At 34.3% G+C, this 128,338-nt stretch overlaps 6 protein-coding genes across 6 annotated transcripts; 2 read left to right on the top strand and 4 right to left on the bottom strand.

Moving 5' to 3' along the window:
- Window positions 1–5,074: 5,074 nt before the first annotated feature.
- LOC123310960 lies at window positions 5,075–6,156 on the bottom strand. Its single transcript, XM_044894685.1, has 3 exons — window positions 5,844–6,156; window positions 5,460–5,624; window positions 5,075–5,086 (listed from the first exon to the last, which is right to left on the bottom strand). The coding sequence occupies exons 1-3, from the start codon at window positions 6,057–6,059 to the stop codon at window positions 5,075–5,077; spliced, it is 393 nt and encodes a 130-aa protein (XP_044750620.1). The 5' UTR covers window positions 6,060–6,156.
- Window positions 6,157–14,412: 8,256 nt separating this feature from the next.
- On the bottom strand, window positions 14,413–16,272 carry LOC123312391. Its single transcript, XM_044896785.1, has 2 exons — window positions 16,222–16,272; window positions 14,413–14,914 (listed from the first exon to the last, which is right to left on the bottom strand). Exon 2 carries the CDS (start codon window positions 14,845–14,847, stop codon window positions 14,422–14,424), a length of 426 nt encoding a protein of 141 aa, XP_044752720.1. The 5' UTR covers window positions 14,848–14,914; window positions 16,222–16,272; the 3' UTR covers window positions 14,413–14,421.
- A 43,872-nt stretch (window positions 16,273–60,144) lies between these two features.
- Window positions 60,145–72,435, top strand: LOC123311594 (neural Wiskott-Aldrich syndrome protein-like). The gene is made up of 10 exons (XM_044895646.1): window positions 60,145–60,491; window positions 60,663–60,890; window positions 60,943–61,039; window positions 61,090–61,200; window positions 63,845–63,996; window positions 64,733–64,933; window positions 64,986–65,049; window positions 68,503–68,693; window positions 71,220–71,312; window positions 71,375–72,435. Exons 1-10 carry the CDS (start codon window positions 60,390–60,392, stop codon window positions 71,531–71,533), a joined length of 1,398 nt encoding a protein of 465 aa, XP_044751581.1. The 5' UTR covers window positions 60,145–60,389; the 3' UTR covers window positions 71,534–72,435.
- A 5,827-nt stretch (window positions 72,436–78,262) lies between these two features.
- Window positions 78,263–78,994, bottom strand: LOC123310665 (guided entry of tail-anchored proteins factor 1). Its single transcript, XM_044894229.1, has 2 exons — window positions 78,805–78,994; window positions 78,263–78,753 (listed from the first exon to the last, which is right to left on the bottom strand). Exons 1-2 carry the CDS (start codon window positions 78,871–78,873, stop codon window positions 78,343–78,345), a joined length of 480 nt encoding a protein of 159 aa, XP_044750164.1. The 5' UTR covers window positions 78,874–78,994; the 3' UTR covers window positions 78,263–78,342.
- A 254-nt stretch (window positions 78,995–79,248) lies between these two features.
- Window positions 79,249–127,333, top strand: LOC123310664 (phosphatidate cytidylyltransferase, photoreceptor-specific). The gene is made up of 7 exons (XM_044894228.1): window positions 79,249–79,456; window positions 99,439–99,657; window positions 114,561–114,737; window positions 117,577–117,936; window positions 117,994–118,143; window positions 123,232–123,363; window positions 125,489–127,333. The coding sequence occupies exons 1-7, from the start codon at window positions 79,391–79,393 to the stop codon at window positions 125,723–125,725; spliced, it is 1,341 nt and encodes a 446-aa protein (XP_044750163.1). The 5' UTR covers window positions 79,249–79,390; the 3' UTR covers window positions 125,726–127,333.
- LOC123310663 (xaa-Pro dipeptidase) lies at window positions 123,359–125,233 on the bottom strand. The gene has a single exon (XM_044894227.1). The coding sequence runs from the start codon at window positions 125,032–125,034 to the stop codon at window positions 123,562–123,564; it is 1,473 nt and encodes a 490-aa protein (XP_044750162.1). The 5' UTR covers window positions 125,035–125,233; the 3' UTR covers window positions 123,359–123,561.
- Window positions 127,334–128,338: the final 1,005 nt, after the last annotated feature.

Genomic DNA, 128,338 nt, shown 5'->3' with positions numbered 1-128,338 from the left:
TTTCTATTGAGCGACCCTTAACAAAACCGTGCTGTTCAGGAATGATCTGAGTTTTTACCAAATGAAACAAATGTGGATAAATCAATGTTTCGAATATCCTCTCGAAGATACACAGCTTGCTAATTGGTCTGTAGTTCTCAATCTGATCTCTACTGCCGGATTTAAATATGGGGGTAATGGAGGCTACCTTCCATCGGTTCGGGAAAACTCCACTTTCCAGCGATTTGTTAAAAATGATTGTCAAAGGATACGATAATTGTACACTGCAAGCTTGAACAAAGCAACCAGGAATTAAATCCGGCTCTGAACCTTTCCGAACATTCAATCCTCTGAGCGCATCCTCCACATCATCTCTTGCTAAAGTAATATGACTTAGATTACATGTACTGAATTGACTGTACCGGTCGCTATCATCATCAATTTTGCTGTTCGATTGTACATAAACACTTTCGAAGAATTTAGCAAAGAGATTACTTATTTCATGAGCTCCAGTTGCGGTTTCATCATTCAACGACATAGAGTTAGGATAGGTGGAAAACTTATTCTTAGAAGAGACAAAATCAAAGAATTTTTTTGGATTATTCAACAAATCAGACTCAATTGAATCTTTATAGTTTTCGGAATCTTGTTTGACTGAATATTTGCATCTAGAGCGTAGAGTCCTAAATTCAAGCTGATCGGATATATTATGATATATTTTCCACTTTTTATGGAATTTCCTCTTACGTTTTATCAATTCAATAGTCTCATAGGAGAGCCATTGTTTCAGTTTAGTGTCTTGATACTACAAAACGACCATAATTTACACAAAATGATAGCACAACTTCACTTGGGAAAACTAAGTAATATACTAAATCAAGTACAGCCAAGCAGGTATAGAAGGATCGGGTCATAGGCAATTATAGGTATAAAAGTAATTAAGAGCATCGTGTTGAGTAGTTCCTAGTATAGGAACATTGGGTCAGGGACAATTCCAGGTATCCATTTGGCTAATTAGATTCTGGGAAATTTCTATTTTGACGATTAAGTACATGTTTATCTCTTTATTTGTTGTCCTTTATCAGAAAAAAATATACCATTTAACCTGTAACGTGTATCTCATAAAATAGAGCTGATAGAAAAAATCTGGTGGCATTTTTGGAATCAGCACATTAAAAATATCTAAAATCAGATGTTAGATTTCCGGCACCAAATTTTTTTTTCATTTTGTTGGCCTGTGTAATCATGCAACAGACAAATATGAAATCTAGTTATTAAAATACAATGAGTTCATTTAAAAGAAATATAAGAACAAATATTTACTTGTAAAACAGATTCATTAGAAGGTATTGTTCTAATTTTAATACAATTTTGCCAATTGATGGAAATCAAAAGCTTCTAACGTTTTGAAAACAATCGTATTCTATTATTTCAGAAACTCCTCATATTAAATATCACAATCGAAAATAAAAAAATATATATATATATAAATCATAACCAGAAACCCATAAATTTTTCGCCAATTTGAAAAAAAGTTATTTTTACTCCAGTAACTTCGCACTTAATCAAAGGAACAATAAGTATGGAAACTAAATAATAGTAAAGTTTTACTAGGTACCAAATACATTAAGATACGCAAGCGCATCTGTCAAGTGATTCCTCTACTAAGCGGACAATCATAGAAGAGTAGGGGTAACTCAGAAAAAGCTGGCAGGTAGAAAAAAGAAAGTTTCTCATTTTATACCGATAGTTTGAAGAGTAGAGTGCACGTCCCATTGAGATTGAACAGTTGAATTTGAAGTTGCGTGTTGTGTTGTGTTGTGCGTATCTGAAAATGGTAAGTTAAATTCAATTCAAGTTATCATAGTATTGAGAAATTAGTCTTAGAGTTTGACTAAACATTTTGATTTGAAAGTAACCAAGTGGATAAAATATATTTAGAAGGAATCTAATACATTTATTTTATAGTTATTAATTCCTAGTGGGCAGTATCGTTTCCATAGTTATAATTTTGAGTTTTGTTTTTCATAATAAGTTATCGAGAATATTGTCATATTGCTTATTTTATTCCACTTGGGTTTCTGAGTTTTAATACCGATTATTAATTCCTATAGGAATGCCCTATAGTGGGCAGTATCGTTTTTCATAATAAGTTATCGAGAATATTGTCATATTGCTTATCTTATTCCACTTGGGTTTCTGAGTTTTAATACCGATTTATAAGATTCTTTATTCTCACTTGAAACTTTTAACAGATTTTAACCTGAAGTAATAAAAAACATGTCATTAAAAACATTGAAAAATTATGGAAAATCATATTGAATACATACCTGAAGTAAAATCGGTTTTAGAAGTCAGAAACCCAAGTGGAATAAGATTAGCAATATGACAATATTCTCAAAAACTTATTATGAACGATTATTATGAGAAACAAAACTTAAAAATAAAACTTTGGTAACGATAGTGCCTACTAGGAATCAATAACTATAAAATAAAAGTATTGGATTACTTTTACATATATTCCAGGAACTGTATTTGACATTAAATCTCTACTGCGTTTTTTTTCTAGAACTATAGATGTAGAATTTAACTAATATTTCCCATCTGATAGTGACAAAATGTTCTAGAAATATTTCGGAAATTCCCATTGATTCTAATTTTCTTCTTATGTTTTTTATTCCTAGAAATTTGAAATTTTATTGAAATATTCCGTGAATAGTATCGAACTGTTGATAGTGATAGTTTGAATGTATCGACATTTTTTGTAATGGTTCAGTTATAATCGAATTTTTGTAAATAATGATATTCTAATATTTGTTTTTGTTGCAGACGATCAAAATCTCAAGAAAGAACGGAAACATCAACCCAAAAAGTTCCATTTATTTTACGAGGATGGTCATATCAACCCAAGAAAAAATGGAAACTGTGAAAACGGAAGATTTGCGGAAAATAGTGATTATAGGAAACTTCATAGAAAATAATGAGAGTCTGCAGAAAGGGCTGCAGAATTTGTCAAGCCCACCAAGCAAGAAGAAAAAATCTTCAGGCCTTCTCGAAGAGAAATTGGAGAAGGCATTTTATATGAAAAATATTTTAGAAGGGGCTGTGCAAGGGAATAAACAAAAAGAAATAGCACATAATGAATTGGCTGAATTATGTGGGAAACGAACGAGGCAAGTCAGATTCAGGCATCATGATTTTATATATACTACTTCTCCCCTTGCTGTGTGCGCAAATAATACTCCAAATCGCAGAAAAAAGGGAAAGAAAAAGCACCGAAAAACTAATGGTAATTGATCGAGAAGATTCAAAGGACATATACTTAAACTATTTAATACACATAAAAATATGCTGACGAACGGAGATTTTTTCGTGATATTTGGATGGTAAATATGTAAATAATACATTTGAATTATACTTTAATTATTCTGTGATATTGATGGTTTCATGAATAATTTTTTTTTAAGAACAAACGAAGATTTTTTCGTTATATTGGAATTGTAAATATGTAAATAATATATTTGAATTGATTGTACATATAGATTGTCCTATGATATTGATGACTTTATAAATATATTTTTTTTAAATATATCTCTTTTTCTCATAAAATCTACATAAAATATATAACATAATATTAAAATTAATAAGATGACAATAAATCAAAGTTGAAACTTTATTTTTGATATTCATCGAGTCATTTTAAATGTCTATACTGCATTCCCATTTATTTTATCACTCGGTTGGCCATAGAAATTTGACACATTCTACTCTGTTTAGTAGAAAAATGTGGGGTTTTGACGCTTTTCAGAAGATTTCTGGTTCTAGTTCAGCGCTATCTTGAACATTCTATATAAAAGTCTCAGTAATCATGTATTTTCTACAAAAAAATTAATTCGAAAATATGTGATTAACATAATTAACGTTTATACAAACTGGTTGAAGGGATTCCTTATCCAGTTATTTGCATGGAAAGTACAAGAGATCAGTCTTTAAATATATTCATTTTTGCAATGGGTGAAATTTGCTTTAGTGACACATAATAATATGCAGTTGCTTGAGAGGAATTAATGTTGGTTATCTTTTTTGGCCTAATGTTGAAGCCGTTGACGAACAGAAGAATCATTCTATTAAATCCGAGTATCGTCAAGAAACACAAATCTGATATTTTATTCCAAAGATTCATATTGCAAAAATTTCGCTAGAAAGTAATTTTGGCTGCAACGACATGCTTTTGGTCACATAAAATTTCGCGTTCCCTCAACCTTTCGTATTTATAATCCATTGATTTTAAAATTTTTCAAGTGATGTCTGTTCCCCTTTATATTACAAATTATTTTTTGCACAATTAAGTAGTGTGTCAATAGATACTGAAGTATTCATTTTTCACATCATAATTCAAAATTTGATGTTTTCCAAGGCTCTGTATGATAATAACTGAAAATGACCAGATGGAAACTGTTCAAAAGAGTTTTAGATGTAAATAGGTGCTTCAAAGAATTTTGTAACAAAATTTAGGAATTCCGGTTAGTGATTAGTTTCAAAGGTTTGATTGATTCGGTCTTTACTTGATGGAAATTCATTTTGAATAAGATGAAATTGAACGACATCTTCCACAAAATATTTTAATAATTTTACAACAATTGTTTCGCTTACAGTGAAGCTTCATCAGGTTTTTACAAAAATAATAATATTTTCAAAGTACCCAATAATGTTCCTCCATATAACCAGAGTAGCTGCGTAAGTAATGAAAGTTTAGTGAATACTGGAAGTTATTCATTCAAATGCGTTATCAACACCATTAAGGGAATGATGCATTCCTCAAGGTGGATATAGGTACTTGTTGTCCAAGGAATTCAGGCATAATCAACATTAATACCCAGTTGAATGAAAAAAAAAACTTAAAACCAATACTAAAAACATTGACTGTCCCTTTTTTCCCCACAAAAATCTCTCAGAAAGAGACTGTCATTTCATTCGGTTTGAACCTAAATGCCTTTAGGCAATATTTCAAAAATTAATGCTAAATTTATCCATTCAAGAAAATGGTTCACCTGAATTATGTTGATATAAATATCTGTTATAAGTATGAATTAACTTAGAGTGGATGCTACAATATTCATTAAATAATTAATCCCAAAAAGTTTCAAATATTCTGACCTCATCCATAATCATAACACAGGCCAACACACATTTTGGTGCCTGCGATTTTTTAACTATTCCTGAATAATTTTTGGATGCAGAATGTGAAAAAGTTCTCAGATTTTGTCTATCAGATCTAGTTTTTGAGATTTTCTGAAAAAATTGTGTATATAATTTACGTTATAACTGTTATTATATATAATATTACTATTGACAGTTAAAAAAAACAAAGACACATGGATTTAAATATTTATTGCAAAAACTTAATTTACATAATTACATAAGTCACTAATCACATAAAAACCTCGACAAAGTAGATTTTTTTCTTTTAATCTGGATGCAAGTAATTCAGCGGATTCCTTTGAGAGATTCGGGTCTCTTATAAGATCGTTTAGTTCTTCTTGATTGAAACACTGCGGAGTTGCTAAATCTGCTTCAAAATCGCTGTCGTTTTCTGATTGAATTCTTTTAACTTCGTCAGACGTTGATGTTTCTGTATCATCTTCTGTCAGTTCGGGTAGACTGCTAAATGATGGAACGGGTATTTCTTCCGAATGCACTACAGGCCTTCTTGCAGAATCTAGATCAGGATATGTCCATTTGTGTCTATTGTTTCTATTTATGCCTTTAATATTAACGAGACAAAAATAGCAGTCGTCATGATGGTTTCGCGGTTCTCTACAAACCATTGGTACACCAAACTTTAGGCACTTCCTTTTTCCAGTTGTCCACTGTCGCAAATGTTCAACACATGTTTTACATATGAAATGTGGGGCCCAAGATTTATCTTGATCTCCTAAATGCACGCCAAAATAGGCAAGATAAGCTCTTTTCACAAAGTCAGAAATCGTTTTTTTGCTCTCTTTCAAAGTGTATTCACCACACACATAACAAAAAACATCGGGATGATTTACACAGGTACGTCTGCTTGTGGATGCCATTGTTTATTGTTTATTGTTGTTAATCAGGACACATACAGGTAATTAAATACCCAAAAAATGGTCACAATTTAGATTAAAAAAAAATAGAAGTACCTTAAAAAAAAAGCAAAAACCACCACAACAGTATACATCATCCATGTGGGCCGAAAGTCAGAATACCGCGATCAATGGTAAGATGTGATGAAATAACTCTTTAGCCTCGACTTGACAGAAATTGTGCTGAGAAAAAATGGGTCAATTACTTCTTTAAAGCTGTTACATTGACTGAGCATTCTATGAACAGGAGAGTTCATAGCGCTATTGGTTTGTCTCTTCGGTTTGTGAAAGATGTCAAATTGCCTAATCCTCCTTATTGGAGCGTAAATATTCAGTCTGGAGGTGATGAAGATACTTTCCAGGTCCCCATTTATCAATTTCCGAAGAAATATGATGTCACCAATACATCAGCGATCCTGAAGTCTGATCATATTGAAATATCGCAATCTTCTATTGTAATTTTCAAATTCATATTACACTTAAATCCTAAAAATCTCAAGAATCTACGTTGAACCTTTTCAAGACGATTAATATACACCAAATAACATGGATTCCATACAATAGATACGAAGTTCAATTTATTGAAAACATAAGCAAAATAGATGATTGCTCTGCAGTTAGAGAAGCATCTACTCTGCCTCAGTATAAATCCTAGCATTCTATTGCATGAAGTGACAACACAATCAACATGTATATCAAATTTCAACTTTGAGTCAAATGTTACTCCCAGATCCCTCACGTGTGATGACCGCTTCAAGATGACATCATGCAACATGTACTGATATGAAAAGATATTTAAATTCCTAGTATAGGAAATTACCTGACATTTTGCTAGGTTCAAGTAGAGACCTCCTGTCTCACAAAAACGCATGAAAGCATTTAAATCATCCTGCAGAAACCGGCAGTCGTGCTCACCTCTGATTCGGAAGAATATTTTTAGATCGTCAGCAAAAAGTAAGATTTGACAGGTTTTAAAACAGTTTATTATGTTATTAATGTAAATAACGAAGAGTAGGGGACCTAATTGGGAACCCTGAGGAACACCAGAAGTTGACATGAAATACCTGGATTTAAAACCTTCTATAGAAACGTACTGTGACCGATTAAGTAAATATGATTCAAACCATCGAAGAAGCGAGCCGCAAACCCCAACCGCCAGCGGTCTGGAAAACAATTTTTGAGTAGTTATCCTATCAAAGGCTTTGCTGAAATCAGTATATATGCAGTCCACCTGAATTCCACAATCAAGGTTCTCCTGCAAATACTCAACGAAAGATACCAAATTTGTTTCTATTGAGCGACCCTTAACAAAACCGTGCTGTTCAGGAATGATCTGAGTTTTTATCAAATGAAACAAATGTGGATAAATCAATGTTTCGAATATCCTCTCGAAGATACACAGCTTGCTAATTGGTCTGTAGTTCTCAATCTGATCTCTACTGCCGGATTTAAATATGGGGGTAATGGAGGCTACCTTCCATCGGTTCGGGAAAACTCCACTTTCCAGCGATTTGTTAAAAATGATTGTCAAAGGATACGATAATTGTACACTGCAAGCTTGAACAAAGCAACCAGGAATTAAATCCGGCTCTGAACCTTTCCGAACATTCAATCCTCTGAGCGCAGCCTCCACATCATCTCTTGCTAAAGTAATATGACTTAGATTACATGTACTGAATTGACTGTACCGGTCGCTATCATCATCAATTTTGCTGTTCGATTGTACATAAACACTTTCGAAGAATTTAGCAAAGAGATTACTTATTTCATGAGCTCCAGTTGCGGTTTCATCATTCAACGACATAGAGTTAGGATAGGTGGAAAACTTATTCTTAGAAGAGACAAAATCAAAGAATTTTTTTGGATTATTCAACAAATCAGACTCAATTGAATCTTTATAGTTTTCGAAATCTTGTTTGACTGAATATTTGCATCTAGAGCGTAGAGTCCTAAATTCAAGCTGATCGGATATATTATGATATATTTTCCACTTTTTATGGAATTTCCTCTTACGTTTTATCAATTCAATAGTCTCATAGGAGAGCCATTGTTTCAGTTTAGTGTCTTGATACTACAAAACGACCAAAATTTACACAAAATGATAGCACAACTTCACTTGGGAAAACTAAGTAATATACTAAATCAAGTACAGCCAAGCAGGTATAGAAGGATCGGGTCATAGGCAATTATAGGTATAAAAGTAATTAAGAGCATTGTATTGAGTAGTTCCTAGTATAGGAACATTGGGTCAGGGACAATTCCAGGTATCCATTTGGCTAATTAGATTCTGGGAAATTTCTATTTTGACGATTAAGTACATGTTTATCTCTTTATTTGTTGTCCTTTATCAGAAAAAATATACCATTTAACCTGTAACGTGTATCTCATAAAATAGAGCTGATAGAAAAAATCTGGTGGCATTTTTGGAATCAGCACATTAAAAATATCTAAAATCAGATGTTAGATTTCCGGCACCAAATTTTTTTTTTCATTTTGTTGGCCTGTGTAATCATGCAACAGACAAATATGAAATCTAGTTATTAAAATACAATGAGTTCATTCAAAAAGAAATATAAGAACAAATATTTACTTGTAAAACAGATTCATTAGAAGGTGTTGTTCTAATTTTAATACAATTTTGCCAATTGATGGAAATCAAAAGCTTCTAACGTTTTGAAAACAATCGTATTCTATTATTTCAGAAACTCCTCATATTAAATATCACAATCGAAAATAAAAAAAAATATATATATATATATATAAATCATAACCAGAAACCCATAAATTTTTCGCCAATTTGAAAAAAAGTTATTTTTACTCCAGTAACTTCGCACTTAATCAAAGGAACAATAAGTATGGAAACTAAATAATAGTAAAGTTTTACTAGGTACCAAATACATTAAGATACGCAAGCGCATCTGTCAAGTGATTCCTCTACTAAGCGGACAATCATAGAAGAGTAGGGGTAACTCAGAAAAAGCTGGCAGGTAGAAAAAAGAAAGTTTCTCATTTTATACCGATAGTTTGAAGAGTAGAGTGCACGTCCCATTGAGATTGAACAGTTGAATTTGAAGTTGCGTGTTGTGTTGTGTTGTGCGTATCTGAAAATGGTAAGTTAAATTCAATTCAAGTTATCATAGTATTGAGAAATTAGTCTTAGAGTTTGACTAAACATTTTGATTTGAAAGTAACCAAGTGGATAAAATATATTTAGAAGGAATCTAATACATTTATTTTATAGTTATTAATTCCTAGTGGGCAGTATCGTTTCCATAGTTATAATTTTGAGTTTTGTTTTTCATAATAAGTTATCGAGAATATTGTCATATTGCTTATCTTATTCCACTTGAGTTTCTGAGTTTTAATACCAATTTATAAGATTCTTTATTTTCACTTGAAACTTTTAACAGATTTCAACCTAAAGTAATAAAAAACATGTCATTAAAAACATTGAAAAATTATGGAAAATCATATTGAATACATACCTGAAGTAAAATCGGTTTTAAAAGTCAGAAACCCAAGTGGAATAAGATTAGCAATATGACAATATTCTCAAAAACTTATTATAAACAATTATTATGAGTAACAAAACTTAAAAATAGAACTTTGGTAACGATACTGCCTACTAGGAATCAATAACTATAAAATAAAAGTATTGGATTACTTTTACATATATTCCAGGAACTGTATTTGAAATTAAATCCCAGCGAGCACAAACATCCCTGGGATGTTTTGGGATGTTTCGAAAATGTTGGCATGAGGATGTTTCTTTGAAACGTAATATGCACTTCCCAAAGAGGTCTCCAAAGGCTATTGGAAATCTTTATTTGTTCTGATCTGTGCCATCTGTGGCATTTCTTCGTCTACCTACAAAGAGGTACTGTCGAGTTGAAAATAATGTAAACGTGTGGATATCTTCTCTAGACGTCGCATAGTTTGCCTTGAGAGGTTCATTCCAAATAAACAATATACAATTCACCTATTTCATTTTGCCGCCATTTCCACTTTCTTCGTAGTTTGGAATGTGTACTGTTCGGAGTTGAAAGTTGATTGGTAATTTGTATAATATTAACTACTTCTGTGTTGGTTTTGATTGTGAATTTAGGATCGATCACTTCATAGTAACCAAATACAATTAATAAGTAAGTATTACATGAATTAAATGTATAGTATAATGTCCAGAAACATACATATAACCTCAAAAGAATCCACGCTGCGTGGTTAATATGATTTGTGTATTTGTGACTAGATATAAGAGATCATTGTATTTTGGCTGGAATAATCGAATGGTATAAGGAAGGTTATTATAATTATTCAAGGAATAACCTTATAAAGTTTAAAGCCATATCATCGAGGATTTCAATATATTTCGATAATCTATCTCTGCCGTTGATAATTCCCACAATATTTTGTAAGATTACTCTTCCGACGATGATAAATAATCATTCATCACTTGTGAATCACAAAATAATTCAAATTGTCCCAGAAAAGTTCTTGTTTTTGAAAACTCCTTTAAATTGTTCCATCTTTAAATACCAGTACAAATAATTAAATAAATAAAATCGTTTCGCAAATCAACCTGTTTAGGAGCTATATACAACTCAAATCTTCCAGATCCTTTCATGCAGCTATTTTCTCTGTTATTTTAATTGAAAAAAATCATCTTAACCTTCATATATTTTGTGAATTAATTGTTTGAATTGTTTTTATTTTGTAGATGTGATCCATAGAAAATTCCAAATCACTAGTAAAGTATTCGAACTCTATGCCAAAGATTGGTTTAGGCATATTAGGCAGAGGAGGAGGGACGATAAAATGAAGGGAAAATAAATTTTTCATAATTTTTTTTCATTTTCCCTTTCGGTACATCTAATATTATAATCAGTTTGTTTTCTATTATTTCTGTTTTTTATGTTAAATGTGATATTTCTTTTTGGTTATTTATGTTTGTTTCATTGAATGTGATATATTTTTTGTTTATTCTCCCTTTCTGTAGTATAATATTTATCAATTGTTTTTTGTTGTTCAATTTTTTATGTGAAATGTGATTTCTTTTCCTTTTGTACCTGTTGGAGTATCATTAAAATATTTTTATTCTTATATAGTATTCTGTATTTCATTTAAAAACTTTGTAGTTCATTTAAAATAGAATGTGGTATCCTCAAACATTCAAATGAAAGAAAAAAGGCCTCACAAAAGAATTTCATATAAAGTCTTACAAACAGCGATTTCGTGTGCGCAAAGCGCTTTAGAAATGTTCTATTGTGTACATGAAAAGGCTATCAAAAAAACTTCTGAGTAGTTCTTTTTGTGACATCCCAAGGACATCCATATAATAGCCGCCTGCGGCGGACATTGGCTGTTCTATAAAAGTTCTATTCATGTATAAACAGAACATCGCAGTGGATGTTCAATGTCTCGAAATCTCTTACTTTTAACATCTCTGAGAAGTTTTTGTGCTTGCTGGGATCTCTACTGCGTTTTTTTTCTAGAACTATAGATGTAGAATTTAACTATTATTTCTCATCTGATAGTGACAATGTGTTCTAGAAATATTTCGGAAATTCCCATTGATTCTAATTTTCTTCTTATGTTTTTTATTTCTAGAAATTTGAAATTTTATTGAAATATTCCGTAAATAGTATCGAACTGTTGATAGTGATAGTTTGGATATATTGACATTTTTTGTAATGGTTCAGTTATAATCAAATTTTTGTAAATAATTATATTCTAATATTTGATTTTGTTGCAGACGATCAAAATCTCAGGAAAGAACGGAAACATCAACCCAAAAAGTTCCATCAATTTTACAAGGTTGGTCATATCCACCCAAGAAAAAATGGAAACTGTGAAAACGGAAGATTTGCGGAAAATAGTGATTATAGGAAACTTCATAGAAAATAATGAGAGTCTGCAGAAAGGGCTGCAGAATTTGTCAAGCCCACCAAGCAAGAAGAAAAAATCTTCAGGCCTTCTCGAAGAGAAATTGGAGAAGGCATTTTATATGAAAAATATTTTAGAAGGGGCTGTGCAAGGGAATAAACAAAAAGAAATAGCACATAATGAATTGGCTGAATTATGTGGGAAACGAGCGAGGCAAGTCAGATTCAGGCATCATGATTTTATATATACTACTTCTCCCCTTGCTGTGTGCGCAAATAATACTCCAAATCGCAGAAAAAAGGGAAAGAAAAAGCACCGAAAAACTAATGGTAATTGATCGAGAAGATTCAAAGGACATATACTTAAACTATTTAATACACATAAAAATATGCTGACGAACGGAGATTTTTTCGTGATATTTGGATGGTAAATATGTAAATAATACATTTGAATTATACTTTAATTATTCTGTGATATTGATGGTTTCATGAATAATTTTTTTTTAAGAACAAACGAAGATTTTTTCGTTATATTGGAATTGTAAATATGTAAATAATATATTTGAATTGATTGTACATATAGATTGTCCTATGATATTGATGACTTTATAAATATATTTTTCTTAAATATATCTCTTTTTCTCATAAAATCTACATAAAATATATAACATAATATTAAAATTAATAAGATGACAATAAATCAAAGTTGAAACTTTATTTTTGATATTCATCGAGTCATTTTAAATGTCTATACTGCATTCCCATTCATTTTATCACTCGGTTGGCCATAGAAATTTGACACATTCTACTCTGTTTAGTAGAAAAATGTGGGGTTTTGACGCTTTTCAGAAGATTTCTGGTTCTAGTTCAGCGCTATCTTGAACATTCTATATAAAAGTCTCAGTAATCATGTATTTTCTACAAAAAAATTAATTCGAAAATATGTGATTAACATAATTAACGTTTATACAAACTGGTTGAAGGGATTCCTTATCCAGTTATTTGCATGGAAAGTACAAGAGATCAGTCTTTAAATATATTCATTTTTGCAATGGGTGAAATTTGCTTTAGTGACACATAATAATATGCAGTTGCTTGAGAGGAATTAATGTTGGTTATCTTTTTTGGCCTAATGTTGAAGCCGTTGACGAACAGAAGAATCATTCTATTAAATCCGAGTATCGTCAAGAAACACAAATCTGATATTTTATTCCAAAGATTCATATTGCAAAAATTTCGCTAGAAAGTAATTTTGGCTGCAACGACATGCTTTTGGTCACATAAAATTTCGCGTTCCCTCAACCTTTCGTATTTATAATCCATTGATTTTAAAATTTTTCAAGTGATGTCTGTTCCCCTTTATATTACAAATTATTTTTTGCACAATTAAGTAGTGTGTCAATAGATACTGAAGTATTCATTTTTCACATCATAATTCAAAATTTGATGTTTTCCAAGGCTCTGTATGATAATAACTGAAAATGACCAGATGGAAACTGTTCAAAAGAGTTTTAGATGTAAATAGGTGCTTCAAAGAATTTTGTAACAAAATTTAGGAATTCCGGTTAGTGATTAGTTTCAAAGGTTTGATTGATTCGGTCTTTACTTGATGGAAATTCATTTTGAATAAGATGAAATTGAACGACATCTTCCACAAAATATTTTAATAATTTTACAACAATTGTTTCGCTTACAGTGAAGCTTCATCAGGTTTTTACAAAAATAATAATATTTTCAAAGTACCCAATAATGTTCCTCCATATAACCAGAGTAGCTGCGTAAGTAATGAAAGTTTAGTGAATACTGGAAGTTATTCATTCAAATGCGTTATCAACACCATTAAGGGAATGATGCATTCCTCAAGGTGGATATAGGTACTTGTTGTCCAAGGAATTCAGGCATAATCAACATTAATACCCAGTTGAATGAAAAAAAAAAACTTGAAACCAATACTAAAAACATTGACTGTCTCCTTTTTCCCCACAAAAATCTCTCAGAAAGAGACTGTCATTTCATTCGGTTTGAACCTAAATGCCTTTAGGCAATATTTCAAAAATTAATGCTAAATTTATCCATTCAAGAAAATGGTTCACCTGAATTATGTTGATATAAATATCTGTTATAAGTATGAATTAACTTAGAACGGATGCTACAATATTCATTAAATAATTAATCCCAAAAAGGTTCAAATATTCTGACCTCATCCATAATCATAACACAGGCCAACACACATTTTGGTGCCTGCGATTTTTTAACTATTCCTGAATAATTTTTGGATGCAGAATGTGAAAAAGTTCTCAGATTTTGTCTATCAGATCTAGTTTTTGAGATTTTCTGAAAAAATTGTGTATATAATTTACGTTATAACTGTTATTATATATAATATTACTATTGACAGTTAAAAAAAACAAAGACACATGGATTTAAATATTTATTGCAAAAACTTAATTTACATAATTACATAAGTCACTAATCACATAAAAACCTCGACAAAGTAGATTTTTTTCTTTTAATCTGGATGCAAGTAATTCAGCGGATTCCTTTGAGAGATTCAGGTCTCTTATAAGATCGTTTAGTTCTTCTTGATTGAAACACTGCGGAGTTGCTAAATCTGCTTCAAAATCGCTGTCGTTTTCTGATTGAATTCTTTTAACTTCGTCAGACGTTGATGTTTCTGTATCATCTTCTGTCAGTTCGGGTAGACTGCTAAATGATGGAACGGGTATTTCTTCCGAATGCACTACAGGCCTTCTTGCAGAATCTAGATCAGTATATGTCCATTTGTCTCTATTGTTTCTATTTATGCCTTTAATATTAACGAGACAAAAATAGCAGTCGTCATGATGGTTTCGCGGTTCTCTACAAACCATTGGTACACCAAACTTTAGGCACTTCCTCTTTCCAGTTGTCCACTGTCGCAAATGTTCAACACATGTTTTACATATGAAATGTGGGGCCCAAGATTTATCTTGATCTCCTAAATGCACGCCAAAATAGGCAAGATAAGCTCTTTTCACAAAGTCAGAAATCGTTTTTTTGCTCTCTTTCAAAGTGTATTCACCACACACATAACAAAAAACATCGGGATGATTTACACAGGTACGTCTGCTTGTGGATGCCATTGTTTATTGTTTATTGTTGTTAATCAGGACACATACAGGTAATTAAATACCCAAAAAATGGTCACAATTTAGATTAAAAAAAAATAGAAGTACCTTAAAAAAAAAGCAAAAACCACCACAACAGTATACATCATCCATGTGGGCCGAAAGTCAGAATACCGCGATCAATGGTAAGATGTGATGAAATAACTCTTTAGCCTCGACTTGACAGAAATTGTGCTGAGAAAAAATGGGTCAATTACTTCTTTAAAGCTGTTACATTGACTGAGCATTCTATGAACAGGAGAGTTCATAGCGCTATTGGTTTGTCTCTTCGGTTTGTGAAAGATGTCAAATTGCCTAATCCTCCTTATTGGAGCGTAAATATTCAGTCTGGAGGTGATGAAGATACTTTCCAGGTCCCCATTTATCAATTTCCGAAGAAATATGATGTCACCAATACATCAGCGATCCTGAAGTCTGATCATATTGAAATATCGCAATCTTCTATTGTAATTTTCAAATTCATATTACACTTAAATCCTAAAAATCTCAAGAATCTACGTTGAACCTTTTCAAGACGATTAATATACACCAAATAACATGGATTCCATACAATAGATACGAAGTTCAATTTATTGAAAACATAAGCAAAATAGATGATTGCTCTGCAGTTAGAGAAGCATCTACTCTGCCTCAGTATAAATCCTAGCATTCTATTGCATGAAGTGACAACACAATCAACATGTATATCAAATTTCAACTTTGAGTCAAATGTTACTCCCAGATCCCTCACGTGTGATGACCGCTTCAAGATGACATCATGCAACATGTACTGATATGAAAAGATATTTAAATTCCTAGTATAGGAAATTACCTGACATTTTGCTAGGTTCAAGTAGAGACCTCCTGTCTCACAAAAACGCATGAAAGCATTTAAATCATCCTGCAGAAACCGGCAGTCGTGCTCACCTCTGATTCGGAAGAATATTTTTAGATCGTCAGCAAAAAGTAAGATTTGACAGGTTTTAAAACAGTTTATTATGTTATTAATGTAAATAACGAAGAGTAGGGGACCTAATTGGGAACCCTGAGGAACACCAGAAGTTGACATGAAATACCTGGATTTAAAACCTTCTATAGAAACGTACTGTGACCGATTAAGTAAATATGATTCAAACCATCGAAGAAGCGGGCCGCAAACCCCAACCGCCAGCGGTCTGGAAAACAATTTTTGAGTAGTTATCCTATCAAAGGCTTTGCTGAAATCAGTATATATGCAGTCCACCTGAATTCCACAATCAAGGTTCTCCTGCAAATACTCAACGAAAGATACCAAATTTGTTTCTATTGAGCGACCCTTAACAAAACCGTGCTGTTCAGGAATGATCTGAGTTTTTACCAAATGAAACAAATGTGGATAAATCAATGTTTCGAATATCCTCTCGAAGATACACAGCTTGCTAATTGGTCTGTAGTTCTTAATCTGATCTCTACTGCCGGATTTAAATATGGGGGTAATGGAGACTACCTTCCATCGGTTCGGGAAAACTCCACTTTCCAGCGATTTGTTAAAAATGATTGTCAAAGGATACGATAATTGTACACTGCAAGCTTGAACAAAGCAACCAGGAATTAAATCCGGCTCTGAACCTTTCCGAACATTCAATCCTCTGAGCGCAGCCTCCACATCATCTCTTGCTAAAGTAATATGACTTAGATTACATGTACTGAATTGACTGTACCGGTCGCTATCATCATCAATTTTGCTGTTCGATTGTACATAAACACTTTCGAAGAATTTAGCAAAGAGATTACTTATTTCATGAGCTCCAGTTGCGGTTTCATCATTCAACGACATAGAGTTAGGATAGGTGGAAAACTTATTCTTAGAAGAGACAAAATCAAAGAATTTTTTTGGATTATTCAACAAATCAGACTCAATTGAATCTTTATAGTTTTCGGAATCTTGTTTGACTGAATATTTGCATCTAGAGCGTAGAGTCCTAAATTCAAGCTGATCGGATATATTATGATATATTTTCCACTTTTTATGGAATTTCCTCTTACGTTTTATCAATTCAATAGTCTCATAGGAGAGCCATTGTTTCAGTTTAGTGTCTTGATACTACAAAACGACCAAAATTTACACAAAATGATAGCACAACTTCACTTGGGAAAACTAAGTAATATACTAAATCAAGTACAGCCAAGCAGGTATAGAAGGATCGGGTCATAGGCAATTATAGGTATAAAAGTAATTAAGAGCATTGTATTGAGTAGTTCCTAGTATAGGAACATTGGGTCAGGGACAATTCCAGGTATCCATTTGGCTAATTAGATTCTGGGAAATTTCTATTTTGACGATTAAGTACATGTTTATCTCTTTATTTGTTGTCCTTTATCAGAAAAAAATATACCATTTAACCTGTAACGTGTATCTCATAAAATAGAGCTGATAGAAAAAATCTGGTGGCATTTTTGGAATCAGCACATTAAAAATATCTAAAATCAGATGTTAGATTTCCGGCACCAAATTTTTTTTTTCATTTTGTTGGCCTGTGTAATCATGCAACAGACAAATATGAAATCTAGTTATTAAAATACAATGAGTTCATTCAAAAAGAAATATAAGAACAAATATTTACTTGTAAAACAGATTCATTAGAAGGTATTGTTCTAATTTTAATACAATTTTGCCAATTGATGGAAATCAAAAGCTTCTAACGTTTTGAAAACAATCGTATTCTATTATTTCAGAAACTCCTCATATTAAATATCACAATCGAAAATAAAAAAATATATATATATATAAATCATAACCAGAAACCCATAAATTTTTCGCCAATTTGAAAAAAAGTTATTTTTACTCCAGTAACTTCGCACTTAATCAAAGGAACAATAAGTATGGAAACTAAATAATAGTAAAGTTTTACTAGGTACCAAATACATTAAGATACGCAAGCGCATCTGTCAAGTGATTCCTCTACTAAGCGGACAATCATAGAAGAGTAGGGGTAACTCAGAAAAAGCTGGAAGGTAGAAAAAAGAAAGTTTCTCATTTTATACCGATAGTTTGAAGAGTAGAGTGCACGTCCCATTGAGATTGAACAGTTGAATTTGAAGTTGCGTGTTGTGTTGTGTTGTGCGTATCTGAAAATGGTAAGTTAAATTCAATTCAAGTTATCATAGTATTGAGAAATTAGTCTTAGAGTTTGACTAAACATTTTGATTTGAAAGTAACCAAGTGGATAAAATATATTTAGAAGGAATCTAATACATTTATTTTATAGTTATTAATTCCTAGTGGGCAGTATCGTTTCCATAGTTATAATTTTGAGTTTTGTTTTTCATAATAAGTTATCGAGAATATTGTCATATTGCTTATCTTATTCCACTAGGGTTTCTGAGTTTTAATACCGATTATTAATTCCTATAGGAATGCCCTATAGTGGGCAGTATCGTTTTTCATAATAAGTTATCGAGAATATTGTCATATTGCTTATCTTATTCCACTTGAGTCTTTCCAATTTATAAGATTCTTTATTTTCACTTGAAACTTTTAACAGATTTCAACCTAAAGTAATAAAAAACATGTCATTAAAAACATTGAAAAATTATGGAAAATCATATTGAATACATACCTGAAGTAAAATCGGTTTTAAAAGTCAGAAACCCAAGTGGAATAAGATTAGCAATATGACAATATTCTCAAAAACTTATTATAAACAATTATTATGAGTAACAAAACTTAAAAATAGAACTTTGGTAACGATACTGCCTACTAGGAATCAATAACTATAAAATAAAAGTATTGGATTACTTTTACATATATTCCAGGAACTGTATTTGAAATTAAATCTCTACTGCGTTTTTTTTCTAGAACTATAGATGTAGAATTTAACTATTATTTCTCATCTGATAGTGACAATGTGTTCTAGAAATATTTCGGAAATTCCCATTGATTCTAATTTTCTTCTTATGTTTTTTATTTCTAGAAATTTGAAATTTTATTGAAATATTCCGTAAATAGTATAGAACTGTTGATAGTGATAGTTTGGATATATTGACATTTTTTGTAATGGTTCAGTTATAATCAAATTTTTGTAAATAATTATATTCTAATATTTGTTTTTGTTGCAGACGATCAAAATCTCAGGAAAGAACGGAAACATCAACCCAAAAAGTTCCATCAATTTTACAAGGTTGGTCATATCCACCCAAGAAAAAATGGAAACTGTGAAAACGGAAGATTTGCGGAAAATAGTGATTATAGGAAACTTCATAGAAAATAATGAGAGTCTGCAGAAAGGGCTGCAGAATTTGTCATGCCCACCAAGCAAGAAGAAAAAATCTTCAGGCCTTCTCGAAGAGAAATTGGAGAAGGCATTTTATATGAAAAATATTTTAGAAGGGGCTGTGCAAGGGAATAAACAAAAAGAAATAGCACATAATGAATTGGCTGAATTATGTGGGAAACGAACGAGGCAAGTCAGATTCAGGCATCATGATTTTATATATACTACTTCTCCCCTTGCTGTGTGCGCAAATAATACTCCAAATCGCAGAAAAAAGGGAAAGAAAAAGCACCGAAAAACTAATGGTAATTGATCGAGAAGATTCAAAGGACATACACTTAAACTATTTAATACACATAAAAATATGCTGACAAACGAAGATTTTTTCGTGATATTTGGATGGTAAGTATGTAAATAATACATTTGAATTATACATTAATTATTCTGTGATGTTGATGGTTTTATGAATAATTTTTTTTCAAGAACAAACGAAGATTTTCTCGTTATATTGGAATTGTAAATATGTAAATAATATCTTTGAATTGATTGTACATATAGATTGTCCTATGATATTGATGACTTTATAAATATATTTTTCTTAAATTTATCTCTTTTTCCCACAAAATGTACATAAAATATATAACATAATATTAAAATTAATAAGATGACAATAAATCAAAGTTGAAACTTTATTTTTGATATCCATCGAGTCATTTTAAATGTCTATACTGCATTCACATTTATTTTATCACTCGGTTGGCCATAGAAATTCGACACATTCTACTCTGTTTAGTAAAAAAATGCGGGGTTTTGACGCTTTTCAGAATATTTCTGGTTCTAGTTCAGCGCTATATCTTGAACATTCTATATAAAAGTCTCAGTAATCATGTATTTTCTACAAAAAAATTAATTCGAAAATATGTGATTAACATAATTAACGTTTATTCAAACTGGTTGAAGGGATTCCTTATCCAGTTATTTGCATGGAAAGTACAAGAGATCAGTCTTTAAATATATTCATTTTTGCAATGGATGAAATTTGCTTTAGTGACACATAATAATATGCAGTTGCTTGGGAGGAATTAATGTTGGTTATCTTTTTTGGCCTAATGTTGATGCCGTTGACGAACAGAAGAATCATTCTATTAAATCCGAGTATCGTCTAGAAACACAAATCTGATATTTTATTCCAAAGATTCATATTGCAAAAATTTCGCTAAAAAGTAATTTTGGCTGCCACGACATGCTTTTGGTCACATAAAATTTTGCGTTTCCTCAACCTTTCGTTATTATAACCCATTGATTTTAAAATTTTTCAAGTGATGTCTGTTCCCTTTTATATTACAAATTATTTTTTGCACAATTAAGTAGTGTGTCAATAGATACTGAAGTATTCATTTTTCAAATCATAATTCAAAATTTGATGTTTTCCAAGTCTCTGTATGATAAGAACTGAAAATGACCAGATAGAATCTGTTCAAAAGGGTTTTAGAGGGAAATAGGTACATCAAAGAATTTTGTAACAAAATTTAGGAATTCCGATTAGTGATTAGTTTCAAAGGTTTGATTGATTCGGTCTTTACCTGATGGAAATTCATTTTGAATTATATGAAATTAAACGACAACTTCTACAAAATATTTGTGGAATACTGGAAGTTATTCAAATGCGTTTTATCAACACCATTAAGGGAATGATACATTCCTCAAGGTGGATATAGGTACTTGTTGTCCAAGCAATTCAGGCTTAATCAACATTAATACCCAGTTGAATGAAAAAAAAACTTAAAACCAATACTAAGAACATTGACTGTCTGCTTTTTCCCCACAAAAAACTCTCAGAAAGAGACTATCATTTAATTTGGTTTGAACTCAAATGCCTGTAGGCAATATTTCAAAAATTAATGCAAAATTTATCCATTCAAGAAAATGGTTCACCTGAATTATGTTGATATAAATATCTGTTATAATTATGAATTTACTTTGAGTGGATGCTACAATATTCATTAAATAATTAATCCCAAAAAGTTTCAAATATTCTAACCTCATCTATAATCATAATCATGCAACAGACAAATATGAAATCCAGTTATTAAAATACAATGAGTTCATTCAAAAAGAAATATATGAACAAATATGTACTTGTAAAACAGATTCATTAGAAGGTATTGCTCTAATTTTAATACAATTTTTCCAATTGATGGAAATAAAAAGCTTCTAACGTTGACTTTTGACGTCTATCTGACAGCTGGTTGAAGTTTCAGTACTGAAGTTGACAATTTCAGAATGAGAAGTAGACGTGGCAACGTCGGTACGGGTATGAGCATTTGGCTCCTCGTTAAAATGTAGACGACAGACGTGGCAACGTCGGTACGGGTATGAGCATTTAGCTCCTCGTGGATTCAAGCGTCAATTTGAAATGAACAGCCTTCATTTTATTTTAGGTTATGTGTCATCGTGGTTTTTCTGATGATTTTTCAAATACCTTTCTTCAAATCTATATTAAATATGAGTTCTCTGAATTATATGCAATAAAATGCAAGTCGAAATCAATGAAATTCAAAAGAAATCATTGATCAAAAAAATTGTACCTACTTTTGTTTATCATTGTTTATTGAAAGCAGCTATGTTAGTTGGTTTACCGTAATCTTCAAAATTATATAAATCATCACATCACATCACATCAAGACAACAAAATGTAGCAGTCTCAGATTTATCACTTAGGTATTGGAGTAGATTCTGTTGCCAATACTCAGCTGAGAACCTATATAAACCATATATTATGTTATGCCAACAAAATTCTTCAAGAATATTCTCTTCTGAACCATGTAGTTTTATTGGTTAGATATTCTTGTTCAGAAGAGTCAACTTCTCACGAGGGATAACAATTTCGATTTCGTTTATAATGAATCCATCATCTTTTCGATATCTTTATCGCAAAAGTGCTGTTGACACACAAATTCATTCGGAGTCGATTCTTGAGATAAGGTTTTTTCAATTTTCTCTCAAAAATGCTCTCGGAAATTTTATCTCTTCTCCTTTTCTTTCCGATGCCAAAACACTCTTATACTAACGCACGCTTCAACATTTCACCATGGTCATATGTTGTTCTCTTATCAAAAATCGAAAATCAAAGATTATAGAGTATAAAGATAGGAAACGCCCTCATATCGCTAGTACTAAAAACCGACTACATTTTGGCCATTGAAAACACATTTGACAATGAGATGGCGCTGAAAACGTATCGTCAATACAGAAAAACTGTTTGATAACAGTTTTCTGTTTTATAATTGAGAGTCGCGAAATTCGAATTCTATTCCTTGTATTGAATTTCAATATTGACCTTGTTGAGACCAGAAAACAAACATCCTGAGCGACAAAACAAAAGGATGGTTTTGTTTTGTGATCAGGATGTAAATTTTCATCTAAAGATTGTTTGGAATCAATTGGTATCAATGGAATACGCTGTAGGATGTGATAAATTTTTATTTGCAATCTATAAAAAATTTACAAAAATTTGAAATTATGGACAGCGAATAGAGCTTTGCCTAGGACACAAGAGTGTATGGTTATCTGGTGTGTTTTTTCTGTGCAAAACGTTTTGAATTAATAAAATTAGTTGAATTTGTACAATTTATATCAGAAATTAATATGTATCAATATTCAATTTACCCTCATAGGATACATATTTCCGTTATTTTCATATGATTTACAAAATTTTTAGAACCACAATTGAAAAACCTTACAGAGGTATACAAGACCTGTATTCAAGCCGGTCAGTATAATTTCTTCATGCTTTTTTATGATTTCTTCATGGTATGGTCTCTTCATGACACAAATTGATTGACGAATGAACAAAACACTCACAGTTTCATAAAACTTTGACTTTTCAAACAACAATTTGACAGTCACCCGATTCCCAAATCGAAATCAATAAAACTTTTGCATTTCTGAATATATTGAAGGCAATTGAAAATCTTTGAATGGACGAATAAAAGTCATAATTTCCCCTAAATGGGCCATTCATGCGAGGGATGCTTCCTGCATGCAACAATTTACGTGGATGAACAGTTCTCAATTGAATTGAAGTAAAATATTCATTGCACATGGTGTAGTCAGTAGTGTTTGTAGGCCTTTACGCCCTCAAAAATCCACTTCGTAGTTCGTAGCACTGAAAATAAAAATCAATGAATGACCGAGTCACATGTTACCAGTTTTAATACTTACATTCCCATTTTCATCAGTAAAATTCGTCTTATTTGATTCACAGTTCTTCACCATACAATAATTTTCGAACGATATTTTGAGGTTTTCGCCAAGAAATTAGACAAAATTTCAATAATCAGCAACGAGCTTGATAAACAAAAGGCGATCCGAGGTTGTCTATGGATACGAGAATCAAAACATTCAAAACGTGTTTGATCGAAACGGCCATCTGACTCTGACATTTCGCAATATTTCGTATGTCCTTTGAATTGATATTTTAACCAGTCTTAGGGCCTTAAAAACACATTTGAAACACAGATGGCGCTCACATCACTTTAGTCGCTTCGTTTCCTATCTTTCTACTCTATAATCTTTGTCGAAAATAATAATATTCCTATCATCTGTCACCAGGGAAACAGTTCACTCAGCCAACGAGCCAACTACAATTTGATTTGTGTGAATCAAAATTTCGCACTCTCGTGATGGCCAGCGCGCCTGTTGGCAAAAGCATGAACTACCATATTGGTACATATTTTAGGGGACAAAAAATCTGTGGTCTCAAAGCAGCGATCGTTCTCCTTCTCTCTACTCTCCATACGTCAAACTGAAAACAAATAATCCAAAGAACCGCGAATCCGGACTTGTCTCTTGTCATTTTGCTCAACAGCTGATCATCCAACTCGCTGCGCGCAGTTGGCGCACTAATAACCGTTTAAATTAAGTAGTTTTATGCATATTTCCCAGTCAAATGTTTTTTTATGCCGAAAAATTAATGCATGATCATAAAACCCTTAGGTAACGTGAGTAAATACTTACAATTTCTCACCTCGAAACACTCTTTGTTGAATATTTCAGGAACAAACTACTGTTAGCCTTACAGATTGAGATCACGTAGTGCCTTCTGCCAGAGAATAGTGTTCACCAGTATATTACTTTTGAAAACGGCTACATACCGCGGATATAAGCCTGTATCAAGCCTCCCCATGTATCAATGCTCCCTAGTCTCCCCTATATATATATATATATATATATATATATATATATATATATATATATATATATGCAGAAATGACCAGTTGGCTTACCACAGAACATCAAGCAAGCCCAAAATCGATTTCAAGCGAATAACCATAGAAATCATAATATATATATATATTATCAATGCATATATATATATATATATATATATATATATATATATATATATATATATATATATATATATATATATATATATATATATATTATGATTTCTATGGTTATTCGCTTGAAATCGATTTTGGGCTTGCTTGATGTTCTGTGGTAAGCCAACTGGTCATTTCTGCAGAATTACCTTATTTACATTCACAAATGATTCATTTTACAGAACAAAGTGGAACCTTCCTCGTCCAAACTTTCAACTAACTTGAACCAGAGATATATCTCTGATATATCCCAGAGTATTTATCTCTGATATATCTATAGCTCTATTAAGCTACATTCACAATCCTACCTCCATGGTCCAATCAGAGGCATCAGAGCAAAGCGTATGGTCCGTATATACCAAAGATATTACACATGTACATGTACATGTAATATCTTTGGTATGAGGTATATACACATTTGGTAACCGAAAGTTACCAGAGCGGTTACTCTGGTGATAGATATTGAAACGAATTGTCAGGAATTCGGCATATACGGACCGCCCACTTACTAACCAGAAGAAACCAAAGTGTACATCAGGGGGGTGAAACTCCCTCAGTAATGACGTGAACCCATTGAACTTCTTTAGTTCAATGCGTGAACCGAGTGAACTGCTGCCATCTCTGAAAGGTCAGCGAATTAATATGAAAAAATGTTAGTTTCCTACGCTAATAATTCTGCCCATAAACTAGAGTGACTTTGTAGCATAGACTAAGTTAATCTTTGATTCTGCGCTTGTTCACCATATATCTATTATATAATATAATAGATCTATTATATAATATACTATATCTATTATATAATATAATAGATATATGTTGTTCACGCACGTCGGGAATGCAGTTGTCTCTTTCTAGAATTTTGATTGGTCTACACTCACCTCTATGTGAACAAAAAAGAGACAGGTAAATTCCCGACGATCATTTCTCTCTTTCTATAAAAAAAGCCAGTTTCATGCTGACATTGCTCAGTCCATGTCTCTATGTCTATGTGTGTGAAATTGATATGTCAAATGATCCATAGATAAATGATCAACATTTGATTCCAAATTTGTTTTTTCATTTTATTATAAGTTTTCGTTGTGAAGAAATATTGTTGTGTACCTAAATTCAAGAGCAACGAGAAAAAGTGAAAGAAGAGAGAAAAAATTGCCTGCTCTTATGGTTCCTTATAGAGGTATGGTTGGCATATAATTCTTCAGAAACCGGACTATTAGGAATTCGAAGAATAAATACTTTCTGATCACGTAGGATGTAGTATGTAGTACCAAAGAAGAGGTATTGATGTTTATGTTCTGTGGGTATGATTTTCTCATGAAGTGCTTGAAAGCTTTTCCAAATTTGACCGGCCAGTTTCCGAATATACTCGAACGACCAGTGGCGTCGCAAAAATATATTCCCGTGTCGTTATTTTCTCTCAATAGATTTGAACTGAGAGAACCAAGAGTCCTTCTGTTCCACGATATATAGAAATTCTTGCGGATATACTTACTTAAGGAAGTGATTTGGTATTCGCTGGCATCTGGAAACGCATGAAGGATATAATCGGACTTCAATGAAATAAAGTATATTTATATTAAATAGGAGGACGAGGAGAAGCCAGCATCAAAATTACCTGATGAATTACTCAACAAACAAGGAATATATGGTGTCAAAGAAAATCTCTTCGGTGCCGTCGAAGTGGGTGAAAATACCCCCAAAAATACTATAAAATTATTTTCGACATGAATGGGAGAAGCCAGCTTCAAATTCACATGATGAATTACTCTGGTAATGAGGAAAATATTGTGTAAAGGAAAATCTCTTCGGTTCCGTCAAACTGGGGAAACTACCCCCGAAAATACTAAAAAATTATTTTCAATATGAAGGCGACGAGAAGCCAGCTTCAAATTTACATGATAAATTACTCTGGTAATGAGGAATATATGGTGTAAAAAAAAATCTCTTCGGTGCCGTCGAACTGGGTGAAACTACCCCCGAAAATACTAAAAAATTATTTTCGATATGAAGGCGACGAGAAGCCAGCTTCAAATTTACATGATAAATTACTCTGGTAACGAGGAATATATGGTGTAAAAGAAAATCTCTTCGGTGCCGTCGAACTGGGTGAAACTACCCCCGAAAATACAAAAAAATTATTTTCGATATGAAGGCGACGAGAAGCCAGCTTCAAATTTACATGATAAATTACTCTGGTAACGAGGAATATATGGTGTAAAAGAAAATCTCTTCGGTGCCGTCGAACTGGGTGAAACAACCCCCGAAAATACTAAAAAATTATTTTCAATATGAAGGCGACGAGAAGCCAGCTTCAAATTTACATGATAAATTACTCTGGTAATGAGGAATATATGGTGTGAAAAAAATCTCTTCGGTGCCGTCGAACTGGGTGAAACTACCCTCGAAAATACTAAAAAATTATTTTCAATATGAAGGCGACGAGAAGCCAGCTTCAAATTTACATGATAAATTACTCTGGTAATGAGGAATATATGGTGTAAAAAAAATCTCTTCGGTGTCGTCGAACTGGGTGAAACTACCCCCGAAAATACTAAAAAATTATTTTCGATATGAAGGCGACGAGAAGCCAGCTTCAAATTTACATGATAAATTACTCTGGTAACGAGGAATATATGGTGTAAAAGAAAATCTCTTCGGTGCCGTCGAACTGGGTGAAACTACCCCCGAAAATACAAAAAAATTATTTTCGATATGAAGGCGACGAGAAGCCAGCTTCAAATTTACATGATAAATTACTCTGGTAACGAGGAATATATGGTGTAAAAGAAAATCTCTTCGGTGCCGTCGAACTGGGTGAAACAACCCCCGAAAATACTAAAAAATTATTTTCAATATGAAGGCGACGAGAAGCCAGCTTCAAATTTACATGATAAATTACTCTGGTAATGAGGAATATATGGTGTGAAAAAAATCTCTTCGGTGCCGTCGAACTGGGTGAACTACCCCCGAAAATACTAAAAAATTATTTTCAATATGAAGGCGACGAGAAGCCAGCTTCAAATTTACATGATAAATTACTCTGGTAATGAGGAATATATGGTGTAAAAAAAATCTCTTCGGTGTCGTCGAACTGGGTGAAACTACCCCCGAAAATACTAAAAAATTATTTTCGATATGAAGGCGACGAGAAGCCAGCTTCAAATTTACATGATAAATTACTCTGGTAATGAGGAATATATGGTGTAAAAAAAAATCTCCTAGGTGCCGTCGAAGTGGGTGAAACTACCCGCGAAAATACTAAAAAATTATTTTCAATATGAAGGCGACGAGAAGCCAGCTTCAAATTTACATGATGAATAACATTGGTAATGAGGAATATATGGTGTAAAAAAATCTCTTCGGTGCCATCGAACTGGGTGAAACTACCCCCGAAAATACTGAAAAATTATTTTCGATATGAAGGCGACGAGAAGCCAGCTTCAAATTTACATGATAAATTAGTCTGGTAATGAGGAAAATATGGTGTAAAAAAAAATCTCTTCGGTGCCGTCGAACTGGGTGAAACTACCCCCGAAAATACTAAAAAATTATTTTCGATATGAAGGCGACGAGAAGCCAGCTTCAAATTTACATGATAAATTACTCTGGTAATGAGGAAAATATGGTGTAAAAAAAAATCTCTTCGGTGCCGTCGAACTGGGTGAAACTACCCCCGAAAATACTAAAAAATTATTTTCAATATGAAGGCGTTTAAAAGAAAGGATGGTCTAGTCACCTTGCATAAGAATTTCACCCTTCATAAGATCAGTAGATGTTGGAAAAAAATACATTCAGAATTCTAAGAGAGATATTTGGAAGTCCTGAATTAGGCAACCGCTCAATATTCTATGATTGTTATAACTTTCGTCTTCAGGATAAAAAATAGCGTGAGCAAAAATTTTCAAAAATTTTTTCCAAGATTTTTTTTTCGCCGTGGACTTGAATAAACTGGCAACCCAAAATTCAGAAACTAATACACAACACCTGCAAACTTCATATATTTATCTATATTCTCATTTTCAAGAAATTCTTCTATTTGTGCGGGGACATTCCAATTTAAATATAGAAAATTATACCATGTCTAGGTATTGATGAAAACTTATTTGCAATCTATTTTTCTTTATTTTAATTTAAAATAAGGTCGAAATAAGTTTTGTAATATAGCGATTTGATCTGTTAAATTAACGTGGGGGCGAAGCGACATTTATCCCTGTAATTAATAAACTTTTAGTTGATCAAATAATTATAAACTTCATATATGTATCCGGTATCCGGGCAAAAATGTTTCTCCTGATTTCATCTACACGACTATCTATATTTTTGTTTGTGCAGTTTATGAGGAAATACCCTCCATATTTGTTCTTCGTTTTCTTCATTGCCTTTTTTTTTTTGGTGCTTTGGTATTCAGTTCCTAGTTTCAGACCTTATTTCTTTATAAATTTGATGATATCGTTATAGGGATGATTTTTTCACTTGTCATTGGGGGCCTCAATTTTTGAGATCTCACTGCGCAAAGATGGGCCAGGCAAACTCTGATTTTGTTGCATCGAAAATTTAGTTTTCATGGAGATATTCTACATGAAAGGTTAAATTGGATTTAATTTCAATTCTAATTGCACCTGCCTTCACATCGTTAGGATAGAAAACATCCCATCGGAGGTCTCTGCATCCCATATTCATCCTTATACGCAAAAGCATTCCTACGGAGTTTAAACGATGCATATCATTGATAGCGGTTGCTCCCGAAGAGAACCGAGTTTACTTCTTAAATCGCCGAACCACGCATGTTCATACTATTTCGGAACGCGATAGAAGAAGGACGTTGCAGTACTGCGCTTTGGGATCATATACTTCATTCACTTTTATTTTAGTAGTCGGTTGGCCATGGAAATTTGACACATTTCACTCTGCATAGTACGAAAATGTGGGGTTATGAAGCTTGTCAAAACATTTTTGGGCTTTAAATCAACGCTATGTTGCCCGTTCTACGTAAAAGTTTCTGTTATTACGTATTTTATCACAATGTCGAATATCTTCGGAAAATATGTGACGAACATAATTGAAGTTTATACAAACTGATTGAAGGCATACCAAATTCAGTTATTTGCATGGAAAATACAAGAGATCAGTATAATATCATAATATACACTAGCTTGATGAAAGCTCATGTTCGTTATCTTCTTTGGCTTACATCATTTGTAGATTTCAAAAATATTAACCCGAAAATGAAATGCATTTGATGCAGTGGTTGAGAATGAGTATCTCCCGAAGGAATTAACAGATAATTACAAGAATGTTAAATTCTTCAACAAAAATCATCTCGAATCAATATAAGTACAAGGAATTAAAGGAAGTTTCAAGTCAAGATGAACTTCACCTTTGAACAAAAATTTCACATGAATAAACAAGTAAGTAAGTTGTCCTGGCGCGTATTTGTGACTGTTCATCTTAATACATTGATATAATAATAATAATTAGGTATCTATTAGTACCTTAAGACATTTACATTGTATAGGACAAGTAAAATGATAAATAGAAAAATCCATTTTAGGAAACTTATTCTTCGATGACATTTGTCGAAAATCCTGTAGTAAACTCTTCGCGTTAATTCACTCAAACATGAAATTCTCAAATGCCATCACTTTTTTGGGTCTCCCAATAGAAGGAAATTCTTTGTCATCCTCTTCATTCACAATCTTTCTGATTGTGGAAATATCCAGCTGAAATATATGTCGTTTAGATTCAGATGAAACATTATATAAATTCTCCTACATTGAATATGTTCGCTACCGTCTGACGTAATGTGGATTTAAGAATATGAGGGTATAACTATTTGAACGAGCGGACCTGAATTCTAATAGCACTTCCTGAAACCCTGTCTCTTTTTTCAATCACTTTCGGCATTTTCGTAATAAAAATTGATATTTGGCATATTGTGGCAACGGCGTTATGACATTAACGCATTGAACGAATGCATTAACGACATTTCATGAGAGCCAACTTTACTCCGTTCTAGTTACAAAAACTTGAGAAAATTATTTCATGGCCAACCGACTGCTAAAATAAATTTGAATGAAGTATAGTTGAGGAGTTCTCTTCGGGATCTAACCTTGTTCTTGAAAGTTTTGGATATTAGTTTTCTTTGTTTCATAACTATTTAGTGCTTCTTGAGACTTCTCACCCATTGAGCTTGCTTTTTGGGAGACTTCTATTTTTTGAGTATTATTTTTTAGGGATTTAGAAGTTTCGTTTATGTTTTTGTTCACGCATTTTATGCGCCCATTTCTTAATTTTGGAATTCTGTTAATTGCGTTCTACTATTGACGATATTTTGTTATTTATTCATAAAGAGTATTCGTTTTTTTTTGTTTTGCATTCAAGTCAGTCAAACAATTCAGTAGTTTCGAATCTTGTGTTGGTTCACTCATATTTTCAGAGGTCTGTTTTTTCGAATTATTTCTGATTCTTTCAGTTTGGAATATTTCGATATTTTTCTTTTATCAGTTTTCTTCCCCCTCGGATTTCGGGTAACGCAGTTATCACATTCCCATATAAAAATGGGTAAGAAATATATTTCCAAAATCCGAGCATACGAAGTTATCGCTACGGCTTTGATTCAATAAGATCCCGATTTCAATTTCAGAGAGAATTTGAATGATACGGGCTGTGAGGTAATCATATTTTGGAGAACACGAAATATGGTTACCAGAGTGTCATTTCTCGCATAATCAATGAAACAAAAAGTTTCAAAGAATTCTTTTTGAGAAAGTATTTGCAGAAATCATTCCCTCCTGACGATAATGTAAGAGTTGATCAGTTGAAACATATTCTACGGAAATACAATATCGAGTTACACAATGTTTGTAAATACTGGCGAAATGAAATCTCAATTTATGGAAAATTATGTGAAGAATTTTTTATGAAGAACTCTCTTGATAATAGAAAGAGAATATATAATACTTGGCGAATTCTGATGGAAAGAGAAAATTTTAATGTCAGTAGCCACTCAATGGCGACATCAGTTCTTGATTTGCAAGAGAATTGTTTTATTCCGACTAATAGTGACACGGAAAAAAATAATTCTCTTGCAATACCCACCTCAGAAATTTCAAATCTAAATGAGGAGATCGATTCTCGTGAAGCTATGCCGAATCGTTCATTGAACAACTCAGTACATTATAATAGCCCTGTTCGTAGTCCTAGTCTAGAAATGATTGTATACGTTCCTCCCTTGAGATTATGGAAGGGTCAATGTTGCTTCATGAAATAGAAAATGGTGTTCTCGAGTTCTCACAATATTCTTGAGTTCTTCAAAATCTTGCAACCATTTTTCTAGTCCTGCAGAGATCGTGAGATGCCCGAATAAAAAACACAAAATCACGCCAGAAAAGCGTGAATTTCCAAATGAACTGATGAATTTATCAAGTCCTGGTACCGTAGAATGTATTCTTCCACTACATGCCAAAAATTCTCCAAATATTAAAAAAATGGTAAAATATAATGACTGTTCGATTCTCGAAGGGGTTTTTTCAATACCCGATAATATTTGGGGATTATTATTCACTAATGGAAGGTTAAATAAATGTAAAATATTATCCTGAATATATACGGAACAGAATTAGAAAGCTCGTTAATAACGTATGCATAATAATATTTAAGTATGTGAAATATGGTAAAAAAAATGGAAGTATATCTATATTCGCAGTTTGTAAATACAATAAATATAACTGCAGAAAGTTTAAAATTTTTATACAAAATAAGAAAGTTCGTGTATATAGTTCTTCAATAAATTATTATCACCCAAACTTTGCTACAAGTTATGTTAAGGGTACAGAAAGGCTTAAAATAGGCAATGACATTTTAAACGAGAAACCTTCAAACTATAAAAAAAAACAATACTGGATGCAAACCAGGAAATTCTGAATAATGGAAAAAATCTCCAAAAAATCGAATCTGATTGTGTTGTCACGAGAATCAAATCGGAGGCTGTATCTCATCTTGACAGGCACAAAAATGATTTAATGGACATGATCCTGATGCAGGAAGATTATGCTGACTTTATTCAGGAAATAAGCATACCTTTCAACATAAAATTATATAGCTCCGAGCAGTTTGAGGTTCTGAAACTCCAGAGAAAAAATAATATTTTACCCACAATTCATTTCGATGCTACTGGTGGCGTAGTTAGAAATCCAATGCAGAATACGAAGAAAATTTATTTCTATACTGCTGTTGTGAGGATCCAAAATTCATACAATTATTGGCCTGCTTTTTCAGGAGTCGTAACCGATTTTTCCTTTGCCAATATACATGCAATCTGTAAGTCGTTCAATAGATGTTCTTTACTCGAATATCTAAAAACATGCTATGAAATGAATCTTAGAAAGTTAGAGGAAAAAACCAGTTTCATTAGAGTTAATCTGTGCTGTGCACATTTTATGAAAATGGTTTCTAAAGACGTCGATCTTTTAGCTACAAATAAGCAACAGAATTCCTATTTCAAGGACCTACTCGCAACAGCCATTTTGATAAATAAAATAGAAATATTTGATCGTTTCCTAGAGCATGTGTATGTGTTGTTGAAATCAAAGAATCAAAGTATTAAAACTGATCAGGCGCAATATTGGCTGAAAAATTTACACACAGTTCGAAACTTCATCAAAGCTTGCTCAAATCGAGTCCCTATTATGAAAGATTCGCTCGAGTTATACGGTCGGTGGACTTGGGTGTTGAAGGGCAGGATGAAAATATTTTCTATAATGAGAGATATTTTGATTCGATAATGTCAAAATATTTACCACTGTGTCCTCTTTGGAGTGCTTTGATGCTTCCTAATCAAGGTTCAGTAAGTAATGCGGTTTTGGACAATTGAAAAATATAAAAATGAGTTCACGAAGAAACCTGAAATGTTCCCATTTTGTTAGGAAATTACGAGAAGATGTTTTAGCTCTGAGATTAGAGTATATACTAGGAATCAGTAAATCTCGTTTAACAAAAGGAGATCCTGCAGGTGAACAATTTTCTCAAGAATTTTGGTCAAAGAAAGATAAAAAAAAGGTTGGTACCCATTCCGATGGAAAATACCTCAGAAACCCTATTTGCCAAACACTGAATGACAACATTATATTTCCAGAAGATGACAGGAAGCCACTTTATGTGCGTACTGCGGACATGGAATCATAAATGAAGTGACGGACTGGGTAAAATGTGATAGTTGTTTAAGATGGATTCATATATCAGTTATGCGACAAGGATGGTGATGAGAATAAGTCGTATAAAAATATTTTCCACTGTAAATTGTGTATTAACGATCCACCGAAGGTTCACCCAGAAAAGTTTGTTAACCTTAGGCGGAAGTGTTTACCTTTTTTAGAATCTCTCAAACTCACAGAAACAGAAATAATGAGTTTGGAACGAAATACTCAAGATCAAAGACATTCTGAATTGTGGCAGAAAGAAAGGAGATTCAGAGTGACATCTTCATATTTTGGAAGAATTTGTAATGTTCGAGAACCATCTTCTTATGAAAATATTGTGAAAGTTATAAGAGAACAAAAACCCATACGTTGCGCAGCGGTGATGCACGGTATTCGATATGAACATCAGGCTAGAGATGCTTACACCGAATTGACAAAATCTTCCTACAAAAAGTCAGGACTAATTTATTCATAGGAAATATTCATTCCCTGATTCGTCCCCTGATAGATTAATAGATAGCGATGGCCTCATAGAAATTAAGTGTCCCTATAAAGCCCGCTTTTCAGATCCGAATGAATATAATTTCGATTTTTTAAATAAAAACAATTCTAAAATGAACAGAAATCATGATTATCACTACCAAATTCCAGAAAATGATGTGATTTACTGATTTTTACCTTCAAGGGTGTAAAAATTATTCGTGTCCATAGAAACCCTGATTTTTTCGAAGTAATGTTGAGAAAACTGGAATTCTTTTATTACTACTTCATGTTGCCTTCCATTGTTCTGCCCAATATACCAACCGATAGAGAGAGAAAATGGACATGTAGAAGCTCACCTCTTTGGGAAAATGGTTTGGTTGATGATGTTCTATATTATAAAGAGCTACAAAATAAGAGAGGATATACTTTTTTTTTCTTTTTTTTTTTTTTTCCATTCAGTTATTGCTGATCATGTTTTTGTGTGTGTATATTTTTCTGTAAAATGAGCTTTATAGAGATTTTCTTTGCTCTTATCAATTAAATAATAATAATAATAATAATATGTAGTCACTTTCAATCCCGATGTGACATTTTCAATATCGGAATTGATGATAAACGACTTTTTAACCTTAAATGAGGGATGCTGGCTAAGTAGTTTTGTGATAGATCACTGTATGTTTCTCATTAATTCAATTGATGAGAAATATCAAATAATTTCCGTGGCAAAATCTTCTATAATCTTTGGCGACGTTCCTATAAAAAAATATTTCGCTGATAACATAAATATAGATAAGAATGAAGTGGTTATGTCTGTCGCCAGGCACAACCATTTTGTGTTGGTCATTTTCAACACGTCTACAGAAAAATTGACACTTCTTGATCCTGTGGGAAATGAAAATATCATGAAAGCATTTTATAAGGAGAAAATGGAAAGTTTTCTTCGAATGAAGGGAATTGAATCAAAAAATCTCGAAATAGTGACCTTAAATCACTCGAGACAAGCAGATGGATATAATTGTGATTTATTTTTTTTCGAAGATTGTGAGGAAACAACCACTTACCATACCTTTTGATACAAATCAATTAAGACGTAAACTCAAACTCAAAGATTATAGAGTAGAAAGATGGGAAACGAGGCGACTAAAGCGATTTGAGCGCCATCTGTGTGTCACGCGTGTTTTTAAGACGCTAGGACTGGTTAAAATATTCATTTGAGTGCCATTTGCAGAAATATATGAAATTTTTTGAGATTTCAGGCGTCAATTTTGATCAAAGAGGTTTTGATTCTCATTCCGCTTTTTGTTTATCTGGCTCGTTCTAGTTGCTGATTTTTGAATTTTTTTGTCTTATTTGTTGGTGTAAACATCAAAATATTGTTCGAAAATTATTGAATCTTGAAAAACGGTGGATCAAATAATAAAATGTATTTTACGTGATTAAGTTTTTCATTCAACTAAGGAAAATGGAAGCGTAAGTATTAAAAATCGTAACATCATCATCATTGATTCTAATTTTCAGTGCTCCGAAGTGGATAAAATTCTCAGGGCTTGAAGACAATTACTTCAGCAAACACTACTGACTACAAGATGTGTAGTGAACATTTTACTGCAGGTCAAGCATCAAGCATCCCTTGCATGAACGGCCTATTAAGGGGAAATTATGATCTTTATAGGTCCATTCAATGATTCTCAATTGCTACTCTTTCAATATATTCAGAAATGCAGAGGTTTTATTGATTTCCATTTGGGAACTGAGTGACTGTCAAATTATTGTTTAGAAAGTCAAAGTTTTATGAAACCTGGTGTGAGTGTTTTGTTCATTCATTAACCAATTTGTATATTGTGTCATGAAGAGACCATATCATAAGAAAATCATAAAAAAAAACAGCAAGAAATTATTCTAACATACAGGTCTTGATATGTCTGTAAGGTTTTTTTTTTAGTGTGGTTCTGAAAATTCTTTAAATAATACCTATAAGTGTAAGTAACTGGAATATGTAAGCTATGATGGTATATTGAATATTGGTTCATATTAATTTCTGATATATGTATATTTTACAAATTCAACTAAGTTTATTAATTCAGAACAACCTTTTGTACAGAAACAACACCTTCGACGTATAGCAGATCACCATATACTTCAGTGTCCTAGTTAAAGCTTCATTTATTGCCCACTATTTCAATTTTTGCAAATTTTTTATGAATTGCAAATAAACATAAAGCACATCCAACAGCGTTTTTCATTGATATCAATTGATTCCAAACAATGTTTAGATGAAAACTAACATCCTGATCACAAAACAAAACCATACTTTTGTTTTGTCGCTCAGGATGTTTGTTTTCTGATAGAAACAAAGTCAATATTGGAATGCAATACGAGAAATAGAATTCGAATTTCGTGCCCCTTGATTAAAAAACAGAAAACTGTTATCACAAACTTTTTCTGTATTCACAGTGCGTTTTTAGCGTCATCTCATTGTCACGCGTATTTTCACTGGCCAAAATGTAGTCGGTTTTTAGTACTAGCGATATGAGGGCGTTTCCTATCTTTCTACTCTATAATCTTTGCTCAAACTGATGCTATTGAAAAATAGTCATGACATGAGACTCAGATGTTTTTACTGTTCCTCTATTATCAATGAAGATGAGGATGTATTCAAATGTGAAATATGTTGTCGATATTCACACGAAAAATTTCTGAATACCATGGATGAGATCAAAAGAGGCTCATCAACCGATGAAAAAAAAATAAACAACATATGTGAATTGTGTTATTTGAACTAACGTCCAGAAAAAACCTACTCAATCTGTAATAATTTCTCATCACATTATATGCCGTGAAAAATTAGTTAGCTGCACCTGCCTACAACGCTTAAACAGAACAGAAAGACAATCTATTCACGGAAAAAAAATTGAACAAACTAAATATATTTATCGCCCCCAACTGAAAACTATCGTATCTTGCTATGTCGACTAAAACCCCTTCAACCCATTAAATTCTTCATTAAAATTGTAATTTATCATGTGAGTATGATATGATATGAAGATAGCTTCTCGTCGCCTTCTTATTGAAAATAATTTTTGAGTATTTTCGGGGGTAGTTTCACGCACTTCGACGGCACCGAAGAGATTTTCCTTCACACCATATATTACCCATTACTACAGTAATTTATCAGGTGAATTTGAAGCTGGCTTCTCGTCGCCTTCATATTGAAAATAATTTTTTAGTATTTTCGGGGGTAGTTTCAAGCACTCCGACGGCACCGAAAAGATTTTCCTTTACACCATATATTCCTCATTACCAGAGTAATTTATCATGTGAATTTGAAGCTGGCTTCTCGTCGCCTTCATATTGAAAATAATTTTTAAGTATTTTCGGGGGTAGTTTCAAGCACTCCGACGGCACCGAAAAGATTTTCCTTCACACCAAATATTACCCATTACTAGAGTCATTCATCGTGTGAGTTTGAAGCTGGCTTCTCGTCGCCTTCATATTGAAAATAATTTTTCAGTATTTTCGGGGGTAGTTTCACCCACTTCGACAGCACCGAAGAGATTTTCTTTTACACCATATATTACCCATTACTAGAGTAATTTATCATGTGTGTTAGAAGCTGGCTTATCGTCGCCTTCATATTGAAAATAATTTTTAAGTATTTTCGGGGGTAGTTTCAAGCACTCCGACGGCACCGAAAAGATTTTCCTTCACACCAAATATTACCCATTACTAGAGTCATTCATCGTGTGAGTTTGAAGCTGGCTTCTCGTCGCCTTCATATTGAAAATAATTTTTCAGTATTTTCGGGGGTAGTTTCACCCACTTCGACAGCACCGAAGAGATTTTCTTTTACACCATATATTACCCATTACTAGAGTAATTTATCATGTGTGTTAGAAGCTGGCTTATCGTCGCCTTCATATTGAAAATAATTTTTAAGTATTTTCGGGGGTAGTTTCAAGCACTCCGACGGCACCGAAAAGATTTTCCTTCACACCATATATTCTTCATTACCAGAGTAATTTATCATGTGAATTTGAAGCTGGCTTCTCGTCGCCTTCTTATTGAAAATAATTTTTTAGTATTTTCGTATTTTCGGGGGTAGTTTCACCTACTTCGACGGCACCGAAGAGATTTTCCTTTACACCATATATTCCTCATTACCAGAGTAATTTATCATGTGAACTTGAAGCTGCCTTCTCGTCGCCTTCATATCGAAAATAATTTTTTAGTATTTTCGGGGGTAGTTTCACCTACTTCGACGGCACCGAAGAGATTTTCCTTTACACCAAATATTACCCATTACTAGAGTCATTCATCGTGTGAGTTTGAAGCTGGCTTCTCGTCGCCTTCATATTGAAAATAATTTTTCAGTATTTTCGGGGGTAGTTTCACCCACTTCGACAGCACCGAAGAGATTTTCTTTTACACCATATATTACCCATTACTAGAGTAATTTATCATGTGAGTTAGAAGCTGGCTTATCGTCGCCTTCATATTGAAAATAATTTTTAAGTATTTTCGGGGGTAGTTTCAAGCACTCCGACGGCACCGAAAAGATTTTCCTTTACACCATATATTCCTCATTACCAGAGTAATTTATCATGTGAATTTGAAGCTAGCTTCTCGTCGCCTTCTTATTGAAAATAATTTTTTAGTATTTTCGTATTTTCGGGGGTAGTTTCACCTACTTCGACGGCACCGAAGAGATTTTCTTTTACACCATATATTACCCATTACCAGAGTAATTTATCATGTGAATTTGAAGCTGGCTTCTCGTCGCCTTCATATTGAAAATAATATTTTCGGTATTTTCGTATTTTCGGGGGTAGTTTCACCCACTTCGACGGCACCGAAGAGATTTTCCTTTACACCATATATTACCCATTACTAGAGTAATTTATCATGTGTGTTAGAAGCTGGCTTATCGTCGCCTTCATATTGAAAATAATTTTTAAGTATTTTCGGGGGTAGTTTCAAGCACTCCGACGGCACCGAAAAGATTTTCCTTCACACCAAATATTACCCATTACTAGAGTCATTCATCGTGTGAGTTTGAAGCTGGCTTCTCGTCGCCTTCATATTGAAAATAATTTTTCAGTATTTTCGGGGGTAGTTTCACCCACTTCGACAGCACCGAAGAGATTTTCTTTTACACCATATATTACCCATTACTAGAGTAATTTATCATGTGTGTTAGAAGCTGGCTTATCGTCGCCTTCATATTGAAAATAATTTTTAAGTATTTTCGGGGGTAGTTTCAAGCACTCCGACGGCACCGAAAAGATTTTCCTTCACACCATATATTCTTCATTACCAGAGTAATTTATCATGTGAATTTGAAGCTGGCTTCTCGTCGCCTTCTTATTGAAAATAATTTTTTAGTATTTTCGTATTTTCGGGGGTAGTTTCACCTACTTCGACGGCACCGAAGAGATTTTCCTTTACACCATATATTCCTCATTACCAGAGTAATTTATCATGTGAACTTGAAGCTGCCTTCTCGTCGCCTTCATATCGAAAATAATTTTTTAGTATTTTCGGGGGTAGTTTCACCTACTTCGACGGCACCGAAGAGATTTTCCTTTACACCAAATATTACCCATTACTAGAGTCATTCATCGTGTGAGTTTGAAGCTGGCTTCTCGTCGCCTTCATATTGAAAATAATTTTTCAGTATTTTCGGGGGTAGTTTCACCCACTTCGACAGCACCGAAGAGATTTTCTTTTACACCATATATTACCCATTACTAGAGTAATTTATCATGTGAGTTAGAAGCTGGCTTATCGTCGCCTTCATATTGAAAATAATTTTTAAGTATTTTCGGGGGTAGTTTCAAGCACTCCGACGGCACCGAAAAGATTTTCCTTTACACCATATATTCCTCATTACCAGAGTAATTTATCATGTGAATTTGAAGCTAGCTTCTCGTCGCCTTCTTATTGAAAATAATTTTTTAGTATTTTCGTATTTTCGGGGGTAGTTTCACCTACTTCGACGGCACCGAAGAGATTTTCTTTTACACCATATATTACCCATTACCAGAGTAATTTATCATGTGAATTTGAAGCTGGCTTCTCGTCGCCTTCATATTGAAAATAATATTTTCGGTATTTTCGTATTTTCGGGGGTAGTTTCACCCACTTCGACGGCACCGAAGAGATTTTCCTTTACACCATATATTACCCATTACTAGAGTAATTTATCATGTGTGTTAGAAGCTGGCTTATCGTCGCCTTCATATTGAAAATAATTTTTAAGTATTTTCGGGGGTAGTTTCAAGCACTCCGACGGCACCGAAAAGATTTTCCTTCACACCATATATTCCTCATTACCAGAGTAATTTATCATGTGAATTTGAAAATGGCTTCTCGTCGCCTTCATATTGAAAATAATTTTTTAGTATTTTCGTATTTTCGGGGGTAGTTTCACCTACTTCGACGGCACCGAAGAGATTTTCCTTTACACCATATATTACCCATTACTAGAGTAATTTATCATGTGTGTTAGAAGCTGGCTTCTCGTCGCCTTCATATTGAAAATAATATTTTTGGTATTTTCGTATTTTCGGGGGTAGTTTCACCCACTTCGACGGCACCGAAGAGATTTTCCTTTACACCATATATTACCCATTACTAGAGTAATTTATCATGTGTGTTAGAAGCTGGCTTATCGTCGCCTTCATATTGAAAATAATTTTTAAGTATTTTCGGTGGTAGTTTCAAGCACTCCGACGGCACCGAAAAGATTTTCCTTCACACCATATATTCCTCATTACCAGAGTAATTTATCATGTGAATTTGAAAATGGCTTCTCGTCGCCTTCATATTGAAAATAATTTTTTAGTATTTTCGTATTTTCGGGGGTAGTTTCACCTACTTCGACGGCACCGAAGAGATTTTCCTTTACACCATATATTACCCATTACTAGAGTAATTTATCATGTGTGTTAGAAGCTGGCTTATCGTCGCCTTCATATTGAAAATAATTTTTAAGTATTTTCGGTGGTAGTTTCAAGCACTCCGACGGCACCGAAAAAATTTTCCTTCACACCATATATTCCTCATTACCAGAGTAATTTATCATGTGAATTTGAAGCTGGCTTCTCGTCGCCTTCTTATTGAAAATAATTTTTTAGTATTTTCGTATTTTCGGGGGTAGTTTCACCTACTTCGACGGCACCGAAGAGATTTTCCTTTACACCATATATTACCCATTACTAGAGTAATTTATCATGTGTGTTAGAAGCTGGCTTCTCGTCGCCTTCATATTGAAAATAATATTTTTGGTATTTTCGGGGGTAGTTTCAAGCACTCCGACGGCACCGAAAAGATTTTCCTTTACACCATATATTCCTCATTACCAGAGTAATTTATCATGTGAATTTGAAGCTAGCTTCTCGTCGCCTTCTTATTGAAAATAATTTTTTAGTATTTTCGTATTTTCGGGGGTAGTTTCACCTACTTCGACGGCACCGAAGAGATTTTCTTTTACACCATATATTACCCATTACCAGAGTAATTTATCATGTGAATTTGAAGCTGGCTTCTCGTCGCCTTCATATTGAAAATAATATTTTCGGTATTTTCGTATTTTCGGGGGTAGTTTCACCCACTTCGACGGCACCGAAGAGATTTTCCTTTACACCATATATTACCCATTACTAGAGTAATTTATCATGTGTGTTAGAAGCTGGCTTATCGTCGCCTTCATATTGAAAATAATTTTTAAGTATTTTCGGGGGTAGTTTCAAGCACTCCGACGGCACCGAAAAGATTTTCCTTCACACCAAATATTACCCATTACTAGAGTCATTCATCGTGTGAGTTTGAAGCTGGCTTCTCGTCGCCTTCATATTGAAAATAATTTTTCAGTATTTTCGGGGGTAGTTTCACCCACTTCGACAGCACCGAAGAGATTTTCTTTTACACCATATATTACCCATTACTAGAGTAATTTATCATGTGTGTTAGAAGCTGGCTTATCGTCGCCTTCATATTGAAAATAATTTTTAAGTATTTTCGGGGGTAGTTTCAAGCACTCCGACGGCACCGAAAAGATTTTCCTTCACACCATATATTCTTCATTACCAGAGTAATTTATCATGTGAATTTGAAGCTGGCTTCTCGTCGCCTTCTTATTGAAAATAATTTTTTAGTATTTTCGTATTTTCGGGGGTAGTTTCACCTACTTCGACGGCACCGAAGAGATTTTCCTTTACACCATATATTCCTCATTACCAGAGTAATTTATCATGTGAACTTGAAGCTGCCTTCTCGTCGCCTTCATATCGAAAATAATTTTTTAGTATTTTCGGGGGTAGTTTCACCTACTTCGACGGCACCGAAGAGATTTTCCTTTACACCAAATATTACCCATTACTAGAGTCATTCATCGTGTGAGTTTGAAGCTGGCTTCTCGTCGCCTTCATATTGAAAATAATTTTTCAGTATTTTCGGGGGTAGTTTCACCCACTTCGACAGCACCGAAGAGATTTTCTTTTACACCATATATTACCCATTACTAGAGTAATTTATCATGTGAGTTAGAAGCTGGCTTATCGTCGCCTTCATATTGAAAATAATTTTTAAGTATTTTCGGGGGTAGTTTCAAGCACTCCGACGGCACCGAAAAGATTTTCCTTTACACCATATATTCCTCATTACCAGAGTAATTTATCATGTGAATTTGAAGCTAGCTTCTCGTCGCCTTCTTATTGAAAATAATTTTTTAGTATTTTCGTATTTTCGGGGGTAGTTTCACCTACTTCGACGGCACCGAAGAGATTTTCTTTTACACCATATATTACCCATTACCAGAGTAATTTATCATGTGAATTTGAAGCTGGCTTCTCGTCGCCTTCATATTGAAAATAATATTTTCGGTATTTTCGTATTTTCGGGGGTAGTTTCACCCACTTCGACGGCACCGAAGAGATTTTCCTTTACACCATATATTACCCATTACTAGAGTAATTTATCATGTGTGTTAGAAGCTGGCTTATCGTCGCCTTCATATTGAAAATAATTTTTAAGTATTTTCGGGGGTAGTTTCAAGCACTCCGACGGCACCGAAAAGATTTTCCTTCACACCATATATTCCTCATTACCAGAGTAATTTATCATGTGAATTTGAAAATGGCTTCTCGTCGCCTTCATATTGAAAATAATTTTTTAGTATTTTCGTATTTTCGGGGGTAGTTTCACCTACTTCGACGGCACCGAAGAGATTTTCCTTTACACCATATATTACCCATTACTAGAGTAATTTATCATGTGTGTTAGAAGCTGGCTTCTCGTCGCCTTCATATTGAAAATAATATTTTTGGTATTTTCGTATTTTCGGGGGTAGTTTCACCCACTTCGACGGCACCGAAGAGATTTTCCTTTACACCATATATTACCCATTACTAGAGTAATTTATCATGTGTGTTAGAAGCTGGCTTATCGTCGCCTTCATATTGAAAATAATTTTTAAGTATTTTCGGTGGTAGTTTCAAGCACTCCGACGGCACCGAAAAGATTTTCCTTCACACCATATATTCCTCATTACCAGAGTAATTTATCATGTGAATTTGAAAATGGCTTCTCGTCGCCTTCATATTGAAAATAATTTTTTAGTATTTTCGTATTTTCGGGGGTAGTTTCACCTACTTCGACGGCACCGAAGAGATTTTCCTTTACACCATATATTACCCATTACTAGAGTAATTTATCATGTGTGTTAGAAGCTGGCTTATCGTCGCCTTCATATTGAAAATAATTTTTAAGTATTTTCGGTGGTAGTTTCAAGCACTCCGACGGCACCGAAAAAATTTTCCTTCACACCATATATTCCTCATTACCAGAGTAATTTATCATGTGAATTTGAAGCTGGCTTCTCGTCGCCTTCTTATTGAAAATAATTTTTTAGTATTTTCGTATTTTCGGGGGTAGTTTCACCTACTTCGACGGCACCGAAGAGATTTTCCTTTACACCATATATTACCCATTACTAGAGTAATTTATCATGTGTGTTAGAAGCTGGCTTCTCGTCGCCTTCATATTGAAAATAATTTTTTAGTATTTTCGGGGGTAGTTTCAAGCACTCCGACGGCACCGAAAAGATTTTCCTTTACACCATATATTCCTCATTACCAGAGTAATTTATCATGTGAATTTGAAGCTGGCTTCTCGTCGCCTTCATATTGAAAATAATTTTTTAGTATTTTCGTATTTTCGGGGGTAGTTTCACCTACTTCGACGGCACCGAAGAGATTTTCCTTTACACCATATATTACCCATTACTAGAGTAATTTATCATGTGTGTTAGAAGCTGGCTTATCGTCGCCTTCATATTGAAAATAATTTTTAAGTATTTTCGGGGGTAGTTTCAAGCACTCCGACGGCACCGAAAAGATTTTCCTTCACACCATATATTCCTCATTACCAGAGTAATTTATCATGTGAATTTGAAGCTGGCTTCTCGTCGCCTTCTTATTGAAAATAATTTTTTAGTATTTTCGTATTTTCGGGGGTAGTTTCACCTACTTCGACGGCACCGAAGAGATTTTCCTTTACACCATATATTACCCATTACTAGAGTAATTTATCATGTGTGTTAGAAGCTGGCTTCTCGTCGCCTTCATATTGAAAATAATTTTTTAGTATTTTCGGGGGTAGTTTCAAGCACTCCGACGGCATCGAAAAGATTTTCCTTTACACCATATATTCCTCATTACCAGAGTAATTTATCATGTGAATTTGAAGCTGGCTTCTCGTCGCCTTCATATTGAAAATAATTTTTTAGTATTTTCGGGGGTAGTTTCAAGCACTCCGACGGCACCGAAAAGATTTTCCTTTACACCATATATTCCTCATTACCAGAGTAATTTATCATGTGAATTTGAAGCTGGCTTCTCGTCGCCTTCATATTGAAAATAATTTTTTAGTATTTTCGGGGGTAGTTTCAAGCACTCCGACGGCACCGAAAAGATTTTCCTTTACACCATATATTCCTCATTACCAGAGTAATTTATCATGTGAATTTGAAGCTGGCTTCTCGTCGCCTTCATATTGAAAATAATTTTTTAGTATTTTCGTATTTTCGGGGGTAGTTTCACCTAGTTCTGAATAATAATGGTCAACGACTAATACAGTTCTGCGAACAACAAAGTCTCAAAATTTTAAATGGGTTTTATCCACATAGAGATATTCACAAGTACACTTGGCGCCAACAAACCAGAGGCCTACGATCAATCATCGACTATGTGATAAAAAAACAAAACATCAGATGGAAAGTTCGAGACGTAAGAGCATACCGAGGAGCAGATTGCGGGTCGGATCATTATTTGATAAAAGCACAAGTTTTTATACCGTTCAAAAATGATAGAGAACAGAACGAAGCACAATTGCAGGGAGATAAATTGGAGGAAGTTAGATACAACTTGGACGGATTTTACCACCAGAGCACTAAAACATTGTATCAAAGCCGCCTGGACCAAAAACTGAATGAAAGTTTCTTAGAAGATACTCCGAATGCACTATATGAACACATAGTTAAAACATTACACACTGCGGCCAAAGAAGCACTATCTGAAAGGAAAAATACCAACTCACACAATGCTCAGCTTACTTGGAATGATGAGATGGAGCAACAAAAACGGATTAAACAGCATGCATATAACAGGATGCTCAACTCTAATGATATTAATGATAATATATCATATAAACGTAAACGAGCGAAGTTCAAACGTATGGTGATCCAGAACAAAGACGAAACATGGGAGAGGAAATGTCAAGAAATAGAGTCCCATATTGGAGGAGCAAGATCATCCGAATCATGGAAACTAATCAAGGAACTGAGGAGAGAAAGCGCAAACAAGATCAATTTGAACCCAATAAAACTGGAAAGATGGAAAGAATACTTTGAGCAGGAACTGAATGAAGACAGAGAACAATATTTAACACACTCACCAACTAATTACACCATCCAGGGACAGCATATACAAGTCAAAGAGGAAATGGTTTGGAAAGCATTAAAGAGCATGAGAAACAAAAAAGCTGCAGGACCTGAAGGAATCCCAGCAGAGCTGCTGAAAAATGGCACAGAAAAACTGGTGAAGATGTTGCGCCATCTATTCGAGAAGTTTATAAATGGAGCGGCAATACCGGAAGTTTGGAAGGAAGCTTGGATCACACCAATCCATAAAAAAGGAGTGAAGAGTGAGTGCCAAAACTATAGATGCATTTCAGTAACGAGTACCTTCAGTAGAATATATGGGAAAATATTGAGAAAAATAATCGAAGACGAATACGATCCCTATGATATTGAACAACAATCAGGTTTCAGAGCTGGCAGGTCATGTGTAGACAACATCTTCAGCATCAACCAAATAAATGAGAAAAAAACAGCAACAAATCGAGAAGTTCACCTTCTATTTGTAGACCTCACGAGGGCATACGATACAGTTCCGATAAAGAAACTGTGGCAGGTATTAGAAATGTCACCAATCAACAGCACGGCAATCAGTGCAATAAAACAATTATACGGACAATCTTACTCAAGAGTAAAACTGGGAAAATCTCTCTCGCCAACCTTCACAGTTACAAAAGGTCTCAGGCAGGGCTGCTGTTTATCCACCACTCTATTTAAAATATACTTAAATGAAGCTTTGAAGAGATGGAGAAGATCTTGCCATGGAATGGGAATTCAGCTTACAGACGATACAGCACTTTACACACTTCACTTTGCGGATGATCAAGTTGTGATTGCACAAGATAAAGAAGATCTGGAGTTCATGTCAAGAAGACTTTTCGAAGAATACCAAAATTGGGGTCTCACAGTAAATCTAAGAAAAACCAAATATATGTGCGTTGGCGGAGAGAAAGAAAAGTTGATGGTGAATGACGACGTTGAAATAGACGCCTGCGATGAATACATCTATTTAGGGACGAAAATAACAGCAGATGGAAGAACACAAAACGAAATAGAGAGCAGAATAAACAAGGGAAAAACAACCATAAGACACTTAAACTCGATCCTATGGTCCAAAAGCATTTCAGCTGAGAAGAAACGCTATATTTATTCCTCTGTGTTCAAGAGTATCGTCCTATATGGAAGTGAAACATGGCAGTTAACAAAAAGCCTTGAAAAAAGACTTCTAGCTCTTGAAATGGACTTTTGGCGAAGATCAGCCCGAGTATCGCGAATGGATAGGATGAGAAATGAAAGAGTAAGGGAACTTATGAAGGTAGAAAAAACAATAATAGAGGATACTCAGCAGAAGCAGCTCATTTGGTATGGACATGTTGAGAGAATGTCAGATCAAAGAATTCCTAAACTTGCTCTGAAGTGGGTACCGAGGGAAAGGAAGAAGCGAGGAAGGCCAAAGGTTACCTGGATGAGCGGCATACAAAAAGCAATGTCTGAGAGAAATCTGAGACCAGGAGAATGGGAGGATAGAAGAGGCTGGAGACTGGGAACCGGAAGGCGTAGGACGCTATAAAACCGGATATATATATATATATAGTTTCACCTACTTCGACGGCACCGAAGAGATTTTCCTTTACACCATATATTACCCATTACTAGAGTAATTTATCATGTGTGTTAGAAGCTGGCTTATCGTCGCCTTCATATTGAAAATAATTTTTAAGTATTTTCGGGGGTAGTTTCAAGCACTCCGACGGCACCGAAAAGATTTTCCTTCACACCATATATTCCTCATTACCAGAGTAATTTATCATGTGAATTTGAAGCTGGCTTCTCGTCGCCTTCATATTGAAAATAATTTTTTAGTATTTTCGGGGGTAGTTTCAAGCACTCCGACGGCACCGAAAAGATTTTCCTTTACACCATATATTCCTCATTACCAGAGTAATTTATCATGTGAATTTGAAGCTGGCTTCTCGTCGCCTTCATATTGAAAATAATTTTTTAGTATTTTCGTATTTTCGGGGGTAGTTTCACCTACTTCGACGGCACCGAAGAGATTTTCCTTTACACCATATATTACCCATTACTAGAGTAATTTATCATGTGTGTTAGAAGCTGGCTTCTCGTCGCCTTCATATTGAAAATAATTTTTTAGTATTTTCGGGGGTAGTTTCAAGCACTCCGACGGCACCGAAAAGATTTTCCTTTACACCATATATTCCTCATTACCAGAGTAATTTATCATGTGAATTTGAAGCTGGCTTCTCGTCGCCTTCATATTGAAAATAATTTTTTAGTATTTTCGTATTTTCGGGGGTAGTTTCACCTACTTCGACGGCACCGAAGAGATTTTCCTTTACACCATATATTACCCATTACTAGAGTAATTTATCATGTGTGTTAGAAGCTGGCTTATCGTCGCCTTCATATTGAAAATAATTTTTTAGTATTTTCGGGGGTAGTTTCAAGCACTCCGACGGCACCGAAAAGATTTTCCTTTACACCATATATTCCTCATTACCAGAGTAACTTATCATGTGAATTTGAAGCTGGCTTCTCGTCGCCTTCATATTGAAAATAATTTTTTAGTATTTTCGTATTTTCGGGGGTAGTTTCACCTACTTCGACGGCACCGAAGAGATTTTCCTTTACACCATATATTACCCATTACTAGAGTAATTTATCATGTGTGTTAGAAGCTGGCTTCTCGTCGCCTTCATATTGAAAATAATTTTTAAGTATTTTCGGGGGTAGTTTCAAGCACTCCGACGGCACCGAAAAGATTTTCCTTCACACCATATATTCCTCATTACCAGAGTAATTTATCATGTGAATTTGAAGCTGGCTTCTCGTCGCCTTCATATTGAAAATAATTTTTTAGTATTTTCGGGGGTATAGTTTCAAGCACTCCGACGGCACCGAAAAGATTTTCCTTTACACCATATATTCCTCATTACCAGAGTAATTTATCATGTGAATTTGAAGCTGGCTTCTCGTCGCCTTCATATTGAAAATAATTTTTTAGTATTTTCGTATTTTCGGGGGTAGTTTCACCTACTTCGACGGCACCGAAGAGATTTTCCTTTACACCATATATTCCTCATTACCAGAGTAATTTATCATGTGAACTTGAAGCTGCCTTCTCGTCGCCTTCATATCGAAAATAATTTATTTAGTATTTTCGGGGGTAGTTTCACCTACTTCGACGGCACCGAAGAGATTTTCCTTTACACCAAATATTACCCATTACTAGAGTCATTCATCGTGTGAGTTTGAAGCTGGCTTCTCGTCGCCTTCATATTGAAAATAATTTTTCAGTATTTTCGGGGGTAGTTTCACCCACTTCGACAGCACCGAAGAGATTTTCTTTTACACCATATATTACCCATTACTAGAGTAATTTATCATGTGAGTTAGAAGCTGGCTTATCGTCGCCTTCATATTGAAAATAATTTTTAAGTATTTTCGGGGGTACTTTCAAGCACTCCGACGGCACCGAAAAGATTTTCCTTTACACCATATATTCCTCATTACCAGAGTAATTTATCATGTGAATTTGAAGCTGGCTTCTCGTCGCCTTCTTATTGAAAATAATTTTTTAGTATTTTCGTATTTTCGGGGGTAGTTTCACCTACTTCGACGGCACCGAAGAGATTTTCTTTTACACCATATATTACCCATTACCAGAGTAATTTATCATGTGAATTTGAAGCTGGCTTCTCGTCGCCTTCATATTGAAAATAATTTTTGAGTATTTTCGGGGGTAGTTTCACCCACTTCGACGACACCGAAGAGATTTTCCTTTACACCATATATTCCTCATTACCAGAGTAATTTATCATGTGAGTTTGAAGCTGGTTTCTAGTCGCCTTCATATGGAAAATTATTTTTCAGTATTTTAGGGGGTAGTTTCACCCGCTTCGACGGCACCGAAGAGATTTTCCTTTACACCATATATTCCTTGTTTTTTGAGTAATTCATCAGGTAATTTTTCTGCACGCTTCTCCTCGTCCTCCTATTTAATATACTTAAATATACTTTATTTCATTGAAGTCCGATTATATCCTTCATGCGTTTCCAGATGCCAACGAATACCAAATCACTTCCGTATCCGCAAGAATTTCTATATATCGTGTAACAGAAGGACTCTTGGTTCTCTCAGTTCACATCTATTGAGAGAAAATATTTCTTCTCGAAAATAACGACACGGGAATATATTTTCACGACGCCACTGGTCGTTCGGGTATATTCGGAAACTGGCTGCTACATTTTGGCTGCTAGCTTCACGCCGGTCCAAATTTGAGGTATTTCATCATTTCATAAAAGATGGATAAGTTTCATTTCACTGATTTTTGTTTGTTTGTCAATCATATATTCTGTTGTTTTTCAATCATCATAATATGTGAACATTTCATCTAATAAATTGTATGTATGAACTCAGAGTATTATTTTGTACATAGTTGTCTTCAAATAAAATAAAATGAAATTACCTCGACAAAATAATCGAGATTAGTTCGCTGACTTTAAAGAGATGGCGCTGTTCTTCGTAACAAAATTTTATCCGAGAGTTTCCCATCTATAGTGTTTATCTATGGTGTATATACGGACCACAACCGGAGATATAGAATAGAATACAGAGACTTTCCCTTTCTCTATGATAGAATATCTCTGACCACAACCCAGAGATATAGAAGAAATTCAGTGCCACATTGATGAAGAGACATTTAAAAAATGTAGAGAATGATACTGTGACCCTAAAAGTTCCAGTCTTGAGGGAATTGTAATATTCTTCAAAAATCAAGGTAAGATGAGATAATTTAATATGAAACTGAGATGATTTTATTTTTTGTTTGTTTCAGAGGGACTTCATGTACCATCATATGGAATTATAACGATATGTCAATCAGGAATTTGATGATTTCAACTGAAAATAGAGTTTCAAGAGATGAAAATTGCATTTGCAACAATTCAATCCCAAAAATTTTAATATGATCGAGTTGATGATTTGTTCCCTTCCTTGAAAGAACATTTTTTATATTCTTCAGTGATTGGAAGACATTATGGCTTTCTTTTAGTGAAAAATATTGCCAGATCTCATTTTAAAATTAGAATATTCAATCTGTAAAAAGTTTATACTGAAAAATTCAAGGTTCTCCAATTAGAAGACTTCATCAGTTGATTTTATGCAGCAATCGATACTGGATATACAATATTGTATAAATAAAATGAATAGAAAAATGTTTTTTTCTTTTATATATTTAATGCCAGTAGCTACTGAAAAATTTATCGACTTGTTAGCTTTCATCATATCATGTCTTACTTCCAATAAAAAATATCAGATCAATTTATCCACTTTGTGCAAAAAATTTAGTGTCCTTCAGATAGACAAAATCGTGTTTCCTTAGAAACAGAAAATAAAAATTAAAACTTAAAAGCAGAGTTCCAGAATTGCATCTCGAAGGAAAGTGGGCGAGCAATTTTTCAGGGAACTTTCCTCTGATCGTAATTAGGGAACAGTAGTGAAAAGAAGCGATTCTGGAACAAACCAAATATTGGTGACGCTTCGAAGTCTATATATATCAAACTACCCCATAAAGCTACATTCACAATCAATTCACGGGCCGAAGTGCACTTCGGCACGGAAGCTTAGCAGATGGCGTTCTCTGTTACCATTCACAATGAAATTCAAGACAAAATTTCTTGCAAGTTGCAAACTATCACTTCGGCAAGGAATTTCGTGCCGGCTATGGATGATGCTGATGCTTATGTTTTGATCAGTTACATTTTTGATTCATTTGAGTATTTGGTTCCAAGATTATTGCGAATGGTAAATTTCGTGCCGAAGTGCACTTCGGCCCGCGAATTGATTGTGAATGCAGCTTTAGACCAAATTGCTAGAATCTTCAAAATCATGGATTTTATTTTGAAAACGTTACCTATTTAGAAAAGACGAAAAGAAGAAAAGACAATTAAATTAAAATTCATCGTTGGTTACAAACGCTTGAATATAATTCAAAAGGATTCATTGGTTTAGATGATATGTTCAATATTTGGACATCTCATTATATTCACCAGAATACATAAAACAAAAAATTTTTTCCTTCGTTGACATTTTTGGTATTCATTTTGTATTGTACTGAAGAAATAAGAAACGAATTGACCGAAATCTCATAATTTCAAGTACTGTTATCAACGAAATCATAACATTCAAATTCTGAATTTTACGTGCCCCTGTATATAACTCTTGCCACATGCTATCACTTTTAGGCGGTGCTGTATATATTTCCTGACAAATGGCGGCCTTCAATTTTAGCCAGTTCGCGCCAGTGTGTAATATCTTTGGTTCGCGCAGCTTGAAGCTCAATCTCCCCCCTTCTATATCTCTGCCACAACCATAGACTTATAAATAACATGGACTCCGCATGTGAGAGAGAAGTCGGTTGGTTGAATAAGATGGAGAGTTTGTGGGCAAGCTGTCAAAAGGTTATGGAACACAAGTTTATGCGAAAATTTTCTTTAATACATTTTCAACAAGCTTCCGAGAAGAGACATAGGAATTCCATAGCATTCCTTCGAAATGAATTATGTCCAAAAATATGTGAGTTTTATTCAAGAATAGATGTAATGAGAATAATAATCAACGTATCAACACCTTGTGGGCAAAGTCTGCGTGAATTGTAAAAATTTTCCATAATAAATGTTCAACAAGCTATCGAGAAGGCAAACAGGAATTCCCTAACATTCCTTCAAAATTTAAAATATAAAAATTATGTGAGAAAAATTATGAGAGAATAAATATAATGTGAATAATAATCAACGTATGAACACCTTGTGGGCAACGTCTGCGTCACATATTTGTTTACATCATTGACAACCCCTTCCAACTTATATAGACAGAAATGCAACCGCTTTAGTTCGCCCTTCAGACGGTGCGATTACTTTGGGGCGCTAGAGTCGAGTCGTGTTACTATAGAAATCAAAAATAATATCTTTGATAGAAATCCGACATAGATTTTCAATCTATGAAATACTGTTCTGATGACAGATTTATTTTGGCGAAGTTTTTCCAAGAAATGTTCTTATTTTTTCAATAATTTGTTTGACTAGTGGGAATCATTTACGTTCTTCTAGTTCCGTTTCTTGCTTTAGTGGTAAGTGTTTGTTTTTTTGATAATTATGTTTGTGTAATCATGAAGCTTGGAATTTGTCTGCTCACCGATGACTGAAGAAAGTATAAGTTCTTCAGTATTTGAAAACTCAACATTCCTTCAACAAATTTTTCTCGAAAATGGTTTACCAGAAGAAACAGAAGGTTTAACGAAGAGAAGACTTCAAATATCCAGTCAACAGAAGCAATTACAAGAATACCTTTAATTCATTTCTGGTTTACTGTAATAGTTATGTCATTATAATCCTAACCAATATCATTTTCTGCAGAACAACTCCTTAGAGATATGGTTTAAGGTTTAATAAAAATTCCGCTCCTTCCTAAACTGCTCTTATTTTATTTTCCAATCATTTGTACTTGAATACTTTTACAACACCCCTAGCAATGCAGTCGTTTTATTAGGTGGTATACCTTTTAAGTTTCACGGTGGGTAATTTTAGTCTTCAATTTTAATTTTTTCTGTACCTACAATTCAATAGTTGAAAAAAAATCACGATTCATTTTTCAATCAACAAATTTGTCATCGATTTATCTGTACCTAATGTAGTATCTTTAGTTTTGTTGCAAATGAATGAAATAGTTTCATTAATGAATTACAAGTAAGACGACGCAAAGTCTACTGGGGTTCGAAATTTCAAATCGAATGAATAGGTTTTGGCCAGCCACCTACGACCGATGCCGCAGAGCAGTGGTTCCGATTTCCGTCGGTGCGATTTTGGAGCAGCGCTGTTGTAGTGCCTAGAAATCATAGATTACAAACAGTGTCAATAAATTTAGTACGGGAGTCGGACTTCTTTTCGTTTGGTATTTCTATGATCATTGAACTCTATAGACCATATTAGTGAGGTTAGAATCACTCAATTGGCGGGAGATCCATATTCAAATTTTTTTACATAGGAATCGACTATAAGATGGAATATCGCTAGCTAGAAGTAAATGTTAATATAAAGACATGCAAAATTGGGTGCCGCAATTATTAGAGGTTGTTTCCAAGTACATTTTTCATCACAAAATACTTTTATAAGTCCTAAAATCAAAATTGAACACATTATTATACGGAATATATCCGTATGTCGTAGATCATTTCTGCTATACGTCAATCATGAACCGTAACAAAGAAAATGACATGCTACGCTTGCGCGTTAGAATGATGTCAGCTTCAGAGGTTAGAAACGAAATGAAGCTACGACAAACTTCCATGGATCTTGCTGACCAATTTTATATTGATCCATTATTAAAAAAATATACCATTTTATTACGAAATTTTGTTTTCAACTTGTTAAGGAAAGGATCATAGAACACATTCCAACAGAAATAAATGTTAAGAAATTCGCTAAAATATCCAAAAACAGGCGAGAAGTACGCGGCATTTTTAGTCCCATAAGAAATGCATAGGGAATTCAGGGACCAGATCCACGGATGGATCGCGATTCAAATTTCCCGCCTAACCTCACTAATATGGTCTATGGGAACTGGAAAGTGGAATGGCATCGCGATACAGGCAAAATGAGGAAGAGTGAAAGGGAAGATGTAGAGCAACCTTTCTCTCTCGCACGCCGTTGCTATCAGAGTTGCCAGTTCTACTGAAATTTCAGTAGATCTACTGATTTTGATATTAATCTACTGATCTACTGAAACATTTCTTAATCTACTGAAAAAAAATTATCTCTCTTCCTCATTATTCTTAATCTTCAATTAATCGCATACTCTTTTATCTCGCATGATATTTCGATAAGCTCTATTCAAATAATATTTAATAGTAATAAATAATCTAGAAGAGCAAATTTCACACTGACGTTGATTCAGATTAAATGCAATTTTTTATATACCTCTATAAAGTCCGCTAGAACAGTTCCTTACTTATGTTTAATTTTTTTCATTCGTTTTGAATTTTTGTTGTTTATTCATTCCTGTTTTTCATTCAGTCTAATCTGATAAGTACAATTAAGTACCTGTGTAACGTCATTTTGTGATATTTGTGAGTAAATTAATAATTAGGTATATATATGTTCATTTCTCCTATGAGGATATTTTGCTTGTTCCTATTTTTTTGGATAGGTTACGTATATTGTTTAATATAAATAGATATTTTTTGACGTCATAGGTTTATTTCATTACCCTTTCTTGAAATTTGTAGAGCGAAAAATAAATCTACTGAAATCTACTGAATTTTTGACAAGAAATATACTGATGAAGTAAAAATTGAACTGGCAACCCTGGTTGCTATTAGCTACGTAAACATTTCAATGTGCGGGAATGAAAGAATGAACTGAATGAACTGAAAATATTTGAAGGTTTGATACTGATTGGAAAAATTCATTTCTTTCTCTATTTCCCAAATTGTTCAAATCTTTCAACGAGTCGGTTCGTACTAAAAATAATTAATCATTAGTTTGTCATTCTAATCGAAGTTTCTAAAAATTTTGCACTTTTTTTAGTGATTTATGATGTTAATCATAATTTCCTGAATTTCGGGAACGAAATTTTTAATAATCACCCTAGCAGCCTTGATGAATTAATAAAATAGAAGCTTTAGAGTAATTTGAATATAAATATTAATTATAATCTTGAGGCAAGAATATAGGAAATGATCTTCTGAAAAGCCTCGGATAAAGCTTTGGAATCATATGAAAAGCAGTGTTAGCAAAGACAGAGTTGTCTCTGGAGCAGAGACAGTCGTCTCTGGTGTCAGTGCGAGAGATTTTAAATATTCCAAATAGTTCAATATATAAAAGGAATCATTTCAAAAAGTAAAGAACAAAATTGCTGAAATATTTTTATTTAACATAATTGTGACAAGAATGTTACATTTGCTTAACAATTATTAAATAAAATTAATTTAGTAATTTTCTGACGAATAGTAGAGGATCCCCATGAAGTTCATCATTCATTAATTTTGATTGATGGAACATTCTACACTAGCCCTAGTGCACTCTTCATGGTCGAAATAAATCCTAAAGCGAATGTCTTTCGATAGTGAAAAAGAATGTTGGTATCATCAATTTCCAATGATTCTAAATATTCTATAGTTTCACTGAAAATTTCCTCAACATACCTCAGGGAAAAAGATCTAATTGGAGCTTTAAACCCTCTCCGGAACAGATTTCTAGAATTAAGAACGTCAAACACTCTATCAATTTTTCTAATGAATTCAACCATAGCGGCACTATCTTCGAATTGTAAGTTCTTACATTTGTTATCAAGAAATTCCATAGCATCTGCTACCCCATTACTCATTGTTTGAGTAGCTAATCTGACATTCATAATTCTATTTTTATAATTGATATGCTGAGATGAGAGGGAATTAGCCAACCTTAGACCTTCCTCCATTTGAACTTTTTCTAATTCCTTGACAAACTGCCAAGAAATGTTTCCTGTGGGGGAATGCAAATTTTTTTCTGCAAATGTATTTCTACGGATACCAATTTTTCCTTCCTGTAGCTTTGGTCTAAAGTTGTAAAGTAAAAGGTTTTCGGGGAGGGAACCTTAAAAAAATGAAAAGCATAAGGCATAATTCCTAATTATTTACTGCTTCTCTCCTTTTGTGGATTCTCACTTCTGTAAAACTGTTCAGGATTATATTATATTTATGTCCCCTGCATTATGGCATCCGTTTCCAACACAATACTGGACCATTGACCATTCTTATTCAAAATGTTTTTTGTTACTGCAAAAACCACTTTTGTCACTCTGGGAAACACATAGACTTAAAAAACACTCACCAAAAAACTATATTTAAGCTTTGAAAAAGCATAAGAAAAAATTCTGTTCAACAGCTAACTTGACTTGATATATAGACATTTTTCGAGTTTCTTAGGAATGTAAATCGGAAGTATATGGCTTCTAAACAATTTTTCACCATGATTTTTACTAAAATACTGATAAAAAGACATTAAACAATGTAATTTAAAATTTATCTACGAATATGACATTTAAATTTAGGTTATAATAGTGTAAACAAAAACACGCTACAGAGAGAAAGGTTGCTCTACATCTTCCCTCTCTCTCAGTCACAATTTACGACGAATTTTGCACGAGGAGCTAAATGCTCATACTCGTACCGGCGTTGCCACGTCTGTCGTCTACTTTTTAAGCCACAGAACATTTGAAAACTGTCAACTGTTCATCTCTGACAGCCTGTCAACTCATTTCACGTGTCTTATTTATTTTTATTTTGTTATCAGAGACCGTTTATTATTTACATTTTTCATTAATATTCTTTGTGAAATTGTGGTAATAATTATATCAGAAAATCTGTATTGAATAGATGACCAATGCAACACAAATAACAGGGTTGCAATCACTTACAACATGATTAACAACAAGAAGTTTTCAGCGGAACGTTAAATTGAACTGATATATCTACATATAACAACATAAGGGTCCTGTAACGTTCCTCGAACAACTGAAGAACATTAGAATCATTACTTGGAAGACTGAACCTGGTCGAAAGACCCTCTCGGTCAAAACAAAGATTTGGACCATTATAGGCCCCTCCAACCTTCTAGCCTCACAAAAATTGTGGAGACAAGCAAAAGCGTCATTACAAGTAAAACTCCTCACTTGATGAATATTTTCGTTGTTTCAAGGTATAAAAGAGTGGTATTTAACTTCATCTAGAGCTCTAAGAATATATATTTGGCAATCTGTAATAGATATATGAAAAGTAAGTTGATATTAAACTTTTGATATGATAACTATCATCATCATATATCAAGATTTCTGAATTAACTATAAATTTTCTTTCAGTGAATACAAAGAGTACCAATTTATTGAAATTTTGAAAACAAATCAAGAAGTGGCGGATTTTATTCCCAGAAGATAAGCCAGATGTACGAGAGCATTCAGAGCATAGCAGCCTACAAATACTTTATAATTAGCCTTTTGCCTAGGTTACTCTATAAAATATTTGGAACATAATATTCGAGGAAAGTATTTCACAAAAGGGTTAGCACAGATGAATTGATGTATATTTAGAGAAGGGAATAATGACCAACCTGTAATAAAATACTGCTATGAGGATTGTGAAACTCTGGATCCATATGGAATGCGTCTGGTAGACCATTGTTCCTGGCCTTTATTTCTACAGCGTTTGTACGGGTAATAAGAGATGGAATGAATATTTTCTCAAAATGTAAATTCGTAATAATATGTAATTTAGTTGTATTAAATATTCTTGAAAAGATGCACTGTTTCATTGAAAAGGTGTATTCAATATAGGTATATATAAAACAGGAACACTATAGTAGTAGTAATAAACTTTATTGAAACAATGTTTCCAAGGGTTAACAACTCAGGTCTTCCTGCCCAGGAACAGTATAAAAATATAATCGATACAAAATAGAACTAGTTAGAAAAACAGCATAAATATAATGAGTATAAATAAAAATATAACTAGTATAAGTCAGCTCTCCTAATAATAGCAGTTTTGTTGTCTCCTCGTCAAGTAATCTGAGTGAAGCTTCTTATGCTGAAATACAGAAATTTCTTCCGGAATAAAAAAAAAACTTAACACTGTTTCCTCGGCCTCCACATTCAACAACACAACGAGAAAATGGCATAATTATTCACTTCCTGCTAATATACTGTGTGACTTTCCCAAGATATTGAATACTTTCATTACCATTACTGGCATTAATAACGCACATTTAACACTAAAGAATCACTAGGATTAACACCACCATCAAATTAAAAACCAAAAATAATGCATTTCAATGTACGTATTTTAAATAAAAGTAAAATAATATTCCAAATGATGTGTTATTTTTGCCTACACAACACCTCACAATTTTATTTTGACATCTATCTGACAGCTGGTTGAAGTTTCAGTACCGAAGTTGACAGTTTCAGTATGAGAGGTAGACGTGGCAACGCCGGTACGTGTATCAGCATTTAGCTCCTCGTCGAATTTTGCTACCTACGAAGCCATTCCAGTTCCCATAGAGTTCAATGGTTTACATCCATCATATGATTTTGACATTGCCCACACGGAATCAGTTCATCTCTTTCTTGTTCGATCAAAACGCATAAGCCCTTCTCTCTCTAATGCATACAACCCCTCGATCTACTGAAAAGTCACGTGACAGTGAGTCCATGTATTATCATTGAACTAAAAACTTTCTTTAGTGTATTATAAGTCTATGGCCACAACCAAAGTAACCTGAATATCTGCTCGCTCTATTTCCAGAGACAAGAGAATCTCTATGTCTATTTCCTTCGAGATGTAATTCTGGAACTCTGCTTAAAGCTGCATTCACAATCAATTCGCGGGCCGAAGTGCACTTCGGCACGAAATTTACCATTCGCAATAATCTTGGAACCAAATACTCAAATGAATCAAAAATGTAACTGATCAAAACATAAGCATCAGCATCATCTATAGCCGGCACGAAATACCTTGCCGAAGTGATAGTTTGCAACTTGCAAGAAATTTTGTCTTGAATTTCATTGTGAATGGTAACGGAGAACGCCATCTGCTAAGCTTCCGTGCCGAAGTGCACTTCGGCCCGTGAATTGATTGTGAATGTAGCTTAAGTGCTTATATCTCTGACACTCTGACTTGAACGTTCCTAAAGAAACTTCATATGTCAATATTCATGTCTATGTCAAAAATATTCGATGAGAATCAAGGAAAAAGGAAAAGTGAAAATGTCACCGATACTGATAACGATATGTTATCAATTCGTGTTCGTTCGATTTCTAATTTAAACTATTGAAAGGGGATGTGCTAATTAGAATCCATTATTTTAGGACGAAATATTTAATAATGTCTGAACACAAATAAATAGTCAACATTGTGTGAGGAATTGAGGTTACTATTTTCCAAATTTTCATTCCTTTATTATTATTTAAGAACCGATTAAAATCATGAAAATGCCTCCTACGGTTGAAGTCGAAAATAAGTCTTCCAAGCTGCTGAATTCAGAAGAAAATAGTCAAATATTTAGGCTCTTGGGAAATAGATGTCAAGTGAGTATTTAAGTATTGGATAGTTGTAGAAGACTTAATTTATACCTTGGGGATAACAATCATTGTTGAAACTTTTACTATCCAAATAATTTATGATTAACTATTGATACATTCGTACTAAACAATGGCCAACTAAACTCCAGTAGTTATAATAAATATTTTTATTTCCAGACCCTCTCCACGGCAGTAATTCAGCTTTTTCTCACTGAAGCTCCAAGCCATTCTTATTGGATTAGGAGAGATACAGGAGTACTATGTTTCGTTAAGGATAATATTCGAAAGAACTATTTTTTTAGATTATTTTGTTTGAGAAGAAACAATATGATTTGGGAACATGAGATGTATAACAATTTGGAATATAGTGAAACAACGTCCTTTTTTCATGTATTTGAAGGCCAGGTGAGTAATTTGCATTTATAATTTCAGAGTATTTAAATTGTCCAATATTTAGGATTCTCTTGTTGCATTTAATTTTGCTAACTTGGAAGAAGCTAGAGAAATGAAAAGAATTGTTGATGTTAAAATATATGCAAAGAGGAAAAAAGAAGGTTTGTTCAGCTGTTTTTTGTTTTATAGTGAACTAATATTTCATTTTTAGAAAGGAGGAGACAATATAATAAGAATAGTAATAGTGTTGTTGATAACAGTGTCAATAATTTGAAGCCTACAAATCCACAAGACTTTGTAGTTAGAAAAGTACCGGATTTAGGTGAGTTTTTAATTAGTAATATGATATGTTTTTAAAAGTGTGATAATCTTAATATTTATAACAATAATATCTGTACATTATCTATTCCCAAAAATTATAACTTCACCATTATATCCTCTATAATGGCTAATTTAGGAAACATCCTATACTGAACTGATTAGTAAAAGATTATATGAGCATTCCCACAACCTCTGGTTTGTTAGATATTTTTAATTGATGTTGGTGAATTTGATATTACATCTAATGAATAACTGTTGATTCAGAATTTTCTTTGATCACTTCTACAGGGTGTCCCAGAACTCAACGTCAAGCCGAAACGAGGTGACAGGATTGATTGTAACCATCATAAGAAAAATCAGAAATAAAATCTATCCCATGCAGTTTGAAAATTATGGGCATTTAAAAAAAACCTAAAAATTTGGTCGAAGTGTTACCATTTTTCGGTTATTGTGGATACTTTTTATTATTTTTGTTCATTTAAGCTTTGGAACCGTAACCCTAAATAACATTTCTAGAATCACAGTCAAAAATAATGACACAATTGCCCCAAGTTTCTCAGAATTAATACTATTTGTTAAACTATGAATTTCAAATTTTCAAAATTTGTCGCTTTGATAGGCCCTCCTTTAAAAAAAATGTACTAGAGTGCCTTGGCAAATGCCATTAAAAGTTGGCGCATTTAATCAGGATTGTAAAATGGTACAATACTTGTTAGTTTCATACTGAGAAAAGAAGAAAAAAATTATTAAATTATTAATTTTACATACTTTTGTTGACTTTGGTAAAACTGGCGTCACTATCTGTCTCCCTAGCTCTTAGCAAACATGTCCACCATCCATCTCTTTCATCATTTTTCCGTAAAATTAAGAACCTACCAAGAACTTGTGCGAATAAAAAACATTTTGACTGAGTAGAATGGGTTAGCAAAAATCGGGTTACTTGAGGTTTTTATTTTTTTCTTCTTTTTTTCAGTATGAAACTAACAAGTATTGTACTATTTTACAATCCTGATTAAATGCGCCAACTTTTAATGGCATATGCCAAGGCACTCTAGTACATTTTTTTTTAAAGGAGGGCCTATCAAAGTCGACAAATTTTGAAAATTTTAAATTCATAGTTTAACAAATAGTATTAATTCTGAGAAACTTGGGGCAATTGTGTCATTATTTTTGACTGTGATTGTAGAAATGTTATTTAGGGTTACTGTTCCAAAGCTTAAATGAACAAAAATAATAAAAATTATTCACAATAACCGAAAAATGGTTACACTTCGACCAAATTTTTAGGTTTTTTTGAATGCCCATAATTTTCAAACTACATGGGATAGATGTTTTTTCTGATTTTTCTTATGATGGTTACAATCAATCCTGTCACCTCGTTTCGGCTTGACGTTGAGTTCTGGGACACCCCGTATATCCGAAAGAAATACAACTAAGTTCCATCTAAAATTTCAATGCATAAAAAAGTTTCACTCGATCAAATAATATTATTTATATTGTGTATAAGAATATTTCATAAATGTCAAAACTTCAATTTTATAAACAGTTCATGAAATGATATCCTCTATTTGAATATTGAGCATGAACATTTTATCAAGAACGAATTCCATTGACAGAACGGAGGTGCAATGAGTGCGTATTTCCAGCTCACTGTATGTTGTTCATTCAAGAAATACTTTATATCGATATGATATAATAGTATTATTGCCAAGACAATTATATTTTAGTTGAATAAATCCTTTCAAAAAATATTCCCATAAGTTCACTAGATACCTTATAGTTTATAGTTTGATAACAGGGTTACATTTCACTGCGACCTTAAGGTCTATTATACCCTACAGAATCTACACTCTGCTCATTCTCATCATAATGTCCTGGGGGAGGAAGCCCGAGAGGAGGCGTAACTTTTTCTTACTCAGATCCAAATACTTCTTGGATCTTGCAGTTTTAAAATTCTGGAGGAATATTTTGGAATGATCCATTCCTGGATGATTCCTCCAGAATTTCTAATATGTGTAATTCTTCAATGTCGATGATGAAAATTATTTCATATCCATCCTGAGGATGAAATCATAATTCACGAGTTTCATTGTGATAATAATACAAAAGCCTGAAACGAAACCATTTAGTTCGTACTACTACTACTTTTCTCCTGTATGGTCGCGTCACAGCCGTCTAAATTTCTTTAGAAGGTGTGATGCACCCTGCTCTTCTGGAAATATTTCAGTGAGTTTTAAATATGCGCGCCAATTTCACTACTATTAATTTATTGTAGGAGTGATATAAACACTTTTTCAATATTATTTCTGACAAATATTAGTTGTTGCGAGTAAAACACATAACAAGTCTCAATAAAAATGCAGGCACTTCCAAATCATCCTTCCATCAATATTTCAAAGAAACTGAATTCAGTTATTGAGTAAAAACCCATTTTTTTCAGTTTAATTGTGGTAAAAATCCCATTCAATTTCAATTTGTGCAACCTTGATCACATATAAATTCGATAGGATTTTGGTGCGAAGATTAGAAATTTTTCAAATCCCCTCTAATCTTGTTGACTTTCTACAATGTTTTATATTGATAGTATTTCTAATGTGGAAACATACTTCCACTTTTTTATTCAATTCATATATTTTATTTTCAAGCTGCAAAGCAAGCAAAAAGAAAACGTAACATTACTAAGGCTGACATAGGAAGCCCTCAGGATTTCAAACATCTCTCTCATGTTGGGTGGAATCCGGATTCTGGGTTTGATGTTGATGGAGTAAATGATCAGTTGAAAAAATTCTTTGCGAAGGTAACTATGAATGGAATATATCAACTATAGTGACAACAAACTGTTCAAATGGATAAATATCGAAATACATAAATAGCCTTCAAAGATTAAATTCACATTGTCATTCAATGGGGAATTCTTCTCAATTTGGGTTATCACTGCATATGCAAGTTTAAACTGAATAATTACGAGTTTCATTAATGATTTTTCCAAATGCACCGCGGAAACTATTCAAAATCATTCTTCAAATATGCGGTTTTAAAATTTAAATCGCTTGGTTCCGAGTTTACGATTTGGCAACAGCGCCTACCAGACAATGAAAAGAACAATGTCCGATCAGCTTGTTCATAAAATAACAGCTGTTGATTTACAGGCGCCTACTTACTGACGAGCTTTAACTGCAACCGGCCATAAAAATCCCATAAAATTTTACGACTTTCCTCGTTCGTCGCAGACAAGATAATGTATTTGTTGTCCTTTATGATCAAGGCATATTTCAGTCGATGTTGCCAACTTGTGTAATCCGAATGTAACGCTTTAAATTTTAAATACCAATTTGTATTGTGTTAATGTGCTTAAAATATTATGGAATAATATGGAAATGGTTATTTGAAAATGTGACGTTTCAAAGATATTTCATAAAAAATACATCATCAGAAGGAGTATTCCCTATTCGACACTTATTCTACCTTTTTCATTTGTACCAGTCATGCTACCTTCTTTTCTGAGTATGTTATAATGGCTTTTGTTATTTCAGGCTGGTGTATCTGAAAAAGAACTTCAAGATAAAGAAACAAGGGAGTTTATATATGGATTCATAAATGAGAGGGGTGGTTTTGATGCTGTGAAAAAAGAGAATATAGAATCTAGCCAATCAAATAAAGTTAATAACAGCATATCATCTGCACCTCTGCCAGTGCCACCCGTACCTCCGAGAGGTCCTGGAAAACCACATGTGGTATGTCTTATAACAAAAAGGTTTATCTGTTTTTTAATACAATTTCTTTCAGAGGGCCGCTCCTCCTCCACCTCCAAGCGGTCCTCCTGGAAGGCCTGCTGCCAAAACTCAACCAGGTAATTAAATTCATTCTTCATTTAAATTGAAAAGATCGAATTACATTAATTTGGCAAACTAAACTGGTTAAAATTCAAAGGTTTTTTTTTGGTGTTATTTTACTCTATTTTCCATATTACCCTACAATAACCAACTAACAAATTTCAATGAGAGAAATGGAATCCAGAATCATTTTTGTACAAAAAAGTTAAAAGCGTTGCACCATTCTCGTAAAAAAAGTGATTTTGTGATATGCATTTTAACCAAGCCAATTAACGCCCGATTTTATAATCGATGGATTTCGGTTAAGTTATCACCACTCGATGGTTAATATTGCGTTTTCATTTAATTATGAAGGGTTTTGTAGCCCTTGGTTAGATTTATATTTTCTAACATTGGTGGAAACAAATAAGTGATTTTACCTAAAAGTAGGTTATTTGATTAGTTTATCAGTGACAATTGTGACATTTGCCTGTATTCGTTAATATAAACAAAACATAGTTGAATCGGAAAATTACAGAGATTCAAAATATACTCGAATCCTTTCGTTACTAATCAGTTCCAATTTAGCCATTCGATAAATAGCGAATATTTGTGTACATGCTGTTCCATACCAGTTAAGTTTACTGATAGTTACTACTTTTTGTGTGATTGTAAAACGCCTAACCTGTATAATTTCCTTAACCAAAGGTTAACCTTCGAATGTAAATCCGGGCGTTACTGCTTATCTCGAAAAACTGGCCCAATATAGTAGTATTGGGCCAATTGTTCCATGGCAGTTCATTGTTTATTTAAACTATTAGATCGTTTTATTGGGAATCCCAAACAAGCGCAACGCCCTCTGGTTTCAATTTCTGTATTTAAAACCTTAGTAGACTTTTGTTTTTTAACATCGAAAAACGGAGAATATATTGGTGTTTCAATAAAAAATTTTATGGAAAATACATCTTAATGTGTTGAAAATATCTTCAGCTCATAATAATGAGGGAAGCATAGTGAAGTTTTCATAATTTGCATCTTCGAATACAATTTTCTTGTGAAGGTGTCAGTTTTAACTATTTGTTATTTATACCAGGTGGCCCACCCCAGACGCAGCGCTCATTTTCTGGGAGTAAATAAAAATATTTTCTTGTGGTGTATAGGGTGTTTAAAAGCACAATTTAAAATAATTGTCATATATGCAGGATCTTCGAAAACATAGAGATAGACCAAAGTTACACTTCTTCAAATGTAACACTCTGTATTTGACCTCAAAAATGGAATGGCAAGCTCAAATTATGATGATTTTCTTCAGATACTTTATACCTTAGAAGGACCATTTACGAGATAATGGCGAAAATAGTTCACTAGTTTTGAATCAATTATAGAAAATTGCTCAACAACTATCAGGTTTAGAAGAAGGAAAATTTTATGAATATAGTTTCGAAATTAATTTTTACGTTCAACTAGATGTAGAAATAGCAGGTGTACCATTTGAAATAAGAAAGTTTTCGACGTTTATTTGTAGTTGATGTTTGAGAATTAATTATTATCACTCTGTATATTACCGAGTTGAAATTTTCTTTTACATGTAAGAGTAGCCAACTTGTCTACTCGAAAAAATTCTGTCTGTATCGCTGGCGTAACTAGTTTCTTCATTAATTGCTATTTAAAAAAACTCCATATTTTCGATTTTTCGCCATTATCTCGTAAAGAGTGCTTCTGAGCTATAAAGTAATCTGAAGAAACTCATAATAATTTGAGCTTGGCATTCCATTTTTGAGGTCAAATATAGGGTGTTACATTTAAAAAAGTATAATTTTGGTCTATTTCTTTATTTTCGAACACCCTGTATATATGACAATAATTTTAAATTGTGCTTTGGGACATCCTACACACACCACAAGAAAAGATTTTCAAAATATCTTCATTTATTCTCTCAAAATGAGCGCAGCGTCTGGGGTGGACCACCTGGTATACGTTACTCTATTCTGAATAGGAATAACAACAATATGGCAAAACGTCATACTACATTCTAGATTAATCAGTTGATTAATTATTAAACATTAATTCTGATTAACATAACACTTTCCCTCGTCGATAATTCAAAGATTCAACCTCAATTAGGAATAATTTTTGCTTTTACTGCTATTTCATAGTGGAGTAAACCTGTCTTCGAAACTACGGTTCCTAATTTTCATTGTGAGTTGCCATCATAAGTACGCGCTTGAACCAAATTCCACTATTTGAAAAGATCTTGTTATTGCCCTTGGTTCCAATTTAGTATCTGAATCCACGTTCCGTTTAACCAAATCAATACGTGTTCTGAATTGCCTCTTGAACATGAGGCTCTTTCCGGTGATGCTATTCGGAGATTTTCTTTGTTGCATCAGTAGACGGCATAACTTAACCCTTAACCGCCGTCGTTGCACTTTAGGACATATTCCGCGTTGTGCGGTCCCTGAGACCGCATTGCTGATATTATTTTAAACTTATCATTTGTTCAAACAACATTTTATAAGATGGTCAACAAGTTGATGATTTATTTCATTGTTTAATGCAAAAAAAAAACATTTTCCACTCAAAAGTGAGTTTCAATATGACCAAGGAATTGACACTATTTTTTTGGCAAAATTTCACGTAACTGTGTTTTAAAGCCCGTTCGCAACAGCCGATAATTCTCTAGAGAATTCACTCTAGAATTCATGCGCCGTGAATTCTTCACAGTTACATACGCACTTTCGGTAGAATTCACTGTTCAGTTGCATACAAAATAATCCAATAATTGGTAGAGAATTCTCCAGAGGACTGTTACAAACGGGCTTTATATGAAAAAGTAAAACAAAATTAAAATATTCATTAGATATCAAAGCATAAAAAAAACTAATATTTGTTACATAAGAGTTAAGAAAAATAAATGTTCAAATGGTATACATAATTCACTGATATTTCAACAATAGTATACACGGTTCACTCTTTTCCTATGAAGTTTGTGCACATTTTTTCGGATGTAGAAACCGAGTCAAGTGATTCAAGCATACGGCGGATTTTATCCTCAAAATTAGTATCATAGATGTTCGGAATTGATCCTGAAGCTATCATGATCGCTTAACCAATACAAGACAGATGACATTATAATCTTACATAAATACCGTATATGGTCACCTGGATCGCGTGATCAAGATTACGCTTGTTTACTTATTCTCTTAATAGTTTAAAGTAGTATTATATTGTGTAGTTGTTCTGTTTTTTAAAAAAACCTCTACTCCTATTTCGAGATTTCCTTTATTTAATTAATGTTTCTTTGTTTTTGATTATCTATATGTTACGAAGTCTTTCAGAAATAGAAATGACTGTATCGTTTTACAGTCTCGCGGCTAACACTAGAAATTGAGTAATTTGGAGATAAGCGTGAATTTGATTCTCCCGTATGATAGATTGTATTCAACTCCATTGGAATATTCTAAAAAAGTGATTGAAAATCAATATTTCAGATAAACCGAGTCTTCCAACAAATACTATATCGGCTCCTCCTTCAGCACCTCCACCACCACCACTTCCAACAAATTTGATGCCTACTGTACCACCTCTGAATGAAGCACCATTGGACACAAGGTCCGTACTGCCTCCAGTGGATATGAATGCAGCACTTCTGCAGAGTATAAGAGATGGAACGACACTCAAGGTAACCTTTATTTTTTTCATCATCACTGCCTTTTCGGTATTATCACTGCCCTTATTCTGAAAGACTGGGTCTTTTACTTGTGTTTCTATCTCGGTTCTTGTGTATCATACGTAGGTCCAGTTTCTGAGCTCGTTCACAAACCATCTACTTTCATGATTGGTTGAAGTATCGTTAACTTTATTATTATTATACAATTTATAAAAGTAGAGGTTTAACACCCATAAACTAAAGTCCAAAATAACATTCAAACGAAATACGCATGGTAACCGTGAACAAAATAATGAAAAATGAAACAAGCTGCATTACAGAACGAGAGAAAAAGAAGTCATTCATCGCTGCAGAAGCCAGTTTTGGTTGCGTTTTTTTAGATATCTTTCAAAGCTTTAAACTCCATCGATTCGATATCTGGTGAATATCTGGAGATTCAGTAGTTCGCTGCTTACTTCACACATGTCATTTTGAACAAAATGATAGTTCAATTCAAAATTCCATGAAATTTTTATATGAAATCAACCTTCAATATCAAAATGACAAAAATCATTAAAGAATTTAAAAGGCGAATTTTGGCGCTAGTGGTTAACTATGGTTAGGTTGTAGTTACTTGGGTAACCACATTTTGGCGATGATAACCATGTAACTATGACGTTTCAATGACGTCACAGGAAGTTAACCACGTAACTACACGTAACCTTCCTCTTGAGTAGGGTTAAAGCATTGAACTATATGGAGTTCCCATAGAGTTCAATGTGGTATGTAGTCCTATCTCCTTTCAATGAGTGAAATGGAATGAATTTTAGTGCCATAGATTCTTAGCAGAGACGCACAGAACACAAATAATCATTGAACTCTATGGGAAGTTCAATGCAAATAATAGACGTTGGGAGCGGGATTCACGAAGCACAGAACACACCCATATAGAAGGAAAACTTCCCTTCTATGAAGTAAACAGCGATAGTTTAATTTTTTTTTGTATATATTGGTAAGGGGTATGACGGGGAGATGTTCAGTGAAAGGCTAGATTTTTCTCTCCTTTTTTTATTCTTCGTCTACGTTTCACTGAACATCTCCCCGTCATACCCCTTACATATATACATTACACTAATATGGGATTAACGTTACCATACATTAATTTTTTTGCCATTGGTGGATCCATCACAACACATACATATAACAAATTATAAAATACTACTACTGGAATCTATAATGCGTATTGAATTATTAAAAAAGAAAGAGGTAGGCAAAAAACAGCATTTGGAGAGACACCAGTATACACCAGGTAGGTTAAACTAGTTAAAGAATATTTTCTTATTATTCTTCTTGTACATCTTCCTCAAGAAGGGTCTCTACCCTCCAAAATTTTATTTTTATCGAAAACTAACTAAACAAAACGTACAGCTGTCACTTAACAGCTGATGATATAAATGTCATCAGTAACTATGACGTCAGAGATAACCATAACCATAGTAAGCTGTGGTTACAGCGCCAAAATTCGCCTAAAATTTGTTTTTGATCAAAAGCAAAACTGAATGCGCTTTATGGTATAATGGAAATTATTTTCGATAGTTGGTTGTTTCCACAGACTACATAATCAAGTTTAGATGGGAGAGCGAAATATCAATTAGCTCTATGCTGAAGCGGGTGGGGCCCACATCAAAGTTTATATAGGAAACCGTTTTATCAACTATTAAGAGGATTTGAAATGTTCTAATCCTATACCAAATTTCTTCTGTGATTAAAATTACCCAACTTTAACCCAGTTGCAGGAAATTCAGTTAGAATTTAATGCTTCATTAAAATTTTAATCCCTCATTATTCCGTCCAAAAAATGACAGTTTCAAATTTTTGTGGAATAGAATCTTAATGGAATTTTCTGTAAATGGCGCAGATACAATAGTCAATGATAATCAGAGTAAGCTAGAACATGAATTTCACTAGGTCATTTGGATATCATTTAACCACTATACTAGTTCTTCATCTTCAGATGGTTGAAGATCTCATTCAATTTCTAGTTCAATTATGGATTTTCATCAAGCATTGGTCACATCAATAAAAAAAATTATTATAACAAAAAACTGACAGAGAGAAAAGCATGTCGGGAATGCAGTTGTCTCTTTCTAGAATTTTGATTGGTCTACACTCACCTCTATGTGAACAAAAAAGAGACAGGTGAATTCCCGACGTGCGTTTCTCTCTTTCTATAAAAAAAGCCAATTTCATGCTGACATTGCTCAGTCCATGTCTCTATCGTCCAGTTGCAGGAAAGTCCATTAAAATTTAATACTTTATTAAAATCTTAATCCTTCATTTTCCCCTTCAAAAATGACAGTTTTAAATTTTGATAGGACATCAAATCTTAATGGACTTTCCTGCAACTGGGCCTATGTCTATGAACACCATCTACAATCATTTGACTTATGACAGGTGAAGTTAATTTCGCTTTGTCTTTTTCAAATCCACTCATGTGCCATTAAACATCCTTGGTTACTGTCTGTTCTCAAAAATTGCACCACTATGTCATTGTTCCAGCCTATTGAAGAACGAAAAGTTGCTGCACCTATCGAAGCAAGGAACGACCTTCTATGTGAAATTAGAAAAGGTTTTTCTCTCAAACCTGTTCAGGTAAAATATGCGAAACGACAATATATTCCATGAGAGATGCTTAACTATAATGTATGTTGTAGGAGAGAGAAGTAAAACAACTGAATCAGCCAACTGAAGTAGGACCCACCGATCTAGCCGGTGCATTAGCGAGAGCCTTGGCTGAAAGAAGTAAAGCTATTCACTCAGAAGATGATGATTCTGAAGATGAAGACTCGAATGATGACGAATGGGACTGTTAGAAATTAGAAATTTTTTTATTCGAATCTGGTAATGCTTATCTTACATATTATATATGGGATGAACTAACTGCAATCATGACATACATGACAACGGTTCAAGGCTGTTTGTAAGGCAATATTTAGAGTGAATATTTCTTTTGTCTCTATTTCCATAAACATGCACAACTTTTCCTCTGTAAAATCATAGTGGATCTCTCTAAGAGATATTCACACTTTAAGAAAGTTGAAATACGAAGTCTTTCAAGCAAAGTTTTTTTTTATCGTTCAAATAATGAATTAATGAGTAAAGTTCTGAATCCCAGAAGGTGAACAATTTATTACCATTGAATGAAAACTAGTCATGTTAATTTGTTAATGGGAGTTTAGTTAGTGCATATGTTTCTCAAAAAGTATCCGTGAGTAACTGAGTTTGCTCTAACAATTTTATTGTTTTTGAGATCTTGACCCGACTAGGAGGGCACCATCAGATGTTGAATCGAGTCATATGATAAAACTATATCACCATCTAATGAAACTTTGGTTAGCTATAGAAATTAATAATACACCGCATAACAGTGGTTGATAAAAATAAAATTAACAAGAAATATCCTTGAGATGATTTTATGTCTTCAAATATCTTATTTGATCGATCTTTTACATGTTTTCTGTTTTTCAATTGAACACTCCCCTTTATTTTCAGAGACTTAAGTTTTTATGATCCTCTTGACATTCTAATTGACCTTAGATAAATAAGAATAGCGGTTCTTTATCGATATCAGTAAAAGGGCTACGGCGGTAGTGCTCCAGCCCAATATTATACATTTATGTAATTTTTCATTTGATTGTCTCTGACTACGAAATTCGAAATGAACCATTATATATTTGTAAATTATGAAATAAATATTTTATTAAATTAGTTTTAATCCTTATCTTTTCAGTCTTCAAACCTTTACCAGAGTTCATAATAGCGTCCCATATATTCGGTATTCGGAATTTATATATCAACACTTCCTCACCTTTTTGAGGCCATAAATCAAGTTATGTTGGGTTCATACAGAGCTCCTAAGAAATTGTCCAATATAATGGGCAAATGGCAAACAAATGAATGCTGTCTGCCAACTAGAACGGTCTCTTAAGGCGCGTACTCACTGGCGAGCAGCAACTGCAACGGCCATAAACAGTGAGTGCGTCCCATTGCGAAGCACGGTTTTACCAGAAACTTTCCTTTTCTCTATGGGTTTTAATTTCCTTTGAGAGTGACGAAGACCGGCAAGTCTCGGATCGCTTCGAAGTCTGCGACGAACGAGGAAGGTCGTGAAATTTTATGGGATTTTATGGCAGTTTGCTGTTGCTGCTCGCCATAGTGTCCAACGTCCGAAAAATTGTTCTTTGGTTTAAATTTTCTATCAGGAAATTTTTCTCCATCCACTTGAAACAGTTTCAGTGCTCAAGCATTTTGCGATTCTCCAAATAAAAAAATTGTTGATATTTTATGATATTGTCTTATGATATAAAAACCTTGAATTGCCTAATGACGGAGGATTTCCTTGTTTTATAACTAGCTCAAGCCCTTCAGAGTTGCTAGCTTAAAATTATTATATATAAAATATAAGAAAATGATCTTATCTTTATTGCTCCATCTTTTCTTGTTTTCGAGTTGGAGTCCAATTTCAACTTTAGTAAGTATTACCGCTTCTGTTTGTGATATAAACTTTGAATAAAAATAGTGACCCTTTAGTCTGATAGCAGTTCGATTGCTTCCTTTAATTTTTCAAGGGGTTGCCTTGCTGAGCTACAATATAATACGTGTTTCTTATTCAAAGCTCAATTGTATCATGTTATAACTGCAAGGAGAATCCAGGTCCAGGTTAACAAAAAATTATGAATCGTTTGAATCTTCGGAACAAAACCCTGTAAATCGAAATTTTGAAAATTTGTTTCAATATTTAAAAAGAATACAAAAAACTACTCTGAGGCGTGTGCTTTAAATTTTCGCGCAGATTTTTACTGCCCAAATGCTTAATGTAAAAGTTTTTAAGAACTTTGATTCCTAAGAGATTTTTGAAGTGACTTTTAGTGATGAATTATGAAAACTATTATCACTTTAGCCTTACGGCTTTCACACTCCTCTCCAGAGGAAAATTCACTTATCCCAGATATCAAAAGGATTAAGCTCTGTTGGAACTCTTTCCAGGTTTTCGGGCTCGTGGTGGTGATCGGGTCCGGGTCGCTCAATCGGCTCCCTGCTGTCGGTTGGATTCCTGCTCCACCCGCACTGTCGGAGCAGACAGTGTTCCTCTGCATTCCCCATGTACTTGAGTACAGTTCTCGCCGTTCCGAGCAGTACCGCCTTCTGCATGACTCTATGGATATTTTCGTCCAACTGAAGTTTCCTCAAGTTCTCTAGTAGTTTCTTCGGTATCAGGCCTGTATATGAAATGACAATAGGGATGGTCTTGATATCTTTCAGCTTCCACTGTCTTCTGGTTTGTTCCTCGAGATCTCTGTATTTTGAAATTTTTTTTCAGTGTGCCTATCTAGAAGATTGTTATTATTTGGAATTGCCACATCGATGAACAGTGATCTGTCCTCATCCTTATTGAGCAATATGAGGTCTGGTCTATTGTGGGTTATTTTCCGGTCTGTGAGAACCGTGCGATCCCAGTAGAGCTTGTGATGTTCATTTTCCAATACAGAATCCGGATGGTAATTGTAATAAGGAACCTTTTTCGAACTTAGAAGTTGGTGTTTTAGTGTCAATTCTTGATGAAGAATCTTGGCAACAGCATCATGTCTATTTTTATACTCCGTACCCGCGAACCTCTGACTTCCCCCGGTGATGTGCTGGATAGTTTAATGTGTCGCACAGCCATAACGACAGCTATTGTCCGCCACTGAGGCATCCTTGGCGATATATTTCATGTAATTTCTTGTTGGAATCACCTGATCCTGGATGGCGAGCATGAAGCCCTCTGTCTCAGGAAACAACCTTCCGGAAGTCAACCAGTAGTTCGACGCAGATATGTCGACGTAATCATGGTGGACCTCGTTCTCGTGCCTTCCGTGCAAAGGTTTGCCAATCAGTTTCTGCAGTTTACTTTCTGCAGAGTGTTCGACGGTTTCCAAGTGATCCTGTTGTAGCTTTAACGGTGTTGAACTATCAGCAACACAAGCTACTCGATAGAATTCTGACGAAGCAGCCTTGCTCAGGAAATATTTTCGTATGTCCTGGGACATACGGTTGGACAAATCAACAATTCCTCTACCCCCAAGATGTCGTGGCAGCTCTGTCCGTTCTATTGAGCTTTTGGGGTGATGTTTATTGTGTTTAGTCAGCATCGTCCTTATTTTTCTCTGTAAAGCTGCTAAATCGGTGGTCGTCCAAGAGATGATACCGAATGCGAATAGATCAGCGCCGAGCAAGTCTAGGTGTTCATTGCTTTCATCAAATTCTTGCTGTTAAGACCAGTTCTCATTATCCTTTTCAATCTTCCTGTAAACTCAAAGAAGAAAACAATAGAAAAAAGTTCAGACATAAGTAGATCTTGCATCAAAAACGTCCAAACCATTCTTGAAGCCATTGACGGTTCCAGCGGCAATCGGTTCCATCTCTCCAAAATTCTGTTTGTCAGAAAACTATGGCGTTGAGATGTTCTGAAATTCTCTTTCGACAACTTGAACCGATGTCCTCTCAAATTATTGTCGTTCACAGTAAATAGATCACGAATACGACCTCCGAAGTCACCACGCAGCGATCTGAAGGAAAATATTAAGTCTCCCTTTTCCCGTCGTGATTGAAAAGATAGCATCTTCAAAATAATGAGTCTTTCTTCATAGGAAGGGCGAATTATTCCATATGGTATGCTGGTGTAACGCTGCACTGACTCAAGACGGTGTTCGTCGGCACGGGTGGAGGGCCACCAAACCGGGCCAGCATACTCCAGCAAGATATTGAATCCATAATTATTTTAACAAACGAATTAATTCAGATGCAAAACATCCGCAGATAATTAAAATCAACGAATGCTACGATCTAAATCGAACTAACAAACTACCATCGCTCGAAGAATTACCAGAATTTTCATTTCGTCGACAAAGAGTAGATGCTGACCATGGTTTCGGTCTTATTTGACCTCGTCAGAGCAACAAAACTCATTCGTCAACGAAATGCTATGAATTGCCGGCTCCTTTTATTCCATATCAGTAGCGGGTATGATGTATAAATACATCGTACCGACATCTGACAGAGAAACGGGAACCAACCCATTTCAATTTCCTAACACTCAGAGCGAAGATAGCAGTATGCATCCATATGCTTTATTCCCATATTGCAGATATCGTATATTACGATAATCAAGCAAGGGAAAAAGCGCGGAAAGGTTCGGATCATGGCAGTAACCGACCTGCCGCGGACATGTAAAATAAGAAATGGATCACGCCTTCACAGTAAGGCAGGTAAATAATAAACGAATTAATTCAGATGCATAACATCCGCAGATAATTAAAATCAACGACTGCTACGATCTAAATCGAACTAACAAACTACCATCGCTCGAAGTATTACCAGAATTTTCATTTCGTCGACAAAGAGTAGATGCTGACCATGGTTTCGGTCTTATTTGACCTCGTCAGAGCAACAAAACTCATTCGTCAACGAAATGCTATGAATTGGCGGCTCCTTTTATTCCATATCAGTAGCGGGTATGATGTATAAATACATCGTACCGACATCTGACAGAGATGTCGATGTTTAACATTACTTAGTAATTACTTATTATCTTGGTTTTAATTTTTATAGCTGCTCAGACCATTTCAGTTTTCGTTTTTGAGTTACTCTCTCGTCATTTCCAGAAACGAAGCGGGGGACCAGGCTGTCTTTGGTCATGTAGCAATGCATCCGACCTTAACTACACCAGGAAATTGTCCGAAGTGTCACGCACAACAATCCTCGAACAACATGAATTTCTTATAATTTCCTTATACGATTGGTTCAGGAACTGAATGCGGATGATCGAGATCACCGACTTCCAGTTCTATGAATTGATTAACGGTAATCAAAACTACATATTATCAAAGAGATTTGATATTATGTTCGATATACATATCTGTTTTTCGGACGAGTGCTCATTTGACCTTAACAGAATTGTAAACTGTTAGTATTGGGGCGAAAATCCAAGATTATTTCGTCAGCTTCACCAAAAATTGAATGTTTATTTGGAACTATTGGAAACACTATTTATCCAACCCTCATACAAGTGTTGGAGAATGCACAACAAAACCATCAAACGATCATTTCCCAACAAGATGGCACACCATAGTTCATTCCGTTTAACCAGTGCGTCAGTTCTTAGATGAAAATTTTCCTCGTGCCTGGATTGGAAGAAGGGGACATATTGAGTGGCCACCCAGATACCTGATCTGGCTCCACTAGACTTTTTTCTGAAATTCGAGATTCACGCTACTCAGCCTAAGTCACAGGATGATTTTCGAACTCTGATCATTAAGGAATGCCATCAAGTTACACCAGAAACCTTGAGTAATGTACGTGAACGTTTTCAGCAAAATTTATATTACTGCATGGAAGTGAATAGTGCCCATAACCAGCATTTAATGAACTAACCACAAAAGTAATTACTCTTCCACTATTTTACCTGTAATTTCGTTATCAATGAAACGATAAATCGACAAATCTTCAACATAAGGTATCGCAACATTCCTCACTTCTATTCAAAATCAAGGGTTTGTGCTTACCCCTGTTAGGGCGTTGCAGTTACGGGAATGCAAAGAAAAAGAAAAGTTGTTCTCCCTCGATTTAGAAAATGACGTGTTCAAGCGATTTTCCACATTTTCATTCTGAAGCCGGAAAATTGAGGTGAACGGTTGCCCCAATACTCCAGGATCCTCTGTCTTAACCAGCTGTTCCATAATTAAGGTATAACTAGTCTAGATAGATATTCCTATAGTTGGTTCCGGGCTGAATGACGCTGAGGTTTCACCATCTCTAGCTAGAGCATCTCTTTGGCTCTGAAAACTGAGTGTCCAGAGACCCAAATAAGTTGCAGTCACTTCGCAATTTGCAGAGATTAGATCTGCATTCGTTTACCTGTACGGCAGCTTATTTTATGACCTGCCCGTCCAACTCACGTCAAGCAGGTGGTTAATGGCAAAAATTTCTGCCTGAAATGCTGTCATTAACCTGCCCGGACCAACACTGATCTCAGTCAGCGGTCTATGGCTCTAGGCACCGGAGCTATGTTTGCTTCTGAAGCCTTCAATAAACCAAGAAGATCTTAGTGAATAGAGTTCTTTGAAACGGAGTTATTGTAGCCTGTTTAGAATCAGAGCACTGATGGTTACGTCCGTGCTGGTTCTTGTGATTATTTGGTCAGTTCTTATGCCCATCACCTCGTCAGCCTCCAATAGTGCTACTAGTTGATTGGGCACTAACGAGTTTATCAGGATTATTCACTGTTAAGTTTTCAAGCCTGCGAGTTATTAGTCTCGCTTCTCCCTGGACAAGAAGTGAAGGGCAGGGAGGTTTTGTAGCACCTCCATAGATGGTGTTGGGGTGGAGCGGAATACCCTTAAAATCAAGAGGCATTCTGTTATCATGAAAAGATGCTTGACCTTAGGTGAGAAGTTCTCCTATTCAAAGAAAATTCATCTCTGAAAACATCCTGAGTAGGTTTTAATTTTTGTTGCAAAAAAAATTACTAAATTTTCAGGTAAAAAATGAGTAGAAGTGTTGTATAAAATGGATAATATTGTTTATTACCCAAAAAATCCCATAATTTTGATGCGAGATGTCAAAGTAATAGTTTTCCAAATGTTTATAATTTAATCAATCTTGCAAAAGCAGTACAGCACATCACCCAAAAATGAAATGAAACACTATTTCTTCCATTTGGAAAAGATATAAAATAACCAAATGGAAACAAATTAATAGAACTTTCCAAATAGAATAATGGGCTCCCTCGATAATACAGACATAATATGATTAGCATGGAGATTATTATTATCCTCAGTCCATAAGGAATCCCAATTTTCAAAAAAAAATCATTGGAATTCCTTGATTTTGATTCCTTCAAGCTTTCAGTCAATTTGTTGATTTTTCTTTGTATTTTAGAATATTCGACAAAATTGTCGACCATACTGAGTTTTTGTTGGGCACACTGAAGTGCTTTTATTTCATTCAATTTAGTTTTTTCCTCTTTAGATACCCTATTCATCCAATGCATCACCTGAAATGTTGATCATTTACCAAATGAATGAAACTTGACAAAAACACTAACTGGATTAGTAATAATTTTTGTATGAACACTCAAGAAGCTCAGTAAAGTTGATATTATCAATAGGAACATGTTAATGCAGTTTATCCAACAAATGTTTTAATGTGTTTTAATATTAACCACCTCCACAAGGTGTTTTTGTTTTCATTTCATATGAAGTTGTCATGATTCATGATGACAAAGTGACATTAGTTTGGTAGGGTTAGAAAGTAGAGAAAAATTTTTTTTTCAGCTGTGGGGCTGATGCTGATGCACTTGAGGTCCTTGAGGAGATTGATTTCGTAAAAAACTGAGAATGTTATTTTTTGTTCTTTGCCAAAAATATTACGAAAGAGATATTACATCTTTGTTATATGTTATTCTCTGGTTCAACATAACCATAGACTTCAGTCTGTGTCATAACCACAGACCTAAAAATTTTATAAGTCTATGGTCATAACCTGAATCTTAATTGTCATTTTACAGTCGTTGATAGACGTATCTTTCTTGTCATGTATTGATTTTCATATTTATAAACAGATTTTGGTGTTATTCGGTGTGATAATTCAAAAGTGAGCCTGATCGCTTTCGGTTATATTCAGTATATGCCATGTCTGAAGTGAGAAAACGTAAAGAATCTGATCCTAAACCATTGGAAAGTGCAGAAAGTGATCATGTATGTAATTTTAAGATTATTATTCATTATATGATTGCTGTTTTTCGAGAAAACAATGGTACCATAACTCAGGGTTCAATCTAAAATGTTCATCTCTCCAACTTACTAATTGATTAGCCGGGTGAGCCTTCAGTGAAGAGGAAATTTTTTTTTCTCCTGGTTCATATGAAATAACACTGTTTTCATAATTCAATCTACAGAATTTCATAAAATTTCGAATTATTCTTCAGTCTCTTAAGTGAGGTAATCTTTCAATTCCTTACCGAACTCTTGAGTGTATAATTGGAAATTTATTGGAGGGAAGAATAGAAATAACAAATTATAGCTTATAAAAACTGAGTATGTATTGCAAACATTACGACTTTTTTGAATCATTAGTTTTCGAAATAAATAAATTGAATGTAACGTTTTCGTTTCTTCAAATAAACAAATCTAATTTGGTTGAAACATATAATTAAATTCATCATTTAATTTCTTCATTTTTCATTCAATCAGCTGTCGATTCATAGGTTTGGATTCAAGAGATTCCACAACTGAAATTAAGTTAGGGATTTAGGGATTATTGTCGTTTGAGTCTTCCCAATAATGAACCATTAAAATCGGAAGCGATTAAAAAAATACTGAAAATTAGAACCACCCTCAAATACTCATTATTTGCGTTCTGAGATTTTTAACAACAACGATTGGTAAACGTCCTTCGTTCTATTCTTCATTATTTAGTAGTGGAAATACGAGTTTGGTATCTCAGTAGACTCGACATTTACTCGAGATTTACGGCCGGTTCCATAATCAAAACTTAACGTCTAGTTTCATAATCAAATTCAAAGTCACTTTTAAGCTTAAAGTTTCCTTCACTGTCATTTTAAGTAGGGTTAAAGGAACCTTCAAAATTAAAGTGTCTTTAAATTTGATTATGAAACTGGACGTTAGTAGGTTGGAGGAAGTTTTAAAATTAAAACGACTTACGGCCAGTGTCATAATCAAACCTAAAGTCGCTTCAATTTTAAAGCTTCCTTCAACCTACTAGCGTCCAGTTTCATAATCAAATTTAAAATCACTTTAATTTTGAAGGTTCCTTTAGTGTCACTTTTAAGTCTAGTTTCATGATCAAATTTGAAGTCACTCTAAGCTTAAAGCTTCCTAACGTCCAGTTTCATAATCAAATTTAAAGTCACTTTAAGCTTAAAACCTCCTTTACTGTCATTTTTAGTAGGGTTAAAGTAAGCTTTAAAATTAAAGCGACTTTAGATTTGATTATGAAACCGGCCGTTAGTGTAATTTTCAGTAGGGTTAAAGGAAGTTTTAAAATTAAGCCACAAACGGCCGTTTTCATAATCAAACCTAAAGTCGCTTTAACTTTAAAGCTTCCTTTAACCCTACTGAAAATGACAGTAAAGGAAGCTTTAAGCTTAAAGTGACATTAAATTTGGTTATGAATCCGGCCGTTATAATCGAATTAACGGCCAGTTTCATAATCAAACCTAAAGTCACTTTAATTTTAAAGCTTCCTTCAACCCTACTAAAAATGACAGTAAAGGAAGCTTTAAGCTTAAAGTGACGTAAATTCGATTATAAAATTGGAGGTTAACGTCACTTTAAGCTTAAAGCTTCCTTTATTGTCATTTTAACGTCCAGTTTCATAATCGAATTTAACGTCACTTTAAGCTTAAAGCTTCCTTTACTATCATTTTTACGGCCGGTTTCATAATCAAACCTAAAGTCGCTTTAACTTTAAAGCGTCCTTTAACCCTACTAAAAATGACAATAAAGGAAGCTTTAAGCTTAAAGTGACTTTAGGTTTGATTATGAAACTAGACGTTAGTAGGGTTACGGCCGGTTTCATAATAAAACCTAAAGTCCCTTTAATTTTGAAGCCCCCTTTAACCCTACTAAAAATGACAGTAAAGGAAGCTTTAAGCTTAAAGTGACGTTTAATTTGATTATGAAACTGGACGTTAGAGGAAGCTTTAAAATTAAAGCGACTTTAGATTTGATTATGAAACCGGCCGTTAGTAGGGTTAAAGGATGCTTTAAAATTAAAGCGAGTCGATTATGAAACCGGCCGTTAAGGTTTGATTATGAAACCGGCCGTCAGTAGGGTTAAAGGAAGCTTCAAAATTAAAGCGACTTTAGGTTTGATTATGAAACCGGCCGTTGAAATGACCCTAAAGGAAGCTTTAAGTTCAAAGTGACTTTAAATTTGTTAATGAAACTGGACGTTATCAGAGGCAACCTGTCACACATGGAGTTGGCGCCTACTATTTTTTCTGGAGTTCTGGGTAAACTTGAAAGAGTTTTGGAGTTCCTGATACAAAGTTTCAATTGTTTGGGCAAATCCTGAATTCAAATAAAAAAAACGAATTGAGATCTTTTTTGCAAAAATGATATTCAGGGGTAATTTTCCATAAATAAGAATAAAGAGTGTCTGTTCAAAATGGGGGATGATATGATTTTGTGAAAAAAGAATAGTGGACTATATGACAAAATAATTGAGTTGGAGATTGTATAAAAATATGTAATAAATAAGTTAACGGCATGCAGACAATTATTGGATTCTGAAAAAGTAGCACTTGACTGGCAATCAAGATGGGCGCGGGTTCGAATCCTGCCCGGATGTGCACTTTTTCAGAATTCAATAATTGTTTGCATGCCGTTAACTCATTTATTGATATTTAATTCACAGACATTAATTCCACTTCTCAATATAAAAATATTTATTGTATATCGTTCACAATCATAAAATGAACAGTAACCTGCATGAAGCTACTACAGTAATAAAAAACAAATATTAACAACATCTATTGACTCAGAGAAACATTTTCAACCAAAAGCAGAGATAATCTAGAGCAGTTCAAATGAGAAGTCACGTGAGGTCAGACTTAGACTTTGAGAAGTTCAATAAAGTCAAAATTAACACAGCGTTTTCAGTGACAGAGCAATCAATGAAAATTGATTGCGAGAGCCTCTTTATTCCATCAGAAAAACAGAAGGTTAGAATAATGAATTTTAATGAGAAGACCGAGATGTAACAGTGAAATAGGCCAAGAGGTGAAACTACATTGTCTAAGTCTGATCATCAATGAGAGATCAATACATTAAATGTGAGTTTACCAATAATTATGATTTAACTATGAAAAGTTGAATGAGCAAAATTAATTAATCTGAGAAGTGCCAGAATATTATAATATAGTGGAAAGATGAAAAATGATTGATAAAAAGAGAAGAACAATCATAATTAATCTGAGAAGAGCAAGAATAGTATAATTAATAATAATAATAATATTTATTTCAAAAATCTTACATACATTATTAAAACATATGCAGTCAGGATGAAATATTTGTCGAAAGAAAAAAAAAGATTGTAACAATCAATAACCCAAGAACTCATTTATGGTATATAGTTCAATTTCCAGCAGCAGCCTATGGAGCTCCATCTTGAAGGTCCTAGGGTTATTAATGGATCTTATTTTTAATGGAAGGTTATTGAAGAATTTCATGGCGGAGTATTTTGCTGTTCTCTCTGTAACACAGCCTGTGGACAGGATACACATAATAAATATTTCTGCTATTATACGTGTGAGCTGGCAAACTATCTCTGAAGTATTCCCTATTTTTGAACAGAAACATGATATATTCCTCAATATAAAGGGCTGCAAGGGTCAAGATATTACAATGTTTGAAAATGCCTCTACAAGATGTTCTAAAGCTGAGTTTCCTCATTATTCTGATTGCTCTCTTTTGACATAAAAATATCCTTTCTATTGTCCTAGCATCACCATAGAAGGCAAGGCCATATCTCACATTCGACTCAAAATTTGCAAAATATATCGCTCCAAGTCCACTTTCATCAAGATATTTGGACATAACTCTCAACGTATAACACACTGAATTCAATTTTTTGTGCAAATTATCTACATGTGGCTCCCGTGACAGTACTTCATCGACTGTTAAACCTAAAAGTTTTGTTTCTGTGTTCACTTTGATTTCTGATTCATTTAGATTAACTGAATTTGGGCATTCTAAGCGGTTGGTGTGGAACATTACACAGTTTGTCTTATTATCATTTAAGAGTAGATATTCATTGGTGATCCAATGTGATATTGCCCTAAAGCTGTTTTGCAAACTATCAAGTAATGTTTGTGAATTACATGCTGTAATTAAGACATTTTTATCATCAGCATAATCAAGTTGAAAATAATTTAGAGATGAAACAGATTTTGGTGCATCATTAACATATATAATAAACAAAACATTACCAACTATGCTACCCTGTGGAATACCAATTCTCATTAATTAATTAATATACATTACCTTGGTCTTGAAGAGTGCAGAAATTTATCAATGAATACAACAATTACAGACACGGACTGCTTACAAGTAAGCACGATTAGAACATCCATCAGAAAAAAAAAGATACAATTGATAAATTATGAGAGTACTAATGAGGGAAACCAATAATCATTGGTTCGAGAAGTTCAGAAGGCTGAAAACTAACATGTATATAGAGCAAGATGAATGAAAGTGAGAATGTATCAATGAGAATTGAGAAATTACAATGAGTAGATCATACCAATTTGCACGATTACCAGAGTAGGCCTTCCAAGGTGGAGCCAAGGACGAGAGACTATCAACCAATATCATGGTTTACCATTGATCGTTGAACCATAGCTAAGAATTTCATATCGTGTTTTGAAGGAAAACTACAAATCCAGGGTCCACCCTGAAAAACATGAGGATTCATTCATCTGAAACTCGACATAGTATTTAGTCATAGGGCAGGAAGACCTAGGTCGTTAGCCCTTTGAAACATTGTTTCAATAAAGTTTACTACTACTACTACTACTATTTAGTCATATGTACATAAGAGGTGAACATCAGAGTTGTTTAAAAAAATGAAATACACTGATTCAAATAACAGAAATGATCATGAGAAGACTATAAATCAGTATTCGTTACCAATGAGAAGACGTGGAGAAGAATTCAATTCCGGTGTTACATACCTATTTCCATTTGAGAAAATCTGGGGTGGTCTGAAAATCTAGTTGAGGTGTAAAGTATAATAAAATATTTATTCGTGATTGAGAAGACTCGTGAAAAACTGTAAAATGAGCAGAGAATCTTTATAGTCTTGCACGAGGACACATTTCCTTTATAATGAAATGATGAAAAGATGGAAATGTATTGATTAATAATTTTGAGAAGACTAAGAGTACATAACCTTTCGAGTAGAACAATTCAGCACCAGAATTGAATGATAAGACTAGAAAGAGAATTACTTAAATGACTTTAGCCTTGCGGCTTTCACACTCCTCTCCAGAGGAAAATTCACTTATCCTAGATATCTCAGATATCAAAAGTATTAAACTCTGTTGGAGCCCTTTCCAGGTTGTCGGGCTCGTGGTGGCGGTCGAGTCCGGGAATCTCCTCGCCTCCCTGCTATAGGTTGGATTCCTGCTCCACCCGCACTTCCTGTCGGAGCAGACGGTGTTCCTCTGCATTCCCCATGTACTTGCGTACAGTTCTCGTCGTTCCGAGCAGTACGGCCTTCTGCATGACTCTATAGATATTTTAGTCCAACTGAAGTTTCCTCAAGTTCTCTAGTAGTTTCTTCGGTATCAGGCCTGTAGATGAAATACAATAGGGATAGTCTTGATATCTTTCAGCTTCCACTGTCTTCTGGTCTGTTCCTCGAGATCTCTGTATTTTGAAATTTTTTCAGTGTGCCTATCTAGAAGATTGTTATTATTTGGAATTGCCACATCGATGAATCTGTCCTCATCCTTATTGAGCAATATGAGGTCTGGTCTATATTGTGGGTTATTTTTCGGTCTGTGAGAACCGTGCGATCCCAGTAGAGCTTGTGATGTTCGTTTTCCAGCACAGCATCCGTATGGTAATTGTAATAAGGAACCTTTTTCGAAGTTAGAAGTTGGTGTTTTAGTGCCAATTCTTGGTGAAGAATCTTGGCAACAGCATCATGTCTATTTTTGTACTCCGTGCCCCCGAACTTCTGACATCCCCCCGTGATGTGCTGGACAGTTTCATGTGTCGCACAGCCATAACGGCAGCTATCGTCCGCCACTGAGGTATCCTTGTCGATGTACTTCATGTAATTTCTTGTTGGAATCACCTGATCCTGGATGGCGAGCATGAAGCCCTCTGTCTCAGGAAACAACCTTCCGGAAGTCAACCAGTAGTTCGACGCAGATATGTCGACGTAATCATGGTTGACCTCGTTCTGGTGCCTCCCATGCAAAGGTTCGCCAATCAGTTTCTGCATTTTACTTTCTGCAGAGTGTTCGACCGTTTCCAAGTGATCCTGTTGTAGCTTTAATGGTGTAAAACTATCAGCAACACCCACTACTTGATGGAGTTCTGACGAAGCTGCCTAGCTCAAGAAATATTTTCGAAGTCCTTCAATTTCCTGGGACATACGGTTGGACAAATCAACAATTTCTCTACCCCCAAGATGTCGTGGCAGCTCTGTCCGTTCTATTGAGCTTTTGGGGTGATGTTCATTGTGTTTAGTCAGCATCGTCCTTATTTTTCTCTGTAAAGCTGCTAAATCGGTAGTCGTCCAAGAGATAATACCAAATGAATAGCTCAGCGCCGAGCAAGCGTAGGTGTCAATCGCTTTTATCAGATTCTTGCTGTTAAGACCAGTTCTCATTATCCTCCTCAATCTTCGGGTGAACTCCTCGGTTAATTCTTTTTTCATCTGGGTCTGATTGATTTTTCTTGCCTGTTTTATGCCTAGATACTTGTATGTGTCTCCTTCCTTTAATGCTTCAATTTCTGCACCTTCCTTGAGTTTGAACGTACCATCTTCTATTTTCCCTCTCGTAATGTTAAGCAGTCGACATTTTTCAAGTCCAAACTTCATTTTGATGTCTTCCGAGAATCCTTCCACCATTTTCAGCATCAGTTGCATTTGTTTTTTGGTAGATGCGAAGAGTTTCAAGTCGTCCATGTAAAGGAGATGATTCAGCTTCATCATATTTCTACTGCCGCTCTTGATGGAAAATCCGTAGTCCGTAGAATTCAATCTATGAGACGAGGGATTCAGGGCCATGCAGAACCACAGAGGGCTCAGCGAGTCTCCTTGGAAAATTCCGCGTCTTATTGGAATAGGTCCTGTTGTAATGGAGCAATCTGCTGCTTTCATTTGAAGACTAGTACGCCAGGTTGACATGGCGTTTTTCAGGAACTTAACAATATTGGGATCCACCTTGTCAATCTTCAAGATCGTCAGGAGCCATTCGTGAGGTATAGAATCGAATGCTTTTCTGTAGTCTATGCACGCAGCTTAAAGATACCTTCGCTTGGAGAACGCTTGATTGCAGATAACTGAATCTATTATTAGTTGTTCTTTGCACCCTCGGCTGTCTTTGGTGCATCCTTTCTGTTGCATGGCGATGATGTCATTCCTTTCGCAATGGTTGTGAATTCGGTTTGAAATGCACGATGTGATTAATTTGTACATCGTTGGAAGACATGTGATTGGTCGGTACTTGGATGGGTCTTCTGTATTCCTTTGGTTTTTAAGTAACAAGTATGTTGTGCCATGTGTAAGGAATACTGGCACTCTTTCAGGATTTTCAATGACATCATTTATTGTGGAGGTCAATTTGTCACGCATGATCCAAAGTTTCTTGATCCAGAAGTTCTGTAATCCATCAGGCCCAGGTGCTTTCCAGTTGTGAAGTGCTCTGATAGCTGATTTTACTTCTTCAATTGTGATCATGTCATCCTGCATCGGCTCATATTTTATAGCTTCAGATTTTTCATCTTCAATCCATCCGGTATCTCCATTGAAGTGAGGTTTCGTTGATAATTGTTCGGTCCAGAATTGTTCAATGGCTTCCTTTGGTGGTAACTTTCCATTTTCACCATCCGACGATGTGAGTGACCGGTAGAAAGATTCTTCCGACTTTTCGAATGAATTATTGTCTCTTTTCCGGCTATAATTGCTTTTATATCTCCTCAGGCGTTCTGCATACAGACTTAATTTTGCTTCAGTGCAATGGTGAGCTGTAGCATTCTCCGTCTCTCGTTCTAATAATAATAATAATTATTATTATTATTATTATTATATATTGCTATTGATATTTTTTGGTATGTCCTGTTATATATAAATCTTTAGCTTGGGGAGCAAAAAATTTCTAATTGGGGTAAAAATTATCCTAAAATTATGGCCGCAAAAAAAAAACAAAATTCGAAAGTGGTTCTGCTAGCTTAATGGGGGTCTAGGTTTATATTCTTGGTGAAAATGACCCTTATTCACATAAACATGACAGATATTATCTTGAAGTTTTTCAAAACTCGTTTGTCCTGAAATTGATAGACCTTTTGTTCTGTGGCTGATCTGGTCATTGAAGAGGTTCTTTAATCAAAACCTATTTTTATTGTAGAATTAATGGATGAAACTATCAAACTTCAATACGACATAGTAATGTATTAGGAATGGTTGATGTTTTTGAAGTATCATCGAAAAGATGATGAATCGTCTGAAATAAAAATCACAATTACAAAAATAAATGATATGTACTTGGTAAGTCCTTTCATCAATTACTGCCTCCGAAAAAGTCATGTTCACACACTTCAAGAACCTCAATCACACTTGAATTGTATGTCATTTTTGCTCATGTATTGTATTGCAGCATATTACTAGGTTATGATCGAAGACATTCATTTGCAAAGACTTATTCATTTCGACTCCTGCCGAAGGTTGAGTTCAATTTTCTCTGATCCTTCATTTAAATCGAATTTGAAACAGATATTACGGTGAATACATATCGACATTGAACTCTGATTCGTACTGTTTACAACGCTTTTAATTTTCATCCTAGACTCTGTCCTCGAGGTTGAAATTCCACCAAGATCTCCAAACACAGGTTCCAGTTAATCCTTCCATTTGAACTTCTGAGTTCTTCGCTCGTTCCGCAAAATACTTTTAAAAACCAGTAGAACCAACATACAATTATGAAAAAATTCTACCAAAGTATTAATTGCTCCAGATATATCTTAATGTAAGTTTCCTAGGTTTTCCCTTAGGTAGGGTGGCTAAAAGTTGCCCCCAAAGAGGCGTTTTCGCAATTTTCCAATATATCTTTAGTGGGACTGGAAACATCGAAAATATGGTTGCAATAGAAATTATATTTTTCCTCAAATGATAGAGGCATATTTTTCGGGCAAGCCGTTTTCATTGTACAGGTCCTCAAAGTGGGGCAAAAATTTTCAGTATAATGAAAAATTTTTTTTTCAGAATAATGAAAAATTTTCTGGTCAACGCCAGGTTTATGAAAAAATCGTCCAAAATAACCTACAAATGATGGAGGTGATCTCTATAAAATTTGTTGTGCGAACATCAATGGAAAATATGTTTATTATAGTGTATCATAGGTAGATGAACATATAATATATTTTCTAATTATGAGGCATTATGTTGAGTATTCTATATCGGTGATAAGTAGTAGAAAATATAGAGTTGGATATCTGAAAATAGGAAATATGGTACTTGAATTGTTGTAATATATGGTTGAAGAACGAATGTCCTCATTATTTTATTCCTGAAATAAATACAAACGTGGCACTCTGTATGACATATTAAATATATATCGATTTTATATACAGAGCTGGGTATAAGGAATGAAATTAATATTTCTGCATAGAATAACTTGAAAAGAAAACGCTGAAATTCGTCAATTGATTTTTAATTTCCTTCAATTTTGTTGTTATCAGAAGAAAGACAAAATAGAGTTAGTAGTTTCACAACCGATAACTTAAATTAAAACACTGAAAAACATCTATTGAGTTCCTTCGGGAACAAACAAAAACTACAAATGCATACAAATACGAAAGCATACTTGTTTTTTGGGAATAAAATTAAATTTTTAAATTTTCATTTTTTTTTTCAAGAGGCTTTCTTGTTTCCTCTGATGGCCACAATATTGAAATAAAAAACAAAGATTATTATGGGATTTCATTTTTTCGTAAGCTTTCGAATGGGCCAAAACATGTTTCCATTTGAAAAACGGAAAGTTCCTGTTTGGAACCGGACCTTCTGCTAACCTCCAAAACCAAATTTTTTCACGGAGACTTTATTACGAAAGTATTATTATTGTTTATTATTTCATGGGATAAGATACATGCTTTATTTTCAAACATTTTTCTCTTATCAGAACCATATAGACTAGAGTAATATAAGTTTTTAGTTAGACCTTAGAAAACTCTTTAATTTTTTTTTCTTAATTTTATTTTTCGTAGGATTACAAATACTTGTATCTATATAAATAATGTGAAGAGAAGTTCTAGCAAGAATGAAATATTAGCTATGTGTGATATTTACTGTTGTGTGAAACTAATCAACCGTAGGGAAATATTTGCAGTATTTTTCAATAAAATATTGAACTGACAAGAAGTAGTCGTGCTCCCTACCTGTACCTGTGTTTTCGATCAAACTAGCGATAAACTCTCATTTCCTTGTATTGATAATATTCTAATATTGATTTCAATATTTTCCTTAATTAATGCGTATCTTATCGGTGCAGCGGAAGTTTCAATTTTTGCTCTCTAATTTTGGAGAGGTATAAACGAATTGTTTGTTCGTTCTTAATGAGATTTCAGGAACATACCTGTTCTCAGTGATATTAGATCGCCATATGACTTTCGACCCTCTGTATGTGTCAATTGTTACGGAAACGACTTTCATTGTTTGTTATGGAAGATATGTTTTTACTACGTGAAGAGCTCTAATGAGGGATTCCTCAATAATTTTATTTAATGACAAAGGCCTACATTAACATTTCAAAACTTGACGATATGGTTTCATGTATGTTTCTGGGGAATATAAGGGGTACTCCATATGAATAGGTACGTGTTTCTTAGATGTGTCGCCTCCTGTCTGAAATTTGCCGTTTTGTGACTTGCTTTATACATTGTCTTATATTGTTACTGTTTTTATTGTAAAGATTTTATGGCATTGTGTTACGCCCTATGTTTTAAAGCTGTAAATTCTATTTTTAGCCTTGATAAAGACCAGAAATGAAGGTCGAAACGTCGGCATCTCATAAAGGATTTTATTTCCCCAGTCCTCTTAGCCACTAACTATCACTGAATATTTCGAGAAGTTCGGACACGAATACTTGTGATGAGTAAAAATTATGTGTGAAATTTGAAAATCGGGTACTTTTGCTGAATACAACTCTGTTCAAAAGATCCACAGATGTGTACTGTCACAGATTTAGCTAGTTATTCTGAAGGTTTTATATTGTTTTTGTTTTTCCAGGGGTGGCACAGCTCATTATAAAAACAAAAAATGGCTACCTATATCTTTTTATCAGGGATGAATCGGAAAAAATGGTATAGGAAAAAAGTGTTTCTTTGGACCTCAAGAATCTACTATTAAATTATTTTTGCGAGTCAAAGACTCATTCTGTATGATACTTCCACTACATTACTCATAGTTGCAATTTATCAAAGTCGATCGATCGGAGTCTGATAATATTGAAGTAGATCGCAGGCTATTTAAGTCTGAGCACCCCAGCTTTATAGCATCTTCAGCCAGGCGTGTCTGTAAGCTCAAAACGAAACGATAGCGAAGCGAAGAGATCGTACTGGTGATCAAATTCGAATATACCAATTTTATTCGCGAATATTTTCCTGTAACACAGGTGGGGTGTGGTGGGGGTGAATTCTCGCCCGATAAAACCAGGTAGTATATAGGTTTTGAAGAGCACCTTGAGAAGAACAGAAAAAAAATTCCAATATCTCAATTTTATACGACTTAGGACTTGAAGAGCACCTTTTGGAGAATCTGTATTCACTGAAAAAAGTTCGAATATTACAATTTTACTCGAAACAAAAATTGACCTACAAATAGCAGCAGAATGTTTGTAGATGCTCAGTCCCGTCGCCCCTGCTCTAGAAAATCGCTATATATATTAGATTGTAGCTTTTTTATCCCAAATCAGAATCCAGAACGCTAAATTGACAGTTCACTTGGAAAATGGTACATCGAAAGCTAGGAATTACGTTTGGACAAAAAATATCCACCTTTAAAATATCATTGCCTACTTGAAGACGTTATCTACAAAGATTATAGAGTAGAAAGATAGGAAACGCCCTTATATCGCTAGTACTAAAAACCGACTACATTTTGGCCAGTGAAAACACATTTTACAATGAGATGGCGCTGAAAACGTATTATCAATACAGAAAAACTGTTTAATAACAGTTTTCTGTTTTATAATTGAGGGGCGCGAAATTCAAATTCTATTCCTTGTATTGAATTACAATATTGACCTTGTTGAGACCAGAAAACAAACATCCTGAGCGACAAAACAAAAGGGTGGTTTCGTTTTGTGACCAGGATGTTAGTTTTCATCTGAACATTGTTTGGAATCGATTGGTATCAATGAAATACGCTGTTGGATGTGTTAAATTTTTATTTGCAAACTATAAAAAATTTACAAACATTTTAAATTATGGACAACTAATAGAGCTTTGACTAGAATACAAGAGTACATGATTATCTGCTATAGGAACGTCAAAGGTGTTTTTTCTGTGAAAACGTTTTGAATTAATAAACTGAGTTGAATTTGTACAATTTATATCAGAAATTGATATGAACCAATATTCAATTTACCGTCATAGTAAACACATTTCCGTTACTTACATATTATTTACAAAATTTACAGAACCACAATTGAAAAAAACCTTACAGAGGTATACAAGACCTGTATTCAAGCCCGTCAGTATAATTTCTTCATGCTTTTTTATGATTTCTTCATGGTATGGTCTCTTTATGACCTAATATACAAATTGATTGACGAATGAACAAAACACTCACAGAAGGTTTCATAAAACTTTGACTTTCCAAACAATAATTTGACAGTCACCCGATTCCCAAATCAAAATCCATAAATCTTTTGCATTTCTGAATATATTGAAGACAATTCAAAATCTTTGAATGGGCGTATAAAAGTCATAAATATCCCTAAATGAGCCCTTCATGTAAGGGATGCTTCCATGCAACAATTTACATGGATGAACGGTTCTCAATCGACTTGCAGTAAAATGTTCATTGCACATGGTGTAGTCAGTAGTGGTTGCAGGCCTTTAGGCTTCGAAAATTCTATCCACTTCGTAGCACAGAAAATAAAAATCAATGAATGACCGAGTCACATGTTACCAGTTAATACTTACATTCCCATTTTCCTTAGTAGAATTCGTTTTATTTGGTCCACAGTTCTTCACCAAACAATAATTTTCGAACGATATTTTGAGGTTTTTGCCAAGAAATTAGACCAAAATTTCAATAATCAGCAACTAGAACGGGTTCAAAAGACAAAAGGCGATACGAGGTTGTCTATGGATACGAGAATCAAAACATTCAGAACCTGTTTGATCATTATGGCCATATGACTCTGACATCTCGCAAAATTTCGTATGTCCCTCGAATTAAAATTTTAACCAGTCTTAGGGCCTTAAAAACACATTTGAAACACAGATGGCGCTCACATCACTTTAGTCGCTTCGTTTCCTCTATTTCTACTCTATAATCTTTAGTTATGTATGTATGGCATACCAGGCTCACGTGATGTATGGCGGTTTGTGTCCAGCTTGAATGGGATATCCCTGCACATGTTACCGTAGTAAATAGCAAATCGTTGTGGAATTGATTGATTAGGCCACAGAAATAGAGGAAATTCATTTAAGGCATTACAATAAGATATAAATTTTCATGAGCTTCAATTGTCTAGTGTAGCAGTAATTCATATGAAAGAATTTCAATCTCATGATCAAAGTTCGGTTTGAAATTATTTTTTCCATCGAGATTTCATGTAATTCGAAGGACTTACGCTTTCGATTAAAATCACTTAACTAGTTTTGGTCCCGACTCATGTGGATTGCTCTTTCCGCACGATGTTTAATCATGAATTGAATATTCTAAGGGGGACACAAGTAACTTTATTCTTCAGATTTGAAGTTCAATGTTCAGCTTCCTGTAGCAATGAAATCAGACTGTTATTTTCGGAATCTTTGCCCAGACACATGCGTAAATATTCGATGATGAAATACGTACGTACAGGGTGATTGTTTATATTTTACCCAATAGCTATCTCAGTTGATATTAGTCGTACGAAAACGTTTAAATGGGCAAATTTGTAGTATTTTTATGGGCCCTAAGAATTCATTAATAGGAAATGCATAAAAGCATGAACCTGAAAATTTTATTTTTTTTATCTTATTTTTTGAATGGTACACCCTGTATTTTATTTTCCTAATCGGTAAAGCTCTTTCTTCTAATTTCAAATATATATAAAATATATACTTTATTGAGGTTATCTCTTGCTGTTTTCTGAAAATATAGATATTCTCGTCTACATCTAAGGTAGCTGTGGTACGCCACACGACAACGATGCGATTTCTTTATATCAAACGAACCGTGGGAAACACAACAACTGATATTCTTTCCATTTATTTATTAACTAAAAAAAAAGTTAAGTGTTCGAAATGTCCCTCACTCACTTTTACACACAATCGGTATCTTTTCATTAAGTTTTTTAGGGTTTTCCTTATCATTTCTGGATTATTATTGAGGTTATCAATTTTTTCCTCTATTTTGGTTGTGTTCAATATTTTGCGGACCCTCCATGTACACTTTAGATTTCAAATATCCCCATAAAAAGTGTCCAATGGGGTTAAGTCGGGACTATTAGAAGGCCATAGAATGGTCCCGTTCCTGCCAATCCACATATCGTATCTTTTCATTCTCGAATGGCGTTCTACAGCTGCCTTAGATTTAGACGAAAAAACCTATATTTTTAAAATAACTGAAAATAACCTCGATAAAGTATGTATTTGAAACCAGAAGCTTTACTGATTAGGAAAATGAAATACAGGGTGAACCATTCAAAAATAAGAGTTCACATAAAATTTTTAGGTTTACACTGTGCATTTAATAGTACTGAATTCTTTTTGCCCATAAAAAATATTACAAATTCAAACGTTTTCGTACGACCAATATTGACTGAGATAGATATTAGGAAAAATATAAACAATCACCCTGTATTTACATACACTATAGTTTTATCGGACAAAAGTAACGCAACTATGTGAAAGTAAATAACGTGCATTCAAAAAAATTCATCGTTTAGTAGGCTATAGAATTTTGAAGGTCGATATTTCGTGTATAAACGTAATTCTTAGCTTTTGCTGTACTATTTTCCAGGTGAACTGTCGAGTTAGAAATTAGCATTTTGGATTACAAAGATGGTTTTTACGGACGCGTAATAAGCATTTATTATTGAATCCTACTTCAGATTTGAGGAGAAAATAGAAAGAAATTGAAAATATTCTTTAATGTTCCAGCGGCATTTCCAATGTTGCTAAAAGAATCAATCTTTCGAAAGTACTGTTTTGCGATGCGTTGACGGAACAGGTATGTTCAAGCAAAAAAAAAGTAGTGGTCGATCAAAAAAGAAAACCTCAAAGTTATTCAGCAATAATGAAAATATGATGACAGAAGCGCCACTAACGGATTTTATCTCAAGTGGCTGGAGTATCTGTTGCATTTTTTATGCCACACGATTTTGAATGAAAGACATCACTTTATTTTCATAATAATTGACACGTTATCAGAAAATTAAAAAGATTGATTACCTATTCTTGCAGCATCCAAAAAAAAAATTGAAGTTCAGTATGCATCAGTCAATGGCAAAATGTGGGACTTATTTTCTTTTGTTGAACTTTTACAGTAGAACGTTATGAATAAGGAGAAAGCATTATGCCTCTTCATAACCAAAATTAATTTTGATAAATTGTCCAATATTTATTTTCATGTAATTCAGTTCTTTAGTTTAGTCATGGATTTTCAGTAACGACCAAATCAATTCAATATTTATAGAGAATCAAAAAAAAATTGAGATTGTTAGTGTGCTTTATTCATATTAGATTAGATTTAGACTTTTTAATAATATAATGTAATAAAATCAAAATTTCATTTTTGGCCAGAAATCTGAAAATTACTGTAGCAGTCAACGTGTTAAGCCCGTTTGCAACAGCCGAGAATTCTCTAGAGAATTCACTCGAAAATTCATGCGCCGTGAATTATATACCGTTACATACGCACTTTCGGTAGAATTCTCTGTTCAGTTGCATACAAAATAATCTCTGCCGTTTTCTTGCGAGTACAGAATTCTCCAGAGCTGCTGCAAACGGGCTTTACGTATGAAAATTGTGGTCATCGGTTAAAATTTTTCTAACCGCAAAATTAAAAGTGCCTTTCCACTTTCCATCCAAAATTACTATGTAAAGGTTAATGTCATCATTGTTTACATTTTGGGAAGATGAAGTAATTCAATAAGAGACCTACGTTCACACACCGAATATCAAGGTTTAAAATTCCATAGCCTACTTGACAACGAATTTTTTTGAACGCACGTTATGTTCATAGTCATAGTACTGTCGATACAGAAAAACTGTTTATTAACAGTTTTTTGTTTTATAATTGAGGGGCGCGAAATTCGAATTTTATTCCTTGTTTTGAATTTCATTATCGATATTGTTGAGACCAGAAGACATCCTGAGCGACAAAACAAAAGTATGGTTTTGTTTTGTGATCAGAATGTTAGTTTTCATCTGAACATTGTTTGGAATCAATTTAACTAATAGAGCTTTGACTAGGACACAAAAGTATATATGTGGTGATCTGCTATACGTTAAAGGTGTTATATCTGTGCAATACATTATCTGGAATTAATAAATTAGTTGAATTTGTACTATTTATATCAGAAATTAACATGTACCAATATTCAATATACCATCACAGCATACGCATTTCAGTTACTTTTCAGAACCACAATTAAAAAAAAAAAACCTTACAGAGGTACACAAGACTCTATGTTAGCCCGTCAGTTAGTTTCTTTATGCCTTTTTTATGATTTCTTTATGATATGGTCTGGTTATGACACAAAATTCAAATTGATTAATGAATGAGCAAAACACTCACCGCAGGTTCCATGAAACTTTGAGTTTCCAAATAACAATTTGACAGTCACTCGATTCCCAAAACGAAATCAATAAAACCTTTGCATTTCGGAATATATTGAAGAAGTAGCAATTGAGAATCTTTGAATGGACGTATGAAAGTCATAAATTCCCATAATAGGCGCTTGATGCAATGGATGCTTCCTGCATACAACAATTCACGTGGATGAACAGTTCTCAATTGACTTGCAGTAAAATGTGCTCTGCTCATGTTGTAGTCACTAGTGTTTGTAGGCCTTTACGCCCTGAAAATTGTATCTACTTTGGATCACTGAAAAAAAGAATAAATGAATGACCGAGTCACATGTTACCAATTTCAATACTTACATTTCCATTTTCCTTATAGTAAACTAAAGAACTTAATTTCGGAAAATCCATTCTATTTGATGCATGCAATAATGGCGATATTTTGACATTTTCACCAAGAAATTACACAAAAAAATTCTGAAATCTTACAAAATTCCATAAGTTTCTGTAAATGACCTTCGAATTGCTATTCTAACAAGTCTTAGGGTCTTAGAAACACATTTGAAACACATATGGCGCTCACACTACTTTAGTCCCTTCGTTTCTCATCTACTGTATAATCTTGGATTACAATGTTTATTTTCAACTAGTAGCCGATCATATACAGGTTGATTCAGAACTCGAGGCGAAATATTGAGGAACGTATACAGGCTGCTATTCTTTACAAAAAAAAGTGAAATAAAATTTTTGGATATTGCCTTGTTTCCGAGGTATACCTAAGTGTTAAAATTTCTGCATGTCATCAATTTTAAACTATAATAGGTGATAAAAATACAGTAAAAATTAAATGAAATGATCGAAAATGACACCATCAGCATCGATAAATGCTTGGCAACTCAGAATAAAGGAATTGTTCACTAATTGCATGTTTTGCCTGTTCTGAGGGGATTCGACTGCATTAATAACACTGATCGACAAAATTATAGCTTTGTTCTCCCACCTAAGGAAAATATATATATTTTTAATCTTCTTAGCCAAGGTATAAACGCACGATAAATAAAAAGTGGAAGTTAGCTCTTGTTGTTTTTTAATAATTATATTCATGATTTTTAACAAAAACAATGCATTATAATATTTGCAATGGTGTAAAAGATTCCGATCGCTTAGATCTTTTGTCTTTTCTGCTGTAGGACGACTCCAGTATTTCTCTAACGATGGACCAATAATAATCAGCAAGCATAGAGGGTTCCCCTTTGCCTTGGTAGCGTTTTTCAAATGACGCGATGTCTTGATGGAATCGCTCTCCATGCTCGTCACTTACGGCTCCCATATTTTGTGGAAAGACATTAATATGTGATTGCAAAAAGTGTATTTTTGAGCCCGTTTGCAACAGTCGAGAATTCTCTAGAGAATTTGCTCGAAAATTCATGCGCCGTGAATTATATACCGTTGCATACGCACCTTCGGTAGAATTCTCTGTTCAGTTTCATACAAAATAATCACTGCCGTTTTCTTGCGAGAATTTTGTAGAGAATTCTCCAGAGAATTCTCGGCTGTTGCCAACGGGCTTTAAGGACATGTTGCATCCCATTTTTTGATGAGCCTGTAACATCGTTTTGACGATATTTACATATTGCGGAGATTTGTGATTGCCAAGAAAATTTTTGGTCACTTCTACAAAGGACAACCAGGCTTCTTTTTCAAAGTCATTCCATGCTGTCAGAAACTGAACTTGTTTCAATAGTTTGTTTATTGCATCCCATTTTTTGATGATCCTTTAACATCGTTTTGACGATATTTACATATTGCGGAGATTTGTGATTGCCAAGAAAATTTTTGGTCACTTCTACAAAGGACAACCAGGCTTCTTTTTCAAAGTCATTCCATTCTGTCAGAAACTGAACTTGTTTCAATAGTTTGTTTATTTTATAAAGTATCGTAGGGTACAGAAGTGCGAACATGTACAATTCACGCATGTCTTTTATTTTGATAACGGGAGCTAAACAAACGTAAGTACTATTATTTTTGTAATAAGGTGAGGGATACCTAACAAAAAAAATATAAATCTCTTAGGTGGGAGAACCCTTGTTGAATAGTGTAATTCGTTCGATTAATGGTTCTTTATCATTAATTTCCATTGCGTAAACTTGCTGCTTCAAATGTCCCCGTACAAAATAATCCAAAGGATTCAAATCAGGTTATCTCGCTGGCCATAGCACCTTTGATAAGCGTCAGAAAACACCCGGCGAGATGGTTGTCGTCTATTAGGAAATCTCATGTTGTACCTACTCCCGACAAGCTTTTAATGAGTTGCCATCACAAAACCGTACACTAAACCAGCAAAGCAATTTTTAAATTGGCCAACAATGTTCTGTCACCAGGTGACATTCATCTCATTTATTTCTAGGCTTACTGTAATTCATGAAATTTAATTGGTTGCATACAGAAACATTAATGTCCAAAAACTCGAAAACGAAGCCTCATCGGGCGAAATTTTTTTTTTCGTTTAATCAAGAATACCAGTCTCTAAATGTGCCTTAATTTTTCTCCTCGAGTTTTGAATCACCCTGTATAGGTTCTTTCGCGTTATTAATAGTGCCGTGTTGTCATTTGGTACGTCTGAAATCCGTTTCCGTTCCAAAATTTGCATGCTCCGATGCACATGATTTTGTAGATGACTCGATAAAGGCCGTGAAAGAACGGCCATGCAAGCCGTCAATTGACAGGTTCTGGAAATGAAGAGGCTCATTGTTGCATCAAACTAATGGTCCATAAAAATTTATTATCACTGTTCTTCCAGATCATTCTCAATAAAAAAAGATTCTTTGGGTATCAAACTGGTAGAGGGACTAGTTTCAAAAACGTGTTAGGAAAATTAAATTTCTGTGAAAGCTGCTTTAAGACTGCGAAATACAAAAAGGAATACAAACATCGTATAAATAACATTGATGTTATTTTTACAGATAGACAGCGAAGATGACAAGTTGGAACTCAAGGCTCAAATGGATCTATCTCACACAATCCCAACTGGCACAGATAAAGCACCAACCACCTTAGAATGGGTGCTGCAAGATTTGCCGGACAAATGGAGGAATTGGATAGTGCGCTTCGTCTTCACGCTAATAATGATAGTATTTTTTGGTTTGGTGATTTACGGTGGGCCGTTGGCATTGATGATCACTGTGAGTTTTCTACAAAAATGTATAAAATATATCACTCGTAAGGCCCAGTTGTACACTCCAAATTCGAGCTGAGTGAAAGTTTGAACCCAGCTCAACTTTGATACTTTCGTACTATTCGTTTGAATGAACTAGGCTCGAATTTGAACTATACAAAAAATAATGATCATTTTTTCGTTTTGACAAAAAGGAATCAATGTTCGACCAAAATATGATTAAGGATTTGGATGATTTTGGTTAAATATTTCCAATACCAAACCATCAGGATTAAGAACAAAAAAGGAATTATTTTACCCACTATTCTCCCAGTTCGCATTTTCGTTAAATTTCATTACGAAGATAAATGAAAAAACGGTGCCAACCAGCCTTACAAACTGTCCCGCGTGATGAAGACATTGTAACGTTCTCTGGGTTAATCAAATTGTCTTTTTTCCAGAACGTCTAATTTATTTACACTACTACTTCAATAATTTATCCTCAATGACTTATCTTTATTTATTTAGACACTCACTAATTTACTCACACTACGTTGTTACTATTCAGAACACTAACTACCCTCGAGCCCACCACGCGTATCTTTTATATTGATACGTCCCTGTTCGAGAATGTTCTCACAGCACCGAAAGCGACATTCGAGATGTTTACGCGCGGCGGCAAGGTCGTATTCAGGGAATTCGGACGTTCCACTGCCCCTTCTAAAGACGTTCGCTCTCCGAACACCCTAGTTGGTATGACTGAATCTACAAGCCTCTCCCTCTCTGCAGTACCCTTGTTGTTGGAAATAGCTTTCCGCAGTCTTCTCCTTCGCCGTCTGACTGCTCGGGTTGAAACTGCATGCCAGTATCTTCGTTCCCGTTCTATTGAAAATGATCCCCATCATGTTCCCCAGTTGAGTTAAGTTGAGTAAACCAAAAAAATTCCAAATCTGTTTGTACTCCATCGCCGTTTTCCTTATGAAAAAAATTATGAGATATAAGGGTTGAAGTTTCAACCCCGCCGTCCCATCCGAAGACCGTAATTTTTTCACAGAATGTTCCTTTCGCCCCACTGAATCGTTCAAAATCTGTTTATGCTCCGTCGCCGTTTTCCTTGTGAAAAAAAAAATTGTAAAAGTTAAGGGTCCCATGCGAAGTACGTCAATTTTTTCAGAATGTTCCTTTCGCCCTACTTAATCATTCTACAAAATAGGTTTGTGCTCTGTCGCAGTTCACCTTGTCAAAAAACAATTATGAAAGTTAAGTGTTGAACTTTCAACCCTGCCGTCCCATCCGAAGTCCGTAATTTTTCCACAGAATGCTCCATTCGCCCTACTGTATCATCGTATAATTCGTAAATAATGTTTGTGTTCCGTCGCCGTTTTCCTAACGAAAAAAATCCGTATATTAGGGTTGAACTCTCCACCCCATCATGTACAAGGACTTACTCTAATTTATTCACACACTCGCTCATTTACTTTCACTAGTTTGCACTTTGTTACTGTTCAGAATTCACTGTTCACTCGGCTCTATTCAGTACACTAACTGCTCTCGAGCCCAGCGCGCTTATTTTTTATATCGATACTTTCCTGTTCAAGAATATTCTCTCGATATTCGCGATGTTTTCGAGCGGTGGGAGGGGCTTTCGGGCGTTACAATATTTTACGCCTATTTATCTGCACAAACTCTTTTTCTCTGTGATTAAATGAAATATCATTAGTCTACCCCTGCATAATTAGGGTTCGGTAAAGGAAGAAACTCTTGTGGGTCTGTCTGCCTGATTGATCGATGCTTATTAAGTGTCATCGAAAATAGCCTTATTCTTAGATTAATAATTGGTGATAATAAAAGAACATGTCAATGACGTTCTAAGCCTGCATAAAAGTACAGTAACGCATGCTAAAAAAGCAGGCGAATGAGCAGGGCTAAAAATAGTATGCTCTTTTGTTCCTCGTGCTTCGTGCTCGACAATAAGCAGACTGTCACACATGCGCTTTCGCCGCTTTCTCTCTTACCCCCACCTGGGTTAGTATGCGAGTATGCGACAAAATCAGTGGACGCCTTGGACTGTCGATTTGGTTTCATACGAGTAGGTATATAATAATAATAATAATAATAAGGTCTTTATTTCACAAGAAATCTCAAGGGGAAGTTCACCCGAGGGTGCTCTACCACTTAACCCTTGTTATATACAAAATGCACATTTGAACATATCTTAATCTAAAATTAAAAACAAAGAGAGAATTTTAAATAGTCAGCAGAAGCAGAATACATAAATATTAGCACTTCAAGAGACAAAAAATTCACAGAGATGACAGAGAAATTACACTGATGCGGAATCGAGAAGATAAGTTTTGATCTTTTTCTTGAGCATATTTTGATTTAATAGTTTCAAATGATCAGGAACACCATTGTACAGCTTACATATATTATAACTGAAACTTCTTTTAAAAATAGATGTTCTGTGACGGGGGCACGACAAAATATTTCTTCGACGTATGTTGATGTTATGTACGTCTGTTCTGTATACCAATCTATTAACACATTGACGGACAACGACGTCTATAGACGTTCAGGTCACTGTGCATGATGTGACGGCACAGTTTTTAGACGTTTATAGACGTCTTCCTATAATATAAACTCGTCTAACATCGACATGACGTTCCTGGACGTTGGAAAAGCGTGATATTATGAAAAAGCGTCACATCGTTCACACATTTTGAATTTTGTGAACCCGAAAGATGACGATTTTGATCGAATCATTCGCTTCGCCATACCGAGTATTCAGCCGCGACACAGCCACTCAGCGTGTTCAGTATTTGTTCAAATGTGAGAGTGTTACGCTCGAAAATTACGTAGTTTCCATGTTAAACTTCCATTATAACTTTCTTACCAAATCTAATGAAGAGAAATTTTACTTTTTCTGTTGAAGAAATGAGAACGCCTTTGGACGTCCATGTCATAAAAAAATGAAGAAAAATGTTCATGTTATGACAATGACGTCTAAAGCCGTCTGTTGTTTTTTTTCCATATTCACATCCTCTAAATGACTACTAATATTTTGATGTATATAACTCCAATTTTGAAACATATCAAATCAGTATACATGCGCGTCACATCACAAGCAACTGCCAAATAGGTACTGTCCGTCAATGTGTTAAAGAGATATGGTGGGCTTCTCTTTAGAATGATATTGTGAAATGCACATAAAGAAAAAAATTCAAAGGAAGTCCTCATCGGAAGCCAACCCAATTCTCCCAACTTATGAGACACATGATCATACTTCCTAATTCGATAAATGAACCTAATACAGGAATTCTGTACACGTTGGATTCGGTCCAAAGTTTCTTTGTCTAGACAAAAACTATAGACAGGTGAACAATAAGTGAACTGCGACAGGACCAAAGATTCGCACAGAACCCTCTTAGTATGCACTGGAAGGCACGACCTATGTGGGTACAGCAATCTTAACGCATCATACGCCTTCCGAACCACACTGACCACGTGCTCACGAAACCTGAGAGAATCGTCTATCATCAAACCCAAGTCTCTTGCGTTATCAACGAATTGAATGCTCTCATTATTCATTGTCGGTTTGTATCTGTCCTTAATAATTTGTTTGTTCTTGTTCGAACCAAATACGAGAGCAGATGATTTTTTCGCATTCAGTTTCAACGCATGTTTCGCGGCAATGTCGGCCAGTCGATTCAGATCCTCATTCATTTTCAATGCTGCATCATCCAGGTCATCTATGGTGAAATCATAATAGAGTTGAAAGTCATCGGCGTACATAAGGACCCTAAAATATTGAATAAACTTGATGAACTGGCTGGTGTAAACCAAAAAAAGGAGAGGGCCGAGGATTGAACCTTGAGGAACACCATCCAGAATATTCCTAGCCTGGCTGGTTTTACCACCCAGCTTCACACTCTGTGAACGACCCGCCAGGTATGACTCGAAAAGGCGCAGAGCATTCCCGCGGACTCCACACGATTCCAAAATAGCTAAAAGAATGTCATGTTTAACCGTGTCAAAGGCTCTGCTAAAGTCTAGCAGAAAGAAAGCCACACACTTAGAGTCATCGAGCGAGCGCAGGATATCATCCGTCAACCCCAGCAGTACGCCAGTGGAGCTGTATCCCGAACGAAAACCCGATTGAACTCCAGGCAAAATCGAATTTTTTTCAAGATATTCGGCAAGTTGGTCAGCCATTATTTTCTCAAACAACTTGGATAATCCTGACAAAATGCTGATGGGTCTAAGATCAGAGAGTTGCTGAGGACTACGATTTTTGGGAATAGGGGTAACCTGAGCATGCTTCCAGGATGTAGGGAACTTAGAATCAAGCAAAATTGTATTGAAGATGTTCACAATAAAAGGAAGGATAAGAGGACAACATATCTTGATAAACGATATCGAAAGATTATCGACACCAGGAGAACTATTTTTCAGATTCTGCAAGAATTTCAGAACCGTTTCCTCATCCACAAGACGAAAATTGAACTCCTCCAAACAAATCGAATTATCTTTATAATAATCCAATACCGAACTATCTGAATTAAGGGATGGATTTTTCAGAAAATAATCATTAATTTCATCAGGGTCATCGAAGTTAAGAAAAGACCGTGATTTGTTCGCTATTCCAAGAGATTTGAGTTCCTTCCATTGTTCCCTACTCGAAGCATTCACGGTGATATGATGAAAGTATAACCGCTTCTCCTCTTTTACAGCCTGATTCACTACATTACGCAGGTGCTTGTATTCCTCCCACCTATCCTCAGTTTTATGTTTTTTATATCTAGCCTTGGCTTTGTCTCTTTCCCTCATCAAACCTCTTATTCTATCAGTCATCCATGGTGCACGCCTCTTCGATGTTCTAATAACTCTCGCAGGAAAATGTTTATTAAATAATTCCATCAATGTATCCGAAAAAAACTTCACCTTCTCATCAATGTCATACATGTGAAATAGCCTCGAAAAATCAGCGGCAGAAATGTCATCGAACAGCAACTGCTCATCGAACCCTCTGCAGTCCCTGATGGTGAAAATCCGCGGTTCAATCTTTGTTTTCTGTATTCTCACCTTACAAGCTACACATTGTGTCGAGAAAAGGGAGATGGACACGAGAAGGCCGACGTCACAATGCCATTTTCATTGCTCAAAATAATATCAATAAGCGATTCCGAAGTAGGGCTCCCGAATAAGTTGCTGCATATCGATAGAAGAAAGCATGGAATCGAAATATTTCACTGAAGGTAAATCCACATCCAAAAAATTAACATTAACATCCCCAACACAGATAACATCCTCACAATAAGTTAAAGCATGAGTTAAACTAGTTTCTAGCGCATCAATAAAAAGTTTGTAAGGTAAGTGAGGGGGTTTATAAACAACAGCAACTACAAAAGAAATTCCCTTACAACTAACTTTTACGAATAACTGTTCTAAATTAAAATCGTTTGGAATATCAAGTCGTTCAAATCGATATCTATTATGAATATATAACGAAACCCCCCCGCCTCTTGCACCAGTATTCCTATCTGCCCTTACAAAATTGAAATCTGTAATCATCAAACTTCCCGAATCAACTGAATCCTTTAACCATGTCTCTGACAGTGCGAGTATATCAAATTTATTCCGCTCAATAAAGACCTTTAATTCGTAAAATTTAGGAACCAAAGATTGTATATTCAAATGACCCAACAACATCTCTTAATAAATTCGCCAATGCGCCAGAAGTGCAAAAAAAAAATGACACAGCTAGTGAGCCGCAATAAACGAAAATTAAACTTACTAACTACACACCAGAAATCAGTTTTTTAACACCCATCTCCGATCTGACGAAGACAGCTCCATTAGACGTCCAAACGTTATTGAACCCATACGTCTCCGATGACTCTCTGACTAGTTTCCATCTGTCGTGAGTAAGGTCCTCCTTCATAACTATATTCGATCCTTTGAGAAGTTTCTTTTTCTTGAATATATTATTCCTAAATTCCGTATTTCTGAAAACAACGATGATATGACGGGAATTTTTCTTATCAGTGGCACCTGTTCTGAACACAGATGTGATTTCATCGACGACCGATACGTTGAACTTATCTTGAAAGAGTTTCTTGACCTGGGTCAACACATTTTCTTCACGGGATTCCTTGATGCCGATGAGACGGATGTTTTTATTTTTTGTTCTCTGCTCGAGATAATCCACTTTCCTTTCGAGTTTCTTAAGTGTGTCTTCGGTGAAATTATTTTCATTTTTATCAGCATTTGATTTAGGAACTTGAATTTCACTTTCCAGGGTGGCTATTTTAGCCTCATAAAAATCGAATTTTTCAGCAAATTTCCTGCTGATGGTGTTGATGATGGCATTAGATATTTCTTTGATAACATTTTCAGATTTTAGGGCTTCAATCAAAGATTTTTCGAACTCAGATTTTAGTCTTGTTGACATATTGCTACTTTTCAGTGAAGTTGAGAGAGTGAACAAATAAATATTGGTGTTATTGGAGATGACGAAATATCACTAGCCGTATCTGAAGGAGCACAACTACACGCGTGTGTTCTCGGCAACGTATCGCATGATGCGATATCAACGAGATATGTTATTATCACATGCTATTTAGAACTACTAGGTCGTAAGTGCGAAAAATATCGAAACAACATTTATGCCCGTTTTCACCAACGATCCCTAAATTTTAAGGACTACCTAAGCCCATTTAAGTGACTCTTAGCTAGAGTTTCGTTTTCACCAACGTTAAGGGAACTCTTAAATGCTAGGGGACACCCTAAATTATAAATGTCCGAAAGTCGATCCCCTACCGAATCCCTAATAAAGTGACTGCGGATTTTGACATACCTCATAATTTTTTGAGAAAGGGATAAGTGTTACTAGTGAATTTGTGGAAAATATCGCTACTTCCAAATCCCAATCATCAAATTTTGAGGGGTTGGTTTGGGATTTGTGTATTTATTTGGTGACACGGTTGTTTGGGAAGTTAGATTGAACTAAAAATCGCTTCACATTGATAACTTCTGAACACCAATTTCTAGCAAATGATCAATAATATTTGAGAGCTTTCAAGAGTAGCAATATCTCGAAAACCATAAAGCAGAGCTTGTTTTTAGGAATGAATATATGACTAGAAGCATTTGAAATTGTGTGAAGAATTTTGAACATATTTCTACAATGGAAGTTTAAGAAAAAATTCAGTCATGTTGGGATTTGGTGATTCTTTATATCTCGAGGAGGATGTCCGATGACACGATATGGAATGATTTGTATGATTTTCAACGCATAGGGAATATTCCATTTGGATTAATGTTTCTGCCTTTATGGGTATTAATAAAAAAAACTAGTTTGGAACTATTTTATTTAAATAAATATTTCTGCCAAGTTTCATAACTATGAGCTCCTAGCCATCCCGTAGCCAAGTATCCCTTAACAAAGAGTAACTTCGTACGGTGAAAACGAATTTGTATCAAGAGTTCAATTAGGTATTCCCTAAAGATAGGGGCTTGTTTAGGAATTGTTTTCTCTCGTGCGGGAGTTTCGAAACGTTTCCATAATCCCGTCGTTCATAACGCTCATAACGAAATAATTGCAGAGACAACAACGAGACGGTCAACTCCTTCACTAATGGTGGTATTCTGCTTTCATCTGTGAGCCAATCTGTAACTTTTCATAAGCTTACAGGAAAATTGCAATTCTGGACGGTTTTTAGTGGTCTGTAGCTTACAGGAATCCGTAACTATTTACGATAAGTAGTTCAAAAGTGACACTGTCAATGAGATAGTGACAGAAACATTTCCAGAATTGCATTATTTACGAATCTGTCAATCTGATATTAGTGTTCTGTGATCTGAAACTTACAGATCGATCGTACGCTACAGATTTGTAACCATAGACATAGAGACATGTCTCTATGTCTATGTTTGTAACTTACGAATGAAAAGCAGAATACAACCATAAATTTGTCCGATTCAGGCTGTGTCAATCATCTTTTCCAATCACTGAAAATCACATAAAGCTATCTTTGTCTACATGAGCGGCCCTAAAAGTAGAGGCGCTGCATACGGTTTCGCTGGAGGTGCCAAATGTATAAATATGTACTGCCATTGCGAGACAATTAACAAAATCAATCTTCCTTTTTCAATGGCGGACACTATTCTATGTTCATCAGTCCACGTGCAAATAATTGTGGCAACACGGAATACAGCTACACATGCGTTAACTGAGTGACAGTGGTTTGAAATTAAACACAGAACATAAACATCAAGAGAATGGTAACTCCCGTGCTAATCTTCTTGACCGTGTTTTTTGTCTGCGATACTAGCGCTGAAACAGCGTATTGTGGAACTACGTTCTTTTTGCCCGTGCGGCTTCCGCTTCCTCTCGTCCGGACCTTACTAGCAGCAGGCGGGAGATTCAAATCGACGAGGACGCATTGAAAGAGCGCCGAATCAGAGAAATAATGAAAAATTCGAGAAGAATTTAAGAAAGAAGAAAATAAAGGATGAAAATAAACTTTTATGATTTCTTGTATTTCTTTTTCTGATGGTACTCGGAAAAAGTAATGAAATTATGAACAGGAAGGTTTTTCTTCTTTTATTCTCCCTATTCAACTTAAAATTTTCTAGAATTTTTCATTATTTCTCTAATTCGGCTATCCTTCAATGCGTGCCCGTCAATTTGAAACAGCACCTCGAGTTATTTTGCACGGGTGAAAAAATGGCTAATGCTAGTATTGCAAGTCAAAACAAGTTTTGTTTCTTATGTTTTCTCTTATCTCACGTTGTCCAACAAAGTATTATAATTATTATTTGGAGAAGTTATATTGGGATTATTGTCTGGGTTTCTGAATAGAAATATTGATTCCGAAAAAACGATTTTTCTTTGCGAAAGTTTTCTGCTAAGTTCAATTGACGATTTAGAAATACAATTTCATAATTTTCATAATTCCAAATTAATGCTTCTTTTCATCTGAAGAACTTGTTCCATGAGCTGAAACATATTTATGTCTCTTGAGATTTCAGTTTGAGGAATACCTATATCATTACATGGAATTGAAATATTTTAAATAGAAACTTTAAAACTTCCACTTAAACGCTTTACTTATCGAGATGTTTAGCTTCTACCTCCTTCACAAAGTTAGTATATGCTACCTCAACATTATAACCCAGGTTTACTTCAAGAAAGAATCTGTGAAATAATAGGAATTTGTGTCTAGGTACAATGGATCACCAATATCATCGCTCCACAATTCATCCCTTTTAATGAAGTATTTCCAAAGAATGTTTATCTTTCTTTACGAAACTAAATCGGTCAATTCACTTCCGATTTACTAGAAAAACTCTGTAAGGCCGTATAATTTCGAAAAGAGTACTGACAAACGTCAAAGTTTGTTTACATTTCGAATTTTATGGTTAAGGATTTGCCGGTTGCGTGGTTGCCAATTGGGTATTTCTGTGTTGCCAAGGAAAGCGACACTAGCGCTCTAACAGCGTACGCTTGCAACTCTTGGTCCAAAATTATCTGAATGAGTTGCCACCGCCTGAAATTAAATTTTTGTGGGATTTTGTTCATGAGAAATTATATATTTTTTAAATGGTATTCGTGGAGCTGCAGAAGATGAAGTATCAAAAATGTAAAAATGTATTTATACCAGTGACAGCTGTGAATACAAATTTATGCCAGAAATAACAACAGAGGAGACGGTATCCAAAATTGAAGGAGATATGAATAGGAGTAGTGCAGAAACTTTTTCAGTAGCTTATGTTATGGTTTCATTCGGAAAGGCATCTATAAGAAAATACATGGGCGCCCGCAGAAACCCGCAGAAATTTTTCTCAGGGGGGGCAAAATATCATCTACGATTAGTTTTACTGAAAGAAAAATTTCTCTAACGGTGTCTATCAGAATCTCAGGGGGGGCCGTGGCCCCCCCCTGCGGGCGCCCATGAGAAAATAACGTGTACGGATTGTTCTGCTCTATTATCATCAGATGAATTGGAGGCACACAACATGTTCATCTGGAACAAGGAATGGTCCGATGATAAGAGGAGTTTGTATTATCCAATATCCAAGTATTGTATTCACAATATCCATTGGACAAGGTAAAACTTCTTTGGAGAATTTTATGGTGGAAAACCCTAATATTTCTGACCTTCCATATCATGCCTCTAAATTTGTTCATGATGACACGGTTAACATGTGAACAACATTAGCAGAATTCCAGAATTGCATCTCGAAGGAAATTTAGCGAGCAGATTTTCAGGTTACTTTCTTCTGATCGTAGTAAAGGAACGGTATTGACGTAACAGATTGAAAAGATGCGATTCTGGAACGAACCCATTGTGAACAGATAGAAACTATAACAGTGCAGAGTATTGTAAATATTAGAATAGTCTGGTGGGTTTAAAGGGAAAGCAAGTAATTTGAAAACTAAAAAAAAAACAGAGAAAATCAAATACAAAAAATTAAAGAAAATTAAGAATATGTGAAAATCATTTGACCTATTTTGTTGTTTTATACGTTACTCGTTTTATATTTCACTTGTTTTATATCTCCCCTTTTTAATACCTTAATTGTTCTCCTATTTGTCTGTTGTTATCAGTTTCAGTTAAATTCAAATAAATCGTAAAACCTCCATTCGAAAAGTTGTATTTCCCTTTTTGTCCAAAAATTTTCACGCAGCCATATTGATAGCGAAATTGTTTTTCAATGTAAAGTATAATAATCAACATAGCAAAAATTTCAGCATCGATTTTATGGTTGCGCGAAATCACTCCCACACTTCAAAACAAGAAAACACAAAAAATAATTCGAAATTCCCGCGCTAAACGCTACACAACAGTGCCTTTGGCGCCATCTACAAACATGGTCGATGCTGTGAGACAAGGATGCAAAACATCGGACGAAATATAGTGGGGAGTTGGGCGTCTCGTTGTTGTCTCTGATAGTAGGTAATTTCTAATTATCTGGAATCGAGAATGAAGGATAGTACTATAATCTCATCTGAAATTTTGAATTCATAATGTTTCGTTTCCTTGAGCAGTATGACATTCATAAATCACTTGTGAAATGAAGCATTGTTCACTGATTGTCTATAAAAATCCATTATCACAACCATAGAAAGCATGCTATATCTAGCATCAATAGCGGGTCGTGATCGTTCGAACCGAGAAGGCTAAAATTTTGTTCAGCAATGGATTCAAGTATAAACAGTCAATCAATTATATTTTCTCAATATAAAAAAAGATATTTATTCTGAAATTTTTTTTTTAATAGTTTCCAGAATGAATAGCTGAGACCGGTGTGAACTTAGCAGCCACTTTCCAGCAGCCACTTCAGATCTAGCGGCCGTTTGACCAGTGGCGTCGGGTACTTTTTTTTTCGCGTACTGTGCTTACTGAAATCGGTATTAGGTCTCGGAAATGAATGAATTCTTTCAAACCCAGAGTGTTCAATCATTAGAAGATGATAAATACTATTTGAAAGATTTTTTATTCCAAGAATGTTGAAGTGTCAGTTACAGCCATAAAATGGATATTCGAAATATAATCGAAAATAGGTCTAAAAAATGAATAAAGGGTTTTAAATTCGGTGTATGTATTTATAAACCCTCAGGGAACGATATTCCAAGAGCTTTTCTATTTGCAGGACTTGGAAGGGTGAATTTCACCCCTAATTCTAATAATGAAAGAAAAATCGAAAATAGGTCTCAAAAATGAATAAAGGTTTGATATTCGGTGTATGTATTTATAAACCCTCAAGGAACGATATTCCAAGAGATTTTTCATTTGCAGGACTTGGAAGGGTGAATTTCACCCCTATTTCTAATAATAAAAAAAAATCGAAAATAAGTCTCCAAAATGAATAAAGGGTTTGAAATTCGGTGTATGTATTTACGAACCCTCAAGGAACGACATTCCGAGAGATTTTTCATTTGCAGGACTTGAAAGGGTGAATTTCACCCCCTTCTCTGGGAGTCCACAGAATAAATCGAAAATAGGTCTAGAAAATGAATAAAGGGTTCGAAATTCGGTGTATGTATTTATGAATCCTCAAGGAACGATATTCCAAGAGCTTTTTCATTTGCAGGACTAGGAAGGGTGAATTTCACCCCCTCTCCTCAGAGTCCACAGAATAAATCGAAAATAGGTCTTAAAAATGAATAAAGGGTTTGAAATTCGGTGTATGTATTTATAGACCCTCAAGGAACTATATTCCAAGGGCTTTTTCATTTGCAGGACTTGGAAGGGTGAATTTCACCCCCTCTCCTCAGAGTTCACAGAATAAATCGAAAATAGGTCTTAAAAATGAATATAGGTTTGAAATTCGGTGTATGTATTTATAAACCCTTTATTCATTTTTAAGACCTATTTTCGATTTATTCTGTGGACTCTGAGGAGAGGGGGTGAAATTCACCCTTCCAAGTCCTGATAATGAAAAAGCTCTTGGAATATCGTTCCTTGAGGGTTTATAAATACATATACCGAATTTCGAACCCTTTATTCATTTTTGAGACCTATTTTCGATGTTTTTTTATTATTAGAAATAGGGCTGAAATTCACCCTTCCAAGTCCCGCAAATGAAAAAGCTCTTGGAACATCGTTCCTTGAGGGTTCTTTAAAACATACACCGAATTTCAAACCCTTTATTCATTTTTAAGACCTATTTTTGATTTATTCTGTGAACTCTGAGGAGAGGGGGTGAAATTCACCCTTCCAAGTCCTGCAAATGAAAAAGCTCATGGAATATCGTTCTTCGAGGATTTATAAATACATACACCGAATTTCGAACCCTTTATTCATTTTCTAGACCTATTTTCGATTTATTCTGTGGACACCCAGAGGAGGGGGTGAAATTCACCCTTCCAAGTCCTGCAAATGAAAAAGCTCTTGGAATATCGTTCCTTGAGGGTTCGTTAATACATACACCGAATTTCAAACCCTTTATTCATTTTTAAGACCTATTTTTGATTTATTCTGTGAACTCTGAGGAGAGGGGGTGAAATTAACCCTTCCAAGTCAAACCCTTTAAACATTAAAAATGTTTAAAGGGTTTGAAATTCGGTGTATGTATTTATAAACCCTCAAGGAACGATATTTCAAGAGATTTTTCATTTGCAGGACTTGGAAGGGTGAATTTCACCCCCTCTCCTCAGAGTCCACAGAATAAATCGAAAATAGGTCTTAAAAATGAATAAAGGGTTTATAAATACATACACCGAATTTCAAACCTATATTCATTTTTAAGACCTATTTTCGATTTATTCTGTGGACTCTGAGGAGAGGGTGTGAAATTCACCTTTCCAAGTCCTGCAAATGAAGAAGCTCTTGGAATATGGTTCTTCGAGGGTTTATAAATACATACACCGAATTTCAAACCCTTTATTCATTTTTAAGACCTATTTTTGATTTATTCTGTGAACTCTGAGGAGAGGGGGTGAAATTCACCCTTCCAAGTCCTGCAAATGAAAAAGCTCTTGGAATATGGTTCCTTGAGGGTTTATAAATACATACACCGAATTTCAAACCCTTTAATCATTTTTAAGACCTATTTTTGATTTATTCTGTGAACTCTGAGGAGAGGGGGTGAAATTCACCCTTCCAAGTCCTGCAAATGAAAAAGCTCTTGGAATATCGTTCTTCAAGGATTTATAAATACATACACCGAATTTCGAACCCTTTATTCATTTTCCAGACCTATTTTCGATTTATTCTGTGGACTCCCAGAGGAGGGGGTGAAATTCACCCTTCCAAGTCCTGCAAATGAAAAAGCTCTTGGAATAACGTTCCTTGAGGGTTCGTTAATACATACACCGAATTTAAAACCCTTTATTCATTTTTTAGACCTATTTTCGATTATATTTCGAATATCCATTTTATGGCTGGAACTGACACTTCAACATTCTTGGAATAAAAAATCTTTCAAATAGTATTTATCATCTTCTAATGAATGAACACTCTGGGTTTGAAAGAATTCATTCATTTCCGAGACCTAATACCGATTTCAGTAAGCACAGTACGCGAAAAAAAAAGTACCCGACGCCACTGGTCAAACGGCCGCTAGATCAGAAGTGGCTGCTGGAAAGTGGCTGCTAAGTTCACACCGGTATAGCTGAGAGTTATTTTTTGCCAGGAAATTCTAACTAACTGAAATTATTTATCATCACTTTACATCTACTTTGTATTTGCACAAGTTATGACAAAGAATTTTACATTTTCAAGATCTAATGGCGCATATTTTTCAAATTCATAGTGGTTTTCCTCTCTTTTTTTGCATAACGAACGCTCACACATTGGCCAAATGAAATGCTTATCACATTGTATGTGATGAAATTTGCGTATTTTTTTCCATATAACGACAATAGATATTGATTGGTACGGTTTTCGACATTTCTATTGGAGTATTGTACGAAGAATATTTTAGTACGAGAAAACTGATATATTTTATTTATTTGATACCGTGGTCCCCAAAAATCTTACTCGAGGTTGAAAAAATGTTATGTTCTGCAGGGGTGTATTTTTTTTTTTGTATTTTGTTCCGAGTGGTCACTCTTCCATGAGGTGTTCAGGGATTATCCATTCATTCTGGAATACCTTGTATAATAACCATTGAATGCTCAGTAAAAATGTGTCGCTGTCGCCAAGAATAATGAGCATCAATAGGAATCGCTTCCTACTAGCTATCAGGTTGTTTCTATAATACTTTCTACCGTTTTCTCGAATTATCGAAAGCCATCAGAGGGTTTTTCTGCAAGATTCCAGCCTAGTAAGATAGCATTATTTTTTGTTTAGGCTACATTTATTCTACGATCTATTGAATTTTTCAGAGTGCACATGCATGAATGGATGGAATATTCATTAAATATACTTACACTGTCCGTGTTATTTAAATATGTTTCTTTTATAATCATTTTATTTTCAGACATTAGTGGTGCAAGTGAAATGCTTTCAAGAGATCATCAATATAGGGTATGCAGTATACAGAATACATGGTCTTCCATGGTTCCGTTCATTGTCCTGGTATTTTCTACTCACCTCTAATTACTTCTTCTATGGAGAAAATCTAGTCGATTATTTCGGAGTGGCTATTAATAGAACGGTAAGTTCTGGGAGAATTAAGGGTAATGCAATTATTTCATTATCAGCTTAAAGCCTTTCTAGACTAACGTATCTGAATTCCTGGTATTGATTAATTCACACATGATTATATGTATCTAATATATAAAATTCTCGTGTCATAGTTTTCGTTACCATACTCCTCCGAAACGGCTTGACCGATTTTGATGAAATTTTTTGTGCTTATCCGGTATCTATGAGAATCGGCCAACATCTATTTTTCATCCCCCTAAATGTTAGGGGTAGTCCACCCCTAAATTTTTTTTTTATTTTTTAGACAAAATTTTTAATTTCTATTTTTTTATGATACAACTCGGAAATTATTTATATGGCAAAACAACGTTTGCCGGGTCAGCTAGTTTTCCTATATATGTTAAAATTAGGCTAGTAGGCTATGGAATTTTGAAGGTTTCTTAACGCATTATTAGCTTCTACTGTACCATTTGCCAGATGAGCTGACAATTCAGCATTCTGGATTGCTGTTGTATTAGAATTATTGGGAAATTATAAAGATGATTTTTATTAACGTGCAAAAAGCATCCTACTTCAGAAATAAGGAAAATATAGAAGGAGAGAGGAAATATTCTATTGATAAATGTTTCGGCGACTTCCCAATGTGCCATATATAGTGCAGATTATTAATCTTTCCAAAATGCTCTTTCGCGTTGTCTCAGCTTTTGCCGTGAGGTAACCTACAGATGCGCAACTCTTTTGCCCTAATTCGTTAACTTAAAAGCGACATCTATTAATTGGCTTTCTCCCACTTTCGCTTGCATGTTTTTGGCAGTGCTACCAGAGTCCTTCCGAACTGTCAACGCATTTGGTTTAAATTTGGAATATTTTGTTTGTACCCTAAACTTTAATGAAATATTAGAAGCCTCAAAATCGGAAGATAACACCTCCATTTAAAAAAATTCTTCTTTTTTCTGTTTTGCTCCCTATAAAACTTCGTTAGTAACGATTTGTGAGACAAAATTTTTTTCTACTCAATCACTAATGGAAAAAATTGTATCCTGAAATAGTAAATAGTGTGAGTACGATCAATATGTTGGAAAATTCTCGATTTCGCTTTCGTTTTCGATAGTACTCTGTTACTAGATGTTCGACACACAAAATTTTTCATTAGTTACCTAATCTGTAATGGACAAAATAGTAGGAACCTCTAAAGTGCAAAATTAGCACATACACATTTTGTAAAATCCTGAATTATTTTATTTCTTTCGTAAAACACTCCATCTGTAACTACACATTTGTGACACAAATTTTCTGTTTTGTTTAATTTTTTTTCATTAAAATTTTCGTCTGGGACCGGAGCATCTTTGTATTTTTATCGATACATATTCCGCATCCAATTCATATTGACTAAAGCAGTTCGAAATTCAGTATTTACCGTGAGAATTATATTCGATTGATATTTGATTTACGGCCGGTTTCATAATCAAACCTAAAGCCGCTTTAACTTTAAAGCTTCCTTTAACCCTACTAAAAATGACAGTAAAGGAAGCTTTAAGCTTAAAGTGACGTTTAATTCGATTATGAAACTGGACGTTAATCCGTAATTTCACCGAGCAGTCGAAGATTTGTCAGGTAGGAGGAAAAATTAAATTTACATCTTTATACCCCGGCGCCGGTCTGGTAAGTTTGGGCCAATAACCGTAAGGACTTTGTTGCCATACACATTCATTTAGAAATTCTGAAAGTTTTGAAATATTGAATGTGTGATATAAGCTTTGAATTCAATGATGATACCCAAAAGTTACACATACCCAACATTACTTTAAAATTTGTGTCACAAATATTAACACATGAAGTAATATGGAAAGCTAGATTTATGGGTACTATTTTGTTTATTGCATATACGGTCACAAAAGAAAAAATTTGTTTTACAAAGACGCGCAGCGATATGCGGTGTTTTGTACCACTATCTTTGAGGTATAAACGGATGGTGTTACAAATAGTTACTAACTAATGCAAATAAAAATATCTTAATTTTCGAAGAAGTGGGTGCTAACTTCGAATTTTGGCAGATAGATACTAACGAAGTGCTATTGGAAGCAAAAAAAAAATTGAGAATTTTCGAGAATGCGCGGGTGCTAACTATGCATTTCGAGGGTGTCATTTGCCCATTATTGGTTAGGTTACAAACAATAGTTATTTGTGCAACCAGTTGGGAAAAGCAGTATTTTTCGTATTTCTAAAGAACGCCAAATACGAAAAATAGTGTTTTCCAACGTTTTTCACACAATATTTTTTTCTAATTTTAAATGGGATGTTGCTATGGATTCAAATTGAAAGTACCAAAAAAATAAATGCTTTTTTCCGATATTCATGTAAAATTGTCTAGTGACGGAAATTATTCAATTTTTCACCCGGTTACTATGAAAGCAAGTATCGTTTCATCATCAGTTGCGAAATATTTTACTTTGCGTAACGGGTTGCATCAATGAGTTTTAAAAAGCGTCACTTAATATGTCAACATTAGAATTTTTTTATGTGGTTATTAATAATTACTAACGATGGATTTTCCAGCACTATTTTATTTTTCGCGAAAAATCGAACGTGGGTGACCGTGAAGTTAGCACCCAGCGGAATGCGGTGTTTTTCTACCATTATCTTTGAGGATTTTCATGTTTTCCGTAGACAACATAAGTAATATTCAAAATCTTTTGTCAAATTCGGAATTTTAAATGAACTTCAATTTAACTTAATCAGACTCTCCTCATTGTTTTTTTATAATTCAATGTTAATGACATATTAATTCTTAAAATTTGAAATTTAGTATCTACTCTTTCGTGAAATCAGTAGGTTTTTTTTTGTTTCAGGACTTACTGCGATGGTTGGTAACATACCACCGTTTCATATCCTTCTGTCTTTATTGTGGAGGATTCGTCTGGTTTGTTCTGAGTCTAGTCAAAAAATATTACATGAAGCAATTCTCTTTGTTTGCTTGGACTCATGTAGCTCTCCTTATTGTAGTAACGCAGTCCTATTTAATCATTAAAAATATTTTTGAGGGCCTCATTTGGTTCATTGTCCCTGTATCCATGATTATTTGCAACGATATAATGGCGTACGTTTTTGGATTTTTCTTCGGAAAAACTCCCCTCATTAAGTTATCTCCCAAAAAGACTTGGGAAGGATTCATCGGAGGTGGATTTTCCACTGTGGTTTTTGGATGTTTGGTAAGTAAAATACTCAGAATTTTTCATCGTGATATTGACTAACTTTTGTTGATGCAGATTTCCTACTTTATGTGTCAGTTTCCTTACTTCGTGTGTCCAATTGAATATAGTGAAAGTTTGGGACGAATGACAATGGAATGTGAACCTAGTGCACTTTTTCAACCTGCAGAATATAATCTTCCGGGCTTTTTTTCTGGGCTCAGTTTGGTGAGTATAAATTTTTGTATGATTGTTCGAGTCATGTTAAATGTTTCTTTATAGGACATACAACTGTTAGTGAAATCTTTTTATAACATTTAAAAGATTTGCGCTTACTGTTCAGTTTTTCAGATAATCCATACTAATATTATAGTATAAAAAGCAGTGTGTTTATCAACGACATATTTTACTCCAAGGTTCATTATTTCCGAAATCTTCTAAATATTTTTAGTGCCACTTTCGCAGTTAGCAAAATAAAAAAAATAGATTTGTGGGTCACGAATCTGCCAAATACCCCTCAATCGCCTGTTGGAAATCTCTTTGTTATGCTACAAATGAGGTTTAAATGCGAAGTGGTAAAAATGATATACCATAACACTGATTTCGGGAAGAACATTTTTCGTTTTTTCATTATTCAACATTGTATCCTCAAAAATGCTTTCAAATCTATAAATCTCTAACTATTGGGGAAATTGCAAACTAGAAGAGCTGGAACAAAGCAGCGAGGCTACGTTTTTGACTCATAAGCAAAAATTGAGATCTTGAAGATTTCGAAAGGTTCACATAATTTTTCGAAATCTGAAACTTTAACCTGTTACAGGCACTTTTTACTTAGATTCCACTGGCATTCAGAGAAAGTTTTCTACATATAAATTCGTATTCTTTTTTAAAGCAAAATCGAAGATTTGAAATTTTTTTTATATATCTACTGTTTTCTTCTAGAGATAGCTAAAAAATTGATTAATTAATCATATGAGGATATTTCTTCAACTCCGCTTTGATTTCATAGAAAGAAATATATGTATGAAAATAGGAGAGAATAGAGCTTAGGTATTCCAACAATAATTATCAAATTGTAGAATTGGTTCAGCTCATTATTATTTTATTATTGATGGGAAAACTTTGAAGTGTTATATCGCACTGTTTGCCGAAATTTCGTGAATTATTTGCTAACCAATAACATTTGAGTAATCTGTCCGAAGTTTATTGCGAATGGTAGCTAATAGTCCATTCAAGAATAATTGACATCCCAGTAGGCCTTAAAAGTCCAGACGCAGCTTAATATCTGGTCAGAAAAGATCTTCAAAATAATTTCTGTAGTTTCAGTCACAGAACTGGAATACATGAATATAACCCAAAAAGTATGCACGATTAATTTAAGAACATGAGCAGCTGTACAAAATTCAAATTATCGTCGGTCAGTGCATATATTCAACATGAGTCTGTAGATCACTGTGTATCCACAATACCAACCTGAATTTCGCAACACTAAATCCTACTTATCGGCTATTACAAACTTCTCGATTGTCCATAGCCACCCGAGATCATTCTCGAATGGATTATACGTGCCAACTTTCGCTAATTGATAAAGAATGCAGCTTCAAACCAACGAGCGTTGCTACCACAATTATAGATGCCTACCAAACTGAAGACGCATTTGGATCGAATCTGAACACCTCAATAGGCTTGTTCGTAGAGTGGTTTGAAACGGTTGTGAACTGTACAGAGCAAGCGCAATTCCATTTTAGGGTAGTGAAAATCCATTTGCGCTTGCTCTGTACAGTTCACAACCGTTTCAAACCACTCTACGAACAAGCCTATTATTGAAATTTCGCCCATGTATCATCACAAATTCATGCCACAATTCACCTTATTTATGAAATAAATTACTAATAATGTGCCTTTGGACCGACCGTCAATACCTATCATAATAATTATGCTGAATGAAAACCTATATTCCTTGACAGCAATCTCAACTACAGATAAGTTTTAAAGAAAAATTGTTTGAAATCCGAATTTAAACCTGAATAATTTTGCAACTGTTCCTTGTACATTAATGAAACTTCCTACAGGGGTGGACATACATCATTGTATCATATTTTGAAAAACTCAGGGTGGTCCCAAAGTCACTAACAAAGTTACATTCAGTTACTTATACAGTTTCATGGAACAGCGTGTATAACAAAACTTAACGTGGCGGGCGGTGTTTGTATATCTGTGATATCTTGTTATTCAGAACCCAAGGCATCATGATGAAATTCTGAAAATTATAGGAATTATCATCAACCTTTAAAGATTCATTTTTCCGTAGCTGCAATTTTGGAACGCCCTATAGAACAAATCGTGAAAATCTGATATTACTTTAGGTTGATAAAAATATAATATGTAGAAATGGGGAAAATTCACTGGACCCGCTTTTCCTAAGTAAGTGTGCGGGGTCCTTTGGTGGTTATTATTATTGAAGGAATTTTCGTGAAAAAATCTATTCTGAGAATCTTCGAATAAATCAGAAAATTTTTAGTGGGATGTTGTCAGACGAAAAACAGGAGCAAACCTAGAGACCATCCTTGGAACAGTATTTGGGAATTCCAAACGAGCGATACGACCCCTGGTGTCAATTTTTGTAAATAAAAAGTTATTGCACTTTTGTTTGTTTACATAGAGGAACGGAGATTATTTTGGTGTTTCAATAAGAGTTTTTATAAAAAATATATCTTAATCTATTGCAAATATCCTAATCTATCTCGTGACAATGGGGAAAGCTTAGTGAAGTTGACATAATTTGTATCCTTTGAGCAAATCTTCGATGACGACTTTCTTATGAAGCTGTCAGTTTTTGCTATTTTCCACGATGAAATGAACTTTTAGTCGATGTTTAAGGTCATATGTACCTCGTCCTTATAACACGGTAAAGTTTTTCTACATTTCAAATTGGTTTCGAAGAATAGAAAATGAATGAACTAACCTGGATATATAACCTCAAAATGAAAGGATTTACACGAAAAACAAATCTGTTTCCCCGAGAGAGTACTTTTTCCACCTAGTATGTTGATATACATAAGAATTTCGTTAACATTCACACAAAATTCATTTAGAAAATCATTTCTGATTTCCAGTTCAACTTATTGGACAAGTTTTCTTAGCATCTTCATCAAGTATTGAAAATGACGACGGTGTTCCACAGGGGACAACGTTGGGTAATTAACTGTTTATTGTGTACATAAACATTGTAAACTGAGAATGTTCGCCGAAGATACAATGATATATATAATTGGAGATGGTATTGATATGTTGGTCGCAACTTCGAAAAATCGCATTATATGCTGTTCGGGAATGAACGTAGAATAAAACAAATTAATAAGAGCAACATAATGGTTTCAATAAATGGTAGGAATTTGAGTGAAGTGGAGTCCATTAAATACTTGGGTGTTAGATTGGATGGTAGCTTGACGTTGAAAGAACACTCAGAATTTATAACAGCAAAGATGGCATAGAAGATACACTTTATCAGTGGAATCAGTAATAAGATAGACTTTAAAACGAAAGTGCTACTGTCCAAGTCAATGGTATTGCCCCATTTGGATTTTTGTACGTCCTACTTTAGATTATTCAATCTAAAGTCTAACAGTATTGAAAAAATTCAAAAAGTAATGAACAGGGGCATGAGAATAGTTTTGAGCTGTAATAGAAGAACGCCAATTAGAGTCATGTTAAATGCACTGAATTTGATGACTGTGAGACACTGGATTTCATATATAGGGTTGAACATAAAATGCTGCGAGATTATCTTCGTGAGCATATCAGATACACATCCGAGATTCATACACACCATACAAGAAAAAGGAACAACTTTTATGTGGAAACATTCCGTACGAGCACTACATCGGGATCTACTGTGATTGGAGGATTAAAATTTTTTAATGGTTCACCTAGCGGGATGAAGAGATGTACCAATTATACAGCATTCAAGAGATTGTTGATTTCTCACGTTAAGGGGCATTTTTGAGTTTTTCTTTCATTTACTTTACAGGTTGTAAATAGTTGCGCAATTAATAAAAATTATTATTATTATTTGAAGAAAATCTCCAAATCCCCTTTCATGACAATGACTGCATTAACTTTTTACTTCGAACTGTCATCACCATGTCGCTGCAATCTACATTTGGATTCTCAATATTCAAATTCGACAACAGAGGACGAATCGCAGTGACCCAACAGCAGCCTCTGGGGAAATCTAGCACACTGGTTTTCATGTCTTTTGGCCAATGATGACATTTGCATATCTTCCATATCTGAGGAAAGATTAGCCCCACGTTCAGAGTATAGGTATACCGGTAATCCTCTTGTGAGGATTGGATATCAAAAAGCACTCTTCCAAATTCAACGTTAGTCCATTCCTGGAACACCAATTCCAACTGGAGTATGGCAGCCTTAAATCATTTTACTGTATGCACTCTCAAGAACAGCTTCAAATCATCAGCATAAGCAAATGCACATTAAGGAATTCAACAGATCGAAAGCAAGCTTGTTTTAAAGTTTCTCATAATCAACAGAATCAAGTGATCTTGAAAAATCGGTATCAATCACATTAACCTGACCATCATCTTCCGAGAAGAGACTCGGGAATAAAAAGTGAATATATATAGTTATATTGAAATTGACAGTTTTAGACAATGAAGGCGCCTATTGCACTTGTTATTTTCTGTGCTACACTAAGAAGCTATAGCAAAGGAGGTGCAATTTATTGGAAAGGTGATGAGGCAATTGGAGACTATTGACAAGCTGAATTGACAGCACTAGTATCGTTAGCAGTGGCGTAACATAAACAATGGTAAAGTTAGAGAGAAGATGAGTAAAATACCTTGCAACTTTTGTGCGAAAACGTTGCTCTTCTAATTAATAAGTTACAAGAAGTGCTTCAGATATTTTATCAAGTTAGAAGAGTTAGTGGAGAAGAATGAAATTTTTAAATTTATTGCATGCCACAAACTAATTTCATGTAAGCTAGGCCGATGCGCGCTCAGTGTCTTTGCGCGAGCTGGTGTGACGTAGATGGAGGCTACACCCGTGTATTTCCGATCTCCTAACGCTATACTTAAGGCCAATGTGAACAACCCGTTTATGTCTGACGTGTCCCACGGTGCCTGACACGTGGGAACACAGTATAATCGTTCGGTGCGATTGTGATGGATCCCGTTTTGTCAATGTAACTGGGGGACATCAGGTACAAACCCGAATGTCGAAAACCCCTCAAAAGCTCTTCAGTATCTCTGAAGGTTCTTTCTTCGAATTATTTGGTGTTATTTTTTATTTCAGATTGGAATTCCGACAACTATTACAGCTTATCCATTTGTACTTCATTCCTTGTCACTTTCACTCTTTAGTAGTGTTATTGGACCCTTTGGAGGATTTTTCGCATCAGGATTCAAGAGAGCATTCAAAATCAAGGTAAATGATTTATTTTTCTCAAATTTCCATGTAAGTATACCCCATATCGACATAAATTATATTTTTTTAAATATTATTCAACAGGTAATAAGATAATGATTATAATTAAATGAGTATTATAATATAATATAAAACTCTACAACATACTCCCAATAAATTATATATCTTATCAATCAGATACAGGAATGAACTAATCCTTCAATATTTTTCATCATCGTGTCCGGCCATCCATCTTTCTATTTCTTCAACAGTTCTTGGTACTTTTGTCAAATTAATAGCTCCATCCTTGGTGATTAAAACATCATCTTCAATTCTTACACCTCCAAAATTTCTGAATTTACTCACAGCTTCAGCTACAAAATATTTAGATAAATTTGAATCTTTCAGTGCTTGATCTAGTAAATGATCGATGAAATAGCATCCAGGTTCTATGGTTAAAACCATGCGCTCTTCTAAAATTCTAGCTGTTCTTAATTTATCAACACCAGGTACATGTTTTGGTCTTGGTGGATTATTAGGTAGGTAACCACCAACATCATGGACATCTAAACCCATAAGATGTCCAAGACCGTGAGGTTGAAAGATTGCACCAACCCCTGCTTTCAACATTTCTTGAACATCTCCAACAAGAATTCCTCCTTTCTTTAAATCCTCTAAAAGAGTGGTAATAGCAAGAACATGAAGATCTGCCCAAGAAACACCAGGTTTGGCAGAAGACAAAACAGCTAAATTGGCTCTTAATACAGCATTATATATCATTTTTTGGTCTTCACTGAATTTACCATTCACTGGATACGAACAGGTTATATCAGATGCATATCCAAAATAATTAGCTCCCATATCAAACAAACACATATCTCCTTCTTTAATCTTTCTATCATTTGGAGCTCCTGCATGACCATAGTGAAGAATAGATGCATTTGGGCCAGTACCACAGATGCAAGTATATGAAACATGTCTGCATCCCCCAATTTGATAACAGTAATGTAAAAATTCAGATTCACATTGATACTCGCTTTTTCCAGCCTCTACACAGCGCATAACTTTTCGATGGGCGGCAGAGGAAACCTCTATCACATACTTCAAAACTTCTATTTCCAAATCAGTTTTAAATACTCTTAAATCCGCGATTTCATTAAACAGCAATGTATTATTCACATTGAAAGTTTCAATTCCTTTGAAATTTGCTTCTTTGGAACACAAGCCACTATCAGTATTCATACCTTTTAAAGTAAGAATCATATTAGGTTTCAATTCACTCATTACTTTTTTAATGTCTTCAACATAATGTACATTTTCAATTGCATATTTTTGACCCCATTCTTGTCGTTCTAAAATTCTTCCCATCCATATTCCATAATCTGCTGGAAATTTTGGAATAAAAATATGAGCATTACCGGAGTCCACTTCTATAGCCCCGTAACATCCGGGATCAGTTATTCCAAATGCCCACATAAAATAAGATTCTTGTCGAAATAAGTATGTGGTGTCTGTATCATGAACAGGGACATCGTTTCCACCTTGTAAAAGAACAATACTACCTTCTCCAATATTTTTCGATTTCAGTCTTTCCACAAGCCTTCTTCTATTTGTTTCGAAGAGTTTGAGGGGTACACCGTGAGTTCCAGGACCCATACATAACACTGAATTCTTTACCACTTCTGAGCTCATTTTATGGGTATTTGAAAATTCTGTCTCATAAATAAATTATCGTGATCTGGTAGGTAACACAGATACTCATGAAAAAAGCCACTTGGATTTTATCTACAAACTTATCTTCAATCTCATAGTAGAAAAGAATTTATCAGTGCTTAACTAAATACATGTATTATCAATATTATGAATATTATGATTCACTCGTTACTCGTTCACTCCTGTCAAATTACCCATTTTTACTCGGGTTAGTTGGACCATAGAATCATGTGTTTAGCTTATATGGATGTCGAACAGGGGCGTAACTCAGAGGTGATATTAGGATAAGGTATTTTTGATGAATATGATTAGTTTCTGTTTTAATTTGTAAAGGTTTCGAAATTCCATTTATGATAAATGTTTCATTAGTAAAAAGGTAATTGGATCTTTTATATTGGTCCGAAATTTTTTCTGATTTGAAATTTTATTCAAGGACTTTGGAGACGTTATTCCAGGACATGGAGGAATAATGGATCGATTTGATTGCCAATTCCTTATGGCCACATTTGTTAATGTTTATATTAGCAGTTTCATACAAACTGATAGTCCGCAAAAGCTTCTTGCTCAGGTCTTATATCTCAAACCAGAACAACAACTTCAACTATTCAATATGTTGAAAGAGTCGTTGGAAAACCGTAGCATCTTAGAACCAATTACTGTAATCAATTAGATCATTTAATATAATAATTTATTGTGGTACAAACATAACACATGATTATATATTTTTGAACCATTCATATTCGTTGATCTCTTTTTATATTTTATCCTGGATTACATGATATATTGTTAATTGAATTCCTCTCTGTATGTAGGCTACAGAAATTGTTTCAAAATTTCGTTTTATGTTTGAATGATTCACACAATTGTTTTACTTTTATTACTAACGTAAGATTGAAAAACATCATTCCGTTAATCTTATTTTACCAAAAGCATTCCTCAAATAATTAAGTGATAAAGATGAAATTTTATAAATATTTTAATGAATGGTTTGAAAATTCATTCATGTATATTGAATCTACACAGTGAGTGTTATTCTTTATAAAAAATCTGTCACCTATAATAACTTTTGATGACGTTTTAATAGTTGTGGTGCACATTTTATCAACTAATGCAAATTATATAAATATGAAGTGTTGTGCAATAGAATCATGTTGTGTTTATATTCGTTTCATACGATTTTTGTTTGATACTAAATATTAAGTTTGATTATTTATTTTATTGTTTTGTATATAAGAAATTAAAGTTTTATGGTGACATGGACTTGCATATTTTAGTAAATTAATTTATAATGAGTTATCCTACTTATATGGAACTAATATATTACTATTTCACTTTTCCACAAATTGATATTTTATTTGACAGAAAACTCAACACAAACAAATGGTTTGTTTTGAAATTATTTGGCAAACAATGACAACTATGACAAAAGACAGCAGATTCATATATTAAATGTTTTTGAGTGATATATCACATACATTTTTCACTCACTTCAGTCACTTCAAAATGACACTATCAATCATTAAAATTAACAAGAAAATTGCTGCTATATTCTTTTCATACATTGTTGATACAATATAAAAATATGAAGCTCTTTGTTTTACTTTTTTGCTGTCCTTTTGGTGCTTAGTACCAAATATGGGATTTCGTGGAATAATATCACATGAACATAGTTACCATATAAATGTTACTAATGAATAATATTACGAATTAGAACTCCACAGACTGAATTTCAACCTGTTTTCCAAGCTAATTAAATTAAAATATTGTTATTTACCAAAGAAAATTACATAGTTACATATATACAAAAAAATGCTTGGAAATTAAAGCATTATTTCCTGTATAACTATTGATTATCCTCAGAGTATTTCTGAAATTATATAAGAATATCCTTTATTATTTTTTTTACAGCTTAGTTCTGTAATCATATTGTCTAATATCAAATGAGCAACTCATTATATTAGTGATAAGCAAATATGGTGATAATCATCGCAAATTCGCAAATATTAAGTGTTGCTTTCTCTTACCTCTATTGGTTTTGTGGAAAAGAAAGTATAGAGGAACCCAGTATATTAAATAGGTTAAACATTGAGCATTTAATGAATTATTCGAGAATGTCTTTTAGGCATGGTATTGATCATAATTTATCAGGTATTATGATATATCTTTATAGTATTTATGTTGTAATATTGTTTATTGAATCAAATGCTACTACTGTTGTTAAAAACACTATTTATAAAATGTTTTGTATTCAAGATGTTAATATATGATTTGATGTAAATGTTTCAATTAATTTGAAATCCTCATAACACTAGACCTCAAGTTGTAATGTTGTTTTACACTTTCTTCTCTAAAACTTAACAGTCAGAGGCGTACTTATGTAGATATTGAAAAGCCCTGATTCAAAAAAAAAAAAAAAAACTGGGGTCCTGAATAAATTGATAAATTAGGTAGAGTTGGTCAAAATAAAGCGTTTCACCAAAAATCATCTATACAAAACTCTCAAAATAACCAAGTTGAAAAAAAAAAATAAAAAATGATTAGTGAAATAGATCCTAATACGACCCTAGATAATTTGTTAACTGAATTATCGCAAAGAAATGGGAAAAAACTTATCTCGTGGTGACTGACTCGCCCATATGGTTTCGTTTAGGATATTTCGAATTTCACGTGCTCATGAAAATGGAAACTTTTAGAATTGCCGAATTTTTCTCATTATTTATAGTTATTGAAACGATTATATGAAATGGCTCATTTCGATACCAAATGACAGAAAAGATACAATAAGTGTAAAAAATATAATATTAGTTCGAAATCTCACCAATAAAATTCGTCTTAATTTTTTTAAAATGGACTTCACAAACTTCTTCTTGTTCGAACCCTCTAACGATCTTCGTAAAAATGGGGTGAAATAGGGTAACAATAAAAGCAATTTGTCAACACAAGCGATAAAAATATTGGCCTCCATTTGGAGCCCTGACGATGGCAAATTGGCTAGTTCAATTCAGATCGTAATACTTGTTGATATTCATATCAGCGGGTGGTATGCATCTGAATCAATCCTTATTATTGTTTTCATTGACCCCGGTTTAGGCGTGATCATTCTTGATGATAAGCAATAGACTGTAATTTTTATCAAAATGACCAGAAGACACTCATTCATTCATTCTATCTTTTAATATGTGCCTGGCTGATGGTCACCATCTACTGTCGCAAACCCCTTGATAATCACTATACACTTTTAAAATCTAGTATACTCAAATGTCGATAAGACAAAATGTATACA

The sequence above is a fragment of the Coccinella septempunctata genome, chromosome 4, assembly GCF_907165205.1.
Source record: "Coccinella septempunctata chromosome 4, icCocSept1.1, whole genome shotgun sequence".
Classification (NCBI taxonomy): domain Eukaryota; kingdom Metazoa; phylum Arthropoda; class Insecta; order Coleoptera; family Coccinellidae; genus Coccinella; species Coccinella septempunctata.
This window is presented reverse-complemented; position numbering and strand designations above follow the sequence as displayed.

Bases quoted from the DNA above. Each gene is read 5' to 3' on its own strand.
- LOC123310960 (XM_044894685.1), bottom strand. From the start codon at position 6,059: ATGGCATCCACAAGCAGACGTACCTGTGTAAATCATCCCGATGTTTTT. The intron at 5,625-5,843 runs ACTGGAAAAAGG...CCCGAACTGACA, and splicing joins AACATTTGCGACAGTGGACA to GAAGATGATACAGAAACATC.
- LOC123312391 (XM_044896785.1), bottom strand. From the start codon at position 14,847: ATGGTTTGTAGAGAACCGCGAAACCATCATGACGACTGCTATTTTTGT.
- LOC123311594 (XM_044895646.1), top strand. From the start codon at position 60,390: ATGAAAATGCCTCCTACGGTTGAAGTCGAAAATAAGTCTTCCAAGCTG. The intron at 61,201-63,844 runs GTGAGTTTTTAA...TTTATTTTCAAG, and splicing joins TAGAAAAGTACCGGATTTAG to CTGCAAAGCAAGCAAAAAGA. The intron at 68,694-71,219 runs GTAACCTTTATT...TCATTGTTCCAG, and splicing joins GAGATGGAACGACACTCAAG to CCTATTGAAGAACGAAAAGT.
- LOC123310665 (XM_044894229.1), bottom strand. From the start codon at position 78,873: ATGTTCCTATTGATAATATCAACTTTACTGAGCTTCTTGAGTGTTCAT. The intron at 78,754-78,804 runs GTTAGTGTTTTT...TCAACATTTCAG, and splicing joins CAAAAATTATTACTAATCCA to GTGATGCATTGGATGAATAG.
- LOC123310664 (XM_044894228.1), top strand. From the start codon at position 79,391: ATGTCTGAAGTGAGAAAACGTAAAGAATCTGATCCTAAACCATTGGAA. The intron at 114,738-117,576 runs GTAAGTTCTGGG...TTTTTGTTTCAG, and splicing joins GAGTGGCTATTAATAGAACG to GACTTACTGCGATGGTTGGT. The intron at 123,364-125,488 runs GTAAATGATTTA...ATTTTATTCAAG, and splicing joins AGAGAGCATTCAAAATCAAG to GACTTTGGAGACGTTATTCC.
- LOC123310663 (XM_044894227.1), bottom strand. From the start codon at position 125,034: ATGAGCTCAGAAGTGGTAAAGAATTCAGTGTTATGTATGGGTCCTGGA.